Source organism: Panthera tigris, chromosome A3 (genome assembly GCF_018350195.1).
Source record: "Panthera tigris isolate Pti1 chromosome A3, P.tigris_Pti1_mat1.1, whole genome shotgun sequence".
In the NCBI taxonomy this organism is placed as follows: domain Eukaryota; kingdom Metazoa; phylum Chordata; class Mammalia; order Carnivora; family Felidae; genus Panthera; species Panthera tigris.
In genome coordinates, this window is record NC_056662.1 from 111,289,897 (window position 1) to 111,434,075 (window position 144,179).

Consider the following 144,179-nt stretch of genomic DNA (forward strand, 5'->3'; position numbering starts at 1 on the left):
CGCATTTGCTGACAGAAAAGTGTTGTTCAAACTCACAAAGGAGTTTGAACTGAAGCCAAGCGTATGCATTTAAAAAGTTTATTCTAGTCCTACTCTAGACTCTTTCAATAAAGCAATGCTATTTGTTCCACTCAATTGTCATATCTTAACATAGCTGACACTGCTGAGGTATTTCAAAGTTGACATCACTGCTATAATTTCTGCAAAAGTTTCATGTCTAATTGAAATATGAGGATCTTTAGAAACAGAAAACCATTCTTCCTTATCTTAAAAAAAATGTTTATATCTGCAAATGACCTCTCAAAGGAAGCCTTCTCAAACGTTATCTTTTTATGAGCAAAGAGAGTAAAATCACTTCATCCAAGTGTAAGTTGTGTGAATATGAAAATTCTCATTATAAAAATTTGCTAGGGCCCTTTTATTTAGCTCAATAGCACTCAAATGGCTATAGTGATAAACTTCAAAGTTGGAAGTAGTGGAATATTCTTCCATTTAACATTATGCCAATGCTAAGGAAAATTGCTGCCATATTTTCTAAGTTATTAACCTTTACATTGAGATATATTTTCGATGCACAGAGAAAAATTTCCTCCTTTATGTTAATATGAGCTTAAGGTAGAGAGACTAATCAAATAAATAAATGGAAATTAGGCCATACAGAACTGCTTTATGTTATCCTTTCTACATTTGCGTCTAAGATACGTATTGGAACAATAGTTGTAAAAACGTTGGAATGTCTTATTGATCACAAGAACGGCATTTTATTATATCAGTAAAAGAGAAGATATGAGTTAAAGATTATGCCTTTTTCTTAAAAGTGGGCTGTGGGATCCTGTTGTTTTTACCACTCCTCAGAAATCTTTATCTCTGCCTGAATTCCTTCATCCAAACCCCCTGTTCCTTCACTGTAGTTCCAGCCAATTTCCTGACAAATGTAATCAAAAACTCTTTTATCCATTCATTTCCCTTCTGCTTTACAGCATTCGCCATAGTAATGCATGCCTAAATGGCCCAAATTCCCTCTTTTAATTTTTTTCACGACTGAGTCTTCCACAAATGGTTCCATCACTTAACTTCCCCCAAAAGCATTGCTCACAGTTATCGAGGTACGCTTGAGTACTTCTTACCCTACTAGATAGAACACTTTTTCAGCTACACTCTGAGCTCACTCAGTGTATACGTTTGTCCTCCCTAAAACCTGCCTTTGTAAATAATTTAGCCCAGACTTTCCTTTGAGAGTTCTTCATCCTATTTACATTTACTGTAACAGTGGAACACGCATTTAGAGTAAGACATCCAGGACATAAAAGTGAGTTTTGCTACTAACGTTTTCTGGTCATGTGACTTGTTTCTCTGAAGCTCAGTTTTTGCATTTGTGTCATAGAACCAATAATAACATTCACTACAGAGTAATGTTGTCAATATTAAATTACATAAATATAAAACACTTAGCTAAGTGTCTGATGCATTGGAACAATTGAATAGGTATTAACGGTTATCATTCTCATTATTCCTATTACTTTGATTTCTTAATACATCTCCAGGTAATGTACAATAAAGTGAGATGCAGTGAAACAAGTATGAGATTTGAAGTTAAACAGATCTGTGTTAATGTGACTGATAACTTATTAACTATGCGACTTTAAGTGTCTTACCCTCTTTAAGAACTATAGTGATGGGGGTGTCTGGGTGGCTCAGTCAGTTGAAAATCTGACTTCAGCTCATGTCATGAACTCACTCACAGTTCTTGGGTTCAAGCCCCATGTCGGTCTCTGTGCTGACATCTCAAAGCCTGGAGCCTGCTTTGGATTCTGTGTCTCCTTCCTCTCTGTTCCTCCCCCACTTGCATTCTCTGTCTCTCTCAAAAAAAAAAAAAAAAAAAAAAAAACCCTGTAGTGATGGTTAAACATCTGTATACAGCAGCAGACATAAAATTTGTTCTATCAAATGCCTGTTGAATAACTAAATGGGTGACATACATTTGTGTATGTACATCGTAGTATTGGTCTTACCAGTTTAAGAAAATATCTTCATTAAATCACTCAGCAAAGATTTATTTATCACATATGAAAAGCATACTGTGCTAGGCTCTAGAAATAATTTCTAAAGGCCTGGTAAAGATCATTACTTATTTCTGTGGTACATAATATAACACTGCTTACCATTAATTTGGTTAATAATTCTTGGGAAGCAGGAGCAGGTATCTCTGCTCAAGCCTAAACTATATATACATCTCGTATGTCTGGAAAACAGATGAGGCAAGCCTTCCCAAATTGACTTCCACAACACCGTTTTCCCCTCATCATCCTTCTAGTCACCTGAGACAGTGATAGGTGTGGCGGTAAGAACAATACAGTCTGAAGTAAGATATTTAGGAGAAGGCATTCAGGGTCAGCAATGAGAATGCCCACAGGATGGACTTTGAAATAAGGCCCAGGGAAACAGTGGCTTTGGAGGTAAGTGGGGTGGCTGGAAAATATCCATAATTCAGACAGAGCACCAGGGAACAGGCACTGGGCACAGCTTTGCGGCCTTAGTGGGGACATAGAGAATTTCGAATACTCAAGAAATAATGATTGAGAAAAACCCAGCCAGGTAACCTAGAAAAAAAATTCCCCCATCGAAACTGTTAGTAAGAAGAAAAAATTATTTAGGGCTTACATATTAGTCACTCAATGACAACTGTGAAAACAGTAATAGTTTATTTTAATGTTTATGCTATCAAGCGTGCATTTCAAAATTAAGTTCTCATTACTTACTGACTTCTCAAGGGGTAGTATTTAAATGAATTTTATAAAGTCAATAGAATATGCATTATAACCATTTAAACACTAATTGCAATAATAAATTTTCTCTGTGTCCTTAGATATATGATCCCTTCAATAGTTTTTAATATTTTTCCCAAACCATGTAGTGATAAAATGACCCATAAACAAGAAGTGGCAATACATTTGATTGTATAAGGTGCTACCTTGAAACTAGCTTATAAAAGTTAATGGTCAATAAAACTTTTTTTCAGTTCATAAAATGTGTTTATTTAACTTGGTCTTGAAGTATCTGACAATTAGAAGCATGCTATTATCATATTGGAATAAAATCCAATTAAATTACAAAGCCATCCCTTCTTCCGGAAATCCTCAGAGAAACAAGAAACAATTCTTGAATAGAGGTTACATCCAGATTTTAAAGAACATATTTGCAGTAGAATCATGGTGAGAATATGATGGATAAGAATTAATTGGAGAAGCAAACTGAAACATTGTAGTATTATTTCCAAAAACAGATACAATGATTGACACGTGCCCATGAACTTTCCAAAGGAAAATAGATGGAGATCTCTTGCCGCTTGACATTAAAATTCCAATAGCAAATGTCTCTGGCTATATCACAAGCTGAGTAATTATATTTGGTTCACAGCATAAGCATTTGATGATTTTATGCTTCTCAGTATGCCCTGCTTTTATAATTTCACCAAGGATTGCATGTAAAAAACACTAATATTAAATGCTAAAAATCAATGCAAGTCGGGGGAGGGAGAGAAGGTGACCAAATAAAACAGACAAGACTAGATACACCTAAGAAAGACAGGCAGAGGGAGAGAGAGAGAGATGTTGTTAATCATAAACACGTAAGCCTTGACCTTGAATGATCTTTGAATTCTATATAAAGGTTTACACCTATTTCAGAGGGAAAAAAATCCTCTAGTGTGGGCTTTGGGCTCAATGATTTCTATGATTTGTATGCCCACAGGTAGTGAAAAGGAGAGGGGAATAAATCTGCTGCACTGATAAGTGATGGGTGGGCCGATGGCCAGTGTTATATTCTATCTTTTCACAAAATCCTTGCCTAACTTGACGGGACAAAATATATGGGTCCATGTTCTCTTGGAATCTCTTTGATTCCGTAAGTTTGGTATTGACTGCTAGGCATGAAGCTTAATGATTCCTGCTAACTTACTAATTCAGCATCAAAAAGAAAGTATGGCCAAATCGTTTTTACTCATTTACTCATTTTAATCAGTATCGCTAGTTTGTTTTAATGTACAATGCTGAAAAAATGGCTTTTAGAACTGGGGGGCTAAGAGTAAGGAACATGATTCAGACAAATGAGTATACCAGAAAAACTTGAGGACGTCATCCATGAGCTTCAAGCCTTGAATACATACTCAAGAGAAAGTGCCCAGCAGTTGGTATTTATCATTAATTGCTAATAATGGTACAGCCGGATCTACTAGAGAAACTGATGCTGTCATCCTAACTACAAAGGGTTAGGTTGTGGGCAAGTGCTTAAACTGGAAGTCACAATCTGCAAGCTGGACACAGATTGCTAAGGGGTAAATTCTGCCTGATAGAGGTGTTGCACACAGAGTGGCATCCCATTAACACTCTCTTTTGGATGCTCAGTCAGCAAGGAAAGTAGGCCACTGTGTCTCATTGTATTATTCTTAGCACATTACATTTTCTGGAATAACTAGGATGAGAGAATGATGTAATTTGTGATCTAACTCCCCTTTGCTCTCATTCTTGTGGGTTCTTGCAGTAAACCACCATTGGGGAGGATAATCTTTGTAACCCTAGAAACATTAAAGCATTTGATCTCTTATAGGAGACAAGTACAGAAATGTTAAGCACCCCGATGCAGAAACTGCTATAGTATTAAAGGCTATTGCAAAAACTGTTAGTAGAATTTGGGGTTGAATTTAAAGCAGTTTTCTTAAATGAAGTTCTAATGAACAATGTATTTTAATTTTGAAAAGAAGTTTACTGTATAGAACTCTATATACAGATGTGATTTCATTTGATCCTCAAAACAGTGCCAGTAAAGAAATAGGTATTATGTTTAATAATACCTATTTAACCCTGCAGAGATTAAAAGATTTATTTTACATATTTTATTAGAAGGGATCAGCAGAGTTAGCACTGGCACACTGGTGTTCTGAATCTAATCCCACTTATGTATACATGGGCATACTATACACTGACTTAAAATGGGTCTCGTCAAGTGGTGCCATCCACTTAAATGTCTACTCATAAATGATTCACCATGACAATGGACATTGCCATATAACTGATAGGAGTTAGAAGCCCTGGTAAAGCCATATATAGCATCAAGAGGTTTTGATTTTAATTTGTAAATCAAATCTGCAAGGCTATTATGGGATGACTGAAATTCCATTTGACTTGCAGTGTTCCAATTTAAACCAAGAACTGGACTATCGTGTCATGCAAAGTGAACAGAGATATATTTGATGCATTCACACCACCTCTATACACCCGTTGATTTTAATCCCGTGGCTCTCCTCTTGATGCAAGAACAAGGAAAAGAACAGCAGTGGGTAACACCACAGGAGTGCTAATTACACCAGGCTTTGTCCTAAGCGCTTTATGTATACTGACTTTAAACCTCACACCACTGTTGTAAAGGAGCAATTATTATCCCCTTCTGTAGACTATTAAACGGAACCATGAGGAATAGAAGAACTTGTTAAAGGTTGCATAGCAGGTCAGCAGCAGAGTTGGGTTTTGCCTCTGACTCTGGACTGCATGCATTTAAAGAGGAAAGTGGACCACCTCTCATAAAAGTGATTACTTAATGGAAGGGAACCAACAAAGGACTTTGGAGTCACACAGAATGGTTAGATCTCTGACTCCATCGCTGTCCAGCTAATGGTGTTACTCTGAACAAGATGTTTCCTCAGGCTCAAGTAAGAAGGCACAAGTGAAGCCTACTTCATTACATATTAGGTAGTGACTAAATGGTAATTATAGAAGATGAGCAGAAATTACACTTTTCAAATAACTTACTCAAAGTCATTAATGAAAAAAAAATGTCTAAAGGGGTTGGATGGCTAGTTTTCTATAATTCAGGAGCAGGAGAAGAAGCCACACCTCTCAACTCTGTTCAGGGTTCTTTGAACCACAAAGGAGGAAATAAAGGACTCTTATCTAACTTACAATTTTTTTTTTCAGTTTAAAAAGTTAACTTTGAAGTGTCTTCAATTCTTTTCATCTGTTTAAAGACATATCTACTGAAAGTGTTATCAGACCATCCTCTCAATGTTGGATATATGTCACAATTAAATACACATAACTGTAAAAATGTTCCCCCTCTTCTCAAATACTGAAATACAATTAATGAATCATCTTGGAAAAAGAAAAATAAAAGTAGCAAGCATAGTCCTATCTGTGTCCTCAAACCGATCGAATCAGAGGAATCATTTGTCTTGCTTCTTAGAACTAGGATGTCTGCTTATTTATGTATTTGACAGCGGCTGTAGATTGAAGTAAGAGGTCAGGGGAACCACAAAATATTAAAAAAATAAAATCAAACCCAAGCAAATCCAAAGAAAACTTTGAAAGCCAGGGAACCTGCAACCTTGGCTCACTTGTCCATTAGCAAAATCCCTGAGCCAATCACTTGGTACATTTTAATCAAGACAATGAAAATACAAGCTGTCAAGGAAATCATGCTGGTCTTAATGAACAGTTCTCAAAGAAAGCAATCCTTGCTACCTGCATTGGTAGGACAGGACAAAAATGGACCCTGTCATATTTCATTGTTTTTGTACACGTACGATGTGTGCTCAATGAGAATGCAAGATTTAAAGGGAGGAGTTTTAAAAATCTTTTCGGGGTACCTAGCATATGACTGAACACAGTTATAAAAACAGTAAAAGACTCACAGCTGAACTGAATTGAAATGTGGCTCCTAAGACCATTAACAACAAACAAAGGTAAAGGGATTTATTCATTTGATAGTATAGAGTCACTGTCTTATAGTAGTGAGATCTACAGATAGATTAAAGAAATGTACAGAGTTATAAAGATTGCATGTAGTGATGATCCGTCTTCATGAAAAATGACAGAATTCTCCCTCCATGTAGCACATGATGAAAACACTTTAATTCACCATTCTTTCATTTTTTTAAATTTGAATAATGGATGTCACCTGAAAACAAGCCTCGACCACCTGTGTAATTTTTTTTTCTTATTAATGCAGTATTTATTTGTCTTCCCTCTGTCAGACCCCGAGCCAACCACTTTCTCCAGGTTGTCTGAGGTTTAGGAAAAGAAAGCTACAGGGTAGATGAAACATGGGAGAAAGCCATATATGAGGTGGAGAAGGCTCCTTCACATGGTGAAGAGTTTCAGAAAGGCCACCATCAGGCAAAAGAGTCCCATGGCCTCCAAGAGGGCAAAGCCTGAAAAAGAGCTATTGCTTCAGAGAGGGGTTCCTGGCATAACCAATGATGAGGCTCCCAAACACAGTCCCAATTCCAATACTCCTACTGTGGCAGCCTAAAGCCCCAATGAACTTGGCTGCTGTGTTGATGTCTATTGAAACGCCACTGGTTCAGAAGCTGCAGCTAGGCATAAGTCAGGTCAAGGGATTTGGGGCTGTCAAGTTGCTGATGCTCTCATCTGTCAGTTTCTCTGATGGTTTTAGATAGTGATCAGCTCAACAGCTGAGAGGTGCTACTGACCAATAAGGGGGTGGGAACAGACTTCCTACAGGGGTACACTTTTGGGAGATGAGGGGCTATGATGGGACAGCTGCTCCCAGCGCAGAGAAGACAGACCTATACTTAATCTTTTTCAAGATGTCCCAGCTCTGAAGTTACAGCAGCAGAAACTGAACATTTAGCCTGGAAAGAAAGGAATTGATATTTAGCAGTCCAAGATACCAACAGTGTTTTGACGATGTTTTCTTTAACAGCATAGTATCTGAGACTCATGATAGTATACAAAATGAGCAAACGAAAGAAAGCTAGACAATTTTTTTAATGTAACAAGACTGTGTGTAATGAGCACCAAAAGTGACAGTACAGACAAGGGCTGTGGGAGCTCAGAGAAAGAACAACAGCAAGGGCTGCCCTGGGGCGGGGATACCCCGTCTCAGAAACTTGGTCCTTGCTAAGAACTCACACTGCCTCACTGTCCCCTGCAGAGCCTCTCAGAGAATTCTTTGGATTTCACTTGGATATATATGAAATAGATAAAATTACAACAGTGAACAGATTATGGATATTTTCTTTACTTGTCTTTACTTATCTACATGCCAAGCTGAACAAAAGACAAAGTAAATGAGACGTGCAAAGAAAGACTGAGGAAAAAAATGCAAATAACTTAGAAATAAATACACATAATTGTGATCATAAGCTTCTACTTTCTACCTCTACTTTTCTTCTTTTTCACCTGTGTCTTGCTATACTTTTGTTTATCCTCTTAAACCAGCTTCAATCTTTTCCAGAATGTGGCATAGCATACATTTAAAATAAGAAAACACACATCATCAAAGACCACTGTATTGAAAAAATATACTATTCTACGTGTTGGTGTTTCTCAAGCTTAATTTAACTCCTAGAGCTCTATTAATGCACATCTACCCACATCCATTTGTAGTGCTTTCAGGGATGCAAGTGCATATGCAGATAAGTGCACTTATAAATTCACAGCTCAATAAATTTGTATAAAACAAACATTTCTATTAACAGCACCAACATCAAGAAAAGAGAAATTACCAGAATCCGGAGAAGCTCTCCTGTTCTACCTTTCTGTTTCTGCTTTAACGATGGTACCCCCTGTCCTGACTTTTATCACCATAGTACAAGATGGTCTTTTTTTATATATTATAAAAATGGGATCATACCATGTGTATTTTTCTGTGTTTTTTGTCCAAATTTGTGTCCATATAATCATATTTGTGTTACTCATTGTATAAACTTAAATTCATAAATTCCCTGGATAAATGACCATTCAGATCATTTGCCAATTTTTTAATTGGGTTATTTGTCTTTTTGTTGTTGAACTATAAGAGTTCTTTATATATTCTAGATACAAGTCCCTTATCTACCAATCTATGGGCTGTCTTTTAGCTTTTTTTAAAATTCCAATATAATTAACATACAGTGTTATATTACTTTCAGGTGTACAATATAGTGATTCAATATTTCTATATATTACTCAGTGCTCATCATAATAAATGTACTCTTAATTCCCTTCATTCTCTTTCATCACTTCCCCACCACCTCCCCTCTGGTAACCCACCAGTTTCTGTCTTTTACCTTTCTTGATGGTGTCCTTTGTAGCAAAACATTTTTAATTTTGATCTTTAAGTTATGCATTTTTAAGTTATTTTTTTCTCTTGTTACTCAAGCTTTAGTGATATATCTAAGTACTCTTTTGCTAAATCCAAGGTTACAAAGATTTACCCTCATATTTTCTTCTAAGAGTTTTATAGTTTTAGTTTTTACATTTAGGTTTTTTATTCAAGTTAATTTTGCCTGTGAAGTGAAGGTCCAACTTCCTTCCTTTGCGTGTGGCTATCTTGTCATCTCTATGTCATTTGTTGAGAATACTATTCTTTCCCTACTTTTGATGGTTTTGTCACTGTTGTCAAAAATAAGTTGACCATAGATGTATGGATTTAAATACAGACTTTCAACTGTATTCCATAGATCTATATGTCTATCCTTAAGCAAGTACTGTAATGCCTTGGTTTTTGTTCCTGTAAAGTATGCTTTGAAATCAGGATGTTTAAGTTGTCTTACTTTGTTCTTTTTCAGGATCATTTTGGCTATTCTGGGTCCTTTGTACTTCCATACAAATCTTAGAATCATCTGTTAATTTATACAAAGAACTCAGGTGAAATTTTGATAGAGATCTCAATGAACCTATAGATCAGTTTGGGGAGTTTTGCCATTCAACAATGTTAAGCCTTTTAATCCATGAATATAGCATGTTTTTCTATTCATTTAGATCTTTCTAGATTTATTGAACAAAGTTTTGTAGTTTCCAGAGTACAAACTTTGCACTTCTTTTGTTAAATGTATACCTAAGTATTTCATTCTTTTTTACACTTCATAAATGGTATTGTTTTCTAAATTTAATTTTTATATTTTTATTGCAAGTATATAAAATATAATTGAGCCTTATATAATGATCTTATATCCTGAAACATTGCCAAAATGATTTATTAGTTTTAACAGTTATTTATTGGATTCCTTTCTATATATATAAGATCATATCATCTGGAAATAGAAATATTTTTATTTATTCCTTTCCCATCTGGAGACCTTTTATTTATTTTTCTTGCCTAGTTTCCCTGGCTAGAATCTCATGTACAGTGTTGAATACAAGTGGCAAGAGTGTTCCTAATTTTAGTCATTCACCATTAAGTATGATGTTACCTGTGGAATTTGAGTAGGTAACACTTACAAAGTTGGGGAAGTGTCTTGTATTCTTTTTTTTAATGTGTTTTTTCATGAAAGAATGTTGGATTTCATAAAATGTTTTTTCTGTGTCTATTAAGATGATCATAGGAGTTTTGCTTTTTCTTTCTGTAGACATGATGTATTACATCAGTTGATTTTTGGATGTTAAAACTAATTGCATTCCTGGGATATGTACCACTTGGTCATGGTGTATAATTATTATTTTTGTGTGCTTCTGGATGTGGTTTGCTAATTTTCCTGAGGATTTTTACATCCATAAGAGATACTAGTACACACTTTTGTTATTTCAAGGTGTCCTTGTCTAGTTTTGATATGACAGTGGTACTGGCGCTATAAAAATAAGTTGGAAAATGTACCTCTCCCTTATCTACTTTGGAAGAGCTTGTGAAAAATCAGTATTAATTGGCAATTAATTTAGAATCATTAATGTTTTACAAGATAGAGGTTAGGAAGTACTGTTTCTGATAAGCTAGTTTCTAGACAGAATAACATAACAATCTAATATTTTTTTCTTTTTATCTTGAGATTCCTTTTGATTTTCTTAAACACTTTTGGAGAAATGACTTTGCAGATAGTAGCCAGAATTAATTTTATTTTATTTTCAGTTACAATTTCCTGATGCCTAGTGATATGGAATGTTGAAGTAGGCTAGAAACAATTTGCTCAACACTGATGAGGACTTAATAACCAGGTATTAGCTCTGAAGTTAGTTAAGTAATTTGATAGGTTTTAATTGATGCTGTCATTTGGTTGCTGTTTCTCTGTTTTTTGTTTGTTTGTTTTGTTTTGTTTTTTTGTTTGTTTGGTTTTTTGTTTGTAGTTTTTTTGGTTTAGGATATAAGGCAAGGTTACAATGAACTGGTCACAGTGTCCTTTAGAAGAAGATATCCAGAAACATAGTAGTAACACAACTTGGGTTGCATTATGAATACAGGAAGGGAAAGTGCACACCATGAGGAAGAATGGAGCATCTCATTATCCTCATGGAGGATCTTACAAAGAACTTATTACAATATTTGGGCTTTGAGTAGGTGTTTTACAAGAACATTCAATCAAGTGAGGCTTTGGTCTAAATTAGATGCTCTCAGGAACTGTAAATAGTTCTATAATTGAGTGAAAACCTATCTCATTTAGAAAGGGAGAAGACCAGAGTAAAGAGTAAAGCTAAATCTGGGATAGGGTGATGTTAGATATTTTAGGGTTGGCACAGTGATGTTTTTCTTTTCATCCACATCATGAGTTGTTCGTGTTTTTGTATCACTTCATTACAGTCACAGAGTAATGCGCTCTAGCTGTTGGTCAGGTCAGCTCCTAACAATATCAAGGCCTACCTGTCAGAGTCCAGCAAGTCCTGAATTTTTAGGGGCTAATTTTCCTTTCCTCATGGATGAACTATATAATAAAAAGCACATAGTCATAATAAATAGCACATTAAAATAAAATCAAAGAACCATGGTGATATAATTAAATTTACAACATTACATTTTGTACATTAAAACAAAGCAACTCTTCTATGCTATTTTTTTCCCTTGCTGTTGTCCACAATATAAAGATATATAAAGTACTGTATGATCTAGCAGAGAATGCTGGGGGGAAATTTTATAGTAAGATTGTGACTAGATCTCATGTTTGAACAATCAATACAATCCAAAGTGTGGTCTAATGATCACAGCCCCTCATGAAAAACAATTTATCATTGAAAAGTAATAGCTTTCTAATAATGTGACAAATATTATTCCTAAATCTCAAAGTCAGCAATAAAGTTTGAGGTCCTCTATTTATATTCTAATCTTTCACTAGGTTCTACACTATCAATTTACTAAGTTTCATGTTAACCTTGGAGAGTTAAAGGATGCTCTTTGGAGTAAATCAGCTGTTTGTCCTTCAGAACAGTGAATTCAAGTGAAATACAAACCCATGAGAAGACCTACTTTTAAAACAGAACCACTGCATTGTAATTTGCATATTCCTTTATTTTTTTAAAGAAATTTGCTTATTTCCATTCATATTATTTTATTAAAGTAACCTGACATCACCATTACTGATGAATTTGTATCACTGGTGAAAAACATATATATGCCAGTGTAGGCTTAGACTTCAGTTCACTTCAAAAAATAGTTCTACATGCAAGTTACACAACAACGTGTGTAATGAAGCAGATCCATGTTGTTGAAATGATGTCAGAATAGCCTGAGCATTGTTTTCCCTCACTAAAGTTGCATTGGATAACATATATGTTTTGCACACTAAATAACACTAAAAGACTGCTTAATAGTATCAGTTTACATTGTCAAATTCATTCTAAATAATACATAAAATTAATTAAAAATTTTATTAACATTTTTAAAAGTATAAGTACATGTATGTGAGCTAATGTTACTAAGCCAATATCCCATAATATGTATGTTTTGTAATATTAATTCTCTTAGAGCAAATACCTCTGCTTTACCCTTACTTATGTAAGGTTGACTTAGCTATTAATAAATTATTCTTCCATATAAGTTGTAGATACATTATGTTAGGTTTATATCTCAAATTGGAAATGTCACTGGAGGACAATGAGTCATCCAGGATAACTGACTGATTTATAATGGTTAGCCATTTCTTCTAAAAACAGGGAATGTTTCTGGAAAAATTAAGATCTTCTTTTACTTCCTTAATTATTTCTACAGTTTTTTTTCCATATGGTACACTAGATAAATTACCATATAAATTGAAGTTTTTGTTGTGAGTGTGATGGTGTCCTATTTTGAATTTTCTAGTTGGTGCAAAGAATATGAAGGGTCTAGGATTTTTACCCAGTATACAAGCTAACAAGTTAGCCTACCACACTTTAATGGATGCCCGCAGGAAAAACCTGACTCTTGGTTCAGAGACCAAGGGTAATTTATTACTCACAGCAATAACATTAGCCAGAATATTAGTTTTTTGCCCCGGTTCTCTGAGCTCCAATTACCATGGGGAAATGAGAAGAGGACCAGAGGAAGGAACTTTGAGGACAGAGAACGCACACCTTTTATAATGGAAAATAAACAAGTCTGTCCTATTCTAAGTACAAATATCCTTGAAAAGATAGCCTAGAACAAAGGCAGCCTTGCCTTTGCCCACAATATAGATGAGAGAGCCATAGAGAGGCGCCTCTGTTTATTTGGTTATTTCTGCAGTACACAAATATTACTGGTTCTCAAAGGTTGATTGTGTGTCCAGGCAACTTACAAGACTCTCATTTGTTCCTATAGTTTGCTGATTCTGTTGTTTGCTTTCCCTTAGGTAGATGATTAAACATCTATATATACCGACAATTGTATGCTTTCTTTTCTAGTCCTTTGCAACTCTTCATTCATTTTCCCTCTTTTAACATTAGGCAGAACTTCCAGGGGTCTATTAAATGTGGCTTTGTCACTGATCTTAAAAAAAAAATCTACAGGTGTCTAAAATTTCTCTGTCAGATATAATGTTTGTTATTGGGTTTCTTGTACCATTTTTATTAAGTTAAGGAAGTTTTCTTCCAGCCTTCATTTATTGAATTTTTTAAATTAATAGATGCTATGTTTGGTAATATTAATTCCAAAAGAACGTTTTTCTGTTAATAGACTGAACATTGTCGATAGATTTTTCTGATACTGAACCATTCTTATATTCATAAGCAATCATGTGATTAAATAAAACTGTAGGATTTGGTAAGCTTATGCATTATTTTAAAATCTATATTCCTAAGTGAAATGGGCCTGCATTATTTTGTCATTACCCTTATGGTAATCAGGAGTACACTAGCTTCATAAAATGAACTGGGCATCTTTACCTCTTATTCTAGTTTGTGAAACAATTTGTATAATGTAGGAATTTAATATTATTTGAAAGTTTGTATGAATTCACTTCAAAGCCTTCTGAGACTGGCTTTTTGTTTTGTTTATGTCTAGGGGCAATCTTGGCTATTTTAATTTTGTTTAAAATTTATTGTTATGTTTTGGAACAGGACATTTTGACAGCATGTATTTTTCCATAATTTATGCACTTTTCAAAGTTTTAAAATTTGTTAGTGTATATCGGAACTTATATATGACCATGGAACTATCAAAAGTAGTAAGAATAGGACAAATTAGGGGCGCCTGGGTGGCTCAGTCGGTTGGGCGTCCGACTTCGGTTCAGGTCACGATCTCGCGGTCCCTGAGTTCGAGCCCCGCGTCGGGCTCTGGGCTGATGGCTCAGAGCCTGGAGCCTGCTTCCGATTCTGTGTCTCCCTCTCTCTCTGCCCCTCCCCCGTTCATGCTCTGTCTCTCTCTGTCTCAAAAATAAATAAAACATTAAAAAAAATTTTAAAAAAAGAATAGGACAAATTAGCAGAAGGGTTTAAATAAACTCCTTCAAGGAGGAAAAATGAAAATGGATGTGTACGTAACAGTACATTCAAAAGTGACTGAATAGATTAATGGTCTATATGTGAAAGATAAACTATAAGACAATAGAAGAAAACAAAACTGGGTATCTTTATGATCTGTAGGCAGGAAAGTACTTTAAAAACAAAACTTCAGAGTCAGAAATCATAGGACAAAACTTTGATGAATGTCATTACATCAAAAGTAAGGATAGTTCTTCAGGGGAGGACATAAGAAACAAAATGAATAGATGGATGACACAGTGGGAGAAGGTGTATAAATGAAAGAGAGATTTAATGTATTAAAAAAGAAGACATGCGTGTTAACATAAAGATAAGCAAAGAGAAGCTTTCAAAAACCCACAGCAAACATAATGTTTACTGAGGAATGTTAGAAGCATTTTCTTTTTTAAATGAGAGTTGAGCAATGATGCCTGCAAGTTGTGTTTGGGTTTGCAGGCACACAACATTGAATGCATCAAACTAAAATCCCAGTCCTCATGAGGTTTTTGTCACTTTGGGTCTTTCATTAATGGATATTGTCGCTTGAACTTGTACCTGATGGGGAGATGTTGGTCAAAGGGTGCAAACTTTCACTTATAAAATGAATAGCTTTGGGGGATTTAATGTACAGTATGGTGATTATAGTTAACCATAGTGCGTTGTATCCTTGAAACTTGCTAAGAGAGTATATCTTAAGTGTTCTCATCCCAAGAAAAAAGGTACCTGTAAGAAGTGATGAAGGTGTTAATTAGCTTGACTGTGGCAATCATGTCACAATTCATGTGTATATTAAATCATAACATTGTACACTTTAAGACAAAAACATCACATCATACAACCTAAATGTATACAATTTTTACTTGTACATCATGCCTCACTAAAGCTGAGAGGGAAAATGAAAAATATATATATATTTTTAAAACGTTTGTTTAAATAGTTCAGGAAACCCTGGATTTTATTATTTATACCTAGCAAGATTCAGGGAGGGTTTTTTTTTTCCAAAAATTAACCATATTTTTAATAAGCTTGTATAGAAGGAAATCATGAAATAAGCACACATGATGGAACACTGGGTAAAGAGTCCATTGACTAACTTAGATTATTGAGTACCTATTGACTTAAAGTAGTATTCCATTACAGAATCTATAATAATTTAGTCGTTTTTTTTTTTTTTCTTGACTATTCATTCTGCCTTTTCTGACCATAGCCTAATGTAGTGTCACCATGGGATTCTGAGTAAGAAGCTGATTTTCAGAAGAGTTATGAATCAAGGAAACAAGTTTTCTATAAATTAGTTAATTTAAATTCCATAAGATTCAGTAAGTCAGAAAACGTTAATGGATATTTTTGTTAAATACAGTGCTGTTATACATTGGGTCAACTAATAACAAAACCTGTATCAAAGTGATTTTTGTGAGTAATAAACATCCAGATCCTCTGAGACTGTATATTATCATCTAGAAATAGAGGTAGCACTTTGTTCTTTTAAAGAAGCTTCAAATAATAGTCCCTAATGAGTAATGAACAGAGGAGATAAAACAATTAGATTTTTATCTTTTTACCATTGAGTTAAACTTACACTGTAAATTTTGACTTTTAGGCATAGAAGAGTAGAAAATAAGGCAAAAGTTAAAAAAAAGTAATATAAATGAGTCACCAAAAATTAGATTTCATCAACTGACTAAAGTAGTTTATCATCTTTAGTATGTTTATAACAAGCTAAAGAAAAACTGTTCTGCTATCAGGGAAAAATTTTTGTTACTGGCATTGTTTGTTTCTATTTATTTTTGAACCTCAAAAAACAACATTCACTGTATTGGTTGAATTAATTGAATAATTACTAGTAGGTGATGTTCATGTTATCTGTGATCAGAAAGAAAAGAATGTACTGATTTTGTTTTTATCTAATTGAGTTCTGTTTTCATTACTCTGATATTTTAGGAAAGGCCTAGTGGAGATAATCAGAATCTGTACTGACTTGTGTTAAGATCTGAAGTCTAGGGGCGCCTGGGTGGCGCAGTCGGTTAAGCGTCCGACTTCAGCCAGGTCACGATCTCGCGGTCCGTGAGTTCGAGCCCCGCGTCAGGCTCTGGGCTGATGGCTCGGAGCCTGGAGCCTGTTTCTGATTCTGTGTCTCCCTCTCTCTCTGCCCCTCCCCCGTTCATGCTCTGTCTCTCTCTGTCCCAAAAAAAATAAAAAAAATAAAAAAAAACAAAAAAAAAAAAACAAAACACGTTGAAGATCTGAAGTCTAATAAACTTATCTGAAGTTACTGGTAAATCCCAGTGACTTAAAATACATGATCACCTTTAATTTAGTGTTTACAATGTACATGCTAGTTTTTTAGTCAAATCTTGGGTCAGAGCGCATCTGATTATTTTTTAGCAGAAGCTTTCTGGTATATTTTGTCTTTAACATTTCCTGCATATGTATTTTTTTATAGTTCACTGGAATGGTTGACACTGATTTTTCCCACCTGGTTACAAAAGAATGGGAAAAGTGAGATCAACAGAGATTACGTGAAGAAAACAAAAAGCTACAATGTATCACATTGTCAGTTAAAGATCAATTGTATCCTTAAATGAGATCCAGAGAAACAGAGTGCAGAGAATCAATACCAGACAGTCATTATATCAATATTATAGAACCAGCTGGATGGCTTATAGGATCTATAATTTAATATACAGCAGAGAAATTTAAATGATTAAGGACTCTGACATCACTTTCTTGCCCTCAACAAGGGACGTTAACAAAAAAGGTCAAGTTGAGGTGTGATAAAAACAGATGGTACTTTCCTGGCAGTCCAAAGTACACTGGTTTACCGTTATATATGGATATGGAAAATTCTAATTTAGTGGAGTGGATACGAAAGTAAGACAATATATGAGACCTGACAATCTGCAAAAAGTCCTTTTGTTCACCTCCTCCACTGTTCTAGCATCTTCTCCTTCCTCCCTTGCGTCCATATTGTTCCTATGGGAGGTGTCACACTTTTATATAATCAGGTTACTTTAGGCAAAATTGATGAATTCAATGGAGGGCATCAGATCCAACCTTTCCCTTAGAGTAATAATTCCTTTCTCTAGGATTTGTAGGCTCAGACTTTTAAAAGATCTGAGGCAGTCTCTTGGATAACTGAAGTTAAGAAGATATAAGATCTGTAAGTCGAAAGCTGTTAGAGGTCATGTGGATAGATTAGGTATGTGTAGATAGCAAAAGAAATCATGCCAACATGCACAGTGGAAAAGACTTTACTCCCTAGGAGCAGTTCTGTTGGCCAAGGATGCTTATCTAGACTTGTACTTCCAGAGAATAGAAGCATGTCATTCCTCTACTGGTATCCAAAATTATCAATGAAAAGAAGTTTTAATGATTGTATCCTTTTCCAGTAAACCAGCAGGGGTACATCTGAATGTATTTCTAGTTCAATAGAAGTAAAAACTCCATCGCTGGATTTTGCCTCCACCAAAGGCTTATGAACAAATTCAGGATGATCTAATGTATAAGAATAAATGTAGAAGGTCTCAGGTGGTCCTTTTTTTTCTTTAAAGGAATAGTGCTATTGTTGAAATTAGAGTCAGCAGGGAGCTGGTGCTGATATGGGGTTAAAAGCATCATCCAATACTGGGTAATCAATGGGTATTAGGTCAAGTTATGGTCTTACAGTGTTTTGCTGGCTTGAAAGTACTGTAGGTGAAAGAAACACAGGACAGCTTAGTTACAAATTGCACTTTATACAATACGTAAAGAAAATCCTTACAAGGAGACTTTAGAGTTGCCTGGCTTTTCCTAATTTAGTACTCAAAAACACTTAGAGGCTATATTGACAATTGAAAATATGGACTGGGAAGCAATCCAATGCTTAATTGTAGTTTCACATTAAATTTTATTAGATCTAGTGAGTATTTCAGTTAAATCAGTATGATAATATTATAAAGACTGGACAGTTCAGATGACTTCCTATGCATGGTAATCTAGGGGAAAAAACAAACTGTACTGATAGGAAGAAGAAAAGAAAGCTTTAAAAAACAAGCAATTTTGCCACTAAATGTGGAACAGCATTTAACAGTTCCTTCTTAAAACCCTACATTTTTTGAGGAAGAAAAAATCAGGAAAATGAAACAAAGGTTTTTCCTGGCATAAAATTTATTTCTCTCTTATTGTAAGTTTTCACAATTAACATAGATCAGAACTGTTCCAGATCTATTTAACCTGTATAAATGCTCACCTAAAACTCTATTATAATTACCTAGTTGTGAAAAATATTTATTTCCAATAGATATCAAAAAATTGACTCAAATTTGTATGTGAAGAAAATACTCAAGAGGTATGAATTCTTGGCAGGCTTAATGTTTAAAGTAGTAATACCTCTGTATGCATCAAAAAGAACAACAAAATCTTGTTACGCAAGTGAATATTTTTAATACAAATCATCAGAGCTACCATTGAGGAACGTTCCTTTAATGTCCATTGTCTTAACTTAATTCTCACAAGCATAAAAAGTACAACTCCCATGTTACAGAATAGTACATATAAAGTTAAAAAAAAAAAACACTTGCTTTACAACCCACTTTTTCAATAAGCATTTTTAATGTATTTGTTTTATATGAACTGTGCTATAGATTAAATAACAAAATTAATAACTGTTCTTTCCATTGAAGGTCCCTAAAAGTGGTACATCATATATCTCTGGCAAGAATTGAACCTGGTTGTCTATGACCCAACATCCTTGATCCTTGTGCAGTGTTCTAAAATCTTCCTCCTACTTTTTCCCCTCCCCTGACACCAAAAAAATTAAAACACAAAGTGTGACATGGGGTAAGTGAAATCAGACCTAATTCTAAAGGAAGTTTTCCCATTTTGCTATATCAGTATGTGGGATTCTTGGGTTTTAAGAGAATAAAAGGTCAGCAGTAAGGCCAATGAATCGAAAATCTTCTGTCAGATAAGATGAGCAGTGTGCAATGGGACCTCTGATAGATGGGAATAAATAGAAGGCATTAGATCATTTGCTCTCTGAGCACTTTCCAAAATATCTTTCTCCTAAGTTCTTAACCTGGTGTTTGCAATTCAAAAGGCACCATGATCTTGTAGACCTTTTCCAATTACAGATCTCATTTTTAGTCTTTGAATCATAAAAAAACAAAAAACAAAAAAAACCTTTTTTTATTTCCTGACCAATTCTCTACCATATCCAAACTCCCTGTAAGGTGCTATATCATCTAAAAGGCTATATTCTTTCTGAAATAAATTTTCTTTGAGGTCTCTTGTTAATTTTCTTCCCTAGACCAAATCCCATTTATTAAAAGTGTTCCAACAGTGTGAAAGCTTTTCTGGGAGATCCTGAAGAAGATAATTTTCATACAGATAAAATGGCTAAAGGAGATAAAAATAGAACCCTAGTTTGGTTGCCTCTTCAATTAGGTTGGTATGGTCTCCTTAGTTGTAATCTATTTAACTGCTTGCAAAGCTGTTATAAACCCAAACACCATAAAATGAACCTACAATTTGCAGAATTCTGTGACTTAAACTATGCTCTGCATCTAAAATGTCCTTAATGTGGGTTATACTGTAAGTGTCAAAGCAAAAGTAATTTATAAAAATGCACTAGCTTTCAATAAGTGAAAGTAACAGGGTTCTATTTTGTATATTAGTTTAACCTTTGAAAAATCCTAGGAGATCTTATTATTATCCATATTTCATAAGTAAGGAAAATGAGATAACATGCCAGACTCTCATAGTTAAAAAGTCATACAATTATTTAGTCTAAAGAAATATTCATCATGTGATAATACTGTTTCAAAAAAAAAAAAAAGATAATGTGATAATTTATGCGACCCAGTATAAGGCTACAAAAAACTAAAGTCTGTTGAGGTCATGTCTAGGTGCCCATCTGCTTTCACTATTTTGGCTGAAATAACTGCCAACCTCTTATATATTAGCCCACCACGCTATCTGGTTTGCCAGTTTTAAAAATGCACTAATTTTAATTAACCTACTATTTCAGCCACTTATTTCTTAATTTATTCAGGCCATAAATATGATTTATGCTACAAGTTTAGTATTTAGAAAGCATTGCCTTGAATTATTAAATTAAATTTAATACTACCTGACCTGTCTCCTGCATTTTATGACTTTTAATTAACTGCCCATTATTTTTTTAAATTTTATTTCACCAAAAATAAAATCTTTCCTTTTGAACATATAAAGTCAGCCCAGTGCCTGTTACCTCTGCATGTAAGTGCTTTTTGATTTATAACCTCAGTAACCTAAATGAATCTGGATCACTTAATAAATTCTGTTTTTAAATTTAATCATGCTTTTAGATAATACTCTGACATATAGGAACCTCTAGCAAATTTTGTTCTTTAAATTGAGAAAATGTTGTGACAGCTCTCTTCAAAACACTACCCTTATAAAGAGAAATAAGATTCTTATCCCTGGCTTTTCTCTTTTAGAGACTGTAGCTTTTAAAACAATGTGAGGGTCTACATAGGCGATTGCCTTAGTCAAACGTGCTTTATTGACATGATACATTTTTCAGGGGAGCCATTCAATTCCTTTCTGGTTTTAAAAAAATTAAAGGAAATCACTAGTGACCACACCGATCCGTTCTATTTTCAAATACCTGCACTGTGATTTGGGACAGCTCTCTGTACTGATAGTAAAAAGTTCTCATCCCTTTCCCTCATGCCATACCCACACAAACAAACATACACAAATACACAGGTACAAACACAAATGCAACTTTGTGTGTGTGTGTGTGTATGTATATATTCAGTCAGTGAATATATATACATAGCAGTGAATATATATATATACATATATATATATATATATGTATATATATATATATACACGCACACACATATATATATATGTGTATATATATATATCTTTCCCACTTTATGCATGTGTGTATATAAGTACATATGCATATATGTAAATAAAACTGAATTTAATAGATTCACAAATACACATTAAATGGTATTCACGGTTAAAAGAATTTTACATCTGAAATATCATAAGCCACATCGATTCATATATTTGGTTACGCAGTCTTGCACTCACACTTCCTGCAAAGCTATTGTTTGTAAAGCCACATTTCAACTCTGTAAGCACGTGGGGTGAGAGAAAAAGTAGAGCCTGAAAAACTGCAATAATTATAACTTTATGATGTTGGCTTCCCTGAGCCTGTCTCTAAGAACCATAATTAATGCAATACGTCCGTTAGCTTCTCTCAGGGGTAAAAGCAAGGATCTAATTGAAACCTTGTAAAGCGGTTTCACAAGTGAAATGGAAAGAATATGGGCATTTTACTTCCAGCCCCACCTTTACACAGTCACAGATTATTAATATTTCATAAAAATGTTGAAAACCTTCACGCTAATATCACTACAACTGATGAATTTAGGTCAATAATGACAACTGAATCTTTAATTGGTAATGTTTAATAGAATTTCTTTTCTGGAATGAGGAGCTACAGATTCTGGAAATGATTCTATAATTAGTAACAGTCATTTTATGATTCTGGAGAACTTCTAGATCAGCATATATAAATTTAAGACAAAAGAAATAGTCCATATTCTAGTAAGTAACAAGCTGATTCATATAATGCTGGTACTGACAGCCTACCTAGATAAAATAAGCTAGGCTTATTATTCCAAAATAATCCATAGGTCAAAAAAGAAGTCATGGATATTAGACAATAAACTGAATGATTATGAAGATAAGCTCTTTATGCGAAAGGCCAGTGTACTTGTCTATACACTGAAGCCTGATCATCAAACAGGTACCGTTTGGCATATGGTAGATGCTGGGTAAATACTTGGCAGTTAATGAAAATAAGCCAGGCTTCCCCTACACTTACTGTGTCTGGCGTCACTCTTTGAACACTGTAAACAATGCAGGTAGGAGTCTCAGTTTTAATTATGAAAAACAGTACCTATTTCTTCAGCTGCCCCCTCCAGTTTTTCTCCTCCTCCTCCTCCTACCCGTGCTGCAAAATAGGAAACCTGAATGCTGAGCTCTGCTTGTAATCTCTTTTTGAAGAATCTTTACCTGTTCTTGAGGTTTTTGGCACAGGTTTAAATCTTTCATACCCAGGAGGTGCTATCATCAAAAGAGTTACATTCAGTTACTGTCGGATTCATTTACTGAGAAGTATTTACCCAGCATCTACCATATGCCAAAGGGTACATGTTCGATGATCAGGCTTCAGTGTATAGACAAGAACACTGGCCTTTTGCATAAAGAGCTTATCTTCATAATCATTCAGTTTATTGTCTAATATCCATATGATTTCTTTTTTGACCTATGGATTATTTTGGAATACAGTTCCAAATTTCCAAATACATAGGAATTTTCTGGTCATTTTTTTTGTTACTGATTTCTAGTTTAATTTTATTGTGTTAAGAGGATCTACCCTCTTTGATTTTAATGTTTTAAAGATGAGATTTACTCAAAACATGGTCAACTTTGTTAAATAATCCATGTGCGCTTGAATGTTTACATAATTGTATCAAGCAGTGTTTTAATATTTCCATTAGGTCAAGTTTGTCAGTATTATTTCTCAAATTTTCTATATTTTTTACTGTTTTCATCTTTTTCTACTTGTTTGAGCAGTTGCTGAGGGAGGTATATTAACCTTCCTACTCCAATTATTGTCAATTTCTTCTTGGGATTCTGTCCTTTTTTTTCTTTGAGACTGTGTTATTAGGTCTGTACAAATTTAGAATTACAATTCCCTAGTGAATTTAACCATTTATTATTATAAAATATCTCTCATTAATACTAATATCTTTTGAATAAAATCTACTTAAACTGATATAAATATATTAACGGAGCTAAACCAGCTTTCTTTTGTTTAGTGGCACATATTAACTTATTGTGTTATGTAACTTTGGTATCTTTCTAAGTGTATCTTTTACATGCACAATGTAGTTAGATTTTGTTGAAATTTAAATCCCTTTTATCTTGAATTGATTAGCTCATTTGAATTTGGTAAAACTACCATTGTAGTGCATTTAAATCTACCATTTTATAATTCGCCTGAACGATGTTTCTTTTTCTTTCTTTTCTTCTCTTATGTTGATTAAATTTCATTACCCTATTTTTCAATTCTGTGCTTGCCAGTTACTCATTTTCTGTATGTTTTTTTATTGTTATCCTAGAAATTACATTATAAACTTTGGCTTATTGCATTCTTATATAAATTTGTACTTTAATTGGGGATTATGATGTGATTTTAGAAAGCATTTAACATACAAATATAATAGGTTTTACTTTTATATAAACATTTTAATATGTTTTAGCTATATTTAGTATAAAATCTTTGAATGTTAGGAATGGACTATTTACTTAAAGCATGAGATAGCTATATGCAAGAGTAAATTAACAGTACACAAATTATTGTGAAAGCCAGGATTAGATCTACTTTTTGTCACTTAGCAGGATACTGTGAGCTTTGTTTATTAGCTGTCACATATCCAAAAAATGACCTTAATTTTCATGTTTCGTATGAATGTTCAGTATCCTGTTAGAAGTTGCAAGGTAAATAATAAAATCCAAAAATACTTAAAAGTAAATAAAATAATTATAACTTTAAAGAGTATAATAAGAAAATATTCTTATCTGGTCATACAGAAAATGTTTTTAAAGTGCTCTCAGTTAAAGAAAAAGAAAAACAAAAAAAAAACTTTGGTAAGAATTTGGTTATTAACCTATAGCTTTCCACTATGCCGATACTAGGAAACTTCCAGAAATAATACCATGTATCCCAGTGTACTGTTGAGGGTATAGTTTTTAATTTTCCCTGAAAGATTTCCTTAATATAATATTATTTGTGGAGAAAGGCAATAGTATAGTGTGGCAGATGCTGCTGGTTCTCAGTCTGTATCCTCTCCACCTTGTCATTTCGGTAGATTTCTACACACTTTCAATAACCAGTATCTGAATCTCTTTGCCTCAGGGCGAATCTCTGTGGAAGCTTAAATTGCCGTACTGTAGACCTGGTGTCACAGAGAAGTCATGGCTCATCAAAACAATATCTACCAAAAATTGATCTCAGTTGGTACATAAATACCCCAACTCCCTCACCCAATAGGGACCATGACTTTGAGATTTCCTCATGTAGTTTAGGCTCCAGTTGCCTATGATGGTAACTTGTTTGGTAATGCATCCTTCATTAACTTATCCCCTTCTCTATCTCAATGTCCACTTAATTGCTTGTATTTTCTGAAATATCTCACAAACAAACTACTGACACGTGCATCATTCTCTCAGTGTCAGTTTCTGGGGAACCCAGATTAAGGCACTTCGTACTAGAAGTGGTTTTAGGAAGCAGATCTTCAAGATAAAATTTTGAAATTTTGTCACTCAGTGAGTAGATGTTTCTAGGACCCCATTACTAGTAGTAAGTATGGTAATGAAAATTCCAGAGATGCTATAGCATTATAATAACCAAGCCATTTAGCTGTGGTGAATTGGGATACAAATGAAATAAAAGGCACTGGCTTGTGTAGTATCTCTTGAGATAGGAGACGATAATTATTGCAGGAGTGGTCGAATTTTTTGATCATTAAGTAATTAAAAAAAATACCCTGAAGGTCATGTCATCTGGTATGAAGAGGCAAGCCACAAGCTTTAGCAGCATTAAAGACTCACCCACACTGTATCTAGTGAGCACACCGAGCTCAATATCAGGCCCCAAAACAAAGGTATAAAGAAAGTGAAATTCACATCCCGGCAAGTCTTCTATATTCAAGTCAGAGCCATGATAAGGGAAGGAGGGGACTTTAAGACCCTAAATGAGATATCTAGGTAAAATGTTTGAGAACTCTGACCGACATTTCCTAGAACCCCCTGGGCTAGCAGAAATGGCACACTCTTCTTACCAGACAATAACAGCGTCCCTTCCTCTGGAGACCATGCAAAGACTTCAGCTGAGGCAGACCTCGTACAGTCAGAGCCGCTCCTAATTTCCCTCATTGTTTCTACACCAGTAATTGTGAATACAGCTCAGCAGGCCCCAGCTGGAGGAGTACTGGAACTGGCACATCAGGTAGCTATTGCTGCATAACAAATTCCTACAAACTTAGTGGCTTAAAATAACATATAATAACATAGTTTCTGTGAGTCAGTCTAGACATAGCTTAGTTAGATCACATTTGGTCTCTCACACAGCTGCTATCAAAATGTCAGCCCGGGCTTTGGTATCACCTGAGGCCTAACTGGGGAAGCAGCTTCTTCCAAGCTCATGTATTATGGGTAGCATTCAGATCCCGCAGGCTGCTGGACTATGATACTGCCTGCCTTGTACAATAAAAACAACAACACACACATACAACACAAAAACCTTAAAAACATGTGATCAAAAGGCTGATTTCAGCTACCACAATGCAACATCATAACCATAAAACCAATTTCAGGGAGTCTGTTCCAGAAGAGGCTGCATCCTCTCAAGGAATACTCTATAAAACAAAACAAGTGTACCTAATACCAAATTTCATAATCTTTCCTCAAAGGGACCTAAAGGGCCCACTTTTATAGTTTGAAACATGTTATAAACTCTGGGCTAACAATATGCTAGGGAGTCCAAAATGTCATCACAGACCCCTAGTTAGGATGCAAGCATGTGGAGGTCGGATAATAGATGGAATACTGGCCATTAGTCATATCATTGTGGATCCAGTGATTCCACAGAGCCCTCAGCTCTGACATTTCTCAGTCCATGAATGCATAATCAGGATGCATTTACTTGGTTCACAGGGTTCCTATATCTGCAACCTGACCTGTAAAGGAAGGCAATAATGGTAGGAAAGTTCAAATGAAAGCCTTCCAAGCAGGTTAGTAAAGTAACGGCAATGCTATATCCCAGGTAGAAGAAAATGGCAATGGCAAAAGCCTAAAGGATGTAATGGTGGCAGTTTTTATTTTAATTCTATTTAATTGATGGGTCTACATGTTGTCTCCCTTAAAAAAAAAAAGAGCACGGCGAATGATAGCAAGTAGCACACACTTAACCAGGTGTTATTTCCAATCACAGCTGTGGTGCCAGATGTGGAACTTTACTAGAACAGATCAATACAGCCTTGAGCATTTGATATACAGTTATCGATCTGGCAAATGTGCTTTTTACCTCCAATACTAATCAGGAAAGAGGATTAGAAGCATTTTACATTCAGCTGGAATAGACATCAATATACACTAATGGTCTTGCCCCAAAATAGCATTAACTCTACTAATTTTACCCGAATATCATCGGAAGGAGTCTAGATCTTTTAACCATTAAATAGACTGTATAGTTGGCTCTCCATATCAATATCATATTAAAGAATTAATAATTAGGAGTTTTCTAAAGTAATTAAGAAAAGTAAGGTCATGGCCCATAGTCAGGAAGAATCCTGTCAAAGGATTAGTCAAACTGAGGGGGAACATTAAACCTGTCTTGGTCAGGGCTCACAGAGTGAATAAGCAGTGCATCTCATGTAATATCACCTTGGATCTAAAGAACCCATTTTCAGAAAATGAAATAAACAATGAACATGTGAGTATGTAATTCTCTAGTCCCGGATATACCTCATCACTTAGAAGCTCTAAGCCTAATAGAAATGTTAGCATGGCCTCTTTAAATGCAGAGCTGAGACACCAGGTTGGGGATGATGTCATTCATGATTGAGTTGAGTGCTGCCCTTCAAGGTGTGGGATGTAGTTGAACCAATGACATTATATGGTGTTACAGCTCTCATAGAATAAATACATCTGAGCAACAGAAGATAGAAACTGGTTCTTCTCACCACACAGGAGCATGTGTCCTGTGCTCGCATTAGGACTTTGTACTTCCTCTGCCTATTACTTTAAGCTCTGCTGGACCAGAGGTCCTGGTTCCCTGGGAGGACTCTTCTAATAGGTAACACAGTAAAAGTTACAGAAAACCTAAATGCCCAACTGCTACCTGATCATTTGGGGTTTCTCCTAACTGAAGACTAGAAAGCATAATGAGCAAAATGTTACTATGTTAGCAAGAATAATAGAATCTAAATATCATGAGGAGATGGGATTGCTGCTACAGGATGGAGGCAGGAGAATTATGACTAGAATTCAAGATATTCCCTGGGCAGTCTTCAGGTGCTTTTATGATGAGTGATATTCATTAATGGATAATTACAACAAGGATGCCTCACAAGGTCATGTTATCCAGGGACACAGATCCCTATGGGATGAAGGACTATGTTTACTTATGGGGCAAGACCAGTGAAGAGGCTGGCTGAGAGTGAAGGCAATATAGAAAATCATAGTTGGTGAGGGGGAGGGAATGTATTTCTCCCACTTCTCCTTTTATTATATTTTTTTCAATGAAACTGTGACTGGCCACCATGAAAAACATTGATAATATTGAGATCTCCAGTGAACTTAACATGGGACATAGGGGGATGTGTCAAGGGCAAGTAAAGAATTACAGATGACTTTGGTGCTCCATCCATGTTCCTTGGAGTCTTGTCATTTAAGTGCATACTAAGTGATTTCCAACTGTAAGCATTATGTCTTTGCCTAAAGTTTTCTCTGGAACCTTCTCTGCTCATGTTCACAGCAGTCAGATAGTGACAGAAAAATAACACTTCTAGGATCAGTCCTGTACCATTAACTCCAAGAATTAATTTAAAAATACCCCAGCTCCCATGGTCCCAAAAGGAGATGTCTCTGAGCCCTATAATCTGCAGTGGTTCTAGACTTCTAGTTGTCTGCAGTGGCAACTTGCTTGATTGAATCTTTGTCTCCAGGTCTGTCCCTCAGAAAATCTAATACAGACGGGTTTTCGTCAAACAGAAGTTCTAAATTTCATTTGGAAACATCTCTTTGTAGTGTCTTTCCCTTCTCTTTTCTTCTTCCCATTTTCCCCTCCTTCATTTTGCAAACAAAGTTTATGTTAGAACATAATTTATTTTTGCAACCTAATAGTGATAAATTTTAATAAAATTATCTACCAAAATTGTATAGTAATATTCATTTTACAGGGTATTTATCAGTAATAACTAGATAAGGTATCTAGTTTTATATTTGGAATGTACTAGACTCTCTTTAAAGAAAGAATTAAATATAATTAAATTATATTTAATTATAAGTATCTTGCTTTAATAGATAGTAGCTTAAAGAAATGTATTTTATACTGACACCTGAAAAATAGATATAGTTAACATTAATTGTGTAATTTTACATGATAATTTACACAGCACATGCTAAGAGTAGTTGGTGTTAAAATATATTCACTAAAAGACATGTATTTGAATTTTCACAGCAGTCTTATTTATAATAGCACCAAACTGAAGTTACCCAAATTGTTATTAAGACTAGAATAGATAAATACATTGTAGAATATTTGTCTAATATAATACCCTGCAGCAATAAAAATTAACAATATACAACTATTAGCAACAATATGAACTATTCCCACAAACATGGTTTGAAACCTCATTTAAAATGGAGTTAGGGGGCTGGGAGGAGGAGCTCACATACCCTATCACTCATTGTCAGTTGCAGACCCCAACACCAAAAGACATATTTTGCACTCCCAACAGAAGAAGCCTACTTTACTACTCCAACAGGAGGCAGGAAGAATTTCTCCTTGCCCAGCAACAAGCTCAGCCAATAAGAAAAATATCACAATTCAGCCAATGAGAAACCGTCACCACCCTGAACTCTCACTCTCCTCTGATGGACTTGCATTCAAAGCAGCCCCTTCCAACTTCCTTCTTTTCTCTATAAAGTAACGTTCCTCTCCTTTGATCTCTGGACTTGCCTACAGTTTGCCGTAGCTTGTATGTCTCAAATTTCGATCCCTATTCTATTCCTGAATAATCCATTTTGCTGGTAAAAATAATTGGTCATTCTACTTTTAAGGTCAACAGTGTTGAACACAAGAAGCCAGTCACACACACAAAAATACATAGTATCTTTTTTTTCCCAAATAATCAATGTTGTCAGCACTCAGAATAGTAATTACTTGGGGAGGCAGGTAGAGAGAGGAAGAGGGCATAACAAGGGCTTTTGGTATGTTGACAATGTTTTGTTTTTTGATGTAGTTATTGGTTATACAGGGGTGTTAAGTTTGTGAACGTTTAGTGAGCCTTATGCTATGTATACTTATGATATATGTATGTGTGTACACACAGTAATAAAAGATTAAGAAAAATTAGAGTTAAAATCAAAGATCTTATTCTATAGGGTATCTGGCACAGCTAGCTTTTACAAACAGTAGAGTTCATTATTTAAATACATCAAAATATTTCCTTTGACATTCATCATGATTTCAACTGAAGTACTTTATTACTCCCAGGTAATTGAGTTCTATTGTATCATCATCTCTTGGGTAGTTTTGTGGTATTTGAAACTCCAACATCCATACAATATGCATCAGAATACTTTTTTTACTCAGTTAAAATTCATGACAGGCTTGACAGATTCTGATTCAAAACATTAAATGTATCCTTCAAATTAATTTCTCTGATATTACTTTGAAATGCTTTAAAATTGGCTTTCAACTTTTTAATTTCATTACATAAATCATAACAGACAGACAATATTTCCTGGATACTTATGATCTCATTATATCCTCTTTCTCTCTCTTTCTTCTTTTGACTTTTTTCTTATAGTTCAGAAAACTTTTCTTATCATTATACCTTAACATAAAATGATAAACTTTATAATAGCTAATATTCTGCCTTGATAGAGATTTGAATGGTTATAACAATAGGGGAAAGGTGACTATACTAGACAATAAAAGATGACTTTCTCCACATTCATAATCAAAGTCAGGCACACTTTGTTTACTGAAAATTATGTTTACCAATAACATAAAAAAATGTTTATATTTAATCAAAAATCTATCTTGATTAATCCATCTTCTCAGTCATCATATATAAAGAAACTATCACAACCAAGTAATTGGATACTGCTCTCAAAGAGCTCATTGTCTAGTGGTAGATAGAGCAAAAATATGTCAACTATGTCTCAACTGTCTTATTAGAAGTATTAACTAGAGGGGTGCCTGGGTGGCTCAGTTGGTTAAGCGTCTGACTCTTGGTTTCAGCTCAGCTCATGATCTCACGGTTCTTGATTTCAAGCCCTACGTCAGGCTCTGTGCTGACACCTGAAGGCCTGGAGCCTGCTTCAGATTCTGTGTCTCCCTCTCTCATTCTGCCCTTACCCCGCTCGTACTCTCTCTCTCTCTCTCAAAAATAAACATTAAAAAAATAAACATTAAAAAAAGAAGTATTAACTAGAGTTTTAAGGACTTTCCAGGCAAGTACTGTTAAGCCTTTCAAGGGTAGTGAGAAATTTTATCAGAATTTATTTAGATATTGTAGCCAAGTTAGTGATTAGGGTCATTTTCTACTCATTCATTCATTCATTCATTCAAGTCCCGGGTTTTCTCTTCCACCCAAGGTCGGCTCCTAAGGCATTTTGTTTCCACCTGGAGAAGGCCACAGTAAATTTATGCTGCTTTCTGCACTTGCGATAAACACACATTCACTGACACAAGATCCAAGATTTATTTCCCTCCATTAGTATAACAAAGCCTTGATCTCTGATATTTTAAGTAGTATGTCATGCTCCTAATAAGGATGAAGGGGAAGCAAACAAGTAAATACTTTCCAAACAAAATGATAGGAGTTAAAACTGAGCTATGTAGAAAAGTTCCTGAAGAGATGAATGGGTGCTGATGGCAGAGTAGAGAGGAGGGTGGTGTTGGGGAAAGAGATCTGGGAAATTTTCACTGCAGTGACAAATTCCTTGGCCCTGGACTTCTTTCCTAAGTGGTAGGGACCTCTCAAAGAATAGCCCATGTAATACAGAGACGCATAAAGTGAGCTTTTTATGCCACTTGACCCTTTTTGCCCAAAGGAATGAACTTTGCTTTGCATCAGAGGATGCCTATAATCGTTTATGTCCCATCACGTCCATTTGTCACTCTGGGAACCCAGCCACCATATTAGGAGACACAGAAGCCAGTGGTAGATATTCTGGTCAACGGTTTCAGCAAAGGTCTTGGCTAACAGCCATTAGCACCCATCAAGTAAGTGAGTGAGCAAGTCTTTGGGTGATATCAGAGCCACTCCAGCTGACATCTAGAAGAACAAGAATGAGCTATCCCCATTGAGTCCTGCCCAAACTACAGATTGCTGAGTATAATAAATATTTTGGGTGATTTAAAAAAAAATCTGGCTATAGTAACTAGAATGATCAATATGACTATGTGAGGCAACGTAATTCTAAAATGAGACTCTGAAATATCTCCTGAAAGAGCTTAAACATTAAGAGGTCAATATAAGATAAGCACATGAATTTCTTCAATATATGAAGTTTATTGTCAAACTGGTTTCCATACAACACCCAGTGCTCATCCCAAAAGGTGCCCTCCTCAATACCCATCACCCACCCTCCCCTCCCTCCCACCCCCCATCAACCCTCAGTTTGTTCTCAGTTTTTAAGAGTCTCTTATGCTTTGGCTCTCTTCCACTCTAACCTCTTTTTTTTTTTTCCTTCCCCTCCCCCATGGGTTTCTGTTAAGTTTCTCAGGATCCACATAAGAGTGAAACCATATGGTATCTGTCTTTCTCTGTATGGCTTATTTCACTTAGCATCACACTCTCCAGTTCCATCCATGTTGCTACAAAGGGCCATATTTCATTCTTTCTCATTGCCACGTAGTACTCCATTGTGTATATAAACCACAATTTCTTTATCCATTCATCAGTTGATGGACATTTAGGCTCTTTCCATAATTTGGCTATTGTTGAAAGTGCTGCTATAAACATTGGGGTACAAGTGCCCCTATGCATCAGTGGGTAAATTCCTAGCAGAAGCACATGAATTTCTATAAGACAGAATATTATTTTTTAAATGTGTAATCATAAAAGCACAATGGTCATGAGGGTTGTTAGGCTGAGAAAGGAAACGTACCCATTTTGGAGTCAGGAAATACTTTGTAGCAGAGGTAGTATCTGAGATGTGTTACAAAGCATTTATTTCCAGGAAATGTGTGTTTTAATTCATGTACAAATTTTGTACTTTCATGGTAATTTGCTTTAGTACTGTAGTGTAAGCCTGACACAGGTAGTTATAAAAATGTTTCCCCATTCTCTGCACTCTGTTCATATATGCAGACTAGAAAGTGTGGCATAAGAATCCCTCCATACGGGTTCTGTGGTAAAATCTGTAGAGTATATGCAAAGAGATAAACAAGGTGTATTTCTTCACATCTTCACTTAGGAGACATTTGGGCTCAGGAGACACTTAGGGGACCTGAAAGCACATATGCAGTTGAACCAGTCCTATTAGAACAATAAGCTGCCCAATTGTGGATATTTAAAATACCAAGATAACTTACATAACATGGCAACTATAACTTGAAACTATAACCCACATATATGAAATATCCCCACTTAGAGAACTGTGGGCTGACTAGTTAAGGAAGGGTAGAAGCCGAAGTTGCTCACAATTAGAAATACAGATGTTATTCATCTCTTTTCCACCTTCCAGTTAAGTTCTTCTCAATTGCTGGTGAATGTCCCAGTGTGAATGCCTGTAGGAGAATTAGCTTCTGGCTACCTAACTGGAGTCATTATTATGAATAGCCTTAAGTGGCTAAGATGTTTTAATTCAAAATTGTAGAAGTTTCCAAGTAGTGAAGTAGCCTCCAGGCTAGCTGGGACCCAGGCTGTAGGAGTTTCGGAATTTAGGTATTTCTCAAAAACCTCACAAACCTAAACCTGAGATCTATACAGACTGTGTAATGCTTTTTTTAGCCCAAATTTATTGTCAAGAATTTCTGAATGACTGAAATTCATCAGATAAATGTTCATTTTTCAATACTGAATAAAAACAAAATTGAAATATCTAAAGAATAATCTTAAATATTCTAGCATTCAGATATAACTAAGGTATATGACTCTTAAATTTAGTATTTAGTTGTTTGTCCCCAGCCCACCCATTCTAATAGCGAAACACTAAGAAATTCACTGACTCAATGTGTACTATCATAATTTGTTGACACTTCAGCATTTAAAAAGGCTAAGCCACACAAAAAACCTTATCGTTTCTCCTGCATTATGAAGGCTAAAACCAATGAATTAGCCCACAGACTCTCATTCACTATAGACTTGCCTAAAGTCCCATATTGATTAACAGCTGTATAAACATGTAAACATTTCTGCCTCTGGATGGTGAATTGTTGCCAGGAGGAGGAGTGTGGTATTTCATCAACAGTTAAGCGCATATGTGTGAATATTTGCCATATGTGCAATTAAAATAAAGTTAACCATAATGCCCAGTGGTCTTCAACTGAAGCAACTTGCCTTCCCCCAGCATTACATTTCACAGGATATGGAGACAATTGAGATTGCCCCAGCTGGGTGGCATCTCCTAGGGAGAGGCCAGGAATCCTGCTAAATATCCTACAATATAAGAACAGCTTCCCACACCAAAGAATTATCTATCCAAAATGTCAGTGCCCAGGTGAAAACCTGTTACATGTCTTTTGTTAAAAAAAAAAAAAAAAAAAAAAAAACAATCGGGGCACCTGGGTGGCTCAGTCAGTTGAGCATGTGACTTCAGGTCATGATCTTCCCGTTCCATGGGTTCGAACCTCGCATCGGGCTCTGTGCTGACAGCTCAGAGCCTGGAGCCTGCTTCAGATTCTGTGTCTCCCTCTCTCTGCACCTCCCCAACTCATGCTCTCTCTCTCTCTGTCAAAAATAAATAAACATTAAAAAAATTTATAAAAAAATTAAAACAATTGTTTTTATTTTAGATTATAAACATTCAGATAACAATTATATTTACTTCTCATACTTTCAGTTTTTAGATGACATTTTATTTTTATTTAAGGAAATCTAAAATATTAATGAATTTGAATAATGTTTCTTAAATCAAAAATTATATATCCATTGAAGTTCAAAAAGGCACTTGAAAAAAAAACACGGACAACAGTAGTTTAGGTGACTTAAAGTGGTTTAAGCTTAACTCCTCTTGGGTGTATGGGGGAATTCACCCCAGAAATGGAGGAATGAAGGTGGTGGTTTTAGCAGCTTTGTGGAGGCATCACTAATTCTTGGAGGCCAAGATTCTTACTTAGGTGAAAGCATGCTCTTGGCTTCCACTCCCATTATTTCAGCCAGTAAATTAAGAACTCACTGGAAGAAGCAATCTGGAGATGATAAAATTGGGAAAAAAAAGAAAAGAAGAAGGAAGAGAGAGAAATAGGAGCTTATACATGTTAATATTTGAAATAGTCTCTATCTGGAGATACGGTTTTCTAAGTGATGGTACTGGAAAAAGATTATGGCCATGGCATTCTTTGTATTCTGCACTTGGCATCTCTCTCCTCTAGAACTTAAAGGAACTTACCTTGAAGATAGATGACTCTTGCATAAAAGACTAGAAACTGAATAGCAAGAGAAAGTTGTATATAAATTCCTAATTTTAAAAAGACAGCTACCTTCCCATGACTATGCAAAATGGCTCTTGAATGCTGAACATTTGAATTCTGAGAAAGCCCATAATTTAAGGTGTACAATACAGCCTTATATTTTAAATGTAATTTTAATAGAATTGATAAATCCTGTATAATTATTCCATTAACCTCTGTAAACATTCTCACTTTCTCCTGCAACTCAGTAGCTGAATGAAAACAGACCCCCAGGACCTCATTTACTTGTTATACCTGTCTCATTTACAAGCCAATTAATTTACATTTTCAGCATTTCAATTACACGGCTCCATTAACGCCCCAAATAATCTATAGCGAATAGCTTTTGAAATTCAAACTATTGGGGCGCCTGGGTGGCTCAGTGGGTTTAGCGTCCAACTTCGGCTCAGGTCATGATCTTGCAGTCTGTGAGTTCAAGCCCCACGTTGGGCTCTGTGCTGACAGCTCAGAGCCTGGAGCCTGCTTCGGATTCTGTGTCCCCTTCTCTGCCCCTCCCCGCTTGTGCTCTGTCTCTCTTTCTCTGTAAAATAAATAAACATTAAAACTTTAAAAAAAAAAATTCAATTATGAAACTCTAAAATTCTATGTTTTCTGTCATTTGATATAAACCAAAAAGTACATGCTAATAAGACATATGACATAAACCCAAATGGAGAAGTTATTAAAAAAAAAAATTAACGTTTATTTGTTATTGAGAGACAGAGAGACACAGAGCGTGAACAGGGGAGGGGCCGAGAGATGGAAAGACACAGAATCTGAAGCAGGCTCCAGGCTCCGAGCTGTCAGCACAGAGCCCGACATGGGACTCGAACTCACAAACCGCGAGATCATGACCTGAGCCAAAGTCAGACGCTCAACCGACTGAGCCACCCAGGCGCCCCTGGAGCAGTTTATTATTATCAGAAGTCATACAATTAATATTCTGTTTTGGGATCCTCAAAAAACACAATATTCAAATGTATATGTGTCAGTGTCTAAAATAATGCTTTGCTTATGCACATAGAAGGTCAGCATGCATGTTGGGTAAGACGTCCTGCCTCAAAGTTGTGTTCCTCTCCTACCTGTGTACATAGCTGGGCAGGTGAGTCTAGCCATGCAATGGAGATCTAGCTAATGGATTATGAGCAAAAGAGAAATGTGCCCTTCGGGGCCTGGCCCCTGAAAAGCTCTTCAGGCGTCATCTTCCTGGTATGTTTGTTTCTCTTCCAGTAGCCTAGAATGGAGATGATCCCAGGGTCATGTAGACCTTTAAATTTCTGCCATGAAGGAGAACGGTCGGGCTATCAGCACCTGCTTTGGTCGGTTACATGAGTAAGAAATGAACTTGCAGAGTGCAAGTCATGACATGTGAGGTTTTATCTGCTTTTATCTGTAAAAACGTTCAGTGTTCTGTGTTACCCTAGCATCTTTAGAGGGAAAAAACTCCAAGCAAATTTTCTCTGACATATGGAATCACAGAAATAAGCTGTTTGGGAATATATGTGTGTCCTTTATACACACACACACACACACACACACACGCACACACCAAAACAAAAATACATGTTTTGATAACTTTCTTCAACAAATACTCTTTTTATGGCATGTATTATTGTTCATTGTAAGAAATTTAAAAATCTGAATTCAACAAGCTAAGGATGAAAAGCCGCTTTCACCTTATTGATCTTTCCACTATGAATTCTCAAATATCCCCGTTCACATAAATCTTGGACGGCAGTGTAAGCAAAACTTCCTGTTTCATCACTACACTGTTTTGTTCTCTCTATTCTGATTTTCCTTCATTCTTCATGACTCAACTTCTAGCCATTCCACTTGGTTTCACTTTTGATTCCAAATTTATCTTTTCTGCCCTTGACTTTTCTGCCATTAGTATTCAGCTGCCATAAAACTTTTACCTCAAAAGTACCAAGCAGTTGACTTATTCCAAATATTACATAAACCTGGACCATATTCATTTTGAATGGTCTCTTTTGATTAGATCAATAGGCGATATTTCAGATTGCTCACCTGATATTCACTTTTATAGAGAACGTTTTTTTTCCCTCATTTTGAGCAGTTGAGCTGAACAAAATGATTGTGTCTTTCTTTTATTGTCTCAGAACTGTTAACCCAGGTAGCATATATAAAAAATATAGGTAAGAATTTCAAAATTATATGCATCTGGTGACATTTCTCTTCATGATGTGAACATCGCTGCATGTTCTTTTCCACTATGATAGCTTTTACAAGGTACACCGTGTCATTGGCCTTTTATTTCACTGAGATGCTTGCCATGTTCACAAAAGTCTGACAGCTCTACTCCAACTACTGAGATTTTAGAGGTGATGGTGACAGTGTGGCTAAGCCAGGCTTCACAATGGGTCGTCTTTGCAGTGTTAACATGAAAAGTCAGAGAGCGAAAGGAAGACTGAATAGAGTCCCAGATAAAAAGGAAATAAAGGCCTAAGGACCTGTCACATAACACTTATTTTCCTGAGAAAAAGTAGCTGAGATATAATAAAGAACAATGGCTTTGAAGTCAGGAAAACCTAGATTCACATATTTTAACCTCTCTCAGTTTCAATGTCTTCATCTTTTAAAAAGGAGACAGAAGTATCTGCATAATAGGAGTATTATGAAGATTAAGTGAAATGTATAAAATGTCCAACTCTGCATCTACTACTCAGAAGTACTTCTAAAAGTATATATATTTTTTTATTTTAATATGAAATTTACTGTCAAATTGGTTTCCATACAACACCCAGTGCTCATCCCAATAGGTGCCCTCCTCAATACCCATCACCCACTTTCCCCTGCCTCCCACCTCCCATCAGCCCTCAGTTTAGTCTCAGCTTTTAAGAGTCTCTTATGGTTTGCCTCCCTCTCTTTTTTTTCTTCCCCTCCCCCATGGTCTTCTGTTAAGTTTCTCACGATCTACATAAGAGTGAAAACATATGGTATCTGTCTTTCTCTATATGACTTATTTCACTTAGCATAACACTGTCCAGTTCCATCCACGTTGCAACAAAAGACCATATTTCATTCTTTCTCATTGCTACATAGTGTTCCATTGTGTATATAAACCACAATTTCTTGATCCATTCATCAATTGATGGACATTTAGGCTCTTTCCATAATTTGGCTATTGTTGAAAATGCTGCTATAAAACATTGGGATACAAGTACCCCTATGTATCAGCACTCCTGCATCCCTTGAGTAAATTCCTAGCAGTGCTATTGCTGGGTCATAGGGTAGGTCTATTTTTAATTTTCTGAGGAACCTCCACACTATTTTCCAGAGTGGCTGCACCAGTTTGCATTCCCACCAACAGTGCAAGAGGGTTCCCGTTTCTCCATATCCACTCCAGCATCTATGGTCTCCTGATTTGTTCATTTTAGCCACTCTAACTGGCATGAGATGATATCTCAGTGTGGTTTTGATTTGTATTTCCCTGATGAGGAGTGACGTTGAGCATCTTTTCATGTGCCTGTTAGTCATTGGGATGTCTTCTTTAGAGAAGTGTCTATTCACGTCTTCGGCCCAATTCTTCACTGGATTATTTGTTTTTCGGGTGTGGAGTTTGGTGAGTTCTTCGTGGATTTTGGATACTAGTCCTTTGTCTGATAGGTCATTTGCAAATATCTTTTCCCATTCCATAGGTTGCCTTTTAGTTTTGTTGATTGTTTCCTTTGCGGTGCAAAAGCTTTTTATGTTAATGAGGTCCCAATAGTTCATTTTTGCTTTTAATCCCCTTGCCTTTGGAGATGTGTCAAGTAAGAAATTGCTGTGGCTGAGGTCAGAGGGGTTTTTTCCTGCTTTCCCCTCTAGGGTTTTGATGGTTTCCTGTCTCCCATTCAGGTCCTTCACCCATCTTGAGTTTATTTTTGTGCATGGTGTAAGAAAGTGGTCTAATTTCATTCTTCTGCATGTTGCTGTCCAGTTCTCCCAGCACCATTTTAGAAGTATATTTATTGAACACTGTTAAGTGCCAAGCACCGCCCTTGGCACATAGACAAAAATCCTTGCCCCATGACGCATACTTTATGTGGGAGAAACTAAGAATAAAGAAGACACATCAATGAAGTGTGGAGTACATCAGGTAGTGAAAAGGAAGGAGAAAAATAATGTAGAAAAGAGGGATGGGAAGGGTTGCATTTGGAATAATAGGATGACCTGATGGGTCAAGAGAGTCTAATGAAAAGGCAACACTGCAGTAAAGTGAGAAAGTGAGCCATGTGGATACCCAAAGACAATCATTCTAAGGAGATGAAAGAACAAATGGGTGTCTCAGTTGGTTAAGCGTCTGACTTCCGCTCAGGTCATGACCTCATGTTTCATGGGTTTGAGCCCCACATCAGACTCTATGCTGACAGCTCAGAGCCTGGAACCTGCTTTGGATTCTGTGTCTCCCTCTCTCTCTACCCTTCCCCTGCTCGTGCTCTGTCTCTCTCTCTGTCTCTCAAAAATAAATAAATGTTAAAAGAAATTGAAGAAGTGGTTAAATTCTGCATATAATTTGAAGGCTGACTAAGCAGGACTATCTGCAGGATTGGATATGGAGTGTGAGAGACAGAAAGGAGTAATGGATGACTCCCAGGTTTTTACATGAACAACTGGAAGTATGTTCTTTTCTCTTTCCTTTGTTCTTTCTGTCTTTTTCATATTTGGGGGCTTGTTGGTTGATAATACATAATCATATATCTTCTAAATACTGGATTCCCAACAATTTTATGAATGAAGAGTCTTCTAATCGGTGACTGACACAAGCGGTCCATAAGACTCTGTGGAAATTGAAGGAAGATGGCCTCAATCATGTTCCAAGAATACTATTTAAGGAATATTCATTACTATGCTGAAGTATTATAGAAGTCAAATAAGACAATGTTAATAAAAGGAACTCATCCTCGATCAGATCAAAAACCCATTTTACAATAACCTCTATATTGGCATTGCCTGGGTGACAGTCAGTAAAGCATCCAACTTCCACTCAGGTCACGATCTTGAGGTCCGTGGATTCCAGCCCCATGTCGGGCTCTGTGCTGACAGCTCAGAGCCTGAAGCCTGCTTCAGATTCTATGTCTCCCCCTCTCTGCCCCTTCTCCACTAGTGCTCTGATTCTCTTTCTTTCAAAAGTAAATACATATTAAAAAAGAAAAGACAATAATATTCTGTCTATACTATGTAAGGCATTACATTTTGTAGATTAAATTGTTACCTCATTTGTTGATGTATTTGTTCCCGTATTGGGTTAAAATAGGTCCTGGTAATAAATTATAAAGCTGTTTTAGTGCAACAAGTTTATTTCTTACTTATGAAGTCGAGTGACCGCACCAGGCAGTGGCCCAGAGGTTTAGGTTCCAACCATGTCAGAAATAACTTGTGGAGACACCAAGGAAGAAAAAGTGAGAGCTGCAAAGGATGTATATATGCTTTTAAAAATTATGGTCCTAGAAATAGCACACTCCTTTCCATTCACATTCCTTTGGCTGCAACAATGAAACCCTCTTATTACAAGGAATCTAAGAAGTAAAGGGAAATACAGAGAACTTTTGAGAAACACTATTTTGTCTGCCACTGGTAACTTATCCAGAACTTTGATCTTCCCACCTTATGTATACAGCATATAGTTGGACCATATGCTTCTTATCTGTTCTTTCAATCTCTGTCTTTGATTACAGTGTTTAGTACATTCACCTATCCTTTCTAATAAGGTAGTATTTATGTGTCCGAAGTTGCTCATTGTTTTTTGTATATTTTGCCTTTTTTTTTGTTTCCTTATTCCTCCAATACTCCCTTCTTTTTTTTAATGTTTACTTATTTATTTTTGAGAGAGAGAGAGAGAGAGAGAGCGAGCGCACGCACAAGCAGGGGAGGGGCAGAGAAAGAGGGAGACACGGAATCTGAAGCAGGCTCCAGGCTCTGAGTTGTCAGCACAGAGCCCGAAGTGTGGGCTTAAACTCATGAACCGTGGGATCGCGACCTGAGCCAAGTCAGACCCTCAACCGACTGAGCCATCCAGGTGACCCCCCCTCTTTTGTTTTAAGTAGATATTTTCCACTATCCTATTGATTTCCTTGTTGTTGTTGTTGTTTCCTTAAGTTTTTATTTTTGGATTGTTTCCTAGTGGTTACCCTAGGAATTACATTTGGCATCTTAAAACAAGCTCATTCATATTAAAATCAGATTAACTTCCATAGTAAACAGACTTTTTTTTCTTATTAGTAGCTCTATAACATTCTCCCTCTCATTGTACTTACTCCAAGACAAACTGCATCTTTATACATTGTAAGCGCATCCCTAATTAAGATCTATGTGAGAAGTTATTTACACCAAAGTAGATTTCAGAAGATATTTTGACCTGTAAGGCCATGAAGAACATGATGAAGTCTCAGAAATATGTTAGTTCAGTTCTAATCTGTCCCAAAGAAAACAACAGATTTTAGTCTGATTTAATATACATTAAGAATCAACATTTAACCTAAAAGTAGAGGTTAGTGTCAAGCTCACATAAGTTATCATCAAAGGTCCAGAAAATTCCACAGCAGGTCAGCAGAAGGGACTGTTAAACTGAAGCCACGCAATGCAGTTTGCAAACCATGGCCTCCTCCTGCAGGGGAAATAAGGTGTTTTAAGATAAGGACAGATCAGAAGTTTCTCTATACTGTCCTTTTGATGCTCAGATTCTGCATTTGAATGTTCAAAAGACCTCACTCAGTTTCAGTGATTTGCTAGAGGGACTCACAGAGCTCAGGAAAGTTATTATCTCAGAGATCAAGTTTATTACACCAAAAAGGAAAAGGTGCTTAGGGCAGGTTCCAGGAGACCCCAGACACGAGCTTCCAGTTTCTTTCTCATAGTGGGGTCACATGTGTGACACTTCTTTCTCCCAGCACCAACACAGAGCCCTGCCAACCAGGAATGTTCACTTCAGCCTTGGTGTGTACCATCACGTTGGCATGGCTGACCATCTGTGTGGCTAACCTTGGTGTCCAGCTCCTCCAAGGGCCGAGGCTGCAAGGGCTCCACCATAAATCACAATGTTGACATAGACTGGGGTACGGCCCAGGGCCCAGGCTTCAAAACACTCTTATCAGGGAGCTTATCTCAAGGGCTTAGAAGTTACCTCTGAGAAGCAGAGCAGGGTCTATACCTTTCTTTGGAATGCACAGACTGTGAACAACACAGCTGTTCTGAGTTAATCTTTTATCACACAGGACCCCAACATGAGAAGCCCTGGGATAGATCTGAGTCTTATGTGAAGGACCCACACTTTTCCAGAGCTTGATCTCATAATACAGACCCAAAAGAAATATTCATCATCTCTCTAGAACAAAAGCACCCCACAGGTTTTCACAGTCAGGACAAAGATTTATTCTTTTTTTTCTTTAATGTTTATTTTTGAGAGAGAGAGAGTGAGAGAGAGAGAGCACAAGCAGGGGAGGGGAGAGATAGAGACAGGGACAGAGGATCCAAACCTGGCTCTGCAATGAAGCAGTGACCAACTCATGAACTGCAAGATCATGACTTGAGCTGAAGTCAGATGACCAACTGACTGGGCCACCCAGGTGCCCTGAAAAAGATTTATTTCTCTGGGCACTTATCTCTCTACAACTGAACAGCCCTCTGGTAAACTCCATAAGCCCTTCTATACAATAAATGTTTACTGTGTATCTACTCATTGGGTGTCTGGAAATGGACAGCAACACAGTAGATCTCCTCAAGGAAGTCACAGTTAAGTGTAGAGTATACCAAGAAAAAGTGTTTCAATTTGGTAAATTAGGTACTGTGGAAAGGACAAGCATAGGACTTAATGATGCACAAGGAAGGGGCCCCTACCTCAGCTACAGCAGGCAAGGATCACTGCCAATAGGAAGAGACCTTGAATCTGAGTTTTAGAGACAAATAGGAGAGAAGCAGGAAAGCAGACTATTGTCAGAAATCAGCCCCTCCACACTCTTGGAGTTATGAGATAAGATGCAGTGCTTGGGTAAACTCCAGGAAAGTTAGTTTGGGTGAGCAAGAGTGCTGGGGCCACATAAAGCACGATGACCATGGAAACGTGTAGAAGAGACAGACCCACCCAATAATATTCAAGGCTGATCTACTCTCTGACATACTAATCTTTTTAGCTATTTTTTTGCCCTGAGCAAAAAGTGAGAATTTGAATAAATGTCAACACTGAAGCTTTAACTGAATACTAATTGAATATTCTAATGTTTTTTAAGCACATTCTTTTACCTTTCTCTTAATATAGTCCAGGATTTTTATTGTGGAGTATTGCATTTTCTGTTTGTATACACATAAATATCAGACAGTCTCTGTAGGCATTAGTAATGAATTTATTAAACGAGTGATAAAATTTCAATTAAATACAGAAGTTAAAGCTCAGGGGAGTACAGTAATATTTAAAAAGCCATACCGAACTATTAGAGGGATCTTTGAAAAACAATGTCAGATGGAAAATCTCATTTCATAGCTCTTTTTGCTGTTATTTCATTCCCATTAAGAGAAAGATAAGTCTTTTTTGCAGCACTATGCAACTGCTGCATCCAATAGGAGCACAGAAATGCAGAAATAATTGAACTTCATTCAGATCTTAGTCCTTGTGAATGCATTTTTTAGCTGTTTGCATCTTAGAAATGGCCAAATATGCCTCCTGGTGGCAAATTGCAGGTACATTTCAATCGTAGCCTCTGCTTCACAGACATCATAAGGGTGAAGTCAATTTCAAAATTGTCCCTGAGGCCTCTACTCTTCAAAGACTTTCCCATAATGCTGTGAAAGGAAAGTTAGAACTCAGAAGACGCTAGACCGGGCATGAGGTAAATCAGATGTCACTACCATGAAGCAATGATAATTTTTGCAAATGAACCATAGAAATATTAAAAAGCATCTACCAATTAAAAAAAAAAAAAAAACCTCGGGGCGCCTGGGTGGCGCAGTCGGTTAAGCGTCCGACTTCAGCCAAGTCACGATCTCGCGGTCCGTGAGTTCGAGCCCCGCGTCAGGCTCTGGGCTGATGGCTCGGAGCCTGGAGCCTGTTTCTGATTCTGTGTCTCCCTCTCTCTCTGCCCCTCCCCCGTTCATGCTCTGTCTCTCTCTGTCCCAAAAATAAATAAAAAACGTTGAAAAAAAAATTAAAAAAAAAAAAAAAAAACCTCTAAAAATATAATGGGATTCTTAAGAGGGCTTTGTAGATGTTCAGTAGGTACAAAATTTGAGATACTGTGCCTTTGGTTTAATACCCTTTTTCTCTTTTGTTTTTTAATATGAAATTTATTGTCAGATTGATTTCCATACAACACCTAGTGCTCATCCCAACAGGTGCCCTCCTCAATGCCCATCACCCACTTTCTCCTCCCTCCCAACCCCCATCAACCCTCAGTTTATTCTCAGTTTTTAAGAGTCTTTTAAGAGACTCAAAAATTACACGATAAAATAGATTCTTTTAAATCTGCATAGTAATTTGAGAGATGCTGACAATATTCTTGGCATGATTAAAAAGGGACAGCAAGGAAAACATTTTTCTTGGGTAATGAATCTGGAGAGTAGAGGATAAGCCTCTAGAATCACTCCTCCCTCGTGTTCTCAAATTTTACTTTGTGAAGCTCTGTTTCCCATTTCTATCCTTACCTCCTGTATTTGAGCCCATTACAGTCAAAATCCTAATTTAAACGCTGAGTAAAGAGACATCTCCAAATCTGGTCCCACCAAACACTGAAGGCTTTTCAAATTTATTTCCTTAGCAAAAAAAGTTAAATAACATCTGTTGCAAGATTATGTTCTAACCAAAATGAAGCTAAAATGATTTCCAGAATGTATTTTGGAAATTTTCTCAATGCCTCAACTTTAGATAATTATTAAAACAAGTTAGTTGGTCTTGTGTACTCCAATCCAACTCCAGCAATAGGTCTGAAAAGATTTAAACATGATGACGAATACATTTTAACTAATGTGGATAATACTTCTTATTAGTCTTTAAATAAATATGTCCTGTCAGCTGGATTCAGTGGCTCTTTGCCATTTGTGGAAGCCAGAGATTAATAATAGCTTGCTGGAAAGAACAGATTCATTCTCTGGCTTCACTGGCAGAATAAAAAATGTTAAAGGCTGAATGTTGAATTCATTGCTAACAATTAATTCCCCCGGATAATGCATGTGTTATGGGCATGTTGTGAGTGCAAGTGTTGAGTGTTCATATTAGTCTGATACATCAGCCCTGTAAGTGATGTTAGAGCTTGGCTCAAAACAGCCACAATGTACACAGCTGACTGAGTAGGAGACAGTGCTGGTTAATGGAGATGGGAACAGTTCTTTAATAGTTGTCACCCAGCTCTGATTTATAGGGAAAGAAGTGAATGGTTTAAATGACTCTATTTGCTCCCTTATCTGTCAAAATTATTTCCTCTCAGTCCTATGAACTACCTAATACTTAGAATAAGCAACAACAGATGATCTTTATGGGAAAGCAATGAATAGCACAAGATTTACTATGAAAAGTAACATAACAAAAAAAGATATCAAGCTTTTATGAAAACTCCTCAAGGCTGGTTTGTAGCAATGTGTGCTAAATTGTTTTGAAGTTACGGGACTCTCTAAAACAAATAGTTAGTATAAATAAAGTTGATGGAGGGTCATCACTGTATTCTTTCCACACAAACAAATGTCTGTATTCTTTGCAAATAATATAGCTGGGAGATGCTGTTATAGCAGAGAAGAGGGATTGAATGGAACAGTTAAAACTGTAGTCTCTGTCAGATTTTAAAATATTTAATGAAGAAATTACTGTCTAGAACAGGCTCTGGCAAACTGTGGCTCACTGATCAGATCTGTCCCAGTGTCTGCTTTTGTAAATAGCTTCATTAGAACATAGCCTCACTTGTTCATTTTGTGTTTTATCTACAGCTGTTTCCATACTACAAAGGCAACAGAGAGTAAAAGGTCTCCAAAGCCTAAAATATTTGCTATTTGGTATCTGGCCTTTTTAAGAGGAACTTTGTTGGCCCTGGGCTAGAACTTATAGATAGCACTGAAATGTACCCACCTGTCACCCCACTACCCATCGACAGTAATGGGCCCAGTGAAATTGACTCCCTGTATTTCTGGGAATCACTCTAGACTAGAGGTCTCTCTCAGGGTCTCTCTCTAAGACGAGATGTACTGTCTCCAGCATTACTGATTGCCTAGGATGATTCTGACATCGGGCGTAGTGCCTGAGCTAGAAGAAATCCACAGTCCTTATGTCATGGACTTACATGTTTGTGGGAAGACATACCTGAAGGGTGAGTAGGGGGTCCAATGAACAGTGTATTAGAGAAGGTCCCTGTGTGAGACCCTGAGACAGGAGTTTGATAGTTCAGAGAAGAAAGGCCATGTAATGTACACTCACAAAAAGAGAGATGTATTAGAAGACATGGAGGTAGGTCTAAACAACTGTCTCTAAAATGTACCCTCTTGGTGGGGGTCCCAGGTTTTAGCCTCTAAGTGTTCAAGGTAAAGCCTCACTATGATTCTGGTTCATACTAGAAGAAGGTACAGCAATCTGAAAAACCGTGTGCCAAGAGAGATAGAAATCAAGATGTGATGACCACTCACCTCTGAAGATGCATTTTCCAGCATCTTTAAGAGAAATCTTATGGGGCTGTTGAAGCAAAGGAAATGAGCAGTGAGTGACTGCTGGTCATTTTGATCCTCTTTGTGCTCTTGGTGGTGATTCCTAGCAGAGCTGTCTTCACTGATTTAACATGAACAGAAGCCCTTTATGTCTGTGGAGAAGGGTGTAGGCCTAAAATTCCCTATGGCCTTCTCGCTAAATACTGGAAACTAACTGCATGCAGAGGAATCATCTTGCCTAGTTCACTTTCCAACCTTCAAGGATATTCAGAAACAGAAACAGTGCTGCCTTGAATCAAATGGTTTTTTAGCACCCACCAGTTTTCCTCTTTCACCTTATACAGATGAGCTGCCAGAAATAGTTCACTGCAATGGTTCAACAGGGAAGTTCCTAAATACCCTCTCAGAATCCTATGAGGAACAGGGAGAAAGTAACTATAGTAAGTAACTCAAGCAATGTGTCTTTAATTGGTCTTAACTTTCAGGACAAGCAGTTATCTTTACTTGGAGGGGAAGCTTCCGGAAAAGAGGTAAGATAATTCAGGCAACGACTGCTCTGATCTAATTAGAGAGGTTGTATTCCTTTGTCATTCTCCTGGCACCAGAGCCCTCCATGCCTAGAATAAGGAGCTGGCCCAGGTTGTCTCCTTCAAGTGGGCAGGGTGGGCCAGCAAAAGCTGAGGCTTGATAACAGGATAGTATTTCTTTCCCTATCCCATAACTGGAGGATCTAAAGCCATGAAAAACAAGCAAAACGAACACCAATGAAATAGAAAGAAGTCATCCATTCCTTCTGTTTGGCTGCATAAGGAATCAAAGTCTGTTTTTCCTGTGTTGGGACATGTCTTCTCCCCAGCCTTGTTCATTTACCCATCAAACTGCTAAAGGTTTCTCAGCAAACCCTCAGTCAACCTTTACTACCAAACATCTGGTTTCTCACTTGCATCTTCTCCTTCCCCATGCTCTTCATCTCCAAATACTCCTTTAAAATTATACATCCTATTGTTTTCTCCATTCATCCCATTTTTAGTATACATCACAATGCGAAAAAACAGATCACAATGGCTCAGATCATTCAATGACCTTTCACATGGTCTTTGAAAAAGGCATCATGGTTTTTTTTTTTTTTTAGTTTAGAAATATGTCTTCTTTTCATACCTCAATTTTGAGATTGCAGCTAGACCATTACCTCAAGTTTCTGGTGGCAGAGTTCCAATCCATCTTCTTCTTATTTTGTTGCGGAATTATCAAACAGACCTTGATCTAAAGACTGAGTCCAAGAAGTGGGCTGGAGAGGTTGTTGGCATTCTGTGATATGGTTGTATGCAGTCTGATATCTCTGACCTGCTACTCCCCTGGTGTCTTGGTCTGGGGCCGTTGTACAGGCTTTAGAGGCTGTTTAGAGGCTGTTATTCAAGGTGTGCCTCAAGGCAAGTTACTCAGTGGTCCAAGTTCTAACAATAAAGAAGCAAAGTAAGCTATCCCTTGAATTCTAAACAAAGAAAGTATGGAATTTGCAGCCACCATTTGTAAATGGTTGTCTTCACAAGTGGACGTAGGGAGCAGAGGATTAAGAATAAAAGACACTCTAGCACATATAGAGATCAAAAATCCTTGCTTTATATATTTTTCTCAGATTTTCTTATAAACTTATATTTGGACTTATTAATAACCAGAGCTGGGTCCCTTTTTATATGCTCCTCCCTAGGATCAGAACAGCAGATGTGAATAGTGTGTGTATGTGTGTATAAGTGTGGTTCTCTCTGTGAGCATGTATGTACTCTCTTGTACTAAATGTCTGTAGCCGACCTTGCTGACTACCATCTGACCTTTCCCCGTTCACTCAAGCAGGAAACCCAGGTTCAGAAGCTGTGATGTTTATCACTTCACACAGAAACACATATAAAACATGCCCTTCAGCTCTCTCCATATCCACTATTCTTGGTTCTCTCATGCCTTCAGAAAACATTTGATGTAAATTACCATAGAATATCTTTTTTAAAACTGCTGGTTGGGGGCACCTGGGTGGGTTAAGCGTCAGAATTCAGCTCAGGTCATGATCTCACGGCTCATGAGTTGGAGCCCCTCATTGGGCTCTGTGCTGACAGCTCCAAGCCTGGAGCCTGCTTCAGATTATGTCTGTCCCTCCCTCCCTCTGCTTGCTCGCTCTCTCTTTCTCTCTCTGTTTCAAAAATAAACATGAAACAAAACAAAACAAAATATTGCTGTTTGATCTCAGGAGCTCCTGGAATACATGAAATTTCCTGGCACTACTTTTCATATACCTGAAAGAGCATTCCAAGAATGAGTCTATGGCTGACCACTTTCTCTTACAACTTGTGGGCAAAGAGAACCTAACAGAATTTAGCTGTTCTTTCTCAACTACTTTATCACACAGAGCAAGCAAGCAAAAAAAAAAAAAAAAAATTAATATTTTCACATACTCCTATGCTCACTTGTGTTACAGTGTTATTTAGGGAAATGGAGCAAGGCACAAAGAGAATAAAAGAAAAAATGAAGCAAAAAGTGAAAGGAATCATTAAAAATAACTGAGTAACCTCAGAGTTGATGTAGGTCCAATAAGAATCCAAAATTGGGAGAATCCAAAGTGAGGAGAAAATGTGACTTAGAATATGTCTCTCTCTCTCTCTCTCTCTCTCTCTCTCTCTCTCTCTCTCTCTCTCTCTCTCTCTTCTAATTTAGAATGTTTCTGTCTTTCAAATGTGGAGAGGCTATGCTCAAAATCTGATACATTTATGAAAGTTACAACGAGGATACAGATCGACTCGGTCATTACATCCCAAGATATCACAACTGGAAAATAAGCCTTGAATATGGTGTATATTTGGGGAAGATAAGAGGATGCTCAAAACTGATTTACTCACATTTAATAAATATATTGAGGGACTAAAAAATAAATCAGAATAGACATTGGAAAAAAAAATAATGATCTACATTGTCATGGTTTAGATGGCGTCCTCTACCACATGGTGTAGTCATTTTTTTTTCTTTTCAAAATCATATATTCTTGTTGAAATCAGTGAACTTAATTAAGCATCTTAAATATCTTATTAAAATAATTTAAATTAACCTTGTTACTTATATTTCTGGCAAGCCCACAGGGAGAATTTGCAAATTCCCACAGTTGCAACAAAAGCCTGAAAGACAAGACTTTTCCAATTGTACATCTTTTGTTAGCAGAATGAAAACTCATCAGGAGAAAAAATAAAGTGTTAATATGGTTAAAATAAATCAAATTTATAAACATTGTATAAGCAAGAGAACAGGACTTAATGAGAGACAATGAATAAGAGATTTTAATTTGATGGATTCTGAAGGGCATAGCCTCTTCCTTGAGATGATGAGCCTAAACAATGAACAATGAAGCCCTTATTTCATGCTTCAGATGATATAGTATGATCTGTGTATTCACACGTAAAAGCAGGAATGCTGTCACAACCACAGAAGGAAATTGATGATAATGTTTGAGAAACTTCTTCTAAAGCTGTGGAAGTAGAAATATGTAAGTGCGATATACCTGTTGAAATTCTTGTTAGAAAAAGATAAATTATAAATCAAATAGTTCTGACATACCATATTAGTGAGTGTGCAATCTTCTTAAAGAATAAGTGAATATTTTCCTGATTTGTCAAAATGTATTCAAACTACTAATTTTTCTTGTGCTTCACATGGGAAAAATTAACAGGAGTAATATTAAAAATTCAAACTAAGTTTTTCAGTGCCAACTCTATACTGAAAACATTGAGGGCATTTGGGGGCCACAAACAAAAGCCACTGCATTTGTTCCCAAGAAGATTACAATATGCTAAGGAAACGTGCATTTAGATAAAGCAAGATGAGTAGACACATTACCCGTTGGAATGGAGTCAAAGGCAGGAAGTAATGAGAGCATAGTGGATGGAGTTCCTAGCTAGGTCTGGTCAAGACTCAGGGAGTATTTCCAAAAGGAGTGGAGTAGAAGCACAGTGTGGGCTTTTGAGAAGAAATGAATAGACAAGTGGCATTATTATACAAGTACATTTCTAGACACATAAGTAGAGGAAAGACATGGATTATAATTTTCTAGAACACGTTGAAAATTGATTTTGAGGTCTGGCATCAAATTTTATGTAGAAGTGAAATATCTGCTATATTCCAAAAATGAATGAAATAGATAAAATTCAAGCAAATCTTCTCAAAGAGAGAAACTTGTCTCCCCCACACACAAGATGTACACATTTATGGATTATATATGTACTATGCCTATACACATATATATGTACTATAGGGTATATATGTGTGCATGTATGTGAATGTGTGCATACATTTTTACATATATCATAGAATAGTATTTTTGAAATTATGAATACAATGAACGATTTAATACCTATAAATTATAAAATGTCTATACAATAGAAATTTGTTAAAAATAAATAAGCATGTGACTAACTCATTTTAAGAATTTGTAACCCTGAATGGGTCAGTGGGCAACAGGTAGTCAAAATTACCTCCTGTTCTCCACTCTCCAATGATACCAAGTCTAGATGCTATTATAGGAAACATTAGGAAACCTTCCCAAATGGTTTATCCCTGACCTTCACAAACTTTTCCAGAGAATACAATAGAGGGAAAGTAATCCAATTTATTTTATGATATTTATCTAACTAAAGTGCCAAAAATAGACAAGGACAGTACACAAAAGAAATATAAGTCAACCTCACAAAGTCAAAAGCTTAGATACATTGTATTGGTAAATTGATTTCAATAATGCACAAAAATTTACATACTAGGAATGCAAAACAGAAAATGCTAAATATGCAATTAATGCTAGAAATTATAGAATCATAGAATGTGCCCACTACAGTGGACAAAATCTCATATTTTCAAAATCTTTGTAAGATGGAAAGAAAAACACAAAATCACAAGTGAGTCCTAAAAAAGTGGCATGATTCAGAAGAACTCGTTCAGGAAAAGTATGCCAGAATGAGCTGAAGTCTCAAGAAAGGTGCTAACAAATATATATATTTTCCATGATGTGGAAGAGAAATAGAAAGTCAGAATCCCAGTGCTTAAGGAAAATGATCAAATGCTAGCAGCTCAAGAGAGAAGGCACTCCTACTCAGATCCAATTTTAGTTCAGTCTTCTAGAGTCAGGAAAATAATCTTTATAATAGAAATATATTGAAGGTCCCAAACAAGTGATAAAATAATCTAAGATTTCTACTTAGCAACTGAAGAATTGGCACATAACCAGATACTAAAGAGACTGCAAGTGTAGTGTGATAATCTGAACAATGATGAAAACAAGGAAAGAGTACACTCAGAAAATGGGGGATTAAGCAAGTGTTCTAAGTTTCAAAAGGAGAAAAAAAGGTTATTTGAGAAAACTACAATCTGGGGGTGGGGGGAGTAGAAATTATTCCAACAAAATTTTAAATAATCAAAGAGCGACTGAATGGATTATTTTTAAAGTATATGAAAATCCCCATGATCCAGCTGGGCTCATCAGCAATACACATAATAACAAGACTGTCTTAGTCACATTTTAGATGAATCTGTTAGAAGGCTCTCAGGTAGTGGCAAATCCACTGTGTTAACATTAAGACACATGGAAATAATGGGAACTTATTTTGTAAAAACCAAAATGGGTGATTTTAAGAAGCCTACTTTAATGGTGAGAAGTTCCGTTGAAACCTGAGGAAGCTGCTGTTGGAATGTCATGTGGCTCTTTTTCAGCCTTTGTAAAGGTGCTTTGGGCTTTTGTTTGGTTTCCTTGCTTTGTGAATTTTTTCCCAATTTTAAAATACTGATGGGGCACCTGGGTGGCTCAGTTGGTTGAGCATCTGACTCTTGATTTCAGCTCAGGTCATGATCCCACTCACGGGTTTGTGGCATTGAGCCCCGCATTGGGCTCTGTGCTGACAGCAAGGAGCCTGCTTGAGATTCTCTCTCTCCCTCTCTCTCTGCCCCTCCCCCCTCTCAAACAAACTTTTTAAAAAATAAAAATAATGAAGACAGTTATCAAATTTTCTTAATTGAAGTACAGTTAACACACACTGTTACATTAGCTTCAGGTGTACAACAATGATTTGGCAAGTCTATCCGTTATGCTGTTCTCAGGACAAATGTAGCTCCCACCTGTCACCCTACAACATTACAGCATCATTGATTATATTCTCTATGCTGTACCCTTTAATCCCATAACTTATTCATTCCATAACTGGAAGCTAATACCTCCCACTCTTTTGCCCCTTTCCCCATCCCCTTCACCTCTGGCAACTGTTAGTTCTCTGTATTTATGGGTCCATTTCTGGGTTTTGTTTATTTTTTAAATTCCACATATAAATGAAATCTTATGGTATCTGTCTTTGTCTGAATTATTTCAGTTAGCATAATACCTTCTAGGTCCATCCATGTTGTTGCAAATGTCAAGATCTAATTTTTTTGTCAATACTCAAGAGAGAAAATGAGAAAAGATCAGGAAAACCTTCTCGTAGATCTCCAAGCATATACTAGTGCAGGACACCTGCCTTATACGTCACTGATCAAAATACAGGTTCAGCATAAGCCAACAAAATAATGATGCTGCTGGCACTAACTCTAATGCTAGCCTAACATGTGAGAGAATAAATACTCTGACCCAGGGAACAAAGTCTTGCTGCAACGAACACAGCATATCTGATGGAGTGGGTTTATATGTGGTGGTTCACATTAATAGGAACCCTGAAGAACTAGAGAATAGTCACAGATAGGGTAAAAAGGTAGATATTGGTATTTGTTAAATCAAAAAGGGATGCCACACACAATATTTAAGTAATTATTTGAGTTTGTTATTTTGTCTAAAAAGAAGAAGGTCAAGAAAATTTTTACACATTAAAAGAAGTCATGTGGATTAAGGAAAATAAGTCGTTAGGATTAGTAGAAAATGTCTGTGTTCCCCCTTTCATAATTTGCCATTATTTACAGTCCTTGCCAATGAGCTTGTCCTCTGAAACCCTATCCTACAATTCTAGCAATATGCCTCTCGAAACAGGTTTTCTGGACTCCTCCGCTATGATTTGTTCACATGTGTACTGGTCTCATGTGTGTATGGTTGTATTCCTCTGCAGGGTTGAGAGCAGAGACCACATTTTATTCAAATTTACAGAAAGTCAAATTTCATTTTAACTTAAGCCAGAACTTGGAAGCAATTAGAGTTCTTCAATGGAATGAAATGTGGTATTTTGAGATAAAGTGATCGTTTGTAACTGTTTCTCAAGTGAAAATTCATCTTTCCAGCAGCTCTTGAGAGAGCCTTCCATCAGGTTGGACTGGGACAGAAGTAGAGACGGACAAGTTGATCACAAGGTTTTCTTTCAACACTCAGATTTGGTATTTTCCTTTCCATGTCTTTCTCTTTGCCTTCTTTTCTGCAGCATTTCTGGTGCAAGGTTTCCTTCCCACCACCTAAATAATTGCTCTGGGCCCGGATTCTTTATAGATAAGATCCTCACTGGTAGCTCAAAGATTACCTTATCTACTTCAGTAAAACCCCCATTATGGGGGCCTGTCTTCTACTTAGAGGCTCAAAGATTTTTAACAAGTGAAGCCAACAGCCAAAAATGGCACAAATTTACAAGATTCATGTTCGGTATTTACCTTAACTTACTATGACCTTTTACAATGCATTTAGCTTCTTGAATCTAATGTTGAATTTACTAGACCTCAGTTAGGATCTTTATTGTGAGAGAATCTATAAGTATCATGCAATATAAGTAGTAGTAGTATTTTCAGGCTACTCTATCATCATTGCCCTCAGTGTATGTGGGCTGGAGTTTTTCTGTGTGGATCGGACGTGCCTGCGGCATAATGGCTATATCTAATACCCAGCTTCTCTTCCTTCATCACCCTGTCCTAGCAAAACATAAGACAAAGTTTAGTATCATTTAATGCACATATTCTAACAGTCCTTACTCTTGGTATCACAGAAAACTATACATTTCTACCGAAGATAACTCCCACCACTCTACATTCAGTGAGGCGACTTGATGGCACATTGCTCTGAAGAAGCCTGGTTCTATCAGTCCTAACTGCCTTGTCAAAATAGTCACATGTGCGCAAGTGCGAGAGACCCTAGTGTCTTTGGAGATCATCCAGAACCTTGAGAACTTACTCTATATCTTATAATGCTAGAACCAGCCATGCCATTTGTGGGACCCGGTGCAAAATGAAAACACAGGGTCCCTTTTTGAACAATTACTAAGAATCTCAAAGTGGTGGCAATAAAGGATTAAATCAAACATGGGGCTTTTCAGAGCACTGGGCCCAGTGCAGCTGCACAGGTTGTATACCCATGGAGCCCACCCTGCCACACGTCAATGTAAATGAAGGTCAGTTAGTTGTAAACCACCATCAAAGGCAAGTGAGCATTTTACCAACTGTGTAAACACTGGAATTAACGCAAAGAGGTTTCTGAATAGACAGTCTTTAAAGAATTTCCTACACAATTCAACATAGAGTTATAGCTATGAGAAATTCTGCTTTAACTCTCTTTTAAGGGAAGAGTGAGTATCTTCATTCTCTCTTTCAGTTGTAGGCCCAAACACCAGAAATGGTGTTAGTTACTCTGGTAAAAAAGTTTTGATATTGATATATTAAGTGGGAACTTTTAGGTAAAAAAAGAAAAGAAGCCTCTTTCCTATCATTTAGAGCAAACAAAAATTACTTTACCCTACTATCACCATTTCTACCACATTCAAATGGGCTGAAGGTTTAACAGAAATAGTTTGAAAAGTCTAAGTTAATTGAAGCCTGTCAAAATATTAACTTGCATAAGAAATACATTAGATGAATTTTAACCAAGTAAACAGAGTTTGTGGTAATAATTCTTTAATTTTTAAGAAATATGATAATTCTCTTCCGTTTGCAGTGCAGATTTACTTATTTGTCTGTTTATAGGTCAATTCCCCACACCTCCAACCAATTCAGCCAACTGGTGGATGAGTCATATCTATTCAAATACCAGGAAATGATTAGTGACATCTATTGTTGATGACTGGAGACATCTGTGAACTTTAGATAATTTTCTAACTTCCCTTCTAACACTTTATGTTCAAAAGTAACAGCTGTTGTCTCTGAAGCTTCTCACTTTCATTTCTGAAATAAAACATAAGACTTTTAAGCTAAAATAACTTCTGCTAACCAATTTCAAACTGTCTTTACAGACTGTGCTCTAAAATATTTTTGGAATTGAATTCATTGTTTGTGTCTTCAGAAATTAATTAATGTAGCTAGTATTCACTTATTCATTCTGGGCTTTGTTTGAACCTAGCCCTTTAGACATTTGAAAACACAGGATATGACTTCACAGACATCTTCACAAGTCTGGCTTCATTATCTAGAGCCAGAACACTTAGTATCCGTACATCCGTGGTGACTGGGACAAACATCAAGATTCTAAATAATACCTCAGGCAGCCTGGCTTCAGAGAAAGAAATAGCTTTTGAAAAGTCTAAAATCTGCCTGTGACGGTACTTTTCCCTAAGCAAAGCTAGTAGCAAAAGAAACATTCTGTAATCGGTGACCCCTCCCTTTCCCATTCATTTCTCCCTTTCTTTTTCTCCAGACTTCCAGAATCATGACATTCCTACTGCCTTTCCAGTCCCCTTGTGGTTCCCTTAATGTAACTGCCTGTTTTCTAGAGAGCTTTACTCTCTGACTCCTATACCCTCAACAGTATCTGTTCATCCTCCCTTCTCTTAGAACCCAGCTTTTTACTACATTAATAACCAGATGAATTATCTTAAGCTTAGAACTTAAGCCTTCTGAAGTTTTCTGTTCCCCTCCCACCTGTGATCCATACGTGGAAGCCCTAATCCCCAATATGCTGCTATTTGGAGATGGCACTTTTGGGAAATAATTAGGGTTAGAGTAGGTCATGAGGATGGGGAATTAATCCACTTATAAAAAGAAGCTTCAATTACATCGCACTCAACTGCATTTTAACCACATGGTATTAGGGCATCATGATATGACCATTGGAGGCATTTGGAAAAAAAAGGGCCTTTGAACACTACCTCATTTAAAAGCAGAGAACAGCAAAAATTACTTTTTAAAATTTTTTCGTATATTTTATTCATTTTATTTTTTTAATATTATTTATTGTCCAATTGGCTGACATACAGTGTATACAGTGTGCTCTTGGTTTTGGGGGTAGATTCCCATGATTCATCACTTACACACAACACCCAGTGCTCATCTCAACAAGTGCCTTCCTCAGTGCCCATCACCCATTTAAAAAAAATTACTTTTTAAAAAAAAGTCCTCCTCAAGCACACTAAAGAGTGTTTTGTGTATGCATATGCATAAACATATAAACTTATATATATGAACTAGACACCCTGGTTTTCTCAGACCATCTCATCAATGTTGTCTTCATTCATTGTTTCAGTCTACCTAACGTATATTTTTGTTAGGAACTAATTTTCATCTCTTGGACTTTACCTTGGAAACAATTTTTCTCTTTTTATAATACAGTTTTTAAAATTTTTCCGCAGGTATCATAAAAATAGTTTAAAAATCATATCTTCCACCTCCCTGATAAGAATACACTGGGATGAATTTTTATTATTATTTTTAAAAAGACGGGTCTGTATTTTCTGAAGCAGCCAGTTAGTTGTGACTGCCAGGGTAAGTCATATACCAGCCTGAAGAGAAGGCATCACTGCCCGAAGGGCCCTGGCAGCAGAAGAGGCTAAACTGATCATTTGACATAGCCTGTCGATGCTCATCAGCAAATTTTCGGAAATACTGAATCATGCCTTTTCTCATTTAATGTCTCGTTCTCCTGATGACGGTTTCTTACCTGCAGCAAATCTTGCCATGGGTATTCCTATAAATTTCCTTTTTTCCTGGCCACACAAAAGAGACAGTCATACTATGCTAAGGCCATTGTTGCTGGGCTTCCTGCCTTCATCCTTCCTCCCTTGTGTTCTGGGATTCCAGTGAGTGGAAAATCCATGTGGGGATTAGAGTCACTGCCACCCAGCCCAAAGCTACCTGAGCCTTGAAGGGCCTAGCCTGGTAATGGCCCATGAGAAAAGAATTTCTCATCTTGGCAGAGACCGGGATATAATTCCTTACCATGAAATACCGCCTTCTTTTGTTTTAGATATTTGTTGAGTGGCTTCCACATGGAAATTATAAATATAGAGATTCATATATTATCATTGCTTCAAAAAGCTTAGTATCTCATTTCCTTTAGGGGGGATTCTCCCGTAGTTTATTTTTTAAAACTTTATTTTTTTAAAAATTTTTTTTAACGTTTATTTATTTTTGAGACAGAGAGAGACAGAGCATGAACAGGGGAGGGTCAGAGAGAGGGAGACACAGAATCCGAAACAGGCTCCAGGCTCCGAGCTGTCAGCACAGAGCCCGACATGGGGCTCGAACTCACAGACTGTGAGATCGTGACCTGAGCCGAAGTCAGCCACTCAACCAACTGAGCCACCCAGGCGCCCCCATTTTTATTTATTTATTTTTTTAAATTTTAATATGAAATTTATTGTCACATTGGTTTCTATACAATATCTAGTGCTCATCCCAACAGGTGCCCTCCTCAATGCCCATCACCCACTTTCCCTTCCCTCCCACCCCCCATCAACCCTTAGTTTATTCTCAGTTTTTAAGAGTCTCTTATGGTTTGCCTCTCCCTCTCTAACATTTTTTTTCCCTATGACCCAGCAATAGCACTGCTAGGAATTTACCCAAGGGACACAGGAGTGCTGATGTATAGGGGCACTTGTACCCCAATGTTTATAGCAGCACTTTCAACAATAGTCAAATTATGGAAAAAGCCTAAATGTCCATCAACTGATGAATGGATAAAGAAATTGTGGTTTATATATACAATGGAATACTGCTTGGCAATGAGAAAGAATGAAATATGGCCTTTTGTAGCAACATGGATGGAACTGGAGAGTGTTATGCTAAGTATCTCATTTATTGTGCACACGTCTCTGCTTGCCCACTCTTGAATATCAGTTCTACAGTATATTGCAATGACAACTGATATGTACTAAGGATTTCACCAAACTCTCCATCTGTGTTTTCTCCCACCACATCTACCAGAAAAGTTCCAAGGGTTTTAGGGGCACCTGGCTGAGGATGCAGCTCTTGATCTTGGGGTCATGAGTTTGAACCCCACATTGGAGGTAGAGGTTACTTACAAAAATAAGAGATCCAAGGTTAGAGTTTTACCTAGTGAAACTTTACATGCTGACTTTTAAAAGGAAGGTCGAGAGGCATCTGGGTGACTCAGTTTGGTTAAGCATCCAAGTCTTGATTTTGGCTCAGGTCATGATCTCACGTTGTGGGATCGAGCCCTGCATTGGGTTCTGCAGTGAGCATGGAGCCTGCTTGGGATTCTCTCTCCTCCTCTTTCTGCTCCTTCCCCACTCACTCTCTCTCTCTTTCTCTCTCTCTCTCTCAAAAATAAATAAGCATTTTTTTTAAAAACTAAATAATATATAAGCTATTGGAAGTTGAAGTGAACATAATGGAAAACAACTCCTGGATAACAGAAAAAATTGTAAATCTTTTAAGTCTATTTATGTGGCTTCATTAGCAAAAATGTTCTGCTAAAGCACAAACCTGAAGGATCTCTTCACAATTCGCTGAAGAAGAAAAATAAGCAGAACAGTTTATAACTCATTAGTCAATGGAGACTATAAAGACTAGATGTACATTAAGCCATTGGTTGATTCCTGAAAAGGATTGCAGAGGACAGTAGTGAAAATAAGTCAGATTCTCCTGATTTCTTCTTAAATGTCAATGGTAGGGAAAAAAAAAATGAGATGGTCACAAATTGTTGAGCTATTCCTAAAAATTTTCTCATTAGTTATGCATCTGATGGTGGGGGTATTTTGTTTTTAAATTGCCTAGAAGTAATGTTCAATTGGCTATTCTCACAACACAGTTGGCCTAACACAGAGGCCTCACTGGTGTATTTCATCAGGAATGGAGAAAACTTCAGCCTGAAAATACTTCCTTTGCTAATGCCACAAATTGCTGTTAGTAATTTCCTACCCTTGCTTTTTAGTTCATTGCCCTTTCTCAACTCATTTTTATTGATAAATCACGGAGGATTTTTAAATGCCATCCCATTAAATGACAGTCTGAATGGAGTCTGCACAGACTCCTAGGTAACAACATTTAATTTTTTTTCATTCTTCTTTCGAACTCAGAGTTACAGACCTGGGGAGAGACAGAGCCCAAGAGCCAGATCTAACCTTTCTCTAATTTTACTCAGTTGCTGATGTGACTTTTTAATGAAAGAGGGCCCTGTACATCTTGTTAGGAAAGTGTTCTCAGCGTTGAAAAGATGGAAATGTTTCATGAAATTCTATTTGCTGCATTTTTATTTATCTTTGTGTATCTACCTTATATTATCATTGAGATGAATGGACTATATTCACTTTTTCATTTCTTTTTCTGTATCTCCTATTGTTTTTTAGCTTCCCCCTGTTTTCTTCTGTGTTTATGTTCTAGAATAACGTAAAACAAGAAGTATGCTTTATTTATCGAAAAGAATTTATCTGTGTTTATTCTTTTTGTAAACATCATATTTTGGGCCATTAGATGTCTCTTGAATCTAAATTGCTTGTTACCTACAACGGCCCATGTTTGTTTGAGGTATTGTACTGTTACTGATAAGGAACATGCTGGCTTTCCTACTTCTTACCCACAGGCATCGTGTGAAGATTCCCACAGGCATGTGTAAGGAATTGTGTAAGGATTCTTCTTACCTCCTATAGGTCAAAAGTTCAAAAACTATACAACTTTCAAACAGACATTCTATCTCACCTGCTTTATTTAATCCTATTAAGGATTTGACATTATTTCAGATATGTTTTTACAGACTTAAGATACAATTGAAATACAATTAATGACTCAGCACATATTTAACAGTCTGATAAGGTTTGATCTTTCTATATAATGTCTATGAAACCATCACAGCAATCTATACACATTAACTTACCCATTACTGCCCAAATTTTGCTTGTGGCCCCTTTTTAATGCCTCCTTTCTGTCCACTCTACTCCCTGCTACCAGTCAATCACTGATCCGCTTTTCCTGTAGTTACAGATTTTTTTTTCTAGAATGTTATAAAATATAATCTTTCAGTGTGTATTCTTCTTTGGTGATGAAGGGGTCTGGCTTCTTTTTTTCAGCAAAATTACTAAGATTCATCCATGCCATTGCATTATCAGTAGTTCATGTTTTATTGCTGAGAAAATACTCCATTATACTAGAATACCATGATCTGTCTATTCACTCATCTGTTGATGGAGACTTTGGTTTTTTCTCCATATTACTTTAAAATTTAGTCAAATATGCATTGATCTACCCAGTACAGGTCATTCTTCAGATGCATAAACTGCTTTACATCATTTTTGTCAGGCAAAAGAGTCTCCTTATCTTACTTTCTAAACAAAACTTTTACAAAAATTATGTAGAGAAATAAATTAGGTGTGCATCAGAATTTCATACTTCAAAATAAGGAGGATGTCTATGAATATGGTTTCAGAACAAACTTACATATTTTATGAAATTATCAAGTGAATAGCATAAGACCACTATCTGTATAATTAATTTCTTTAAAATAAGAGTTGGGTGGGACTGAATGAGTCAGGCGATGTTGTAGAACAAAAGGTGTATAATCTAGCAAAACTGATAAACAAAAATAGCTTCAACAGAGGGGACACCCTCCCTTTTTAAGTCCTGTTAGGTATCATTAGCCAAAAGACAATCACTGTAGGAATGAATCCAACATTTATTTCAATAACCTGATTTGTTTCATTGGGAGAGCCCTTAAGAGGATCAACAGAGCAAAGCCCTACGTGATGGTGGCAGGGCAGAGCATAAAAGATTCCATCTTGATGATAGCTTGAGTCTGATGCATCTTGGTTCTGCCTCATCCCTCCTCCACCCTCCCCACTTCCCACCTACCCTGGTCCTGCCACCCCATCTAGATGTGCCAGGTCAAGCAAAGCAAAGGTCAGGGGAAAGAATCTAGCAACAAAATGGCAAATCTCCTGACTCTGAGCCTGGAGAAATTTCAGAAGATATGCCTATTTATCAGAAGTGTAATCTGTCACCTATACCTTCCATGGAATCAAATGGCATTTGCTCTGAGGCAGCTGTGTATGTGTTTTCTTTGTTTTTTCTCTTCACAAGAATCACATAGGAGAAGCCAACAACTGTGTGCCTGAAGAGTTGTAGGGTAACCTGGGAATTATATTCTAGTGAGATATAACACAGAGCCATGATCTTTCCTAAATATATGGTCTGATAGCAGAAGAGAGTTATTCCTTTTAAAGCTAGAAGGGCTTCTGAAACATATTCCCCTTTACTTCCCTGTAACAACTTTCCTTTAGGTAGTCCAGAAATGGTGCTTTGGATAAGCAGAGTAATTACATTTACTCATGTGAATGATATACTATTCATGCCTTATTAACTACCATACGCTAAGTAGTATGCATATTGACTTAATATAAATCAGCATATTTTTGGTCCTCTTCAACTTCCAGCCATTTCTCTGATCATGTGCATTTAGTTTTATCTTCATAGTCTTTAACTTACATAGCATGGTTACTGGCTTACAACCTAAGAAAAAAAGTAAGAAAATATTGACAGACATATAACAGCACACCCATTCAGTGTTCCCCAAGAGATCAACAGTTCACGTGGCGCTTTCTGACAAGGTTTTCTACTTAAAAAAAAAGAGACTATTTTTTCCATTTCACTGACAAAATACCTATTGTTTGTCCAGCAATCTCTGGTGCCGTGGAAGTGCACACCTGGGCAGTTAGGTATTAATTACTAAATCCTAGGTAATGGAACAGGGCTGCCCTGCTTGCCCTTGACTGCATCAGAACACATCAGGAAGACCTTGTTCCTTTTTAGTGAGACTTATTCTTTGTTTCTTTTCTTGCTCTGCATCTTGTCAAATTGAAGAAACACAGTGTTTCCTTGATTGGATCTGCACTGTGGGGATGCCCTGATCCGCAGTCATGGGAATAGTTGAAGATACAAAGAAATCCAGACACAAAATACTGCTACTTTCACAGAATATATCCTGTGGAGCAACAGCATTGATTATTCCTGGGGACATTTTAAGAAGGCTTAATTACGGCTCTTGGAACAACTTTCTTTTTCATTTTGTGTCGTACATAAATGGAAGTGAAAGATGCTTTCACACAGCAAACCCAACGTGAGAGACAGACAAGACTGAATTGAATAACTGTGGTTCAGTTAAGGTCATTGATTATGTTGCTGTATGGCAAAGGATACTTGTCACCTACTATGTGCAAAATCCATAATAGAATATAATCACGATATGATTTGTAATAGCCTGGATATTAAAGTCAACTAGGGAGACAGGCATATACGCATATAACCATAATAAAAAGCAAATGTATGAAAGACACTATAATAGAATCAAAACCATTCTATTGAATGTTGAATGCTGGATCCCCAAATATCTGCCAAAACAGCATCTACCAAAACAACCTATTGATGATACAAAGCTGAGTTTAGTGCAGGTGAGAATACTTCCTCCATGGAGTTTTAGTCCTGTCTTTAAGAGGGGAAGACAAGGCTGGAATTTACTGAGAATTGAAAGTTCTGTTTAAAGGAGGACTTTCACCGGGAGCGGGGGGCCAGGGGATGGGAGCTTGATTAGAATTGGGTAAGGATCATAACATAACCATTTAGGATTGGTACAAAAAGCAAAGTAAGGAATTTAGAGACAAAGCATTCATAGAATCTTAGGGTGTAAACTATTGATTTCCACTGAAGAATTCTTGGTTCTTTTGGAAGGTCCATTCCTGGAATAGCGAAATCATGCTACTGAAGACAATAGCATAGTCAAGTTATGTTAATGTAGACCAGGGATCTTCATACTGTTTCTAGGTATCCAGCCCTATAAACAAAGCTGAAAAAATGCTTCACATTTTTAAAAGATTGAAAAAAGAAAAATGTAACAAAGATGTGATGTGGCCTGAAAATCCTACAATATATACTATCTGGCCCTTCTCAGAAAATGTTTGCCAACCCCTAATGGAGAGAGTAAGTTGGGTGGATGGAGAGGTAGTTTCAATTTCAGCTTTTAAGCATTATATAGGGATAGACAGTTTTGGTTCCCAATACTCAAGCCTACTACAGAGAAGAAAGTCATTCCTACAGATAACGGGTTGTGAGAGATTTGGGTGTGGCCTGGGAATTTTGACATGGAAATTGGGAGATGAAGTAGAGAAGGGTATATTTTAAAAAGCAAAAGGAACAAACTGCACAAAGTCAGACCTTGGGAGTACAGCAATTTTCTCTCTTTTTCTTTCCCTAATCACTGCCTCAAGAAGCACTTATTCAGATCCCAATTTTTAACAAGTGGTATACTAAGCAGGCCAATAAGCTTCATCCTTGCTCTGTGTGAACCAATTATGAAAGACAACAAAGAGTGACAAGAACTGAACTCTTAAGGATGTAAATCCTCAGGGAAAACAATTTATACATACGTCACAGTTACCAATGTCTATCACTTTTTCTTTCATTTTTATTGTTTAAACACTGAATTCCAAACAAGTCTTTTCCTTTAGGAAATATTTTTATTGCATTTTCTTCTCATGAAAAAGTATAAAACTAACTAGAATTAAATAACCTAATGGCCCATTTGGAATCTATTAGAGGAGTTAAGGCCACTTGATACGATGTAAATCGCTAATTAGTGAAGTGATGCAAATAAATCCTTAGCAGCATAAGAAACAGATTATTTTTGTTGAGTAGTAGATTATACATGGATTTTTCATACAGTCCAGAAAAAATGTATATTGCTTTATTCCACAGTCTTTTTCTGTTCTTTGAAACTATCAAAGTGCGCATAGCCAAATACCAGTATATCTTAATATGTCATATTGAATGCAATATTGTGTAGAGAAATATGTGACAATTCTCTCTGGGTCCAAGTAAGATGTACATAGCCTAGAACATTTTCATTCATTTTTCCAGAATATCCAACAGCAATATATGAACATCATAACCAAGAAAAACTAATATTAAGATGAGGCCAGAAGTCAGTGTTTAACAACCAATCATAAAGGTAGTATCTTATCTCTAGGTTCTTGAAGTAAAGCTAAAATAAACAAACATACAAACAGGTGGCTTTTTCCAACAGTGTTGAGAAAATTAAAGAGAGGAGAGGGAAAGAAGGAGAGCAAAAGAAGGAGGGAGAGAAAGATGGAGGAAGACTTCAGTCATACAGAATGAAGAGATTTAACCAAGACCCTGGAAGTAGAATGTTCAGCATTTATCAGAATGAAAATTCAAAGCTCAAATTTTTCATTTAAATAATTCTCTTGCACTTTTAGGAAAATAGAACGTGCACAGGGTACACCCCCCCCCCCCATTTATTTCTATAAAGGATATGAGTCCATTTTGTTTTCAGGAAAATATTAGAGGAAAAACAGACATTTGCATGATGACTGAGTCCATCTGTTATAGACCATTAAGAGTTTGATCTGTTTTGTGTTATCTGAAATCTAGCACTCCACCAGAATTTTATCCCACTCATCAAATAAAGTAAAATAAACAAAATAAAGGAAAACAAAGGAAAACTAACAAAATTAATGTCTTTATATGATTGAAGTCTATTGATTATAGACATCAGACAAACTAGGTCATTTGTAGATCATTTGCCTGACTAAGCAAATTCTGTCTTTGGGATTAATTCTATTTCAGTGGTAATTGCAACAATGAGGCAAAAGAGGAAAGTAATAAAAAGTAACCCTAATACCTGTTAGGTAGTGTTTTATATTGACATATGGAATGATCTGTTAAAAGCTCATTTTATATTCTTCCAAGTAACCTCTGTACAATGATTCTAGGAATAGATAATACTACAGATAATTCAAAATTTTTAGAGAGAGAGGAAAATGAGTCTCAGAAAGGTCAAGTGTGTTTTTCAGATTTCCATGGAGATCTCGTGGGCCTCCGTGTCTGTGCTTTCTACCAAATCCTAGTCATGGTAAATGGTATTCCCCCTGCCATGTTTTTCTATGATATCACACTACAGTAATCTGTTCAGTAATTTTAAGAGGGGATTTGGAATGTCAGAGTGTTCACTTCATTGTCAAGGATTGCTGGAAGGCACATTATATGCAAATAGGAAAGGACATGGTTATTATTCTAAAGACCCTTCCCACCCTTAGCACTCTCTGCTGTATCCTGTTTACTGATCCTTTAATCCTTAAGAAACATATAGGACCTCAGCCCCTTCATTTTTCTGTCTTTGTATCATACTTCGCCATCATCACTTACATCTTGGTTCTGGATGCCTTATTAATTACTTGATTTACTTCTTCATCAGTCCCTTCAATCCCACTCAAATTTCTGCATTTCTGTCACACAATGTAGTTGGATAATACATATTTTCAACTCCTTCAAAATGGATGCTAAGTGTCTCTGGAGAGAAGAGTATTATCTTCTGATAGGGTGACAATTCAGTGCTAGAAAAGCCCTTAAACTAGACAATCACTTAATGTATTTTTGTTGATCTTTCTCTTCTGCCCCTCAATGACTGTCCAAATATTAACAGGTTTCCTCATGTTTTCACACAACCCACCACGTACTCTCCCATTTTCAATTGCAAATCCCACCACCCAAAGTACTAAATTGTGGCACTTTATTACAACTCAATCTTGCTGATCTGTCTCCACCATTTGATTTTAAATTGTTTATGAAGTGGTTATTTCTTAACTAACTTTTATTTCCAGTGGCTACTATACAGAAAGATCTAACATAAGTAAACAGATAAATATTGATGCAGTCCCCTGTTTGTTCACATTATTCTTGTTGGAATTTCTTCTTCCTACCCTCTCTTCCTTCTTTCCCACCATCTTTCCAATTTGTTGCTGAATTACTTACTTCTAAACTCATTTTATTATGTACCATTTATGTATCTCCTCTCAGAAGACTTAGTTGAATATTTCTAGTCTGGGCTACCTGTCCTGACTCTTGGCTCATAAAATACCAGTTCATAACTTCATTGTAGTTATTATTATATTACCTCTACTAGTTAAATTATATACACAGTACAAAAAAATAAAATAGCATGGAACTATACTAAATTAAAATAACTTTTCTCTCCATTCCCTTGAAGAACAATATCAGAGTTAAATTGCTTATCTTTTTCTCAAATAACACCAATTATTTGAAGTTGAAATCGTGAATTAGTTAAGTTTGTCTTAAATTTATATTATGATTCTTAACTTTCTTTTTTCTTTTCTTTTTTTTTTTTTTTTTTTTTGGTCTTCCTGGAGATGTGAATTTCCTTTTGCTCACCTATAAAAGAAGCATATACCTTTAGCCTGACTCTACAATCATACAAGTTCTTCATCATAACATTGTTAAAATGAAGGCTCTGACTTCTTGTTTCAGTTAGGGTTAGTTGGTCTCTACACAATTATGCAGAATAGCTCTCATTCTGGAATTCTGAATTAAATGCAATTTTAAAATACTGTGCAGTTTTTTCCCCTTGGTTTTTATCTCATTTCTTTTTTTTTCAGTGTACCTTACAAATCTGAAAAAAAGAAACAACTCTATTTTGTCTTCACACATTATGAATAGTTGGCAAGAAAGTACAATTTTCTCTTACAGCTTCCAGTTTCCTAATGCAAATCTGATTTCTGTTCATTTATTTGTCTATGAACTGGAATGTTTCCATAATTACTGTTAAGACCATCTTTTCATCTTTGCTATTCTGAAATTTCATGAAATGTATCTTAATGGGAGAACTTTATCCATCTACCATTCCGGGAAGTCTGTGGGTCTTCTTAATCTGATATTTTTTGGTCTGAAATACTGTGATATAATCTCAATTAGTTCTTTGACTAGTGTCTTGTCTCCTTTTTTCCTGTTAACTCTTTCTAAAACACTTATTAGTTGGATGATGGAATTTGAGCCTCCATATCTCTGATGTCATTCTCAGAATTTCATCCTTTTTTGACTTTTTGTTCTGTCTTTTGATTTATAACTTTTGTTTTATTTTCTAATTGTTTCTAAATGATTTTTCTTTCCAGAAATACTTTCTTATTCTCTGATAAGTTTTTGTTTTTAGTGAAATCTTGATTTTTTTTGAATGCAGAAGCTTCTGGAATTTAAGGATTTCACTATAGATTTTAAAAGGCATTTTTCTGATCCTTGAATTCTTTTTCTTTTGGCATTATTTTTTTCCTATTTGTTCATCATGGTGCTTCTCTATTTTTGCTCTTGGCTTCCTGAAAATTTCTGATCATATTTTTTCCTCAATTCATATCCATGAATTAAAAAAATGTGTGTTAATATTAGCTATTGACCCCAATTTCCTATAGCACTATGTAGGTCTCTGTTCCCCTATATAGAAGACATGACTAGGAGTTCTATTTCATGGATGGGGACATGTCAAGTGACACACTTCTGTTTGTCCTGAATGAGTACAGAGCATGCAGGCATCCTGTGACCATCAAATCACCTGTCTTATGCCAAAATAAGATGTTTACTTTAAGGTCTTGTCTCCCATAAGTACATTGTTCATTTTCTTTAGAAAGCAGGTCTTGATGCTAATCTCTCTAAATATGCACTGTGGGAAGATGTGGTCATTTACTCTTGACATAAATTCCTTTCTCTGGTCTATAGCCTACTCCTGTTCTATATGTTTAAGGACTCCCTAAGGTTCAGTTGGAGTATGTTTTCTCTCTGCTACAGTCTCCTCCTATCCATGTTTCTGGATTGCTACTAGATTCCTCTACTATTCTGTATAGTCTAAATTTCCATACATATTCCAAAGTCTCTAATCCAATGATGAAACCCCTCTCATTATAAGAAGCATTTATGAATTTGTTTCCTTTTATGCAACTTCACTGTCTTTTCCTGAAATTTGAAGTGAAAAGTGGCATAAATGTATACCCTTAGCCTCATTCAACAGTATACAACCAACACACAGCCTTAATAATATACATTTGCCAAGGGTGCAGTCGGTAAGGGCTAGCATTCCCATGATGCATGGATAACAAACTTTCCAATTTCCTGCTTAAAATCCACTCATCTTTTTGTCAACGATAAACATAAGTTGTGGCACTGTTAAAATGTGCACACATTTTTGTATATATCTCACCGTGCTCAAGAGTTGAATCCATAAGTACGTAGATCACATCCTCTTCGTCTTTAATTTGATAGTAACTGTCTCCCAAACATTCGTTCCAGTAGCTGCTCAATGTGCATACTTCCCAGGTTGAAAAGCCATTTAGTGATCAAAACTTATTCTCTGGTGTCACACAAGAGATGAAGCCCCTTTGTAAGGAACACATTCTATAATAAGCACGGTAATATCAGTTCACCAAAGGTTTTCCTTGCTTTAAACCTGGTTTCTTTTAGTATTTTCTTAATTTATTCAACACTGACTCTGATTTGCCAGGCCAGAGAGGATAGATTTGAAGTATAACAATTATGAGTAAAGCGATGTTAATTAAAAGCAAAAATAATTATACATTTTTGTGCAACCTCATTTCTACTCTCCTTACAAAGGAATTCAAAGCAGTTTAGAACCATTATAAACTGCATGTCTGATCTTTTGTTTTATAGATCTCTTTATTCATTCTTCCATATTTATATTGGCCTTTTTTAATCATGAGACAAATTTCTAAGCCGAGATGCAGGATACCGTCTGGTGTTAGCAAGAACAGTAATAATAATGTCTGTGCAATGTCTCCTCTGTACAAGCGTTAGTGTCCATAAATTCAAATACCTACAGGGTGCTATCAGGTAAAGGGAGTGCTTGGGGTTGCTATTAAAATATAAACTAGCTTTTAAAAATAAATATTTTATTCTCTCCTTAGTATTATGTTAGGGAAAAGCAACAATCTATGTTTTCTCATTCAACTCACTGTCAAAGTGGGGAACAGTGGTTTTGTGGTGAATCACAGAGTTAAAGCCTTGTGTGTGCTGTTGTTTTAAAATTAATTGTGAAATAATGTGGATATACTAGAGGGAGTAAGCAATACTAAGGTAAATACTTGTGTATCCATTTTTTGGTTTTAGAAATAGAACATTACACATGGTTTTGGAGCCGCCTGAGTATCGAAGCTTCCCTTCTTATCCACCTATCCCTCCTCATCCACTGACCCCCAGAAACATTCATTATATCAATTTTGGTTGTTACCAGTTTCTTGCATTTCTGTATTTATTACATAATTATGTATCTTTAATATATAGTTGTTCATATTTTCAAATCTATGTACCTGGAGTGGTATTGTGTGTGTATTCTCTTGCCAATTGTTTGGCAATCAATTATTTGACATTTGTTGAGACTTTATAGTCTAATACATAGTAAGTTTTCTCAAATGTTCCATGTGCATATTTAAATATGGTGTACCCTTCAATTACCAGATATAGATTTTATATGTGTTATTTGTTTGTTTGTTTATTTATTTATTTATTTAATTTTCTTAATTTACATTCAAGTTAGTTAGCATATGGTGCAACAATGATTTCAGGAGTAGATTCCTTAATGCCCCTTACTCATTGATCCCATCCCCCCCCACAACCCCTCCAGTAACCCTCTCTTTGTTCTCCATATTTAAGAGTCTCTTACGTTTTGTCCCCCTCTCTGTTTTTATGTCATTGTTGCTTCCTTTCCCTTGTGTTCATCTGTTCTGTGTCTTAAAGTCCTCATATGAGTGAAGTCATATGATATTTGTCTTTCTCTGACTGAAACACTTCATTTAGCATAATACCCTCTAGTTCCATCCACATAGTTGAAAAATGGCAAGATTTCTTTCCTTTTGATTGCTGAGTAATATTCCATTGTTTATATGTGTCTTTTTTTTTTTAATTTTTTTTTTCCAACGTTTTTTTATTTATTTTTGGGACAGAGAGAGACAGAGCATGAACGGGGGAGGGGCAGAGAGAGAGAGGGAGACACAGAATCGGAAACAGGCTCCAGGCTCTGAGCCATCAGCCCAGAGCCCGACGCGGGCCTCGAACTCACGGACCGCGAGATCGTGACCTGGCCGAAGTCGGACGCTTAACCGACTGCGCCACCCAGGCGCCCCTATATGTGTCTTTTAAACCAAGCTTACTAATTAGGTTGTTCAAATAGTCTCTTTCCTCATATTTATCTGCTTAATTTATCACTTACAGAAACAGGTGCAAACAAACAAAAACAAAATCTCCTCCTCTGACAGGGTATTTGTAAAAATTTCTCATTGTGGGATTTTTGTCAAATACTCTTTATGTATGTTTATGTATGTCCATAAAATTTAGAATTTCAGAAATTATTATACACTCCAGGGAAGGTGCAAAAATGTACAGGGAAGTCTTGTGCTCCCTTTACCCAGCCTCCCCTAATAGTAACCTCTTGCATTACTATACATAGTATTGTATACTATACTAAAGTATTTATATGGCTATAGTACCATTGCTATAGTACTATTGCATTACTATACATAGTATCATATACACAGCATACTATATATACATATCTTGTTATATACTATGCTACTTGCATTGCTACAGCACTATTTAGTGCCATTGCATTGCTATACATAGTATATTACATATACATAGTATATATACATAGTACACTATGCTGTACTACTTGCATTACTATAATACTATTACTATAGTACTATTATGTTACTGTACATAGTATCATATACATGCTATACCGTAGGTACATAGTAGATATACCAAGTACACTATACTGTACTACTTGCAGCACTATAGTATTATTACTATAGTACTATTATATTACTATACATAGTATCATATACATGCTATATTATGTATACATAGTATATACACTATTACACTATATTATACTACTTGCATTACTTTAGCACACTATCAAAACCAGGAAAACATCAGGATAATCCACAGAGCTTATTCAGCTTTCACCAGTTTTACAACCTCTTACTTGAGTGTGGGTATACAATTGTTATACAATTTTTAAATTTTATACCATTTTATCATATGTGTAGATTTGTGTAAACACCACCACATGCAAGATGAAGAATTGTTCCATTACCATGGGGCTCTCCCTTGCACTATCCCTTTATTTTTCTTATATATTTTTAATAAGTCACTTATATAAGTAACTGACTTTATAACTGATTTTATAAAATATCCTATTTTCTCCAGTGTTCAAAAATAAGCCAAAGTGTTTAGGCTACAATCTCATCCAACACTATGCAGGCCTAGGAAAACATGTCTGTTGCCTGAAATCAACCTAGAGGTGCCTGCTTGCCATCTGGTATACATTACAATTCAGCTAAATATAACTGCGTATCTGATGATACACATCAGATATGTCTTAATCTAGTGTTTGGTATTTGTTTATATGGCCATGTAGATATTTGCATTCTATACTCTCTATTATTTAGACATTTTGAAGAAAAGGCTAAGATTGTTTATTTCTCAGACCGTTGATCATTTACTATGTAGAATATTCTGAGTTAAACACAGTTAGTCAGGGGTCATTCTTTTCCTTCTAGCAATCAGCACATGCCATCCATAAATCTCTTCTCTTATGCTCCTGACTCTTGTCAATGCATCGATGTATATGAATTTCAACTGTGATTCCCCACTACGGATACCCAATATTTATTATTCCCACTATGGTCAGCACAACCTCAGGCCTAAAAGTCTATCCTGGGTCTGTGGAGCAAGTTCAAAAGCCTGTGTGTGTTTATTAACTTATAACCCTATGTTAAACATACTTCCTGGGGAAACAATGTTGTGTTTACTTTTCTGGCTCTCATTCTCTGAAGAACCATCATAATCCTTTGTGTAGGGATCTCACTTCACATTTCTAAGATAATAATAACAAACCTGATAGAAAATGTGTCCTGGGCCCCTCCCGTATGTGTGGAACTCTGCAACGTACTTAACAGGGATTGTCTACTATATCCTAACAGCAACTCTGTGGGGTAGGTAATATTATTTTTTACTGATGTGAAAATTGAGGCTTTGGAAGGTTAATGAGCAAAGTGAAGGTGGGGCTCAATTTTAAGTGAAATGTGAATTTAATAGTCTCCCACCCTGTTCTGCTCTAGTGAACTAGTTTTTAGATGATATATATATTCAAAATGGTGAGGGGGAATGATAGACTGTATGATAAAATAGCAAGAATCAGACCACATTGAGTGTGGAAGATGAGTACCACACATTCTTTCTGGGCAAGTTCATACAGTGTTTTTCAATTAAAAAACAATAAAAAGCTACAGACCAAATGGTCTTTGAAGTGTTACTGTTTGGAAAAATGAGCCACATGCAACATATTCCTCCTGTGTGAAATCAAAGTATAGACACGGGTCACGTATCCTACTGTATGTTAGGAAGGTTTAGCATCACTCCACTACTGGATCACTGGACTGGACAAAAGTTGACAGAGATGAGATCAGAGTCCTTTAAAAGAACAACTCCGAGAAATGTAACTGATTTATTTTTAACAGGGAATTAAAGAAAGCAAATTTCTTATTAAATCCAACAAAGGTGTGAGGAAGGAAAAAGTTAATGAACAACCTGATGGCCGACTAATAGATTATTTCATGAGATCAGAGATGAGGCCAGGCTCATTATGAGGTGTCTGTTTAGAGTCCATTTTTAAAGATATGGGACTTGGCAGGCAGTGTTCCTGCTTGAAACATTCGTTGCTATTCCTGGTCACGTAGGATGAATGGAGTGTCTGACAATGATGGACTGTGCAGTAGCAGCCTTGCTGCTTGGAAATTAATTTGAAGTCCTCTTCTAGAGAACTGCTATCTTCTGTTACTACACAGAAACTTGATTGTACTAATAATGTGTGCCCAAGTCCAGAAGAGGCACAGTGCAAGGCAGAAGCCTAGGATTTCCAAAGAAAAACAAAAACATTGCAGAAAATAATTAAAGAGGAATTTTGTAGGGAAATGTCTAAATTCTTATTATCAGGGTGTTTAGTGGCCATGCTTCAAACTGCAATGGCAGCTTTAAGCCACACACAATATGCAATATAGGCACATATACCCTGTATCAGAAAAAGTTCCATGTGTGTTTGATTTAATACTACAACTAAGACTAATACTGGGGTGCCTGGGTGGCTCAGTGGGTTAAGCATCTGACTTAGGCTCAGGTCATGATCTTGTGGTTTATGGGTTTGAGCCCCACATCCCAGCTCTGTGCAGACAGCTTAGAGCCAGGAGCCTGCTTCAGATTCTGTGTCTCCCTCTCTCCCTGACCCTCCCCCACTCGCTCTCTGTCTCTGTCTCTCTCTCAAAAATAAACATTAAAAAAAAAGACTAACACTACTAATAACAGGTCAAATACTTACTGAAATTGGTTTAATAATATTAATAATGATAAAATAAACATAGTTATTGAGCTCTTGGTATATGCCAAGTATTATGTCAGATAATTTATAAGTATTAGATCACTTAATCTTTGTCATGGCCTTGAAAATAGTATTTTCTCAGTTTCACAGGTGAGGTACAAAAGTCTTGTAAAGGTTAAATAAATTGCCCAAGGCAATTTTATTTCAGAATCTATACATCACTATGCAATATGTTCCCTATCTCTCTCTATTTGTATCATGAGCTCATTGACAGTGAGGGATAGTGAACTAATAATAATAGCAGACACTTCCTTAGTACTTACATGTATATGTGCAAGACATTCTTTAAGATATATGTATATATCTTAAAGAGTATATATACAAATGTACACATGTACATATATATTTTACTGTAAGCGTATATAATATGTATCACACACATATATAATTTATATACATATATAAAAATATGTATTCATATGATTCTCAACCACTATTGAGGCAGGAATAATAATAAAATTATATATATTACATATTAATATATGATATATATTATAAATTATTATTAACTATTAATATTATTTACATGTTGCAGATAAAAACACTGAAGCACTGAAAGTTGGATCACTTGGCCAAGTTGGCCCAAGGACTTCTCTCAGATCTAGGCCAGCTGGGTCCAGTGCTGTATTCTTACCTACAATGCTCTACTATCTATGCTAATAAGGATATAGAAATAGAATGTGAAGGAATCCAAGGCATCAATGAGAGAGGTTTTTAAACCAAGGCCTCTGACAGCCTTTCTCTCTCCCATCTCCACATTTTCATGAAGAAATCTGTTATCAGATGCTACATTCTGAAGGTCTGTGTCCCTGCAAAGTTTATATATTGAAACCCTAATGCCCAGTGTGATGGTATTAGGAGGGTGGGGTCTTTGGGAAGTGCTTTGGTCATGAGGGTGTAGCCCACATGAATGGAATGAGTGCCTTTTTGAAACAGACCCCAGAAACCTCCCTCACCCCTTCCACTATGTGAGGATACAGCAAGAAGGCACATGCTACAAACTGGAGAATAGATTCTCACCAGAACACAAAGATGGTGGTGCCTTGATCTTGGACGTCCAGCCTCCAGAATTGTAAAAATAAATTTCTGTTGTTTATAAACCACCCAATCTGTGGTAGTTTTTTACAAAATCTAGAAAAGACTAAGAAATAGCATTAACAGAGAAAAAGCCCATGTGACTGACATGTAATCAAAGCTCATCCCAGATCAATGAAACATAGCAAGGTACTTTACAGAGAAAGCAAGCAATAGCACCTTTTGGATGAAGAAGACCACCATCACAACCTTAGATCACCGACTTGAGTTTTTAGGCCATGTATGCTTTTTAGAGAGATAATACAAAATAACTTTTAAAAATAAGAGTATAGATATATCTATAGAGTCTATGTTTATTATAAATATATTAGCGTATGTATTTTTGTATGAGTATGTGTATCTGGAGTACATCCTTTCATATCATAAACATTTCTCTTTTTTTTTTTTAGAAAAAAACATTCCACTTCTTCTAGAAAAAGAAAAAGTTTGGGGTTCTTTAAAAAAATATTACATTCTTGGGATTTTTGGCAATAAATTTTACCCCTATTTATATTTTGTTTGTAGAAAAACTATGACAGATTGAGGAGCTTAGGAAATGCAACTGTTTGAGATATTCAGATTATCCATTTACAAATAACATCAGTTCTGGATTAATATTAGCACCAGCTTCTCTTTATTGTGCTATATTAGTGTAACCAAAGTAGTGTCTAGGACCAAAACAGAATAGCTAACCTGAAAATACTGTATTTTACTAACATGATGCCATGAACTTTGTCACTGGGATCCAAATAGATTTAAAAAAAAAAAAGTGGAGAGGAAGGCCAAGCATTTTATTATTATATCTGGTAGTATTTGCTGATAGAGGTTTTAATGATTAAGATAATAATTAAGATAGCAAGTTTCCTTGCCATTCTCCATCATGTATCTGCTTTGTGGACTTACATATACTTAACTGTGTCTCAGCTTCTTTGAGAGATATAAATAATAGTTTCTACATTACAGAGTTGTGATAAGGATTAAATCAGTTAATATCTGTGAAGTTCTCAAAACATGTTCGCGCACGATATGTAATACATATGCCCCCCCAAATAAATTGATGGAAAATTCCAGCCCTTCATTGGTATTTGAAAACATAAAGAACATTAGCAATATTTTTTAAGAGATTAAAGTCTTAATCAAGGTATTTCCTCTTCTAGAACTGATGACAGGTAACGCATGAACCTGTAGAACTCTATATGCAAAGTTATAGGGAGGTTTGGTCTGGTTTTCCCAGAAATGATGACAGGTGGGGGCAGATGTGATATACTACACCATAAAGAGCCTGTTACAAACTTTAATAAAACAAAATAGGTATATTTTGTTTACAGGATGCATGAGCCACCAAAATCTGCATCCTCTCTCTTGTTGATTATCCCATCTTCCTGGGACTGATAGCTGCCCAGGGCTGCCCAACACTCCTCTCCAAACCCTTTCACCTGGATCTGCTCTCCTGAGTGCATGACAAATGTATCTCTTCATCCTAAACCTCATCAAAGTATATTTTACCTTAGAGTCCTCTTTTAGCTGGCTGAGGAAGAACAAGATCTGTTTGTAAAGACTGCCAACAACTTAGTACATAATAAGTATTTCTATTTTCCCCAAATGCTCCTAGAACCATCACTGCTTTTGCCCAGAGGGTAAGTGTCTAATGTTTATTCCAGGAACAAAGAAATTAACGTGAATGCAGTATGAGATAGAAGTGGGAGGTGAGCAAGTGGTTTCTATCACATCACACCACCACGCCTTTTCTTCGATGGCTGCTACAATCTTGTTTCCTGATAAGTACTAGAGCATAATATTCATTTATTTTTGTTTTAATGTGAAATTTATTGTCAAATTGGTTTCCATACAACACCCAGTGCTCATCCCAAAATGTGCCCTCCTCAATACCCATCACCCACCCACCCTCCATCAACCCTCAGTTTGTTCTCAGTTTTTAAGAGTCTCCCATGCCTTGGCTCTCTCCCTCCCTAACCTCTTTTTAGAGCGTAATATTTAAAACAGGGGTTACTATTGCTTGTACTAACTGCACACCTCTTTTACATTCTCATAACTTAGCCCCTGAAGTAGGAAGTAGGAGTAACTATTAAGCTTATTGCCGAGGAAACTGAGGTTTACAACAATTAAGGATCTCGTCAAAGGCAAACAGCTTATAAACTGAGGAGCCCGGAATTCAATCCAAACTGTTGTAGTCAAAAACTTTTATGTATCAGAACAGCATGGGTTCTGTTATTTCCTTGGTTGGAATAGAAGGTGTTTTCAAAAGATACCTAATTCTCTTATTCAAAACATGCCCTTTATGTATAGAAGACTAACTTGGTGGATGTCATGGATCATGTTACTGTGCAAAACAATAGCTTCAGACCTTTCTGGAAAAGAGGTAATTTGCTATCAAGGTATACATTATGATTATTTAAATGCCAAAAAAGTCATATTTATGTATATATAGTCATATGTATTTTCTATATGCTTAACTTCCAGAGTGAAGAAATAATATTCTGTCTGAGGGAATCCCCGAGCTACATTGCTGTCCCTGTGTTCTGCCCCTAGGTTTCCAATCTCCCCCAACTGGGCTTGCAGACTCTTCACTGTATTTGCCTGTGTCCCTGTCTCCCTTTGTTCAACAACCCCCCTGTCCTCCAAGGCTTCCCTCCATGTAGACTTCTCTGCTTTCTTCATTGAGAAACAAACAGAAAACCTCTCTCTCTTATCTGAACTCCCAAAGCAGCTAACTGATGTCAGGCATAGTAGTCAGCAGGGGCTGCCTTAACAAAATACCACAGCCTGGGTTACTTAAACAACAGGAATTGGTTTTCTCACAGTTTTGGGGGCTGGAAGTTCAAGATCAAGGAGCCGGTGGGTTGGTTTCTCTTGAGGCCCCTCCCAGAAAGCTGTCTTCTCCCTGTGTCCTCGCACGGCCTTTCCTCTGTGTGTACACACTCCTGGTGCCTCCTCTTCTTATAAGGACATCAGTCCTATTGGATTAAGGTCCCACCCTTATGACCTCATTTAACCTTAATTACTTCCTTACAAGCCCTGTTTTCAAATACAGTTACATTGGGAGTTAGGGCTTCAAACATATGAATTTGGAGGATAACAATTCAGTCTATAACTTCAGATTGGACATGATATTCAAGTTAACTCACCACTAGCCACTAGAGAGAAAGCCCGTGTACCAAATTCATCTCTTTAACTCCTGCAACAGTGCTCTACCAATACTACCACTAAGCTACCATTCACTGAACTGTAGCATATTTTGCAGTCTTAGGCATTTCGTATACATATGTTAAATCCCAGCAGTAACATTTTGAGATAAATAATATTGCTTCCACATTAGAGATGAAATAAAAGTCTGTACAGATCAGGCATCCTGATACAAGTTCTCATGATTAGTAAAGGACAGAACTAAAACAAACCTAGATCTATTTTAAAGGAAACCTCAAGTTCTTTTTCTTCTAAATCTGCTCTCATGACATTTGTTAAAACAAGTCAGTGTCACTAGGGTAGGGCCACCAGATGGCCATTGGTGGTGCCATTTTCTATTTCCTATTCCCTATGAGCAGGAGAATTGAAAAGACTTTCTCTGATCACACTTTTTTTTTGGGCAGGCATAAGAAGGGATAAAAAGTTTGGAAATTTAAATGTAGCGGGAGCAAAAAGGAATACTCTTCTAGACTTTTACAGGAGCAACATTGAAGTGATTAATAAAGGCAGGAGAGGTAAGGGCGGTATAAAGAAGGTGGCTGACATAATAATGACAGTGTATTTCAACCCAGAGTAAAATAGGAAAACATAAAACACTGGCTGAATTTAACAGCCATCCAACTTTATGCATGGCATCACAGGAGGTGTGTTTTATAGGCAATAAGAGGTCCACCTGCTCCACAATTGTCCCTCATTATCCATCCACAGTGCCTGAAATTACCATGGTATTGTAACTCCAGTGGTTTTAGAAGATACCAGTCCCAGTTGCAGCTTAATCCCAATTAAAATGTAAAGAGCAAAACTGTAGATAATGACTTAACCCATTAATGTATTAACATCACATTTAATGCAAGCTACAAGATAAACATCCTTCCTTTTTTTTTTTAATGTGACAGTGAATTGTGTGTCATGACAAACCAAGTATATACCATAATTCACAGACCTAGACATGCAGGCAAAACCAAGTCTTGGGAGGCTAGGGAAGGGCAAGTACCACTGGGTGCTTAGAAATGGGTGAGAAAGGAGACAAAGGGAGAGGAACCTGGAGGAACGACAGAAAGGAACACAAACCACCTGCTGATTTTCTACAAGAATAGATTTCTGAAACACTGCACTAGATAGTAGTTGAGAGTTTTGTGGCTCTTGGCATTCTTAGAGGCAAAGCAGAGGTTGAGAGTTGACTGGGGCAAAAAGTTTGAGGCTGGTAGGTTTGAATCAAGCAGGATAAACGAGTGGCATTTAGGTACCTTCTAGCTCTTCACCATTTATACTCAGGGACATCATTTGTACAAACCTTCTGCAAAGCAAGAGCTGAATTGTGATGAGAATTGGTGCTTTCCATTTTTCATGCGTTAATTTTCTATTTGGCTGATATGTCCAGAAACCTTTACCTCTCTTTCCCTAAATGGTCTGGATAATTGCTTCCATTCCCAGCTTTGCTTTGGGAACGTAGCCCATTTAAGGTATTTTTCTTTCAACTCACACGCATTGGGCTTAAAAAAGGTGCTGCTACTGAAGCAAGGAGGTCAAGATGGGCAGTTAGACCTGACAATTCACATTGCCCAAACACCTGACTCCGTTAGTTAAGGTTTGTAAGAGGGAAAGAAAAAAAAAGTGGCTTCTAAGCTATTTTAAAGTGTAAATAATTAACCACATGTCAAAGTCAGCTGCAACTAGCTCCCTCTTTCTGCCCACTTCTTCCTTTCCAATGGATTGCCTCATGATAGCTGAATCTGTCGGTGGGAAGATGTTCTGTAGGTGTGGTACATCTTCTAATACTCTCATACCTAATCCTCTCCACAGCTGTGCAGTGGCTTAGTGTCAATATCCTGTTGTCTTTCCAAATGCAGGATGGTTATTTTAGAGAATGAATTAAGATTATACAGCAGATTAGAGTACCAGGATGGAGACTTACAGCACAATCTTGTATAGGGGCACATACCATTGATTTCAGACTTGTTTGGAGTCTGTGCTCCTTCCATCCAAAAAAGTATTACCAGTAAAGGGATTGTGACCTGCATGAAACCAAGGGGGAAATGATAAAGCTTTGCCTCACCTGCCTTCTTCAACAATGAAGATAATCTTATTTTTAGTAGTGAAAATATAGTGCCCAAACTTAAATATCCTTGCATATGAATTAAATCTTTAAAGTTAGAAACTGTTTCACAGAATATAATGTTTGGGATGTCTGCGTGGCTCAGTTGGTTAAGTATGCAACTTGGGCTTCGGTCATGATCTCACAGTTCATGGATTCGAGTCCTGCATCTGGGCCTGGAGCCTGATTCAGATTCTGTGTTTCCCCCTCTCTCTGCCCCTCCCCCATTCATGCTCTGTCTCTCTCTCTCTCAAAAATAAACATTTAAAAAAAAGAATATAAGGCTATCAGAAGGTATTTTTAGGAAGTCTGTTTATTGACAAGCAACTTTCTGGATTCAGAAATTTTAAATCAAAAGTTATGGATATACTCATATAAATCTGTTACTCGGTTAGAAGCCCTTTAGTAATATTTTAATTGTGTAAAACTCGTGAAAGATACATATAAATTAGATAAATATAAAAATTATCTCAGGGAATTAGAGATAATTTTAAAATTTCATAAAATTTTGGACTTCAAGAATGAGAAGCATTTCAGCTTTTGAAGATGTTCAACAGAAACTTCCAATCTGAGAATGCTGCATGAGGAAAATGCCCAAATGTAGAAAAGCTGAATTTGCCATTTTGGCTGAAGCATCTTTGAGTAGCAATGAGACTACAGCTTAGCAAGGTGGACAACAGTCCAATCTAGATGGCTGTATGATGGCAAAGCACTTACAGGTATAACTTCCTTCATCTCTGTTAAAATGCTATCACAATCATTGATAGCATTGTACTATTTGGTTATTGTTGTTTTCTCTGGATTTAGAAAATTTTCAATATGTGGTGCTATGGTTTAAATGTTTGTATCCTCTCAAAATTGATGTTGAAATCCTAACACTTAAAGTAATGGTATTAGGAGATGGGGCCTTTGGGAGGTGATTAGGTCATGAAGACAGAGCCTTCATAAACAGGAATAGTACAATTATAAAAGAGGCTTCAGAGAGATCCTTTCTTTTTTCTACCATGTTAGGATAGCAAAAAGACTGTGGATGAGGAAGCACTCACCAAACACTGAATCTGCCAATGCCTTGATCCTAGGTCTCCCAGCTTCCAGAACTGTGAGAAACCAATGTTTATTGTTTATAATCCACTCATTCTATGATATTTTGTTACAGTAGCCTAAACCAATGAAGACACATGGTATCTAGAAGCATTCTGTAATTTAGAAAAGGCATTAGTTGAGAAACCATCCTGAGAGACCACAATTACAGATTTAAAAAAAAAAAATTAGCATTCCAAAATTTGGAGGAAATTTCATAGAAGTTTTAATAAATAAAAGCACATCCATGAAATAAATTATCACCAGTTTAAATAGAAGAAAATATTTAACATGTTTCAAGGAAGCTCATATGTTTTCCATAAGTAAAATAGATACATTATAAGGCAGATAGTACAGTATAATTTCTTGATTTAAAAAATGTTTGTATACACAAACACACAAAAGGCTAAAAGAATATAAATGATGTAAACCAAATGCTATCGATGATTTTCTCCACATGATAGGATTACTGGATTTATTTTACATAAAAAAATTATATGTATCTAAACTTATTTTATAGAAAATATTTTATAATATGAATTTATTTAATAAAATATAATAAAAACATCTCAGACTGTTTGCAGTAGTCATGTAGGTTAAGTCTGTGAACAAAGATCACTCTTCAATCCTAGACTCATCATTAAAGTCCTTTAAAATAAAAAAAAAAATTGAGAAAAAACCAGTAGGCACTCAGAGACTTTTAGCAACTTGAAGCTGTATCTCATTTTCATCATCTATGAAAGAAGGGCTAACACTTAATTTTCCATGTTTCCTGACGGTTAAACGTGCCTTATCTTCAAATTATCTACTGCAATTAAATCATTTTAAAATCTGTTATTCATTCAAAATCATGCATTGGGTATTTGTTAACAAACTAGATGAGAGGTTCACAGGTAAATGCTAAAATTAAACTATTTAGTTTGGTTGAATTTTAAAATGAAAACATTATTTATACACATACACCTCAATTTGTGTATAAAATATTCTTGCCTAAAATGAAAAATGATTGTGCCACAAATATAAGAAAGAATAATTACAATCTGTATACATATTTATAAGTCTGGCTATAATAATTACTAAGGTTTAGGAAAAGCATATTTGGAATCAATTTGGACTTTGATTTTAAAGATTTCTTTTTCTGTATCATTGTGGTTTTATTTTTATGAAAGTAATGCATGTACATTATAATAAGTTCAAATTATAGTGAAAAGTGAAAAAGCAGTTATGATCCTATAACATAGAATCACAGAATACTTTTCCAAACAGTTATGTATGCATATACAGTTATTTATTATATATATGAAAATATAAGTAAGTATAATGGGGTTACTCAAAGCCAATATTCTCTCCACCATGCTCTGAGACCCTAAAATTAACCTGAAATAAGAAATTCCCACATATATGAAAATAAACGTCAGTTTACAAAATTACTAAATTCTTTTTGTAATGCTTTTTAACATTGACAGACCACAAATTCTTTTCATGTTACTAAATATAAATTTATATAATAAGTATGATGATTGCCAGTATCCAGTTACATTATAAAAGAGCATAAAGTGATAGGACAATTAAATGAAGAAAGGATACAATTCTCAACTTGTAGGTACCTCTATTATATAAAATGGGGGGCTATAGTAATATGAGCTAAAACACACAAAAATATTTTTATTTCTGTGTTTGCCTAAACTCTGCTAGTAGAAATCCAAATTCTTTGCCCATACATTTTATTCTTATACATCATGGGAAGATATTTTAAATGCATGTGTCTTAGTTTGCCAAGACCTATAAGGTCTGGAGTGTTTTAGAGAGAGTGAAGTTCAAAGCTAGTAGTGCTGGGGTGGTATGGTGAAAGCATTGAAGTTCTGAGAAAAGTGCTATCTCATTCTGAGCACTAAAATCAAGGGCTATCAGATCAGAAGTCATCTTAGAAAAGTGCATATTCAACCCAATATCATATCTGGCAATAGCAGGCTATGGAGGTTAGGTAGCTTGTTTATGTCCAAACAGACAAGAAGAGGAACATGGAGGGTCACAACCAGAATTTTCTGCTTGAAGTACAAGAACTGTTTAAGGACATCACACTACACATGATCTTTTAGCTTCCTTTTGCTTATGATCCGTAATTTATTTTGTCCTTGATACTTGTAACATAAATTCAAAATAAGATTATTAAAAGATGATGACTATTTTCCCTTGACCTGATAATGTTTACTTGGACAAGGGCATTTATAAGAGGTAATGCATCAATCTATGTGCAAGGCATTTATGGACACTTTCAGCACATCTGTTTTTTTTATAATGCTACTCGAACATTCCCAGCTCATCAGATTGAAAACTTTCGCTCTATCAGGAGGCAGTGAATGCTGCTACCTGAATCTGTCTGCTTTGATTGAGGAGGTTATTTGTGTAACCATGGAGTAAGACACTGTGGTTTTCTGCAGCCTACAATAAGCCTCATCACAAAGCAAAATTGCCTGTGCTAGTAGGATAGATCTAGGGGGAGGCAGATATGGTTCTGTGGTACTTGGTGACAAGCTATGCTGGCACTAGTGATGTAAGATGTCACTTAAGGTAATGAAAACCTCTAGTAGTAGCATGGTTAAAATGCTTGCCACTGCTTATAACAGGCATGCCAAGCTGCAAGAAAGCTTTTTATGATAATGTTCTTGTCACAGGGGAAATGAATCCATAGCTCACCACTGCCTCCCACAAGGATTGGCTGCTATGATTGCAAGAACTGAGAAAAGCCTTTAGTTTACAGAGTATCTTGCCCTGCTTTTAGAGAAGATGATGAACATCATAGTGACAAGAAAGTCCTGATAGGCACATGTGACTTCTTTATGATGAATTACACATTTATTGGAACTTTGAGATCACCTAGTTATACCTCTCAGGTTATCTAGTTGTACAGTCTCAAAGAGACTAAGAGCCAGAGAATTAAAATACTACTCCAATCCTATACCTAAACCTAAAACCTATGCCTCCTAAATCTCAAAGCCAATATTCTCTCCACCATGCTCTGAGACCCTAAAATTAACCTGAAATAAGAAATTCCCACATATGTGAAAATAACCATCAGTTTACAACTAGGAACTTAAAAGGCTGCTTTCTCCAAATCACTGGGCCTATAATCTGGAGACATGGCTACTAGGTTATTAGTGGTACCAGAGAAATAGCTTAGTAGCCTTATTTGTTTATTCACCTATGATAATGGTTATCTGAACAGTGTACTTTTAGCATTATCTTTTTGTTTGTGAAATAGCATGTTTAAAATATTTTAACAAAAAATGTAAAATTTTATAATCAATGTATTTTATTAAATATAGTAGACAATTTGACAATCTAGAAAAATCAAATGATTCCATGAAATTGGATAAATTGAGTTAATTGTTTCTCTCAATATAACCCTCAGTTTCTCAGCACTTTTGGTTAGAAAATAGGATGGGAATTTATCCTGCAACTGTCCAAGGTGCTGAAATTCTTCTAAGGCTATAATGGGGGGAATCATTGCAGTATTAGGGCAGACTCGTCTTTAAGTAATTTTTTCCAGGTTTATTGAGATAGTATTGACGTATAACATGTACATTTTGGTGTACAATGAGATGAATTGATACACATATATATTTTAAAATACTACCAGACTAAGATTAGTTAATACCTCCATCCCCTCACATAATTACCTTTTTTGTGTGTATTGTGATAACATTTAAATCTACTCTCTTAGCAACTTTCAATTTTATAATGCAGTATTGCTAATTATAGACACCATGATGTACACTAGATACTTTTACCTTATTCATCTTATAACTGAAAGTCTGTACTTTAAAAAAAAAAGTTTATTTTTGAGACAGCGCACAAGAGAGCGAATGAGTACGTGAGTGGGCGGGGGACGGGGGGGGGGGTTGGTGCAGAGAGGGAGACACAGAATCAAAGAAGGCTCCAGGTAGGGTTCAAACTCACAACGGTGAGATCATGACCTGAGCTAAAGTCAGATGCTTAATCTACTGAGCCACCTAGGCGCCCCAAGTCTGTATCTTTTGATTAATATCTCCCTAATTTCCCTAACCCCTAGTTTGTGGCAACCAACACTGTAATCTCTATTTCTAGGAGTTAGGACTTTTTTATATTCCACAAATAAGTGAAAACATAAAGTGTTTGTCTTTGACTTTTTTTCACTTGGCATAATGTCCTTAAGATCCATCCATGTTGTCCCAAATGGCAGGACTTCCTTTATTCTCATGATTGAATAAAATAAAGTGCTAGAATATTTACACAAGAGATGGCTTTCTTATTTATCATCTAAACTGGCACAATTTTGTGAATAAACTGGAATGCTATTAAAAACTAAGCTTTGACCATAGATGTGAAATTAGACTACCCCAGGTAAATGGGAATATAAGGTTATGTACTGTTATGAGCCAAGTATTTGTGTTCCCTGCAAAAATAATATATTGAAGCCCTAACTCCCATTGTGCCTGTATTTGGAGATAGGGCCAATGAGTAAGTGAAAGATTAAATGAGATCATAAGGATGGGGCCCAGACACCAAGCTCACTCGCTTGCTCTCTCTCTCTCTTTCCCTCCTCCTCCCTCCCTCTCTCTCTCCTTCTCTTTCCATTATGTAAGAACAAGGTCAGAAGTCAGCTGTCCAAATTAATCAACACCTTGACCTTGGACTTAACAGCCCCCAGAAATTTGAGAAATAAATTTCTGTTGTTAAGACCACTTAGGTGGTCTTTTTTTATAGCAGCCCTGGCAGACTAATAAACCTACTTATATAAAACTCTCAAGAAAGGCATTACAAAGCTATCTCTGCCAACATTAGAACATCATCTGCCTATAAGATATAACATAAAAAGTCAGTTTGGAGATTATTTTCAGTTCATTATTTGATTATTTGGAAAAAGTTGTCCATGTGCTGTGGTTTTCAACAACATGAAGTGTAATTGGGTTCTTGAGATGCTATACCTTGACCTGAGGAAAGAGAGAGAATGAGAAACACATACACACACACACACACACACACACACACACACACACAAACAAGAGAAGGCTGCAGTGCTATTAGTTTGCACTATTGCAAAAGACAGAGGAAGAGGTGACCTCAGCAGAAAGTACTTTGAAGTGTCACTGGATGCAAAAGCTTGGTGGAAGGGAGAATTTGGGAAAGAGTAGAGATTTATGCCGGCCTAATGAGGATTTGCTTCTCTATTTATCTTCTTTTACTGACCTACCAACTCTACAAGTTCCCAAATTGGAGTTGCCTAATTGGAGAGGAGGCAAAGCAAGGAGGAGAGAAGAAATCTATAATATCTCTATTACTCCCTGTAGTCCTTTAAGGATAATAAGGCATGAGTTAGGGGAGAGAATATTTAAATGGTATGATTTAAAAAAAAAGCTTTTGATAACCTAGACTCAAGTTTTTATTACCTACACAAAGGCTATATGTTTATTCATGTAATTGACTAAAAAAAAAATCCTCTGAATCCTGCCAGAGATTACAACCAGCATTAAGGAAGAATATCAAGAAAGTGGTTTTAAAAGGAAATTTTTGGGGAAAAATAAAGATTTTAATGCTTGTTCAATACAAATACATTTACATTTTACATATTTATAAATTGATTTTTTGTCACTATTTGATTAATTTTCTCTGTCCTCCTGAATTACATGTCAGAGCAGGGACATTATCTGATTTGCCGTAACACTGTCCCTGGAATGTGACAGGTATACATAAGTGTATTTGAATGATTGTATGCGAAGGCCCCAATTGCCCTTCCTTGTAACTCATTACTAAATTGCCTTTGGTGAACTAAGAATTGTTGTCTTCCCATTATCTAGGTTAAAATGAATTTATGTGCCATTTCAAAACTATGTGGGTTTTTTTTCATATATACTTTTTTTTTTATGTAGCAAAGTATATATAACATAAAGTATATTCAGTGGTATTAAGCACATCCATATTGTTATGCAACAATCAGTTCAGTCATCAGTGCACACCTGGGTTACACTTACCTTTTGACTATTGTGTACACTGCTGCTGTGAACATGGGTGCACAAATATCTGAGTCCCTGCTTTTGCTTCTTTTGAGTAACATTCACAAGTGGAATCGCGGAACATATCGTAATTCCATGTTTAATTTTTTTAGCAATTGTCACAATGGTTCTCAAAGCAGCTTCACCATTTTCATTCCCACCACCAACACACAAAGGATCAAATTTGTCCATATCCTCACCAATACATTTTTTTCCATAATAGCCATCCTAATGGGCATGAAGTAATATCTCCTTGTAACTTCAATTTGCATTTTATAATGATTAGTGATGTTGAACACCTTTTTACTTGCTTATTGGCACTTTGTATATCTTCTTTAGAGAAGCACCTATTTCTTTACCTATGTTTTATATTGGGTTGTTTGTTTTTTGTCGTTATGTTGTACAAGTTCCTTACATTTTGGATATTAATCCCTTATCAGCATATAATTTGCACATATTCCCTCCCATTCTGTGAGTTGCCTTTTCACTTTCTAGATAGTATCCTTTGATGCAAAAAAAAAAAAAAAAGCTTTTAACTTTGATGAAGTCCAATTTATCTATTTTTTTTTTCTTTTCCTTTTACTGCCTGTGTTTTTTTCTGTCATATCCAAGAAATTATTACCAAGTCCAATACCATAAAGCTCTCCCCTTATTCTTTCTTCTAAGGGTTCAAGTTTTTGCTCTTAAATTTTGATCTTTGATCCATATTGAGGTAACTTTTATACATAATATAAATAAAGTAAGTGCCAAATTTTATTTGTTTCTGTGTTGATATCCAGTTTTATCAATATCATTTGTTGAAAATACTGTCTTTCCCCTATTGAATAGTCTCAGCACCATGTCATTTGACCATGTATGTGGGTGCTTATTTCTGGGATCTCTATTTTACCAAAACATGTCTTTCTTTTAAAGTTAGAGTGTATCTTCCTTTAAGCAAAATAATTACCAACACTAAGGTGAAGATGTTTATTTCACTTTTCCCTGAAACAGGAGAAATGAGGAAAGCACCAAAGGGATTTAGTTCCTGAGGAACAAGGGAGAAAAACTGGAAAATTTTAAAAACAAAAAAAGGAAGGGGATATTTCTGGGGTGGGTGTCCCTCATCCACATCTTGACTTGAGAAGGCAAACTCTCCTTATATTCTTATGTTTTCTCCAGTACAAATTCCCTCTCTTCTTTCTGTTTTATTATTGCTATGTCCATGCTGAAGTTGGAACCAGGGACTGCTCCACGCTAGCTAACAATGTGGATTAATTAGGTCTTTCTGCTCTCCTGCTTCTCATTTTAGATGCAATCTCTCATCCTCTCCTTTCATTCCAAACTCATATATATATATATATCACATATATATCATATATATGATATATATGTGATATATATATATATATATATATATACACACACACACACACATATATACATACATACATATATGTGTGTGTGTATGTGTGTGTGTGTGTGTGTATATATATATATATATATATATATATATATATATCCATCCCTATATGTGTAAACTAAAGAGCAAATGACCTGGTACCCTTCTTTGAAGGGAAAGTAGAAGTTTGTAAGATGATATGATGAGCTTTGTAAGAATCATTCAGTGATGTTTGTTTGTGTTGTTGTATATGAATGCAAACTGCTTTGAAATCTGTTGAAAGCTAGGTAGCTGCATTTTGTGTAGGACTCTGTTCTTCTTCAGTCTACTTGTGCTAATCAGGGTTTCACTCATGCCCTTGGTCACAATCATGAGAATTGGTAGAGAAAGACAATAGAAAAGTAGTTGGCAGTTGAGATGCCTTAGATTGGAATAGTGTCCCACATGATGACAATGATAGAGTTCTGGCTGTCAGCAGGGTATCACCATCCCCATTAAGGGTATAGAGGAAAGCATGTGAAGCAGATGGCTGAGGGAACAGCAGGAATGCATCTGAAAAGATGAAAAAGACAAGTTCCTAAAATAGAGCCTGAATAATTTCTATGAGTCTTTATATTGAGTTTATTTTTCTTTGTTGATGTGATTTTGACCATTAGAAGCTCTATGGCTTGAGTCAATTTTAAGGAAACAGAAATTAGAGACAAGAGGTTTTGAAAAAAAGTCTAGCAGAGTCCTGATTAAATATATAATGATAAAATTGAGGAAAATACATCTTGTTAATAAGGAACAATTAGAGCTCAAATAGGTGAAGTTTTAACATATTTTATTTAAATGCATAAATAAATCTCTTCTTTTATAATTTTTTTTTCCAGTAAGAACACAGGGTAAACTCACTTGACCTTAAAGATAATACAGTAATTGGGGTGCCTGGGTGCTCAGTCAGTTAAGCATCTGACTCTTGATTTTGGCTCAGGTCATGATCTCCTGGTTTGTGGGCCCACATCGGGCTCTGCACTGGGATTCTCTCTCTCTCCTTCTCTCTGCCCCAATCCTGCTCATGCCCTCTCTTTCTCTCTCTCTCAAAACAAATAAACTTAACAAAAGAGATAATACAATATAATTTTAAACAGTGTGAGGTAATTTTTTCTCAGATAGCAGGTCACACATATGCATTTATTTCCCTCCTCTCTTAATGCACATTACAATGATACTAAAGGAATGTAGATGTTGTAAATCACTATTAAAAAGCAGTAAGACAGTACATTAATTTCCACATAGTAGGAGAAAAACAGAAAGCAGAATAGGCTGTATCCTAGAACCTGTGGAAGGCCAGCAGAGAAAATAAGCCCAGTGGAGTTCTGGGACTGAGTGAGCCTTCAGAGTGCACAGAGGACACAGGAGCAGGAGAGGCTGACAGTGAACAATCCATTGAAGTCTACTTTCTGTTCTCACTACAAGAAGAAAGGAATGCAGTTTGCAGACCCAGAGCAAACAAAATCTGTCAAAGAAATTGTGGTTTAAATATATTAATTAAGACTTGATTTCAGGAAATTATTGGGAGGTAAGGGAGAACTGTAAACAGAGCTCCTTTCCTTTCATAATAAGAGATCATGAAAACAAGAATTCCAGGGGGACGAAATAATTAAGGCCATGAAGGTAGTAAGAAAAATCACAGTCTTTGAGGTAAAAAAGGCAATTCCAAAAATGATATATAAAGCAAATGCTAAAATTCATCAATTAAACTAGAATTGAGATAAAATTTTGAAAGGAGAAAAAGCATGGAAAAGTTAGACAACAAGTGGGAACTTAGGTGAAAATATTTGCAACATTTATGAAGCAAAGGGTTACTATCCAAAATTTATTCAGAGCTCCTGTAAATCAATAAAATAATGCAGATAACCAATTAAAATTATGGCAAAGGATATAAACAGGCAACTTGTACAAGATGGGTATTGAAGTTGTTTCCAGTATCCCCTAGCATAACACTGCAGTAAACAGCCTCATACGCTTCTCCATGGTCACGTGTGAAGGTGCTTGTGCACAGGATACAGTGCAGTGGAATGTTGGCTACAGAATGTGCAGAGGTTCTGTTTGTTTTAGTAGATGCTACCAAATTGCCCTGCAAAATGGCTGTGCTATTTACACTTCTTCCAACACTGCCTGGCTCTAGTTCCCTGCATCCTCACACTATTACAAGTTTTGCCTTTTACCAATCATTAGATTGAACCATTAGGTTGAAAATGGAATCTTGCTAATGTTGATTTCTTAGATTACTAGTTGTGATTAGAATAGTTTCTGTGTTCAGTGGACAACTGTGTTTCCTCTTCTAAGAATTGTTTTTTGTTTTTTTCTATTGTGTTATTTGCTACATGGATTTATCTTATCCTTCTTTTATAATATCCTGTAATTTAGCCTTTTAAAAAATTATTTGAAAAAGAATCCCTGTATATTCCTTACAATCCATCAAGAGAGTGTAGCATATGCATATTACATAGAAAATGCAGTTAACCACCAGAGTAGGTCCAAAAAGGAATGATTATAGGTGGCTGCCTCTGAGATAATGAAGGTTAGAGCAGAATTACTGCTCATTTTTATGAGGAAGCCCATTGGCTTGATATTTTTAAAACCATGTATGTTCATTATTTCAGATGTAAAAAGTTGTCAATTAATGGAAAAAGCAGTCTTTAATATGTGACAATTTCTGTATCTTTTATCTCCGTTAAGAAATTAACCCCATCCAAGCCTCAGTTTCCTCATGTGTAAAATAACAATGCCCATCTCATAGCTGTGTTCTAAGAATTAATTTTTTACAAATGTCTAGTGATTATTGGACTGTTTTTCTCCCTCCCCCCTTTCAGTAACTTTATCCTTTTCTTTTAAATAATCTGTTAGATTGCTATTAAACTTTATTAAATCAAGGTTGCATCAACACATTCTTTCATTATCTACTATGTATAAGTTAATAATTTGAAGTGTTACGTGTAATTCCCCATCATGGATATTACAATAAGTTTGGAGATAATTGATATAATTTCATTAGATTAAATCCTGTACTTTGAATCGACAATAAGAAAAATGGCATAGAAAAATAACTATACCTATATTTATTAATCACTGCAATTAGGGACTCATGTTCAACATTAGAGAGTTTGCAGAGATGAGTAAAACATGCATGCCATCAAAGCAGTTACATTTCATTAAAAAATATAGAAAGCAGACTTTGAAAAGTGCTGTTGAAGATAAGCAAAAGGAAATGCTTAGAAAAAACAAAAAGAAGTGGAAATGACTTGTCAGTAAAGATCTTGAAACAATCATGACAAAGTATCAGTTGCACAGAGCCTAGAAGGATAGTAAGTCTTTTGTTAAAGGCATGGGAAAGGCAAATATTCCAGAAAACAGGGGCCTAAAAGGCTAATAGCATGTATGGAGAATGGTGAGGATTTCAGGGTTGCATAACTTGGAAGAGGGAGTTGGTAATGATGCTGAAAAAGGCTGTGGTTCCATTGGAGCACCTACAGGCCTTGCATATGGACACTTGTCCTTTACACCCGTGAGTGCCTCTGCTCCCTTCTTTAGGAAATAGAGTACTTTTCTTTAGGGGTGCTCCCATTCTTCCTGCCATCTACTACAATTGGGATTATCAATATCATCACTATTACCCTTCCTCCTCTATCACCTACCACCAGGTAGACATGTAACCCAATATGGGCCAATGCATCTGCCCCTAAGGAATTTGAGACTTAATCAAGGAGGCACATGAAGATGAGTCCATTGATTACAGCACCTTCACACAAAGATTCATGAGTCCCACTATCGGAATCTGCCCACTTTCTTATTCTTCCCAAGGCCCTGCCTCTCCTTTACTTTAGTGAGCTCCTCAGTATCCTACCAATAAACTGCCTGTGTGTGTACGTGTGTGTGTGTGTGTGTGTGTGTACGTGTGTGTGTGTGTGTGTGCACGCGCGTGTGTGGTGTGTTTATGAAGTTTTGTTTTTTTCATTTTGTTTTGCCTAACTTAATCAGAATCAGTTTCTGCTGAGTACAAGCAAAGAGTTCTAACTGAATAACCTGTCAAAGGGGTCTGTACATAATTTGCAAACAATGGGGGAATAGTTAAAATTTATGGAAGAGTCATATGACAAAGATGTCATTTAGGAAAAATAGAAGTAATGAGAAGTAAGAGTCAGAGTTCAGGCAAGAGGAAGTGTCATGTGATGTGGATTTAAGAGAACTGGGGAGAAGAGGGATGTGAGACATTAAGGAAATAAAAGTGATAGAGTTTGGTGGAATGAACACGAGATATTATTGTAAAAAAAAAAAAAAAACTGGGTTTGAACCCCAGGTCCTGTCTAGTTTCTGACTAGGTAAGTTACTTATACACACTGAACCCTTATTTCCAAATTTTTATAATGTGGACAGTGATACTCCTTCACTGTCATGTTTTGAGGATTTAAATCATCATATATGCAAAGTGCTAAAAGCCATTTCTCATAGAGTAGGTGCCGAATAAATGTACTATATTAGTTTATAAAATCAATAGTACTTGCAAGTGACTAAATCTTACACATGAGCTAAGTGGCAAAATCAACAGTGACCTCAAGCTTTGACTCAGGGACATGTAGTAGATGATGATAACATCAGACAAGGAAGAGAAGTTGGTTTAGAAGTGCGTGGGTGAGAAAACTGCATGATTTTTTTTTAAATTGAATTTTTAGCATGTAGATTTGTGGGGTTATGAGGAAATATTTTTTTAAGATTTAAAATAATGCTGAGACATGAATAAAACAAATTTTGACTCATAACTGTGGGAAAGATGTGATATCCAGGTGAGCAACTATAGACAAAGGAAATACTGATGACAAATTCTAGTACATGTTTACGGAAAGGGTGGGTGAGAAAGGAGAGTCATGAAGTAGACAGAAGGGAACACAACAGCACAGAAGCTAAGAGAAAAGACATCCAGACACAGGGTTTTCTTACTCCACTGCCTCAAATGTCTCATATGCTGCAGAAAGGACACGAAGTATGGGGGTTAAAAAGAATCCATTAAATTGTCTCATTAGTGAGTCTTCTCAGAGATTTGTTTTGGCGAAGTCATACAAGTGGAACTAGATGTAAGAGACTTTGAGAATAATGCCTCATTATGTTTTAGGATGGCTCGTATTTGTTTTAGAAGTTGTTTTGGGAGTGGTAGAGGGTATAGTAAACAAAGGAAAATTTTCTACTAATAATCACTACTGGAATAATTAGAACTGATTTGAGAGTATAATAGCAATTATACAGTTTAATGTAATCATCCAAATTAATGTGTGAACAAATCGTTTTACAAAAAGAAAGGGCATTTAGAAGTTACATACTCCAAATGCCAACACAGTGATTCTGTTATATCTCTGATAATAGTCACAATATTGCAAATGTTTGTGATATTTTTTACAACAAAAACATTCATTTTAGTAGTAAATTCAGAATCATAGTCTTTATTATTGGCATTTTCTTATTTTAATAAACACTGAAATTTAAAGACCTATTTTGACAAAATTTTTAGGATAGTTAATTTCTTTCGCATGTCAGCTCTCTCTAGAAAGAAATTCCTTTATCCTTCCAAAGAACACATCAGTATTTCTTTTCATCATGCTAGCTCATTTTTTGCATATATATATATATATATATATATATATATATATATATTTAGTTTTCTATATGCATGATACATTTAATAATGAGGGTCATTTCCTAAAACTCCTTTAAATATTGCACTATATATTTAGCTCATTATAAAGTCCCAAATGAGCTGAAATGTAAAGGAAAACACATTACCAATCATCTCTTTGTGAACCTGGGGAAACAGTAACCACAAGAGTTCTTACACACAACTTCTTGGCATACTTGTTCGGGGAGCTTGAACCAAACCTCAGAACTGGAGAAGGTCTTAGGTTGACTTGTATATCCCTCCGTGAATAACCGTGGACTGAACATAATTTGTATTATATTATCTATACCCATCTATTTTTTCCTTGATTAGTATTCAGGAAAGACAGACACACAAAAAGTTACTAACACAGAGAAAAATATCCAGCCCCATTATCATCCTAGTCACATCCAATCATTTGCATGAGCAGTTACTAATTTTTTTCTGAAACAAAAGGAATGTTGGATTTTTGGATAAGTTATGAAATTTCCTAGAGAAAAGGACTATTTTTAAAATATTTTTCCATTTTTATCTGAGAGGAAAAAAGAGAGAGTGTGCAGGGGGAAAGGGGCAGCAGGAGAGAGAGAGAGAGAGAGAGAGAGAGAGGGAGGGAGGGAGGGAGGAAGAGAGAGAGTGTATCAATCAGGATTCAAGCGTAGCACAGAGCCTGAGGCAGGACTCCATCCCAACAACCCTGGGATCATGACCTGAGCTGAAATAAAGAGTTGGAAGCTCAACCTTTTGAGCCACCCAGGTGCCCCGAAAAGGATTATTCTAAATGAAGCTCTAAAGCTTAAAGGATTTCTATTTGTTTGATTTCTTCCTTTTCTTTTCCTTCTTTCTTGTAGCTAAATCTCAATACTCTTGGTGAACTGAAATCTAAGGTATTTACAGGGAATGTGATGGTAAAGTTTCACACTAAGGTCAAGTTTAAGCTAACAAAACAAAAGACTTAAGTATTAGCTGATTCAAATATAAACAAAAGCTTTTGATTCTATCTCTGGGTATTTTGAGCCAAAACAAAGTGTTTGTATTAATGACAGTCAACAAAATCAAATTAACAGAAATACCTACCTGATCTGATTAATTTTATTTTCTCATTAACTTCTTTCATTCACTTATCTATTCACTGATATAGCAGACATTTATTTCGCATTTAAGATAGTCTACATGAGGGGCGCCTGGGTGGCTCAGTCAGTTAAGCGGCCGACTTCGGCTCAGGTCATGATCTCGCGGTCCGCAAGTTCGAGCCCCGCGTTGGGCTCTGTGCTGACAGCTCAGAGCCTGGAGCCTGTTTCAGATTCTGTGTCTCCCTCTCTCTGACCCTCCCCTGTTCATGCTCTGTCTCTCCCTGTCTCAAAAATAAATAAAACGTTAAAAAAAATTTAAAAAAAAAAAGATAGTCTACATGACTTGGAAGGTACAGAGAAACTTATGGCTTTACCTACAGCAGCATATTGTTAAGAAGAGTTTCACAGAGAAGAGCACAGTGAAACCAGGTCTTGAAGAAAAAAAAAATTACATATCCTCTTTCTTGCCAGTGCCCCTATCTCCAAAATTCTGATGGAAAAAAAAGTAACAAGAATTCTTCCTGAATTTTTCATGAATACTTGTAGTATGCCAATGTATGGTTTGGTCACTCTGGTCTAATGCACTAACGTTTGTGATAAAAAGGTATTTATAAACAACATTTTGAGCAAACACCTTTGGTAGAGGGCCTCTACTATGGTTCCACCAGCTTGTGGTGATACCACACTTGTTGAGTCATCAGGCATTTTGATTCCATAAGGAAACCATAATTATATGTATGTTTAACCTAAGACCTAGGCAATTATCTTTTATCACTGAAAAGCTTTGAAAACTTGAAAACGTGAAATTAAGAGCTTAAGTTTGACACGCACTTCCCCATCTCTGCTCACCTACCTCCTCACTTCTGTTTCACCTTGAGGACAATGAAAAACAAAGAGTTTAACCTGGATATATATGAAAAGAGATGAACAGGAAGGAGAAATGGGGTTGGAGGGACAGATGTGCAACAGAAGCTGGTGTTGTGCAGTGAGAGATGATTTTCAGGGAGGAACGTGGCTCACAGCTCCGTCAGTGTCCTTCCCCACAGCAGCTTTGTCAAAGTGAGGTGCAGGTAGAGACGGGCTCCCTGCATGGCTGGCAGGGTCTGTGAGTAAGCCTCACTCACTACCCCCCATTCTCTGTACAGTCTGATGATGGCAGGCCTTGGCTTTTGATTTTCAGAATCAGAGCTCTGGGCTCATCTCGGCTTACTAATGAGTATCCATTGTTTCAACTTTTACAAACACATTTGTATTCAGTTCTCATCCAGGGAGAACAAAATCTGTGCTGGTGGAAAGACAGCTGAAGAACAGGTAAACCATAGTCTTCCATTCTTCTGACACATGGGTGGGAATTCACAGCATGGACTTTTTTTTTTTTTTTTTTTTTTTAGACTTTTTTTTTTTTTTTTTTTAATATATGAAATTTACTGTCAAATTGGTTTCCATACAACACCCAGTGCTCATCCCAAAAGGTGCCCTCCTCAATACCCATCACCCACCCTGCCCTCCCTCCCACCCTGCCCTCCCTCCCACCCCCCATCAACCCTCAGTTTGTTCTCAGTTTTTAACAGTCTCTAATGCTTTGGCTCTCTCCCACTCTAACCTCTTTTTTTTTTTTTTTTTTTTTTTTCCCTTCCCCTCCCCCATGGGTTTCTGTTATGTTTCTCAGGATCCACATAAGAGTGAAACCATATGGTATCTGTCTTTCTCTGTATGGCTTATTTCACTTAGCATCACACTCTCCAGTTCCATCCATGTTGCTACAAAAGGCCATATTTCATTTTTTCTCATTGCCACGTAGTATTCCATTGTGTATATAAACCACAGTTTCTTTATCCATTCATCAGTTGATGGACATTTAGGCTCTTTCCATAATTTGGCTATTGTTGAGAGTGCCGCTATAAACATTGGGGTACAGGTGCCCCTATGCATCAGTACTCCTGTATCCCTTGGATAAATTCCTAGCAGTGCTATTGCTGGGTCATAGGGTAGGTCTATTTTTAATTTTCTGAGGAACCTCCACACTGTTTTCCAGAGCGGCTGCACCAATTTGCATTCCCACCAACAGTGCAAGAGGGTTCCTGTTTCTCCACATCCTCTCCAGCATCTATAGTCTCCTGATTTCTTCATTTTGGCCACTCTGACTGGCGTGAGGTGGTATCTGAGTGTGGTTTTGATTTGTATTTCCCTGATAAGGAGCGACGTTGAACATCTTTTCATGTGCCTGTTGGCCATCCGGATGTCTTCTTTAGAGAAGTGTCTATTCATGTTTTCTGCCCATTTCTTCACTGGGTTATTTGTTTTTCTGGTGTGGAGTTTGATGAGCTCTTTATAGATTTTGGATACTAGCCCTTTGTCCGATGTGTCATTTGCAAATATCTTTTCCCATTCCGTTGGTTGCCTTTTAGTTTTGTTGGTTGTTTCCTTTGCTGTGCAGAAGCTTTTTATCTTCATAAGGTCCCAGTAATTCACTTTTGCTTTTAATTCCCTTGCCTTTGGGGATGTGCCGAGTAAGAGATTGCTACGGCTGAGGTCAGAGAGGTCTTTTCCTGCTTTCTCCTCTAAGGTTTTGATGGTTTCCTGTCTCACATTCAGGTCCTTTATCCATTTTGAGTTTATTTTTGTGAATGGTGTGAGAAAGTGGTCTAGTTTCAGCCTTCTGCATGTTGCTGTCCAGTTCTCCCAGCACCATTTGTTAAAGAGACTGTCTTTTTTCCATTGGATGTTCTTTCCTGCTTTGTCAAAGATGAGTTGGCCATACGTTTGTGGGTCTAGTTCTGGGGTTTCTATTCTATTCCATTGGTCTATGTGTCTGTTTTTATGCCAATACCATGCTGTCTTGATGATGACAGCTTTGTAGTAGAGGCTAAAGTCTGGGATTGTGATGCCTCCTGCTTTGGTCTTCTTCTTCAAAATTACTTTGGCTATTCGGGGCCTTTTGTGGTTCCATATGAATTTTAGGATGGCTTGTTCTAGTTTCGAGAAGAATGCTGGTGCAATTTTGATTGGGATTGCATTGAATGTGTAGATAGCTTTGGGTAGTATTGACATTTTGACAATATTTATTCTTCCAATCCATGAGCAGGGAATGTCTTTCCATTTCTTTATATCTTCTTCAATTACCTGCATAAGCTTTCTATAGTTTTCAGCATACAGATCTTTTACATCTTTGGTTAGATTTATTCCTAGGTATTTTATGCTTCTTGGTGCAATTGTGAATGGGATCAGTTTCTTCATTTGTCTTTCTGTTGCTTCGTTGTTAGTGTATGAGAATGCAACTGATTTCTGCACGTTGATTTTGTATCCTGCAACTTTGCTGAATTCATGTATCAGTTCTAGCAGACTTTTGGTGGAGTCTATCGGATTTTCCATGTATAATATCATGTCATCTGCAAAAAGTGAAAGCTTGACTTCATCTTTGCCAATTTTGATGCCTTTGATTTCCTTTTGTTGTCTGATTGCTGATGCTAGAACTTCCAGCACTATATTAAACAGCAGCGGTGACAGTGGGCATCCCTGTCGTGTTCCTGATCTCGGGGAAAAAGCTCTCAGTTTTTCCCCGTTGAGGATGATGTTAGCTGTGGGCTTTTCATAAATGGCCTTTATGATCTTTAAGTATGTTCCTTCTATCCCGACTTTCTCAAGGGTTTTTATTAAGAAAGGGTGCTGGATTTTGTCAAAGGCCTTTTCTGCATCGATTGACAGGATCATATGGTTCTTCTCTTTTTTTTTGTTAATGTGATGTATCACGTTGATCGATTTGCGAATGTTGAACCAGCCCTGCATCCCAGGAATGAATCCCACTTGATCATGGTGAATAATTCTTTTTATATGCTCACAGCATGGACTTCTAACGTGCTCTTCTGTTCTAAGCAACTGGGAGAAGATGTACTCTTAATTTTCTAGCTTGTCTTAATTTTATATGGGTTTTGTTTACTTAATCCCAACATAGATAAACATGGATGGTCTTTAAAAAAAAAAAAAAAACTAATGGAGAGGAGCAAATGGGTGGTTAAAGGCAGTTAAGCATCCAACTCTTGATTTTTGGCTCAGGTCATGATCTCACGGCTCATAACTTCGATCCCTGCATCCAGCTCTTTGCTGACAGTGTGGAGCCTGCTTGGGGTTCTCTCTCTCCCTCTTGCTGCCCCTTCCCCATGCTCTTGCACACGTGTGCACATGCATCCTCTCAAAATAAACATTTTAAAAATACTTTAAGGAAAATTGAGGAGAAGCAAACTTCACTGAATAAAATGTTTTCAATTTAGGAGGTTCCAGATCAGAAACATCTTAGTATGAAGTCTTGTGAGCTATAATGTAGCTGTTTAAGGAGTACAGGAGTGAGTAGTATGTATTAGACACCCATTTCCCTCCTTTATCCTACTGGGTGTTTCAGGATCCATTCCTGACATGGAAATAAATCAGAAAGTAGAAAAGGCATTAAAAATATATAACTCCATGAAATGGAATTACTTATTTCAAGCATATGAAGTACATTTTGAAAGCAAACCTTATTTCATCTTCAGGTGTATGTGAAGGATAAAAGAAAATATTTTCCATAGAATAGTGGGGAAATAAAATAACCTGTAATATTAAAGAAAAGGTATAGTATGTTTGGATAGCTAATCAACAACCCAAAAGCTATAATTTCATCAAATACATAATAATGTTCCTATCACTTCTGGTTTATAAAAAAAACACTATTTCCTGGTAATCTGTTAAAATTCTCAGAAAAACAGGAATGGTGGCATACTATCATTTAATCATCAAACTGTTACCATTGAGATCAAAGCAATAGGTTACCAGTTATCATTTTTCCTCTCATTTTATCTGATGTACTGAGTTCTTTAATAAATTCAACCAAGTGTGCCTGAAATGAATGAATGATTTCATTTAGATGGAAGTGTAAGAGTGCTCTCATACACCGAACACCTCAAATCATAAGATCTTGTCCCTGTAACCCCCTACTGTAATATTTTTCAAACTATAGTTTGTAACCTATTAGTAGACTTAAACATAAATTTCATGAAGTGGAACAAGTTTTTATTTTTTATGAAAATAAATTAGTACTAAGAAATAGAAAGTAGTAGGGTACATTACACATAGAAAGGTAGATAGAGTTTCCAGGATCTTCTGTTCAGACACATGTGCCTGTGTATGTACTAGATCTCAGTGTAAAATATGTGTCTCACTGTGAATCTCCAGTTGGTTTGAAAGCTGTTTATACCACATTTTGCCCTTTGGTTGAGTACCTAATTATGACTCTCATTTACTTTATATGAGGAAACTGAATCTCTTGAAGGAGAGATGAATTGTTTAAGATCTCCCAGGTATTACGTGGAAGAACAGAAATTCTATTTGTATTGTTAAAATAAAGAATAATAGCTCTTTTGAAAAAATAGACCTATCTTATCAGGTATGCCTTGGTCACACGTACTGGGGTACGTATTTGTGTATGCCTTTCTCTAAGAAGAAAACCAAGCAGATCCTAAGCATTCCTACCATAATTAGCTTCTAATTAATATTGTTACTCCTGAAATTGATGCAAACTTATTTGTCCACTGTTTTTCATTGATTTTTTTTATATTGCAGTCAGTCTAATGAATCTTCAGATAATCTCAATATTAGACTCACAGAGTTCTTAGTATCATTTGTTTGAAAATTAAGAGACCCTGTGAAGATCAAGTCTCACTTTTGATATTTCAGCTTTGGACCTTTTGGAAACTTAGCAAACCACTGTGATAAGTACAGCTAAAGTTTGGTTATTCATATAAAACTCATGACATTTAGAATTTCTTTCATTTCATTCTTGTTGAATGACTTAAACCGCTTTTGCATTCTTGTTCACCCATTCTAAGCTCCTCTTTTTTGCAAGCTTTCATCCATTCAGTTAAGTTTCCAAATACTTCAATTAAGCATTCCTTCTGGAAAGACACTGATACAAATACCCAAATAACCAAAAAGTTCTGGTTTTGTAGAACTTTTTGTATGATGGTTAGAATATTCACAGTTTTTGACAATGAAAACAAAGATCTGCAAATAAAAGTTTGTGATCATTTATTTTTCTATTTTAGAAAAGTCACTGATGACACGTATGCCATACATGGATAGCCAGTATGTACCCCATCATTCTTTCCTTCCTTTTAATGGTAGGACAATCTCCAAAATGTAGTTTCTTAGTTAAAACTGTTGAATCTTTATTAAGAAACTTATCAGCATAATGTAAAATATACTACTAGAGGAAAATAGAATGAGACATAACTAGAATAAAATCAACAATACTCTTGTAGGAAACATATATATCATTATTAATTTGTAGGAACAATGTTCCTCTATGACAGATCACAATAGATTGGGGACTAAAAGACTTATACTGTTTTATTATCACTTGATATTTGGAAAACTGAAAGCCATTTATTTATTTAAGATCATCCCATGGCTTCATCCTTTCCTTCCAACATGTGCAGCCTCCTAAAACCTAGAAAGAACTGAGCTAGTTGCTAAGCAACAATTCAGGTATTATGAAGCAGCTCTTGAATCAAGTATTAATCAACAGGTTTCAAAAACAAAGAAGTGTAATAGTGAAATCACCTAGTAAGTCATATGTTTTAGAAAAAGGTCAAAGTGAAATTCTAGTTGAGATATAGGATGATTTGCATGCAGTTTTTTTTCTTTAAAATACTAGGTTCTTGAAAATAAAATCAACTTAATGAATCTTCAAGAAATACTAATGCTTTGTAAGTGACTTGTGAACATAAAGCAGTGTTTGAAGTAGATTTTTTACACAGCCAAAGAGACATCAGCAGATCAGAGAAAAAAATCCAATGAAGAATGTGTATTTCAAAAGTTGTGTGTGGAAGTTGAAGAAATTGCGAATGAGTATTACAAATGGTAGTATCTCCAAGGGAGCATACTCTTAATTTTTGAAACTTACATAGTGCCAGATAGCATACCTGAATAAACTATAAATTTATCAATCAAGCACGTGTTCAAAATTGTGGGCAAATTGGACCTACTTTCCCATTTTAAGTTTTGAGCCTCATACATTCTAGGTTTATAGGATTAAACTTTAAAATGGCCCAAATGGAAACACATAATTTTCTTGCCATCTGATGTATCAGTGGCAGTAGGATACAGCAGGAAAATATGGAGAGAGGCTGGGTGGAGCCTTCAGTCCAGGGTGCCCATGACTGACTTCAGAAAGTGAGAAATAACTATGATGATTGAAAAAGGGGAGACTAGGTGAGATTATGAAGTTTCTGACCCTTTTTTTGTGTACGAGTGTCAATCCATCAAGGGAGATGGGTTGGCTAAGAGGTCACTCGATGTGGGGTTCACGGCGATATGGGTTCTAACCCTGGCTCTTTACTCTCTGGTTTTGCATATTTGTACATTATTTAAGCTTTCTCCTTAAAATTTAGCTATATTTGGTGTGTTTATTATGTTGCTATTTTTTTAAACTGAAGTAGGTTGACACACAGGTTACGTTAGTTTTAGGTGTGTAACATGGTGAGTAGATAACTCTGCCTTATGCTATGCTCACTCACAAGTACAGCTACCATCTGGCACCATACAGCACTTAAACAATACCATTGACTGTGTTCACTATTTTATACCCTTCATCCCCCCAATGTATACATTCCGTAACTGAAAGCCTGTACCTTCCAATCCCCTTCACCCATTTTGCCAATCTCCCTACCCCCAAACCCCTCTGGCACCTACCAGTTTGTTCTCTGCATTTATAAACTTGTTTCTGCTTTTTATGTTTATTCACTTGTTTTTCAGATGCCACATATAAGTGAAATCATATGGTATTTGCCTTTCTCTGTCTGAATTATTTCACTTAGCGTAATACTTTCAAGGTCCATCCATTTTGTCCCAAATAGCAAGATATCATTCTTTTTATGGCTGAGTAATATTCCCTTGTGTACATATAACACAACTTCCTTATCCATTCATCTATCGATGGACAGTTAAGTTGCTTCCATGTTTTAGCTATTGTAAATAATGCTAAAATAAGCATAGGGGTACGAATATATTTTCAAGTGAGTGTTTTCATTCTCATCAATGGAATGGAATTACTGGATCGTACAGCAATTCTATTTTTAATGTTTTTAGAAACTGCCAAACGGTTTTCCACAGTGACTGCACCAATTTACATTCCTACTAATAGTGTTCAGTGGTTCCTTTTTCTCCACACCCTTCTCGATGCTTGGTATTTCTTGTTTTTTTTTATTCTGATCATTCCGACAAGTGTAAGGGCGTATCTCATGGTGGTTTTAATTTGCCTTTCCCTGATGATTAGTAATGTTGAGTACCTCTTCATGTGTCTGCTGGCTTTCTGTATGTCTTCTTTGAAAAGTATTTATGTATATCCTCTGCCCGTTTTCATCATCAAATTATTTGGTGTATTTTTTTTTTAGTTGTATAAGTTCTTTGACTTGTAAAATTTCCTTCTATATTTTAGAGATTAACCTTTTATCTGATATATCATTTACAAGTATCTTCTCCTGTCCAGTAGTTCCCTTTTTGTGTTGTTGATGGTTTCCTTTGCTGTGGAAAAGCTTTTTATTTTGGTGTAGTCCCAGTTGCTTATTTTTGCTTCTGTTTTCTTTGTCTAAGGAGACGTATCTAGAAAAATGTTGCTAAGGCCAATGTTTAAGATGTATAAGAGATGCTTATATTTTCCTCAAGAATTTTAATGGTTTCACGTCTCACATTTAGGTTTTTAATTGATTTTGAGGTGTGGTGTTTTTGTTTTGTTTTGTTTGCATATGGTATAAGAGAGTAGTACAGTTTCATTCTTTTGCAGGTAACTGTCTAGTTTTCCCAGCACTACTTACTGAGGAGACTATCTTTCTCCCATTTTATATTCATGCCTCCTTTATTATAGTTTAATTGACCATTTAAGTGTAGGTTTATTACTGAATTCTCTGTTCTATCGATCTTTGTGTCTATTTTTGTGCCAGTACAGTATTGTTTTGACTATAGTTTTGTGGTTTATCTTGAAATCCAGCTTTGTTTTTTCTCAAGATTGCTTTGGCTATTTGAAGTTTTTTTGTAGTTTCATACCAATTTTAGTATTTGTTCTACCACTTTGAAAAATGCTGTCAGTATTTTGATAGAGATTGCCTTCAACCTGTAGATTATTTTATGTAGTATGGACATTTTAACAATATTAATTCTTCCAATTCATGAACATGATAAGTCTTTCCATTTGTGTCTTTAATTTATTTCATCCATGTTTTCTAGTTTTCAGAGTACAGGTCTTTCACCTCTTTAAATTTATTCTTAGGTATTTTATTCTTTGTAGTACAGTGTAAATGGAATTGTTTTCTTTCTTTCTGCTACTTCATTGTTGGTGTGTAGAAACCTAAATGATTTCTATATATTTTGTATACTATAACATTACTGAATTTATTCTAATAGTGTTTTGGTGGAGTCTTTAGGGTTTTCTCTGTATAGTACCATGTCATCTTCAAATAGTGACAGTTTACTTCTTCCTTGACAATACAGTTGCATTTTATTTATTTTTCTTGTCTAATGCTGTGTCTAACATTTTCAGTATTATGTTGAGTAAAAGTAGTGAAAGTGGACATCCTTGTCCTTTTCCTGATCTTAGAGGGAAATCTCCAAGCTAACAATTGATGTTAGCTCAATCTGTTGATACTTTTTATCATGAGATAAAAACTCTTGAGAGTTGAATTTGCCCAATAGTTTTTCTGCATCTTTTGAGATGATATGATTTTTATCTTTCATTTTGTTAATGTGGTGTATCATATTGACATTTTGAGAATATTGACCCATCCTACATGCCCAGAATAAATCCCACTTGATCATGGTAAATGATCCTTTTAATGAATAGCTGAATGTGGTTTACTAATATTTTGTTGACAATATTTGCATCTATGTTCATCAAGAGTAATAGCCTGTAGTTTTCTTTTGTAGTGTCTTTATCTGGCTTTGGTATTTGGGTAATGTTGGCCTCATAGAATGAGCTTGGAAGTTTTCCTGTCCCTTCTTTTTTTTTTTTTTTTTTTTTTTGAGTTTGAGGAGAATAGGTATTAACTCTCAACGTTTGGAAGAATGCATGTGTGAATCCATTTGGTCCTGGACTTTTGTTTGTGGGGAGTTTTTTGATTACTGATTTAATTTCATTGCTGGTAATTAGTCTGCACAAATTTTCTATTTCTTCCTGCTTCGGTTTTGGTAGGTTACATGTTTCTAAGAATTTATCCATTTCTTCTAGGTTGTCCAATTTGTTAGCATATATTTTTTCCTAATATTCTCTTACAATGCTTTGTAGTTCTGTGGTGTCACTTGTTATTTCTCTTTCATTTCTAGTTTTATTTGAGCCCACTTTATTTATTTACTTATTGATTGATTGATGAGTCTGGCTAGACTTACCAATTCTCTTTATCATTTCAAAGAACCAGCTCATGGTTTCATTGATCTGGTTTATTGTGGGACTTTTAAGTTTCTATATCATTTATTTCTGCTCTAATCTTTATTATTTCCTTCCTTTTGCTGGCTTTATGCTTCATTCATTCCTCCTCTAGCTCTTTAGGTATGAGGTTAGGTTGTTTGAGTTTTTTCTTACTTGTTGAGGTAGGCCTGTATTGCTATATCCTCTTAGAACCACTTTTGTTGCATCCCAAAGATTTTGGACTATTGTGTTTTCACTTTAATTTGTCTCCATGTATTTTTTAACTTCCCCTTTGATGTCTTAGCTGACCCATTCATTGTTTAGTAGAATGTGATTTAACCTCAATGTATGTGTTCTTTCCAGATTTTTTTCTTATGGTTGATTTTTAGTTTCACACTGTTGTGGTCAGAAAAGATACATGGGTATGACTGATCTTTTTAAATTTGTTGAGACTTGTTTTGTGCCTTAACATGTGATCTGTCCTGGAGAATTCTCCATTTGCACTTGAAAAGAATGTATATTCTGATGTTTAGAATGGAGTGTTCTGAATATATCTGTTAAATCCATCTGGTCCAGTGTATCATTCAAAGTCACTATTTCCTTGTTGATTTTCTGTTTGGATGATCTGTCCATTGATGTAAGTGGGGTTTTAAAAGTCCCCAACTATTACTGTATTAGCATCAATTACTTCCTTTATGTTTGTTATTGTTTTATGTGTTTGGGTGCTCCTGTGTTGGTTGCATATTTATAATTTGTAATATTTTCTTGTTGGATTGTCCCCTTGATTATTATATAGTGTCCTTCCTTGTCTCTTGTTACAGTCTATGTTTTAAAGTCTATTTGATATGAGTATTGCTACCCATGCTTTCTTTGCACATCCATTCGCATGATAAATGTTTCTCCATCCCCTCACTTTCAATCTGCATGTGTCTTTGGGTTTGAAAAGAGTCTCTTGTAGGCAGCATATAGATGGGTCTTGTTTTTTAATCCAATCGCATATGTGTCTTTCGATTGGAATGTCTAGTCCACTTCAACGTAATTACTGATAGGTATGCATTTGCCATTTTTTAAAACTTATTTTATGGTTGTATTTGTAGTTCTTCTCTGTTCCTTTCTTCCCTTGCTCTCTTCTATCAAAGCTGGCTTTCTTTGGTGAGATACTGAGATTCCTTTCTCTTTACTTTTTGCATATCTATGACTGGGTTTTGATTTGAGGTTATCATTAGGTTTGTATATAACATCTTGTTCTTTTGGTAGAAGCATGGTCCTTTGTCTCCTCCTTTAGTTTTGAATCGCTGTGTTTGTTTCTATGAATTAGAACATCCATTTCTCCTAAACTTGAAGAAACTGTCTTGTGTGTGGTCATTCGCTGTATAGATTGTGTGTGCCTGGTGACTTCTGGTTGGATCTGTGGCTGGGGTAGGTTGAGTGTCCAGGGGTGGGGGGCTCTCTGGGCAGATAGTGTCCTAGCAGGGTAGCTGGAGCTGAGGCTGGCATGGGCCAGGGTTTCCTGGGGTGCTCTATATCAGGGGGTACTCTGGCAGGGTTGCTGGAGCCAAAGCAGGAATGAGTCAGAAGGTCCTAGAGCACTCTATGCTGGAGTTGCCCTAACAAGCCATATGAAGCCAAAGTGGTGTGGACCAGAGTGTTCTGGCTACTTTGCATCTGTGTCACTTTGGCACAATGCCTGGAACTCTAGTAAGCACTGACTAGGGGTATCCCAGTATGCACTGCCCTGAGGCTGTCTTGGTAGGAATGCTTAGGCTAATGTAGTCTAGGGGCTTGGTGTTCATTGAAGCGGTAGGCCAGCTAGGATGCCTGGATCCTGTTCCCATCTATACTATTGAGGTGGGATGGAAACAAACTGTGATATTCACCAGCCCCCTGGCCCAGAGAAAGTTCCAACAGCTCCCCTGCCATTTGGCAGAGTTCAGAGCTGACTCCTTTAGATTCTAGTTGCTCTTATAAACTAACTTTTTTTTTTCCATGTCCCAGGGTGTCCTAGACTAGTGTGGGTTGGAGTCTCAGGACTCACTGAGGCAGCAGGCCAGCTATGACATCCAGATCCTTTTCCCATCAGCTCTGTCAAGGTGCAAGGAGTAGACTGTGGTGTTTGCCAGCCCATATGACCTGGAGAGAGTTCCAGCAACTTCTCTGCTGCTTGTCAGTGTTCTAGGCCTGGTTCCTTTACATTCTAGTTGTCCTTCTAAACCATGACTTTTTTTTTCTGTGCCCCTGGGTAGACAAATCTCGTATTACTATCCCTCCAATGGTGGTGTTGGCTGTAGGGATTCCCTTGTTACAGTGTCTCTGTCTTTTTTGCTCTTCTCTGTGTGGTCTCCTTATCATTTGTTATGCAGAAACTGTTCAGTCAATCCTTGGTTGTTCTTCAGAAGGAACCACTCTAAAAATACGTATTGATTTGGTGTATTTGTGGAGGAGGAGAATTCAGGGTCTTCCTATGTTGCTATCTTGGACCAGAACTGGATCATATCTTGTTTCTTCACTTCATATGGCTCTTGGGAAAATAATCACACTGTACTGAGTTTCCTCATGTATAAAATATAGGTAATATTTCCCACATCATGGAGCTTCTGTGAGAAAATACATGTAAATTCCTTAACAAAATACCAACACTTGGTAATTGCTCAATAAATGTTAAGTATTATTACTTAATACTATTATTCTTATCATTCCCTAAGGGACCTGGCTTGTAACACATAGAAGTGGGTGGGTTACTATTCATATAATTCATCAAATAAGTCATAATCCTGCCATAATTTCAATGCCCAGGAAGCCTATTCAAGCCAGAGAGGTTGAATGAGCCACTGATGTAAATATTCTGCTGGAATTTGACTTGTTTATAATGTAGTTTGAAAGGAATCATGAGCCAAGTTCTGCAGTGCAGAGGGAGGAGGACAACAGAGTATAAAGATGTCCTGATGGTGCTTATGAATTCTATAGATTATCTACTTCTTACTTACCTCTCAAAAGCCTCTTTACTAAAGATAAGTGTCATTATGTATGCAAATAAGAGAAACCACGCCATGAAAATTAATTCTTATTCTGCTCATAGTCTTAAGTCTTTTAATAAATGAATCATGTGAAGTATACACAAAGGCCTACTTAAAAGAAAAAATATAAAAACAACAAGAGTAGAAAAAGTTACATACTTAGTAATTAACGTCTTACTTTTTTAATATTCCCCTTGACTGAAATCAAAGCACTACTCAAAAATGATAAAGAGGCACTATTCTGAGTTAAATTTTTGAAAGGCAAAATTATATTTTCTGTTCATTTTTCTCATTTTGTTTTGTACTAAAGATAATACTGTTGAATGAATGTATTGCTTGTGTCCCAATACATGTCTGAAACAAGGCCTATTCTCGGTTTATATCCTATTGAGAGAATTACAGCCTCATTTTCTCTTTCACATTATTTAATATTTGGCTGCAGCCACTCTCTGGCAGTAGGTAGAGTATTTGATAATTCTTCTGTGTTGCATAAACATTTTTACTTCAAAGAGATTGCCTGTCTGTATCCCACTGGAATTATTTCAAACCAGATGTCTAATTCTGTCCAACATCTTTAATGTTTTCAAAATCATCTTGGGTGTTGTTAATGGAGTATCATTAGGTATAATCTGAAACTTTTTAATGGGTGGTACATGCATTCAGACCATTTGTGCAACATGTGCTCTTGCTTCTGAAGTCTTTGGGGGATTTTCTTTTATAGACCATTCTCCTAACATCTTATTTTCTTCTCCAGTTGACTTAATTATGTAGTCATGGTAAATATTATCTTTGAATTTGACAAATATTTATTAAAACTATAACAGGATCCAAACATTGTACAAATCACTGGGATAAGATGTGAGGCCTGCACCACAGAAGCTATGGTCCAAGTTACCAGGGAAAGGGAAATAGGGAAATTTAGAAACATATTCTAGTCTGAAAGAAACCAGATATAATGTGCCGTGAAAGTCCATATCTGCACCTCTTAATATTGTTTGATGAGAGAGGACACATTTTAATCAAGGCCTCAGTTTCCCAGAAGCATAAGGAAAATAACCCTAAAAAGAAGGCATACTTCAGAAAAAATACACATGGATGTGGTTTGTTCCCAAAACAGAAAGTAGTTCTACATCAACTGAAGGAAGTTTGGGAGAGAACAATATTTACTATGATGATATAGCTGGCTTTGTCCTATAGAACAAGTAAACTATTACAATCTTAAAAGTGGGTAGAGCATGGTCAGATTTATATTTGACGCAAAAAAATCTGAGGGTCACATGTTGGATGACAGATTGTATGGGAGATTAACTTTAGTAGCGATAGCGGTTAGAAAGTTCTTGAACCACTACCCATGAAGGATTGAACTAGTACTAGAAATGGGGAAAATAAAAATAATTCAAGAATAGAATATTTAGAAGCACTTCAGTTTGACATCTAACACATAAGCCTAAGGAGGGCGTAGTGAGGATCTCCTGAATAGAAGAACAAAAAATTAATTAAAATTTCAAATGTGAAATTGTCCGATCAGTGAAAATGAGGAAATCATTTCATACTTGTATAAATATGTTTCCACTTTTCCCCTCTGTATTGAAAGCAGGGATATTTCAAACCACATCCAGAGTATTCATATTCATAGATTTGTGACAGATTGGTATGTTTTCTGTTTTAGAATGTCTATATTTAGGGAAATGTCCCTCAGGATACCTCAGGATCATGCTGCTTGGCCTGATTACTGGTGGGCACAGGATTTAAGTCTTCCCTTTCACTGATGAGTCCAACCACTCCAATTTGGTGAAGATGCCAGAACATTTTTACATTCCAGATTCAGGTCATAATAGGAACAAGAAACTGTCTCCATTACATAGCTTCCCCGTATCACCAAACGAGTGTATCAAGGGATGGAGGCAAACCAGAAATTCTAGGAATTCTTAAAATATATATTCAAGAGTAAGAATTTACTCACTCTACCACCAATGTGGTAGCACCAGTAACGTAGAAGTGTCTACATTACCTTCCTTTTACTGTTCTCTGCAGCTCCTTACTTTCAGGGATAAAATACAACTTACTTATTTTTCAATTTCAGGAAATTTAACTTTGATACAATGCTTCTATCTAAACTACAGGTCATTTCCTTCTTATCTCAATAATATTTTTTTATTGAATTTGTCTTCTACTTCAAGACAGATCCAGGAACTCTTACTGCATTCAGTTGATGTATCTTTTTACTCTCCTGTAATTTGGAAGAGTTAGTCTGTATTTTTCATAACATTGATACATTTCAAAAATAAGGGCAGTATCTTAGAGAGTGTCCCTCAATTAAAATTGGTCTTTAAGGTATCACATTCCAAATCACAACTTATATGTTTGTACTTCATTAAGGCATTATCCAGTTTCTGCACAGTATAGTTTGCATGCATTAATATAATTTTACTATATAAATTATATAGTAATTCTAAGACTGTCAATATCCTGTCCTCATCAAACCTGATCATCCCCCAGGAGGCTAACTTTAATGAATAATTCTTGCCTGCATCAATTTTTATTATGATAGTTGTAAAAATGCAATTTTCTACATTATTTCTTTCATATTAGTTGACATTTCATCATATGAAAGCTTTCTCTCATCTCCTCTGCCTATCTATCATTTATCTTAATACCTATTGATCTAAATATCTCTCAGTGTGGATTCATGGATTCTTATTATATCTTGCCTAGATATTCATAACTGTTAACTCTTCACTGTAAATCATGACTTTTAGCAATAAAAAGCATCCTTTATCTCACTGAATTTTTTCTCTTTTTGGCTTACTTCTCCTTTATCTAGTTTCTTTACTTCTTTCAGTTACCTAGGATATTTTTAACCATCTCTTATTTTTTTTTTTTTAGCCTTTGAATCAATTGACTTCAGATGCACCACATAAACAATTAGATTTTTCTTTTTGAGATCAGTTTGAAAATCCTTTTCTTTAGTGAGTTAAGCTCATTCATAATTACTGATACAACTGATATGCTTTGTCTCAGCTTTGCTGTATTTTTTTACATCATAATTACTGTGCATATTATATTTGTTGTGTTTCCTCTCACTGTTATGTGTTTGCTTGGTATTTAGGAAAGTATACATTTTAAAATAGCAATTACTTTTGTAATCTTACCTTTAATATACCCCTTTTTAAATTAAGTCTTTTTTTTCTAAATGCACTGCCAATTTTACATGGCATTCTTTGATACTCAACTGTTACTTACATAACAATTAATGTTCATATTCTACTTTTCCCTTTCTCTCTTTTCCTCCTGTTTCTTAGTTGGATTCTTCTTATCTTTCAGAAATAGGTTTATATATTATTTTTCCACCATGTCGTTGCTCCTTTTTTAATCTTAGATCTAAAATTAAATATATTAAATATTTTTTATTGAGTTTTCCCAGGGTGGAGTGCATCCTCTAACAAACTTCTTTTCTTGAGTTTTTTGAAAATCCTTCTCTACTGCCAATTTGTTACAGCTGATGTGCTCTTCAAATTTCTGGTGCCCAACTTGCTTTCTTATTCTTTTAAATAATTTGGTCATTTTACCTGTAGGCACAAAAGTTATATTTGTCTTTAAATCCTCTAATTTTACCTTAGTATGTCATGGAGTGATTGCTCTGACTCAAGTCTTTCCAGATGCACAATGAGTTCTTTCAATTATGTTGATCTAGAGATTTAATTTTTGCTTGAAAATGTTTTGCACTATTGCTGTGAATATTAGCTTTCATTGTTTTGTTATTCGTCTTAATAGATTTGTTACATTTTGTTTGCATGTCCTACATTTTAACCACGTTTTTTCTAGCAATATTCTTTTTCTTTTTTGTAATGTTTACATTCATTTGTTTTCCTGCTTTCTTTCAATGTCCCTAATTATTAGATTTTCATTTTTATTCTCCCTTGGGCACTTTGAAATCTATCCTTCATTTTTGCTATTTAAAAATGTCTTTCTTTAATTTCCTTCCTGAATTCTATCAACTATCCCTGAACTTCACATCTTTTTGTATTTGTAGGTTTTGTTCGTAATTCTTGAATTCAGAGTCTATTTTTTTTAAACAACCTGATTATAAGACTACCTAATTTATATAAGACTGTTTTGTTCTTCTTTTGACTGGATACATAGGAAACTTTATAACAGATAAAATGCCTGTTTTCTTTTTTGAGTAGTTTGATAGGGAATTTCTCTGATTTTTTTTTTCCTATTTTGAGGCATTTGTGGACAGAGTTCCTATCTTAAGAGTGTGCTCTTTTGCTCATATAGTCACATATAGTTTCAATAATGGTTGGTACTAATGATGGAGGATGAGGGTAGATTGGCTTATTTTGTGGCTCTGTGTTGTTTTGGGAAGACTTGTAGTTTTCTCTCTTACTTCTATGTTTTCCCCCATTACTACCAGGTAGAGGCAGGCTACCTCTTCTCCCCGAGTAGTAATGTTATAAACTACACTATGAACAACATTTTGAACTACAGTAAATATGAACTACGTTATACATAGTGAACAACCAGTGTGATGAACTACAAGTTTCTAATTTGTGTTCAGTATTTTGGTACTTGGTTGTTGGACTTTCTGGGATTGATTTTTTTTTCCATGAGCTTTGCCTGTTCTCATCTTCCTTGTTCTCTTCACTACCTGTGCTCTATTTAGATTCTTCCTTCTTGGAACTAATCTCTGCATTCATAAACTTGCAGTCTTAAAAGGGAGTTCCATCAGTAACTATTAGAATTCTGTGTTTATTTCCCTACTTAACAAGTAACTTGAAATTCATAGTATTCTCCAACTTCAATTAATACTGATGACATTATTATTTTGAAGGTACTGTTACCACATGCATACATTTACTTATCCTTTATATATTTGTAACAGTAATGCATACTGAATATTTATTCTGCTTTTTTACTTGGCCTTATATCAATTATTGCAGGTTTCCATGGGTGTTATATTACCTATTCAAGTTTTAAACATTTTAAATACAATCTTCTATTTTTGTAAGTAATACTGATTTAGAAGTTTTACAAAGTACAAAAAGTAACAATGAAACCGGAAAAGTAATTTTACCTCCCAATTTCACCCCCCAGAGTCAAACACCAATAATATTAAAGTTTTTCCCTTCCAGGATGTTTTTCTACACATATTGATAGAGATGATACAGCACCTATAATGTAGCATCCTGCTTTTTTGTCACTTAACTGTGTTTCATAATCATTTCTCTATGTAATTTAAATTATTCACAAACATAATTCTCCATGTCTTCCTAGTATTCCACCATATGGATACCCTCCTAATGTTGACTGCAATTTTCATTATTAACAAAAAATCTACAGTGAACACTTTTGTGCATAAATTTGCATCCATATTTCAGATAAATTTCTTAGGATATATTTCTAGAAGGGGAGTATAAAACCACAACATCATCTTTACTGAATACTAAATTTTGATTCAATTTCAATTACTTGGAAGCATGACTTTAAGTGTTCTCTTTTAAAGGCAGGGTGGCAGTATAATACTTTATAGTTTGCACATATCTGGAATTGCTTATTCTTTCCTTCATGTATGATGGTAGTTTGATATACTATAAATTACTGCCTCACAACTTTTTCATTTCCATACTCTACAGATACTCCTCTATTAGATTCTGTTAATAATGCAGAGACTCTCAGACTCTTTTACTCACTTGCAGATTGTGTATTTTTCCTGATTGAACTTTCATCTATTAACACTCACAAATCTATATTTCTAGTCCAGAGAGCTCCTTTGAACACTAAGGATTGACATGCAATAGTTAATTTACTCTTTTCCACTCTGGTATCTTATAGGCATCTAAATTTTAAATGGATCCCAAACTTAACCAGTCTCAAAAACAGCACCCCTGGTCTCTTTCCCCACTGCACAGAAACATCTAACCCTATGCTGGAGCCTAGGATAACCTAGATGTGTTGACTTCTCTCCATCTCTACTAACACACATTATATCCTACCTAGAATATTTCAGTAACTTCTTTCAAAACCTCATAGATATTTCCCTATGTTCCATTCTTCCACCAAAGTTAAACTGATCTTTTGTTAAAAATTCAATCTCATTTTTGCCAATCCTGATCTTAAAAATCTTTCAGTGGTTTCCAGTAGTAATGACAATAGTACAATTAAATCCCAAGTCCTCACCCTGGCTAACAGAGTCCTAGATAATCTGCTTCTGTTTTTCTGATACTCCTTTTCTCTTACTTAGAATCATTAAAATATAGGGTCTTCTCTCAGTTCCTAGAATATACCAGCTTGTTCTGGTCTTAGGATCTTTCCAACAGCTACCATTTCTGTCGGAATGTTCCTGACTAAACCAAGGCACGAGCAATCAACAGAAAATGGTCAGAGACAGGAATAAATGCTGTCTTCTCAGACAGGTGTCCCTGGCCACCCAATATTAAGTGACCTCTGGTCACTTTGTCCTGCATCCCATCACTTGTATTGTGCTCATCACAGCACTTAATATTGATGATTTCCTTTTTAAAAAATCTTTTCATTTATTTCTGTCCTTATCATAAAAGTAAACATTCCTATATTCTTTACCTCTGTATCCCCAGGGGTAAATCCAGAACAGTATTCTATAAATAAATTTAAATACAGGAATGCATATTTTCTTTATTTTTTAGTATGAAATTTATTTTCAAATTGGTTTCCATACAACACCCAGGACTCATCCCAACAGGTGCCCTCCTCAGTGCCCATCACCTACCCTCCTCTCTCTCCCACCCCCCATCAACCCTCAGGTTATTCTCAGTTTTTAAGAGTCTCTTATGGTTTGGCTCCCTCCCTCCGTAACTTTTGTTTTTCCTCCCCCTCCCCCATGGTCTTCTGTTAAGTTTCTCAGGATCCACGTAAGAGTGAAAACATATGGTACCTGTCTTTCTCTGTATGACTTATTTCACTTAGCCTAACACTCTCCAGTTCCATCCACGTTGCTACAAAAGGCCATATTTCATTCTTTCTCTTTCCCAAGTAGTATTCCATTGTGTATATAAACCACACTTTCTTTCCATCAACTGATGAATGCATATTTTCTTTATACTGCAATGTTATTTATGTTGACAAAATTTATCTACATATGTTCCCTGACCTCCACATTTCTTAGCTGCTCCATCAACATTTCATCTTCTTGACTTTTTCTCTTCTTGCTGAGGGACAATTTTGTCTTCTAAAATGTCCCTATCCATAATGTAACTTTTAATCTTTTCCACCTCTTATGTAGATAGTAATCTTACAATTCCATTTTCAGGCTCCCATCAACCTGATAGTTCCTTCTCTCATCCCTCTCCTCTTCTTATCTTGTTGAGTTTAATTTCAGCTTGCTCTCTCAATATTTATTTCTACACCTGTTGCACCCAAGTTAGTTTTCATCCAACTACCAAAGGAGCATTATTTTTTCCATCTTTGGAATAATCTTAGCTTGTTTTGCAATATTTTTTCAGGCCTCATGGTGTATATTTCCATGAGTGTATACTTATTCTGAAATTAGGGAGCCATTTAATTACTTGCTTTTTGTGAGTTTATTAATTGGATAGCAGATTAGAATGGGTAATGCCTTGCCCACTTCTCACTCACAAACTACCCCTGGTACAGATGAGCTGAGCTCTGAAATGATGAAAAGGAAAAGTTAATTTCCCAGTATATACAGCTTTGCTCCCAGACCTCTTTCTCTTTATGTTTTCCTCCTCAGTACCTGACTGTGAGGATTGCTCTTCCCAAAATGCACTGTATCACTGACCCTACTCCTTTCCCCGCTGGCTGCCCATTCATTTGTTTTACATATATTAAAATGTAATTACACGAAGTAAAAAACTGGTCTTTGAGTATATTGTACTCTGGTTACCTCAAAGGAAAGCATACACTCCTAGCATAATGGCTGCTCATATTTCTTGTATGTAGGGACCTTTATTCTGTGTGAGGGGGGGGGATGACAGTGCTGGGCAGGGGGAAGGCAGAGGATAGAGGAGTAATAAAAATTGTCCCCAATCTTAACAATTTCACACGAGGCAATCAAAGTTCTTCCCTCAGCCCTGTAGTTAGGGGGAAATCCTCCAAATTTTGGAAATGGGTTGCTTCTTTGTCCTAATTTTAAGTGTTGTGAGTTTGAATATTTTGTTTGTTTTCACGTGTATTTTTTTTTCATCCATCCCTCCACCCACCTCCCCTCTGGCAACTACCAGTTTTTTTCTCTGTATTTAAGAGTCTTTGTTTTGCTTTTTTAATTTGCCCAGGTGTTTTGTTTCCTAAATTAATGGTTTTTGTCTCCCTCTGATCTCATTTAGCATTTATACCCTGTAGGTGCATGCATGTTGTTTCAAATGGCATGATTTTATTGTGTCTCTCTATAGGATATATATACCACATCCTCTTTATCCATTAATCTATCAGTGGACACGGGTTGCTTCCATACCTTGGCTATTAAAAATAAAGCTGCAATAAACATAGGGGTGCATATATCTTTTCGAATTAGTATTTTCATTTTCTTTGTGTAGATACCCAGGAGTGGACTTACTGGATCATATGGTATTTCTATTTTAAGTTTTTGAGAAACCTCCATACCATTTTCCACTGTGGCTGTGCCAATTCACATCCCCACCAACAGTGCATGAGAGTTCTTTTTTCTCCACATCGTCACCAACACTTGTTTCTTGTGTTTTTTATTTTTAGCCATTCTGACAGGTGTAAGGTAATATCTCATTGTCATTTTGATTTGCATTTCCATGATAATGAGTGATGTTGAGCATCTTTTCATGTGTCTGTTAGCCATCAGTCTGTCTTCTATGGGAAAATAACTGTTTAGGTGTTCTGCCCATATTCTGAATAGTTTTTTGGTTTTGAGTTGTATAAGTTCTTTATATATTTTGGGGATTAGCCCCTTATCAGATGGATGACTTGCAAATATCTTCTTCCCATAAGTAATCAGTAGGTTTTCCTTTTGTTTTGTTGATGGTTTCCTTCACTGTGCAGAAGCTTTTTATTCTGGTGCAGTCCCAATAGTTTAATTTTGCTTTAGTTTCCCTTACCAGAGGAGACTTATCTAGAAAAATGTTTAAATGTTTAAATAATTTATTAAAATAATTTAAATAAAATTAAGAATCCCGTTCCTCTAACTGGGCATATTACAAGTGCTCAATAATTAAAAGTAGTTAGCAGCTACTAGATAGGGCAATGCAGTAATAGAATATTTCTATCATTGCGGAAAGTTTTGTTAGCACTCTTCCAGAATAAAATAACAATTATAGTTTTTAAGTACACTTAATGGAACAGTGGTTTTACACACTATTGCCATTTCAATCAGAGGTCTGGAATCTCCTGAGATTATGTGCAGTAGATACCTTTGAAATAATTCCCTTTCTTGAAGAGGTTATAATTTTTCTGTCTTCTTTCTCCTGTCTACACATTGCCAGGTTTTACAGTCATTCATGATAAGGTTTGGTTTCCAGGTATAACAAAGTCACACTATGTGGAACACAAATCACTCCAGAGGTATGCTGTTCAGTACAAAGTTGTAGCTAACTTAATAAATTTGGCACTAAGACAAAGTTACTATAAATTTAGTAAAACAGCATATTAATTTAGGGAATATTCATATATTTATCTATTTATTGATTACTAGATGTCCTTTGAAGGTGTTTCTACAGGCCTGTCATTGACCTGTACTACATCACTGAAATACGAAATGTAGCTGCACAGCACTGACTCTTGATCAAGGCTTAAAACAGACTAATAGTGTTGTTTGGTAATCATGGTTACAAGAAGTTTCAGGGTGGTTTGTATCAGCCTGTCAGCATTGTTTATTGGTAACAGCGAGAATGATGATTTATACCTCATGTCATTGAGGCCCCTGAAAGGTTCTGCCCTTTTGGAATTGGTTCTATGCAAGAAATATCTCCTGCTGTTCATGTAGGCCTAAGGAACCATAGCTGAAACTCTATTTTTATCTTCTTGGTCCCAAGGTGTTCCAATGCACACATTCCTGATCCAAAATAAAAGGTTCAGTCTAGTAGAAGGAAGATAACTAAAGTCTGTCATTGCTTTCTCTAGACAGCCTGTTGGAGGTTGCCTTTGGCCATAATGGCCTTACCTTTTGATGTTGTTGCACATAGTTGTAGTTTATTGATCTTTGTTGCTAAAAAATATTTTGTATTATAATCACATCACCATTTATTTATCCATTCCATGGTTGAAAGACATTTGGGTTGTTTCTAGTTTTAAGCTATTGCGCATAATGCTGCCTAAACATTCTTAATTTGTATTGTACATATCTACACGTTTCTGTTGAGAATTGATAAGTTCTGTTGGGAATGTCCTGCTGACAGCTCAGAGCCTAGAGCCTGCTTTGGATTCTGTCTCCCTCCCTGCTCATGCTCTGTATCTCTCTCTCTCTCAAAAATAAATAAACATTAAAAAGGGGGGGATAGCCTGGGTGGCTCAGTCAGTCAAGCATCCAATTTCGGCTCAGGTCATGATGTCATGGTTCGTGACTTCAAGCCCCAGGTTGGGCTCTGTGCTGACAGCCCTCTTCGGATTCTGCGTCTCCCTCACTCTCTGCCCCTCCCCCACTCAGACACTAATTATTTTGCAAGGAGAGACAAATACTACAATTTTTTTTAAAAAACACAATAAGATAGATTAAAATAGAACCTATCACAGCATATCACAATTAGTAAGAGTAAATATCGTTTGGGGAATCATTTAGACTATACTGTTTATGTAAGTGTGCACATGTGTGTGCACATGTATGTATAGGAGTGTGTTCTCTGTGGTGATGTATGTGTTCCTAGTAATAATGTAAAATAACTTTCTTACCATAGATCACAGTTATCAATATTTGAATATAGTGCTCTAGGGACCCTGTGTTCAAGGGGTAAAGGAAGCATTCACCTACTTGCCATTTCCAGCCTACTTCAATTTACATCCTAGGCAAAATCCCCTCCTTTGTCAAAACCCACACAGCTTTCTACCAATGTTCCAATACCTTACCCAGATCCATGAGGGACTTCAAAATCTCTGTCCACACTCCAAATCCAGTCCTCATGGAGGAACATCTAACAAACTGTTCCTTAGCACCATTACCTTTCATGATTTTAACCTCCAATATTGCTTATCTATTTCCAAGGTCATGCATTTGTCGCAATTCTTGCTTTCTCGTTTTCTTTAGCTGTTTCTTTCTCTGACTCAGTCTCTTACTCTCGAATTCCTCACTCTCATTCTCATTAAACATACTCTGAGACTCTACTCTCCAGTGCTTCAATTTCCCCTCTTTTCTAAGTGTATAATCACCCTCTACATTCCTCTTCCTCCTTTAGCCAGCCAAGACTCCAATGGCATCTCTTCCATCTATCACCTGCCAATACCATCTTCACCTTTCTGTCCATATGCCTCATCTTTCTGCAAAAGCCTAAACACTTTGTACCTGAACTGGTGAGTGTTGCTAAAGAGAATTAAAAAAATTTAATTGTGCTAACTGAAATCACTAAAGTGTATCCCATCTAAGCAATGACCCCCAAATAAAACTTTAATCCTAGCACCCATCCCTAGTCAGATCCTTCACTTTGGCAAAGGATGATATAGAGACCTCTATTCTTAAAACAGCCCTGGCTTACTGATAGTGGCCATCTGGATGGGCTATGTGCAGAGAAAGACTCTAAAGATGCAGTTGGGCTCAGTTGGATAAAGTACTTTGAACAATGAGCTCTATCATGTGTGAAAGACTATTAACAGTGATTCTAAAGTTGCATTTCAAGCCTATAACCCACCCCTAGACCAATCCTCTATAGGACACAACACATCAGCTTCACACCTGTCAATACCCTACTTAATGACACAATGTGCTTAGAACCCAATGCATGTATTTCTTACTTGATGAAGCAAAGAAGTACTTTTCCCCAACCTGCAAATTTTATCTCCACCCCTTTGTCCCCTCTCTTCCTGCCTGAAGAAACTTTATTTTTGAAGTAACCTGTCATTTGCTGTGTATTTATTTTGTTCTTCTATACTGTCTATTCTGCATCATATAACCATGCTCAAGTTTACCATACCTTTTAAAAAAAAAATATATATATATATATATATATATAAGACAACTTTTGCTTCAAAGTCCAAGCTGCTTTTACCACTCAACTGATATATAACTCATTTAGATTATAAAACAATTACAAATTTGTCAAATCTAGTCAACTTCTTTTCAGTTATCTTTGACTTAGCTCATGAATCTGACAAAGGAAGCCATGCATCTTCTCCTTCTTGAGATTGGTTACTTCGCAGATTTCTATAACTCCATGGTCTTCCATGTTTTCTTCCCATACTGCTAGTCACTCAGTTTTCGAAGTGTTTTCAGGATTCCTTTCTATATATACCTAAGGATTATTTTCAGGCTTTACTTCTACCTCAACATGGTAACTATGGCTTTTTTTTTATATTACCTGAGACCATAATTTATATTCCCAGTCCAGATATATCTTCTGAGCTTCAGAATCACGAATATAGGAGATTAGTTTGAATAATATGGGATTTCTGTTGACTCTTTTGAGCTAAACAAGACAGTTTAACTTGGTTCAATCCAAAACCTAGTTATTACGTAGGCTTATCATGTTTAACTATATAACTATATATATATACACACACACACTTGTAATCTTCCTTTATTCAGAAATATTTTTTTATATCTTGGTGAACATATATTTGTTTCCCAAGCCAAAATCCAATAACGCATTTTAAAATACCCCCTCTACTGACCATACGCAATTACTTACTAAATTCTGACAGTTTTCTTCCTAAGTGATTCTTACTCTCCTCTCTCCATTTCTAAGACACTTCCTTACTTTAGGCTGTCAGTATTCTCACAAAGATTTTCCACTTCTGGTCATGTTTAATGCTTTCTGATCACAAATATCTCAGTATTTTTTTCAATCTGATTTGGTAAATGTATTATACAAAAATTGTCCAGAATTCTTCCTTTGTTTGGCATGTAAAAGTCTTCACATTTGATCCCTGCAAAGCCTCCAAACTTATCTATTACTTCCCTTGATACAAAAAAGAAAAAAAAAAGCAATGGGGGAACTACTTTTCTCATTCTATATATACCATGCTTAGTAAATGACACTATGCCCTTATATATTCTGTTCCCTCTCCCTGGAATACACTGCCTTGGATTGCAAAAGGAAAATTCACGCTTTTAAGCTTACCTCCTTTGAAAGTCATCTTTTTGACCTCTACCACCAGATTTAGGCTGCCTTTATTATATTTTAATCTTGGAGTTGTTACATCCCTCTACAGGAGCAATTATATTGCAGTCCCTGAAATCTCTCTTGGCATATAATGGATATTTAGTGAATACAGGCTAACAGAACAAACGGATGATTCTCAAGTATAACACAGAAATCATCTGGGCTAGAGTAGTCCTTATTTTCTGCCATCTCGCAATATGACATCATGTTCCCATCTTCCCCAAGTTCTAGCTATGAATATAGATTTAAAAATTTTTTTTTAATGTTTATTATTTTTTTTTGAGATCGAGAGAGACAGAGCATGAACGGGGTAGGGTCAGAGAGAGAGGGAGACACGGAATCTGTAACAGGCTCCAGGCTCTGAGGTGTCAGCACAAAGCCTGATGTGGGGCTCAAACTTGCAGACGGTGAGATCATGACCTGAGCCGAAGTCGGACGCTCAACTGACTGAGCCACCTAGGCGCCCCAAAGATTTTTAAAGTATGCTTGTATTTTTAGTAATTTTTAAAGGTCTAAGATGTTTTTTAAACTGGGGAAAGAGGAAGAATATTTACAGAGTTATTTAGTATACAGTAAAGACAGACAAATGGACAAAAATGTATACAGCAATACTTAGGAGCACTTGGGAATGAACAAGAAAACTTCTGTGAAATTATTTCTTAAGGCACGTACAGGCATAAGGTAAAATAATCTGTTCTTAATCACACAGTACACACATACAAGTTATATAATACATGTTAACAGTGATAATGTGGGGTTATAAAAGTAGGCCGACACAGCATGGAAAGATATTTGGGGAGTGAGTTTGTTTTTAAATGGGTATTTTTGAGCAAAATATAGTCAGAAATTGGAAAATAAATCAATGATTGGTTCACTAGATTTAAAGGGCAGCCGTCTGCTCCAAATGCAAGATGGCCTCAGGACTCAGAGTTTCCTTAAAGAAAGCAGCCAAGCTATAATGTGCAGTTTGAAATGTCTGGATAGTACCAAGCTTTGGCTGAAAGCAGAAGTGATTCTTTGCAAATAAACAATGTAGTTTCCTAGTATGTACCAGAGAAACATGATGTTATTACTTGTACTTCCACAGCAATTTGTTTGTTTCCCAATGCAAGAGAGATCCCTTCCCTCTTGCTTACCAAAAAGAGATAAGAGAAATAAAGATGGCTTCTGCTTTCTAGACACAGTATTGATTGTACAACTAACCAGTAAGGACGAGTAAGTACTAAATGGAAATCATAATAGCACCATGATGATCTCTGTGGACAAAAATCAATAGAAAGGGAATGGTTTTATAAGAGATATACAATGTTATTATTCTAATATCTCAGGTCATAAAGCTGAGGCATTTGAGTGTGACATGACATATTAGTTGAACGGACTGGGAAACTATGGTGACTATATAATATCAGCCATTTCTGAGTGTGCATATCTCATGTCTCCCCATCCATGTGCACACAGCAATGAGCTCCAGCTACACGTCCTTTCAATACCTGAAATTCCTTTTCACCTCAGGCCCTTTAACCTTGCTGCTGCTTCTTCCTGAAACATTCTTCAACCAGAACTATCAGTGACTGGTTATTTCTCATCATTCAGGTTTCTGCTCAAAAGCCTTTCCTAGGAGAGGACTTGCCAGACCATCGTATCCACAGAAAGCTACACTTTACCGCCTGCCATTGTCAGGACCATTGCCTTCTTTGCATTTATTCATAACTGCACCTCTCTCTGTAGTTGTTTGTCTTTATTGTCTGTCTCCTGCCTCAGTAGAATGTAAGCTCTATTTTCTAGCTTGTTCAGTATTGTCTTCCCCAGACACTAAACCTTTATTTGGAATATAGTGGGTACAAAAATCTATGTTTGTTAAATATCTTCTAATAACTGATTTTTCTAGTATATATGTCTGTGTCACCTTTTCCTCACAAGCTTGGTAACTTCTTGCTGGCAGAAATAGAACAATGTTCCCTTCTCTTGCATTTTCTCCCTACAGAAAGCTATACAGTCTAGTTCATCCCTTTAGATCTTTTCCATGTTTAATTCTTTGAATAAATATTAACACTTCATGTCAGAAGAGGCTTGCTATTTAGAAGTGTTCATTGTTTATGTTCTTGTTTGCTTGGCCATCGGTCAGCCATATTTCTCTGTTGGAATAAGACAGACGTAAGGCATTGTTACTATTTCTCTAAAATAGTAAGTTACTATTTTACTTTATCTGTGGTTCCAGAAACAGTTACCATGCGAAAGTTATCTCCCCACCCCCCCAAGCAGAAAACACTATATATGTGGAAAAGATTCTTTTCAACTGAACATAGAACCAGGAGAAAGAGAGAGTCAGCATGTTGAAGTCTTTAGAGATGCAAGATATTCAGCTAACTGGTTCTTAGGCTTTACTTACTGCCTCATTAACTATAAAAGAGAAATTATCTTGAGTTCACAGGAAAAGATAAACCATAGCTTTTATTCCATAAGGCAAAGTCTAATTATAGCTTAAAGAGTCTATGTGAGTAATATTGATATAAAATGTAGAAGAGAACTATTAAATTGCTACACTAAAGTATTAGTAATATATTTCTTCTAGGTCAGTAACATTTTCTCCCATTTTTCTGGAGTATTCATTATTTATTCATTAGGTTCCTTTGGTAACTATGAAATTATTACCTTTTAGTTCAATCTGTACATTTTCTATATTTTTCATTCTTGTCTCATTTTAGAACATTTTTCTGAAACAAAAATTTGCCCTCTAGTGCTTGAGTGTATTTGTGGCTTCAAGATTAAAATTTAGATGCTACATATATACACTTGAGAACTCAACATCTAAATTATGGCTTGCAAGAAAACTTATTAGCATTTTAAACAATTTTCCCAAGTGTAAATTCAGAGAAAAATCAATTTACTTTCTCTTTTTTTAATCTCAGGCTTAGGTTGTAATTTTGCAGTACCCAATATCTCTCTGTAGCCCATGGTATATATTCTTCTACTTCTTTTCTAACTATGCATTTCATACCTATTCTCTTGAGTTGATCTTGAACGAAAATTAATGGGCTCCTTATTCAGTATTGCAGTGTTTCAGGTAGCAAATGCATGACAGGTACTTAACCAATTCCTGAGTAGCCAACCAGTGAGTATGGCATTAATGATTTTGGAGAAAGTTAACTAAGTACATCTATCACTTTGTCATGTGTGGTAAAAGACTGCATCAATCAGAGCATAAGAGGGAACTGTCTTTGCCTCTGTCTGTGGTACTACTGAAATCTGCTACAGAAATCAATAGAATAGGTAAGGTAAGCTGCATTTATGTTGATTAAATAAAACAAATGGAAAAATGGAAGGTAGTAGACTGGTAATATAACTCTTAGAATAAAGCAGAGGTCAGTTTCTTGAGATAGGAACCATCTTCATGAATTTGACATTCCTGAGGTTTTTCCAATATCAGTGTCTTTATAAACATGATCTAAATGGTTGAGTATTAAATTTTTCCAATGTCCTATTTAACCTGATACAAGAAGAAGCAAATTGATAATCCAGTCAGGGGTGTTTTACTCCATTTTTTAATTCTAGTCTATATGGATTTATTTGGGAGGTTCCATTAAACCTAATGGCTGTCTTTACAACAGGGTCCTTCCTATACCTTTACCTTTTCACTATTGGAATATATCTCACTACATCCTGCCATCTGGAATTTCATTATCAAAAGTATGAGGAGAAAAGGACCAAAAGAGATGAGGGGGAAAAAACAAGCATTTGCTGAATTAATGATATAAATGAAAGAACTGAGGGAGTAGATAAGAGGTCCAAGATGACAGTCCTTAAGGCATGCATGGAAATTATATGAGCAAGGAAATATTATAATTTTGAAATAAAGCTGAAAGTTTAATGCTGAAGGAAGCAAGAATTGATCTTTCTTCACAGAAAGATGAAACAATGATTCAGTTATGAGAAAATGAGACTTGAGGCCTACCTTCAAACAACTCACAAATGCATACAAAATTCTAAATAAATGTTATGACATACTCTCTGAATATCTAATAAAGTGCAAGTGGATGTACTTTATTCTTGGGGGAAATTTACTAATAAATAGATTTAAAGTTGTTAATATCCTTTGACTCAGCAATTCCCACTCAACAACTGTATCTGAAGCAAATATTCTGAATTAAGGAACTGCACAAGAGACACAATAATGGCATTAATTGTAACAATCAAAATATTGAGCGAACTTTAATTTTCAATAGAATATTTTAATAAATATGATATATTCATTCAAATATTTTTGGACAATAATATATAGAAAATGATTCATTATAAAATGTTAGGGAAACTACACATAATCCCCTGTATATGATTACTACCATTTATATATATATTTACCTTCATGAGATAGAAGCTTTCATTTGCTACAGGAATCTGGAAAAGTAACTGCATTATTGACTCAAAGGGAAACTCTCCTGAAGAAAGCATAGTATGATATGAAAAGAAGTTTGGAAGTTTAATAATATGAATTCAACTTGTTTCATTACAAGGCAAAAACATTTAGTGCTTATTGAAGTTTCCGTGGACCTAACCTCCCTTTGACTTGGAGTATGAAAATAGTTCTAGCTGCCATCTTTCTCTTTCTTTGCCATGGTGTCCTTCCAGGCTCTATATTCCAGATAGTGCAGCCCTAAGATGGACAGTCCAACTTGGACTTTCCTCCATGAGTGGGAAATAGATTTACTGTTTTAAACCAGTGAGGTTTCAGGGATTGTCTATTCTTGCCTCAGAACTTAACCTATTCCAACTAATACATGTTACTTAATAGCACCTATGAATTAGAGATATAGACTCAGAAGAATTTAATTACTATTTTCTCACTTGTAAATCTAGGATTAAGGGTACTAAAACATACCTCCTAGGGCTGCTTTAAGGGATACAAAGTTTTACTCATACAACGTGAGTGAGTTCTAGAGATCTACCACACGGTGTATAAAGTTGATAATAAATTATATACTTAATAATTTGCAGTTCGGGAAAGATGGCAGACTCAGAGGATCCTGAGCTCACCTCATCCCATGGACACACTGAGATAACAGCTAACACACTGAGATATGCAACTACCTCGGAAAAGGACCTGAGCACTAGTGAGTAGACCTTCAACAGTTAATTGTAGACAGGAAGCTATATTGAAAATGGTAGGATGGGTGGAGACATAGTTGGGAACAAAATTCTTGGTAAGAATAACCACAAAGGGGAAGGACACCACAAGAGTGGAGAAGCAAAAGGATCAGACCCCCATACCAGGCACCCCCAGCATTGAGGATATGCACTGGGAAGATAAATTCCCATAACATCTGGCTTTGAAAATCAGTGGTTTAACTCTTGGAGAGCCAGAGTATGACAGGAAACAAGATCCTACCCTTGAAGAGCCAATAATAATAAATAAATCAGCATGAGATACAGGAGAAAAGCAGCAGTTTAAAAAAGCACCTGGGGTATACATAAAGATTTCTCTAAGAACCGAAGTACTGGCAGATATTCTTCTTCCCCTCCCTGAGCCGACATAGCACTGGCTCCCAGAAGCATCCAGCTAACACTCCAGGGTTCCCCTGCAGACCCACCTGCCTAAATAGCCATTCCTCCAAAGCAGCTCTGGCCCTGCCACACACTACAGGTGGCCCCAGCAGGGACCAGCAGCACTGCAAAGTGATTTCTGCCTTGGGGAAAGGGGAAGATAACCCCTTTCACAAGCATGCCCACAGATATAGCAACACAGCCATTTAGCTGGCAAGACAAGGAGAAAGCAAGGCTTGCCATTTGGTGAGCCCACAGCTGTGACAGACTAATGGCAGACAGCTAGCCTGACTGCAGGTCCTCCCCACCAACAAACCCCAAAATTGCCTCATACAGGCCTCTCAACAGCATTGGGAACAAACCCTGCCCGGTATACCCACAACAGGCAAAGTGAATCACTGTGGCTTGGTGGGCTGGAAGTGAATATATTTCAGCCACAGCAGTAAGGTGCCCTCAGCTCACAAAGGAGACACCAATGGAGCACCTGAATCTAGTGACTAGGAGGCACTGTGCCACAGAGGCACCACAGGAGCTCTTCTATATAAGGCCTCTACTTTCAAGACCAGGAGGCATAGCTAAACTCCCTAATACATGAAAACAAGTACAGAGGGTTAGACAAAATGAGGAGACAGAGAAATATGTCCCAAATTTTAAAAAAAGGCAAAATCACAGCAACAACAACAAAAAAGAACTAAATGAAATGGAGGTAAGCAATATGCCTGATAAATAATTCAAAGTAATGTCTATAAAGACATTCACTTCACTTGAGAAAAGAGTGGATGAACTTACTTAGAAAAATTCAATAACTGAAATAAAAAATACACTAGAGGGAATCAACAGCAGATTAGAGTATGCAGAAGGATGAATCAGTGATCTGGAAAACAGAGAAGTGGAAAGCAACTAACCTGAAAAGCAAAAAGAATAAAAGAGTAATATGGATTAGAATAGAAAGGATTTTTGTAGAAATAATAGCTGAAAATCTGGAGAAACAGACATCTAGGTCCAGAAATCACAGAGAACCCCTGACACAATTAACCCAAGGAAGTCTATATCAAAACACATAATAATTAAAATGGAATAAATTAATAATATAGACTTGTAAAAATAGAATAAAAGGAAACAGTTATATATAATGAAAACTTCATAAAACTGTCAGCTGATTTCCCAGAACAAACTATGCAGGCCAGTGGGAGTGGCATAATATATTCAAAATGCTAAATGGAAAACATCTATCACCGAAAATACTCTACCCAGGAAGGTAGAGTATTCAGAATTGAAGGGGCAATCGTTTTCCAGACAAGCAAAAGTTATAGGAACTCAATACCATTAAACCAGTTTAAATCAAAACTGTAGCAAAAGACATAGAAGGGTACTACATAATGATAAATCATCCAACAAGAGGATATAGCAATTCTAAATATCTATGCCCCCAACACAGCAAAGTCTCTAAATACAGAAAGCAAATATTAACAGACATAAAGGGAGAAAATAACAGTAATACAATAATAGTATGAGACTTTTTGTATTTTATGGGACTTTTAACACCCCAGTTACATCAATCAAAAGATCATCCAAACAGAAAATCAACAGGGAAATAATAGCTTCCAACAACATATTACACCAGATTAACCCAATAGATATATTCAGAAAATTCTTTTCAAACACACGTAGAAGATACTCCAGAATAAATCACATTAGGCTACAAACAGGTCTCAATAAATTTAAGAAGACTGCAATTGAATCAAGCATCTTTTCTGACCACAACACTATGAGACTAAAAATCAATTTCAAGAAAACATTTGGAAAATACACGGAGGCTAAACAATTGGTACCAAACAATGAGTGGGTCAACCAAGAAAGAAAACAGTAAATATAAATAGAAACACAATGGTCCAAAATCTTAGAGACCCAGGAAAAGCAGTTCTAAGAGGCTAGAAAAAGAACAAACAAAATCCAGAGCTAGTAGATGGAAGGAAATAATAAATCTACGTGCAAAAGAATGAAACTGGACCACTTTCTTACACCATACACAAAAATAAACTAAAAATGGATTAAAGACCCAAATGTGAGATTTGAAACCATAAACTTTTAAAAGAAAACATAGACGAGAATCTCTTGGATTTCAGCTGTAGAAACATTTTTCTAGATAGTTCTCCTGTGGCAAGGGAAAGAAAAGCAAAATTAAACTATCAGGAATACACCAAAATGAAAACTTTTGCACAGCAAAGCAAGTGAATGGGAGAAGATATTTCCAAATGTTCTGATAAGGGGTTAAGGTCAAAAATACATAGAGAATTTATAAAATTCAATGTCAAAAGTCAATCTGATTAAAAAATGGGCAGAGGGCCTGAATAGATACATTTTCAAAGAAGACATTCAGATGTCTAATAGACACATGAAAAGATGCTCAACATCACTCATTATCAGGGAAATCAAAACAATGAGGTATCACCTCACACTGAATGGGTAAAATTAAAAACACAAGAAACAAGCGTTACTGAGGATGAGAGGAAAAAGAAACCCTCCTGCACTGTTGGTAGGAAAGCAAACTGGTGCAGCTGCTACTGAAAGCAGTGTAGAGGGTCCTCAAAAAACTAAAAATAGAAATATCATATGATCCAGTAATTCCACTAATTGCTATTTATCTGACAAAAAAGGATAACACTAAAAAAGCATATGCACTCCTACGTTTATCACAGCATCATTTACAATATATAAAATATGGAAGCAACCTAAGTGTCTCTTGACAAATGAATGGATAAAGATGTGGTAGATATACATAATGGATTATAACTCAGCCATATACAAGAATGAGATCTTGTCATTTGTGACAACATGGATTGATGTAAAGGATATTATGCTAAGTGAAATAAATCAGAGAAAGACATACCATATGATTTCACTTACATGTGCAATCTAAAAAACAAAACAATTTACAAACAAAACCAGACTCTTAAACTCAGAGAACTAACCAGTGGTTGCCACCAGGGAGAGGAGTGGGGGGAAAGGCAAAATAAAGGGGATTTAGAGGTACAAACTTTCAGTTATAAAGAAGTCACAGAAATGAAAAGTAAAGCATAAAGAACATAGTCAAAAATATTGTATGATGACAGATGGTGACTACACTTATTGTGGTAAGCATTTAGTATAGAATTTTAAAATCAAAATTTTGTACACCTGAAACTAACACTGTATATTAATCATACTTCATTGCTAAGAGGTTAATATAAGATGTTCTTCTCTCTCATACACACTTGAATAATTCTAAGCATGGCAAGAGGCAACTTTGGGAATCATAGATTGTGGTGATGGTTTCATGGACATATAATTTATCTCCGACTTGTATACATTAAATATGTATAGCTTTTTGTATGTCAATCATACCTCAATAAAGTGTTTTTTAAATAAAAGAGTTTAGTGAAAAATGCATTAAAAATGATTGTACAATAGTTTTGACTGAATTTGAATTTCATTCAGGCAATATTATCAAATCTCATATTTTACCTGATTCTTACTGTATTTTATTCCCCTGTACACACGACCCCGTACAATGGATAGCATCACTATATGTTCAATAATTTGTTATTGATCAGAATATAGAAAAAGCATAAAAAAGGGAAAGTCTCAGACTTGGGAGTGGCTGAGGAAAGGGAAGATAAAGAGATTAGGATAGAAGTTAAAGTTGTGTTACCTCTGAGTGCAGAGTTTAGTAAAGCCTCATATTAATGTAAAAAATAAAATCTCACATTGTTTCAAGGTTCACCTAAAAATAATTATATACTTTAAACGAATTAAACACTGACTTCTTGTCAGAATTATTAAATGAATCACTCTAGGTACTTATCCAAAGGATATAAAAATGCTGATTCAAAGGGGCACATGCACCCCAATGTTTATAGTAGCATTATCAACAACAGCCAAACTATGGAGAGAGCCTGAACATCCATCGGACTGATAAATGGATAAAGAAGTTGTGGTATGTATTTACAATGTAATACTACTTAGCCAACAAAAAGAGTGAAATCTTGCCATTTGCAATAATGTGGAGGGAACTAGAGTGTATTATGCTAAGTGAAGTAAGTCAGAGAAAAAGAAATATCGTATGATTTCACTCATATGTGGAGTTTAAGAAATAAAACAGAAGAACACAGGGGAAGGGAAGGAAAAATAAGATAAAAACAGAGAGGGAGGCAAACCAGAAGATACTCTTAAATACAGAGAACAAACATGGTTACTGGAGGGTAAGTTGGGGGGAGATGGTCTAGATGGGTGATGGGCATTAAGGAAGGTTGTTGGTGGGGTCCTTGGTGGCTCAGTCAGTTGAACGTCTGACTTTGGCTCAGGTCATCATCTCCTGATTCATGAGTTTGAGCCCTGCGTTGGGCTCTGTGCTGACAGCTCACATCCTGGAGCCTACTTCAGATTCTGTGTCTTCCTCTCTGCCCCTCCCCTACTTCAGCACGCTCGCTAGCTCTCTCTCAAAAATAAATAAACATTATTTTTTTAAAGGAGGGTACTTGTTGGGATGAGCACTGGGTGTTATATATAAGTGATGATGAATCATTGGGTTCTACTCCTGAAACCAATGCTACCCTGCATGTTAACTAACTTAAGTTTAAATAAATTTTTAAAAATAATAAACAAGTGAATTAACTCACAACATATTATACATAAAAAATAACATAGGATGTTATCAACAAGAAAGTTTTTGTGTAGTAGCAGTGAGAATTAGCAAAATTAAAAAAGGTAGAGAAGAATTACAGGATTTAGAGAGAAGAAAAACAACTACCACCACCATAGCCACAGAACTCATTACTGCACTTTTGCAAGCTCGCCCAAACTGTTTTAATGGTACGTTTTTCTCTAGGGTTATAAGCTCCATTAACAGAAACTATGATATAACTTTCAAACTATCTGTATTAGCTCCAGTAAATTATTTCCTTTCCCCAAACTGCACTACATAAAACAGCAAGCCCCTGGTTGGTTAAGTAAGCACTAAAATTTTGGAAATGTAATAAATGCATCTGTAAGATTTCCAAGATTCCAACAATAATCCCAAAGGGAAAATACACTGATCCAATCGCTTCGGTACTGCATCACAAGGCAGTGAACAGAAAAGTCAATAAAAGCATCTGAGCACAGAGAGGCAAGCTGTAGTCAATATCTGATTTTGAAGGGAATTGTCAGATAAAAAATCATTCAGGTTTACCAAATTTTACTTCCTAATATTTGGAGTTTAGACTGCATGGAATTCAGATCGTGCATCCAATTTGATTTTAGTCTCTTTTTATTTTATGCTCTCCTCAAGCTTCTCCTTTCACAATAAACTCTCATGAGCGTTCTCTCTCTCGCCCGCTCTCTCTCTCTCTCTATATATATATATATTCCAAGAAAAACTTTGCTAGTCTTGAGTTTTCACTGGCCACTTCATAACAAAAATTTATATAAAAAAATCACCAAATTCATCCATTAACATCTAGTCATGCTTAAACAACTTTATAGAAAATAAGAATAGATTTTTTACGAAGATGGCGGCGTAGGAGGACGCGGGGCTCACAGCGCGTCCTGCCGATCACTTAGATTCCACCTACACCTGCCTAAAGAACCCAGAAAACCGCCAGAGGATTAGCAGAAGGGAGTCTCCGGAGTCAAGCGCAGACCAGAGGCCCACGGAAGAGGGTAGGAAGGGCGGTGCGCGCTCCACGGACTGGCGGGAGGGAGCCGGGGCGGAGGGGCGGCTCGCCGGCCAAGCAGAGCCCCCGAGTCGGGCTGGCAAAAGCGGAGGGGCCGGACAGACTGTGTTCCGACAGCAAGCGCGACTTAGCGTCTGGGAGGTCATAAGCTAACAGCTCTGCGCGGAAAGCGGGAAGGCTGGAGGACAAAGGGAGGGAGAGCTGCTGAGCCCCCGGACGGCAGAGCTCAGCTTGGCGGGGAACAAAGGCGCCAGCGCCATCTCCCCCGCCCATCCCCCAGCCAAAATCCCAAAGGGAACCAGTTCCTGCCAGGGAACTTGCTCGCTCCGCGCAAACACCCAACTCTGTGCTTCTGCGGAGCCAAACCTCCGGCAGCGGATCTGACTCCCTCCCGCTGCCACAGGGCCCCTCCTGAAGTGGATCACCTAAGGAGAAGCGAGCTAAGCCTGCCCCTCCAGCCCCCGTGCACCTTGCCTACCCACCCCAGCTAATACGCCAGATCCCCAGCAACACAAGCCTGGCAGTGTGCAAGTAGCCCAGACGGGACACGCCACCCCACAGTGAATCCCGCCCCTAGGAGAGGGGAAGAGGAAGGCACACACCAGTCTGACTGTGGCCCCAGCAGTGGGCTGGGGGCAGACATCGGGTCGGACTGCGGCCCCGCCCACTAACTCCAGTTATACACCACAGCACAGGGGAAGTGCACTGCAGGTCCTCACCACGCCAGGGACTCTCCAAAATGACCAAACGGAAGAATTCCCCTCAGAAGAATCTCCAGGAAATAACAACAGCTAATGAACTGATCAAAAAGGATTTAAATAATATAACAGAAAGTGAATTTAGAATAATAGTCATAAAATTAATCGCTGGGCTTGAAAACAGTATACAGGACAGCAGAGAATCTCTTGCCACAAAGATCGAGGGACTAAGGAACAGTCACGAGGAGTTGAAAAACGCTTTAAACGAATTGCAAAACAAAATGGAATCCACGATGGCTCGGCTTGAAGAGGCAGAGGAGAGAAGAGGTGAACTAGAAGATAAAGTTATGGAGAAAGAGGAAGCTGAAAGAAAGAGAGATAAAAAAATCCAGGAGTATGAGGGGAAAATTAGAGAACTAAGTGATACACTAAAAAAAAATAATATACGCATAATTGGTATCCCAGAGGAGGAAGAGAGAGGGAAGGGTGCTGAAGGGGTACTTGAACAAATTATAGCTGAGAACTTCCCTGAACTGGGGAAGGAAAAAGGCATTGAAATCCAAGAGGCACAGAGAACTCCCTTCAGATGTAACTTGAATCGATCTTCTGCACGACATATCATAGTGAAACTGGCAAAATACAAGGATAAAGAGAAAATTCTGAAAGCAGTAAGGGATAAACGTGCCCTCACATATAAAGGGAGACCTATAAGACTCGTGACTGATCTCTCCTTTGAAACTTGGCAGGCCAGAAAGGCTTGGCACGATATCTACAGTGTGCTAAACAGAAAAAATATGCAGCCGAGAATCCTTTATCCAGCAAGTCTGTCATTTAGAATAGAAGGAGAGATAAAGGTCTTCCCAAACAAACAAAAACTGAAGGAATTTGTCACCATGAAACCAGCCCTACAAGAGATCCTAAGGGGGATCCTGTGAGACAAAGTACTAGAGACATCACTACAAGCATAAAACATACAGACATCACAATGACTCTAAACCCATATCTTTCTATAATAACACTGAATGTAAATGGATTAAATGCGCCAACTAAAAGACATAGGGTATCAGAATGGATAAAAAAACAAGACCCATCTATTTGCTGTCTACAAGAGACTCATTTTAGATCTGAGGACACCTTTAGATTGAGAGTGAGGGGATGGAGAACTATTTATCATGCTCCTGGAAGCCAAAAGAAAGCTGGAGTAGCCATACTTATATCAGACAAACTAGACTTTAAATTAAAGGCTGTAACAAGAGATGAAGAAGGGCATTATATAATAATCACAGGGTCTATCCACCAGGAAGAGCTAACTATTATAAATGTCTATGCGCCAAATACCCGAGCCCCCAGATATATAAAACAATTACTCATAAACATAAGCAACCTTATTGATAAGAATGTGGTCATTGCAGGGGACTTTAACACCCCACTTACAGAAATGGATAGATCATCTAGACACACAGTCAATAAAGAAACAAGGGCCCTGAATGATACATTGGATCAGATGGACTTGACAGATATATTTAGAACTCTGCATCCCAAAGCAACAGAATATACTTTCTTCTCGAGTGCACATGGAACATTCTCCAAGATAGATCATATACTGGGTCACAAAACAGCCCTTCATAAGTTTACAAGAATTGAAATTATACCATGCATACTTTCAGACCACAATGCTATGAAGCTTGAAATCAACCACAGGAAAAAGTCTGGAAAACCTCCAAAAGCATGGAGGTTAAAGAACACCCTACTAACGAATGAGTGGGTCAACCAGGCAATTAGAGAAGAAATTAAAACATATATGGAAACAAACGAAAATGAAAATACAACAATCCAAACGCTTTGGGATGCAGCGAAGGCAGTCCTGAGAGGAAAATACATTGCAATCCAGGCCTATCTCAAGAAACAAGAAAAATCCCAAATACAAAATCTAACAGCACACCTAAAGGAAATAGAAGCAGAACAGCAAAGGCAGCCTAAACCCAGCAGCAGAAGAGAAATAATAAAGATCAGAGCAGAAATAAACAATATAGAATCTAAAAAAACTGTAGAGCAGATCAGCGAAACCAAGAGTTGGTTTTTTGAAAAAATAAACAAAATTGACAAACCTCTAGCCAGGCTTCTCAAAAAGAAAAGGGAGATGACCCAAATAGATAAAATCATGAATGAAAATGGAATGATTACAAGCAATCCCTCAGAGATACAAACAATTATCAGGGAATACTATGAAAAATTATATGCCAGCAAATTGGACAACCTGGAAGAAATGGACAAATTTCTAAACACCCACACGCTTCCAAAACTCAATCAGGAGGAAATAGAAAGCTTGAACAGACCCATAACCAGCGAAGAAATTGAATCGGTTATCAAAAATCTCCCAACAAATAAGAGTCCAGGACCAGATGGCTTCCCAGGGGAGTTCTACCAGACATTTAAAGCAGAGATAATACCTATCCTTCTCAAGCTATTCCAAGAAATAGAAAGGGAAGGAAAACTTCCAGACTCATTCTATGAAGCCAGTATTACTTTGATTCCTAAACCAGACAGAGACCCAGTAAAAAAAGAGAACTACAGGCCAATATCCCTGATGAATATGGATGCAAAAATTCTTAATAAGATACTAGCAAATCGAATTCAACAGCATATAAAAAGAATTATTCACCATGATCAAGTGGGATTCATTCCTGGGATGCAGGGCTGGTTCAACATTCGCAAATCGATCAACGTGATACATCACATTAACAAAAAAAAAGAGAAGAACCATATGATCCTGTCAATCGATGCAGAAAAGGCCTTTGACAAAATCCAGCACCCTTTCTTAATAAAAACCCTTGAGAAAGTCGGGATAGAAGGAACATACTTAAAGATCATAAAGGCCATTTATGAAAAGCCCACAGCTAACATCATCCTCAACGGGGAAAAACTGAGAGCTTTTTCCCCGAGATCAGGAACACGACAGGGATGCCCACTGTCACCGCTGCTGTTTAATATAGTGCTGGAAGTTCTAGCATCAGCAATCAGACAACAAAAGGAAATCAAAGGCATCAAAATTGGCAAAGATGAAGTCAAGCTTTCGCTTTTTGCAGATGACATGATATTATACATGGAAAATCCGATAGACTCCACCAAAAGTCTGCTAGAACTGATACATGAATTCAGCAAAGTTGCAGGATACAAAATCAATGTGCAGAAATCAGTTGCATTCTTATACACTAACAATGAAGCAACAGAAAGACAAATGAAGAAACTGATCCCATTCACAATTGCACCAAGAAGCATAAAATACCTAGGAATAAATCTAACCAAAGATGTAAAAGATCTGTATGCTGAAAACTATAGAAAGCTTATGCAGGTAATTGAAGAAGATATAAAGAAATGGAAAGACATTCCCTGCTCATGGATTGGAAGAATAAATATTGTCAAAATGTCAATACTACCCAAAGCTATCTACACATTCAATGCAATCCCAATCAAAATTGCACCAGCATTCTTCTCGAAACTAGAACAAGCAATCCTAAAATTCATATGGAACCACAAAAGGCCCCGAATAGCCAAAGTAATTTTGAAGAAGAAGACCAAAGCAGGAGGCATCACAATCCCAGACTTTAGCCTCTACTACAAAGCTGTCATCATCAAGACAGCATGGTATTGGCATAAAAACAGACACATAGACCAATGGAATAGAATAGAAACCCCAGAACTAGACCCACAAACGTATGGCCAACTCATCTTTGACAAAGCAGGAAAGAACATCCAATGGAAAAAAGACAGTCTCTTTAACAAATGGTGCTGGGAGAACTGGACAGCAACATGCAGAAGGCTGAAACTAGACCACTTTCTCACACCATTCACAAAAATAAACTCAAAATGGATAAAGGACCTGAATGTGAGACAGGAAACCATCAAAACCTTAGAGGAGAAAGCAGGAAAAGACCTCTCTGACCTCAGCCGTAGCAATCTCTTACTCGGCACATCCCCAAAGGCAAGGGAATTAAAAGCAAAAGTGAATTACTGGGACCTTATGAAGATAAAAAGCTTCTGCACAGCAAAGGAAACAACCAACAAAACTAAAAGGCAACCAACGGAATGGGAAAAGATATTTGCAAATGACACATCGGACAAAGGGCTAGTATCCAAAATCTATAAAGAGCTCATCAAACTCCACACCAGAAAAACAAATAACCCAGTGAAGAAATGGGCAGAAAACATGAATAGACACTTCTCTAAAGAAGACATCCAGATGGCCAACAGGCACATGAAAAGATGTTCAACGTCGCTCCTTATCAGGGAAATACAAATCAAAACCACACTCAGATACCACCTCACGCCAGTCAGAGTGGCCAAAATGAAGAAATCAGGAGACTATAGATGCTGGAGAGGATGTGGAGAAACAGGAACCCTCTTGCACTGTTGGTGGCAATGCAAATTGGTGCAGCCGCTCTGGAAAGCAGTGTGGAGGTTCCTCAGAAAATTAAAAATAGACCTACCCTATGACCCAGCAATAGCACTGCTAGGAATTTATCCAAGGGATACAGGAGTACTGATGCATAGGGGCACCTGTACCCCAATGTTTATAGCGGCACTCTCAACAATAGCCAAATTATGGAAAGAGCCTAAATGTCCATCAACTGATGAATGGATAAAGAAATTGTGGTTTATATACACGATGGAGTACTATGTGGCAATGAGAAAAAATGAAATATGGCCTTTTGTAGCAACATGGATGGAACTGGAGAGTGTGATGCTAAGTGAAATAAGCCATACAGAGAAAGACAGATACCATATGGTTTCACTCTTATGTGGATCCTGAGAAACATAACAGAAACCCATGGGGGAGGGGAAGGAAATAAAAAAAAAAGAGGTTAGAGTGGGAGAGAGCCAAAGCATTAGAGACTGTTAAAAACTGAGAACAAACTGAGGGTTGATGGGGGGTGGGAGGGAGGGCAGGGTGGGTGATGGGTATTGAGGAGGGCACCTTTTGGGATGAGCACTGGGTGTTGTATGGAAACCAATTTGACAGTAAATTTCATATATTAAAAAATAAAAAAAAATAAAAAATAAAAAATAAAAAATAAAAAATAAAAAAAAAGAAAATAAGAATAAGTGGAAATACCTGTTTCTTCTGCTAACTCTATATTCCTAGCTCTAATTCTTGTCTGAAAATTCTAATGCTTCCCAATATCTATCCAAAAAAGAAAGACTAGTTAACCCCATCATGTATGTACAGGTGATGTTATTTGAATAAAAGACCCTTGTCCTTAAATCATGGTAAAATGTTGATAGGCCATGGTATTTGGAATCAGGTGGAACGTCATATTCAGGTTTGAGTGAGATCCTGTAAACAAGTCCCTTTACCACTCATGATATAGGCATGATGCTGTCATTGATTGCTGTGAAACACAGCTCTTGATACAGTTAACTACAAATAACTCAGAATAACTATTATTATCAAAAAATGTACAACCTTATCTCTCAATCATTTCCCTCTCAATATAGATGTCACTTCTACAGACATGGGCTTTTCTCCCCCCCCCCAAAAATGTCAATGTTAGCTCAGCTCTACACTGTACGTCACAGACTAAGTTTGAGAAAAAACATGGATCTTTTTATTCCTTCAGATAGTCCCACATCCATTTAAAGATCACTTTTTGAAAGCACTTTGAAAGTGCTTTTGAAAGCACATTGTGGATGTGTAAACATACAACAATATTTAGAGTACACCCCCCCCACCCAACCACACACACAGTTTATAATCTTCTGAGGTGACAAGCCCAAAACACACAGAAGAACTAAGAAATTGAGTGAATCCATTTTGAAGGAAACAACTAAGGAGGAATCAGAATGAGCTGAGGTCAGGTGCTAAGACAGCCTTCCTGGGGAAGGCGAATCTTGATAAATGTGTCTCCCTCACTAGACTAATTCTTTGCATAGCTATATTGCATTTCCCATTTCTATAAATTGCGAAGAAAAAATAGTGAACTTTACCCATCCCTGAGACATCTTCTAGGTACAAAAAAAAAAAAAAAGAAAAAAATCCTGTGCCATACTATTTGAACTAACCAAATACATGCTTCCAATTGCTTCATGTTAAACACTAAATATCAAAGCAGATATTAAGCATGGAAGTTATAAAGCATATTTTTTCCAATATATAAGAAATACCAGAAATATTTGGGGAGCCTGGATGGCTCAGTTGGTTAAATGTCCTACTCTTGATTTTGTTTTCGATAATGATCTCACAGTTCATGAGTTTGAGCCCCCAGTAGGGCCCTGCACAGACTGCATAGAACCTCCTAGGGATTCTGTCTCTCCCCCCTCTCTCTGCCCCTGCTCTATGTCCCTCCCTCCCTCCCTCTCTCTCTCTCTCAGAATAAACTTTAAAAAATATATTAGAAATATTTAATAGGAATAATAAGAATGAAAATGGTGTCTATGATGAGATGCTTAGAAAAAAAGACAAAATAACCAGAAAAAATGTTCCCCCAAATTGAGCCATAAATACTGACATTACGTATAACTGATATCAAAGGAAAAAATGCAAAAACAATAGTAGCTTAAAAAATATTTTAATCCTTGAAGTCTGGAGACTTTAACAAGTAAAAAAAAACTAACAAAATGAAAGAAATTTTAAAATTTTTCTTAAAATTAGCATTTGTGAATCGTGAATCTACATTCCTAAAACCTCTAAGTGCTCCATTAAAAAAGGCTATTGTGGTCTCACAGGTTTGAGAATATGTGTTCTCTTTTATTTTTTAATGCTTATTTATTTATTTTTGAGAAAGAATGAGCATGCAGGGGAGGGGCCAAGAGAGAGGGGGAGAGAAAATCCCAATCAGGCTCTGTGCAGTCAGTGTAGAGCCCTACTGGGGGCTCAAATAGGGGATGAACTCAGGAACCATGAGATCATGACCTGAGGCAAAATCAAGGGTCAGACATTTAACCAATTGAGGCACCCTGAGAATGTGTGCTTTCATAACTGCACCACTTTTCAGAAACTTACAAATTCCTAGAAACATATAAACTACCAAAACTGAAACAGGAAGAAATAGAAAATTTGAACATACCCATAACCAATAAAGAAATTGGATTATTAATAAAAAATCTCCCAACAAGTGTCCCGGACTGGATGGCTTTCCAGGGGAATTCTACCAAATACTTAAAGAAGAGTTAACACCTATTCTTTTGAAGCTGTTCCAAAAAATACAAATGGAAGGCAAACTTCCAAACTTGTTCTACAAGGCCACCATTACCTTGATGCCAAAACCAGACAAAGACTGCACTAAAAAGGAGAACTACAGACTAATTTCCCTGATGAACATGGATGCAAAAATTCTCAACAAGATACTAGCAAACCAGATCCAACAATACATTGAAGAATTATTCACCATGATTTGGGATTTATTCCTGGGATGGAGGGCTGGTTCAATATGTGCAAATCAATCAATGTTATACATAACATTAATAAAAGAAAAGCTAAAAACCACATCCTCTCAATAGATGCAGAGAAAGCATTTGACAAAATATAGCATCCTTTCTTGATAAAAAACCCTCAAGAAAATAGGGATAGAAAAACATACCTTGGGGCACCTGGGTTAAGTGTCCAACTTCAGCTCAGGTCATGAATTCGGGACTCATGAGTTTGAGCCCCACGTCAGGCTCTGTGCTGACAGCTCAGAGCTTCTAGCCTGCTTTGAATTCTGTGTCTCCCCCCCCCTCTCTCTCTCTGCTTCTCCCAACTTGCACTCTCTCTTTTAAAAATAAACATTAAGAAAAATTTTAATAAAGGAGCATACCTCAACATCATAAAGACCATATACAAAAGGCCCACAGCTAATATCATCCTCAATGGGGAAAAAACTGAGAGCTTTCCCCCTAAGGTCAGGAACATGACAGGGCTGTCCACTCTCACCAATGTTATTCAACACAGCGTTGGAAGTTCTAGCCTCAGCAATAAGACAATAATATGAAATAAAAGGCATCCAAATCAGCAAGGTAGAAGTTAAACTTTCACTCTTCACAGATGACAGAATACTCTACATGGAAAACCCAAAAGACTCCAGCAAAACTCTGCTTGAACTGATACATAAATTCAGCAAAGTCACGGGATATAAAATCAACATGCAGAAATTTGCATTTCTATACACCAATAATAAAGCAGCAGAAAGAAATCAAGGAATTGATCCCATTTATAATTGCACCGAAAACAATAAAATACTTAGGAATAAATCCAACCAAAGAGGTAAAAGATCTATACACTAAAAACTATAGAAAGCTTATGAAAGAAATTGAAAAGGACACAAAGAAATAGAAAAACATTCCAATCTCATGGATTGAAATCTCATTCATCCTCATGAACAGGAATTGTTAAAACGTCTCTACTACCGAAAGCAATCCACATATTCAACACAATACCTATCAAAATAACATCAGTATTTTTCAGAGGTAGAAAAAACAATCCTGAAATTTGTAAGGAACCAGAAAAGACCCCAAATAACCAAAGTAATGTTGAAAAAGAAAACCAAAGCTGGAAGCATCACAATTCCAGACTTCAAGCTGTATTACAAAGCTATAATCATCTAAACAGTATGGTACTGACACAAAAACAGACACACAGGTCAATGGAACAGAATAAAGAACCCAGAAATGGACCCACAGACATATGGCCAACTAATCTTTGACAAAGTAGGAAAGAATATCCAGTGGGGGAAAAAAGTTTCTTCAGTAGATAGTGTTGGGAAAACTGGACAGCGACATCCTAAGAATGAACCTAGATCACTTTCTTACACCATACACAAAAATACTCAAAATAGATGAAAGACCTAAATGTAAGACAGGAAGTCATCAAAATCCTAGAGGAGAAAATAGGCAAACAGTTGGCTGCAGCAACTTATTTGACATGTCTCCAGAGGCAAGGGAAACAAAAGCAGAAATGAACTATGAGACCTCATCAAGATAAAAAGCTTTTTCATGGTGAAGGAAACAATCAGAAAAAATAAAAGGCACCTGATGGAATGGAAGAAGATATTTTCAAGTGACATATCAGACAAAGGGTTAGAATCCAAAATATATAAAGAACTTATCAAACCCAACATTATCAAAAACAAATAATCCAGTGAAGAAATGGGCAAAAGACATGACTAGAAACTTTTCCAAAGAAGACATCCAGATGGCTAATAGACACATGAGAAGATGCTCAACATTACTCATCATCAGGGAAAAACAAAACCAAAATGAGATACCACCCACAGCTGTCAGAATGGGTAAAATTAATAACTCAGGAAACAACAGATGTTGGCTAGGATGGAGAAAGGAGAAACCTTTTGCACTGCTGGTGGGAACGCAAACTGGTGCAGTCACTCTAGAAAACAGTATGGAGGTTCCTCAAGAAATTAAAAATAGAGCTATCCTACAACCCAGCAATTGCACTACTAGGTATTTATCCAAAGGGTATAAAAATGCTGATTCAAATATGCACATGCACCCCAATGTTTATAGTAGTACTATTGAGTATAGCCAAAGTATGGAAAGAGCCCAAAAATCCATCAACTAATAGATAAAGATGTGGTGTGTGTGTATGTATGTGTGTGTGTGTGTGTGTATAATTTAATATATACAATGTAATATTACTTGGCAATCAAAAAAGAAAATGCAATCTTGCCATTTGCAACAATGTGGAAGGAACTAGAGGATATTATGCTAAGCGAACTAAGTCAGAGAAAGACAAATATCATATGACTTCACTCATTGGTGCAATTTAAGAAACAAAACATCATCATAGGGAAAAGGAAGAAA

The 144,179-nt window shown here is 36.4% G+C and overlaps 1 pseudogene; it reads right to left on the bottom strand.

Annotated features, from left to right (window-relative positions):
• Window positions 1-7,130: 7,130 nt before the first annotated feature.
• Window positions 7,131-87,805, bottom strand: LOC122237118 (annotated as a pseudogene).
• Window positions 87,806-144,179: the final 56,374 nt, after the last annotated feature.